The sequence below is a fragment of the Anarhichas minor genome, unplaced genomic scaffold (genome assembly GCF_050575085.1).
Source record: "Anarhichas minor isolate MPS153535 unplaced genomic scaffold, ASM5057508v1 ptg000136l, whole genome shotgun sequence".
Taxonomy (NCBI): Eukaryota; Metazoa; Chordata; class Actinopteri; order Perciformes; family Anarhichadidae; genus Anarhichas; species Anarhichas minor.
In genome coordinates this window covers 11,943,391-12,086,827 of record NW_027466582.1, presented here as the reverse complement: position 1 = coordinate 12,086,827, position 143,437 = coordinate 11,943,391, and the positions used below count along the sequence as shown (strand labels likewise).

Genomic DNA, 143,437 nt, shown 5'->3' with positions numbered 1-143,437 from the left:
TATCTTTTCAGACAGGAAGCTATCATTTATTATTATGATAGTCTGGCGTGATTTAAAAAAAAAAAAGTTCGCAGTGTGTTTAAACTGAAAACAACAGACATCCAGGCCACTGCCAAACAAAGGCTGACTGCTTATTATTATTCACCCGCAGAGAGTCGAGACGACAATAGCGTGTTTGACTTGTTTGAGCACGTCCAAGTCCCGAAGAAGAACCACGGGGTCACCCTGGTGAAAGGAGACGACCCGTACAGCCCCGCCTACAAGATCCTCAACCCGGACCTGATCCCCCCGGTCTCCGAGAGCGCCTTTCGGGACCTGATCGATTCCATCCACGCCGAGAGGGGATTCCTCCTGCTGCTCAACTTCAAGCAGTCCAAACGGACCCGGGGCAGCCTCCTGACCGTGGAGAAGCGGGACGGCTCCGGACCCGTGTTCGAGATCGTCTCCAACGGGAAGGCGAACACCTTGGACATAGTTTTCTCCACCGAGAACAAGCAGCAGGTGGTTTCCATCGAAGATGTGGATCTGGCTACTGGCCACTGGAAGAATATCACGCTGTTCGTGCAGGAGGACCGGGCGCAGCTGTACGCGGGATGCGAGGAGGTGAACACCGCCGAGCTGGATGCGCCCATCCAGAGCATCCTGACGCTGGAGACCCCAGCCAGCGCGCAGCTCAGGATCGGCAAGGGAGCCGTGAGGGACAGGTTCATGGTGAGAGCACGCGCCCGTGTAGACGGGAGATTTAGTTTTAAATTAGGAAAAAAAAAAAATGTTCTCTTTCTTTTTTTTTCACGTCTCTTTTTTAATGTCGTCAGCGGAGAGTTTTTGCTCAAAACGCAATTTGGTAAAGCGTACAAATTATTATATGGCAGGGCTTGATTGTTTGAATTGTTTAAGACAGATGAAAAAGAAAAGCGGTTTTATTTCCTGATGTCCCGGATGATAGCCTAAACTGAACATCAATACTTGCAGGGGGTTCTGCAAAACGTGAGGTTTGTGTTTGGAGCATCACTGGAGGCCGTCCTCCGCAACAAAGGATGCCAAACCTGTAAGTAATCAGACATCCTGTGTTTTTACTCATCGCTCATCTGCTTCATGTACTGCCAAGTCCAAGTCCTTATCAAATAATTGAGTATGTACTTAAGTATGTGCTTGCTGATTTCTACATACAAACCCTAAATGGGAAGCTGTTTACCACTTATCACACAGGAATGCCACTTTACATATATCCTCAGGGTACTGTGGTCTCAAAGTCTGGGCTGTGCAGTATTGACTTTTTTATTGCGGTGTGGGATGTGTAACATTTAATATGCTCCCTCACCAATAAGTCAACCATAACAACGAATGTACAGATGCGGATTGATTTATTTACTTATCTTCTTTCAGCGACGACTGACTCCATGATCCTGGAGAGCCTCAATGGCTCCTCAGCCATCAGAACAGAATACACTGGACACAAGACTAAAGGTACTACTGACATGTGCACTGTTTTACTGGCTCATGTCTGTTGATTAGAGTCCAACCAGAGACTGACTATACTAGACTAGGAATGAGTTTTTTAATTTTTTTTATTTCATTGCCAATTAATGACCTTCCTCCCTGTGCTTTTGCCCTGGTGAAGACCTGCAGATGGTCTGTGGCTTCTCCTGTGAGGACCTGGTCAGCATGTTTAAGGAGCTGAAGGGCCTCGGTGTGGTGGTCAAGGAGCTGTCCAGTGAACTCCGCCAGATGGTAAGGAGGAAACCCACCAGACCGTCTGGGGGCAGAGTGCAAGAGACGGTCTGCCTGTCAGCTGCCTGTCTGCCTTTGATTGTGTTTGTTAGATGTGTCTTGTCTCTGTGTTACATTCACCTGTACAGTTGTCCAGCTAAATCATTTTAGACAAATACTTTATATTCTCCTACGGAGATGTGGTAACTCTATTGGTCAGATATTGCACTGTAAAATCCTATTTATTGTTAATCAAATGGGGTTAAGGATACTTGTAGTGCTTAGAAAACAAAGGAGCCTGTTGAGGCATTATGCATTTTCTGATGAATAGCTCTATACACTCTTCAGCGATGGCCTGCACAAACTTAAAAACGCTAAAACTTTTAATGACATCATTATGCTCCTCGTTTACCTGTTTTTATAAGCACATGAAACAACTCTAAGTTTAAAAATATCTTTATTATACAGACATATTTAAAGGGAAAAGTAGTTTTTAATCAATATACCATATCTGTGTTTTGTCTGTTTCTCCTACACCTCCCTCCCAGACGGATGAGAACAAGCTGATTAAGAACCGCATCGGCGTCTGCCTCCACAACGGCATTGTGCACAAGAACAGAGACGAGTGGACCGTCGATGACTGCACCGAGTGCACTTGTCAGGTGAGATCTCCAGCGTGTATATTGTCTCTTAAGTACTTAAACACGCGTGTGAGGGCGTGCACTCCATGCTCGGACTTGTTGGTACACGCAGGCACACGCACTCATGAAAAGACAACTCACATCGGAGCAGGCGCATATACACACAAACACACACATGGTCAGTAATTAGTAGTGTGAAGGCAGAAGGCCAGCAGCCTTTACTGTTGTAATGAGAGGTCTGTTGACAGAAGTTCAACTTGAGTATGGCCTTCAGGGACTTGACCAGACTTTAAGTGATGCATTGTAATTAGGAACAAGACCTTGGCTCTGATATTTCGAAAGAACCGTTGAGGTGCAAAACACTTGGCAAGGAGTCCTGCATTTCATCAATACGATTTATTTCCTAATTTCCTCTTCTAAACACGAGTTGTCCCGATTTCCCCTTTTCTTCCCAGTCAGTGATCAGATCCAGGAGGCAGCACATTAGCATGCATAGTTAGAGGCCACTGTTATCCCTGAGTAATTCACAGTGCACCCACACAGGTTGTGCTGGCAGGCTGGCTTTACTTGTTTAGGGCTCAGCGCCCAGTCCGGCTCTACAGAGAAACCGACTTCCATTATTAGGACTTTGGCCTCATTCCCACCGTCTCCTGACCCAGTGGGTAGGTGTTGTCTGCTGGGGTCTCCATACAACTAAGACAACCAACTCCTAATAAGTGACACAGTTCTGTAGCGGGGGTTTAACCCAGCACCTGGACAGAATTTGGAAGAAAATTGCAGCAACATTGGAGTGATATCGATTTATATATTTGAGGACGTGTTTAATCATATATTTGATCTCTGTGCTTGTGCAGAACTCTGCTACTGTGTGCCGCAAGATCTCCTGCCCCCTGATCCCCTGTGCTAATGCTACTGTTCCTGATGGGGAATGCTGCCCACGCTGTGGAACACGTAAGCATTTCTGTCCAATTCATTGTTAGAATCTGCATAGCTATAAGTACACTGCAATTCCGCTTATATAAACCTCCACTGTAAGCTCCTGTATAAATGGCACTTTAAAGCCAGAACGTGTATATATATATTTCAGCTAACACGGCCCTATTCACAGAGTGAGACGTTTCTATGTCATTTGCCATAGAAACCAAAAAGCCACAAATATTTCCCTCGATGTAAAGGTTTCTATTCAAGAGAAAACATGTTAACTTTAGTGATGATTTAACTGCAATAACATCCGAGTAAGTGAAAGGGTGCTTATGTGTTTGGAACATTGGCGCTTTGTGCTCCGAAATATCTTTGAAATGGCTGTAATTTGCCAAATTGGTTAAAGCGGGATGGAAAATGGTTGGCTGTTTAGTGAAGCCATCTTCTACATGAGGAGAAGTGACATGTTCTTTATACCTATGCAGGCTTGGCTGCACTGCTTCCCTAAAACCTAAATAAACAGGGGGAGCTGCATTCATCCAGACCTCAGCCACTTGTTGAAGTCATTACACACCCTGGGCCGTGTTTGCGAAATCTGTTTCCTCTTTAGGAAAACATAAGCCAATGGGGCATCCCTATGCTGAGGACAGTGGCCCTTTCTGTTTCTCTAGCTTCTCTCGGTATGTTAGTCTCTACCCTCCTTCTCAACAGACGGCCTTCTATCTGTCCAAGTCCCAGCTAAATCTACACTATTAGCCCTCCGCTTTAAGAGCTTTCCCTCCTCATTTAGGCTTGGGGGTGTTTGTGAGGGGGGGTGCTCTTGTATTGTCTGCCTCTTCCCCTCTCTCTCTCATACTCTCTCCCTCACCCTCCTGCTCAGCGAGCGACTATGCAGAAGACGGCTGGTCGCCGTGGTCTGAATGGACCCATTGTTCCGTGTCGTGTGGGCGGGGCATCCAGCAGCGCGGGCGCTCTTGCGACCGTATCAATAACAACTGCGAGGGCACCTCTGTGCAGACCCGCGACTGCTACCTCCAGGAGTGCGACAAGCGATGTGAGTCAACACAACATACACTCACCCATCAACCAATACGCAAACGAGTACGCAGACCATGTCGAGCACAGCCATTCTAATCTACAGTATATGTAGTTATCTGTGAGATAACCTAGAGTCATCATCTGTGTGTCATAATATATGATAGACTGTCACTGTGGTCCATCGCTTTGCTTCCTGATAACTGACCTCTGACCTTTCACTTGCTGCCTTCAGTCAAGCAGGACGGCAGCTGGAGCTATTGGTCACCCTGGTCATCCTGCTCCGTCACCTGTGGTGCTGGTGTCATAACCCGTATCCGCCTCTGCAACTCCCCCACCCCTCAGCTTGGAGGCAAGGACTGTGAGGGAGAGGGCCGGCAAACCAAGAAGTGTCAGAAATCTCCGTGCCCCAGTGAGTCTCACCATCTGATATTCTTGCTTGCATTTGTGTGTTGTACACCGCAAGTATAGAAGTCAATCCTATTTTCCTCTCGCCTCCCTTAGTCAATGGCAACTGGGGACCCTGGTCACCATGGGATACCTGCACTCTTTCCTGTGGAACTGGTGTCCAAACTCGTAAACGCTTGTGCAACGACCCCGCAGCGAAATACGGTGGCAAAGAGTGTGTCGGTAATGCCAAAGACACCCAGATATGCAACAAGAAAGCCTGTCCAATTGGTGAGGCATTTTAATCAATAACAGAGCTTCTGACATTTTTTTTTACTGTGCTGTAATTGATTATATTACTGTTGTTTTTTGGGGGGGAACTTTTAGTTTTAATTATCTAGTGATGTTTTTTTATATACCGAGATCCTCCTTCACAATGAGATCATTACTGGAAAGGGATTTACGTGATTAAAACAAAAATGTTACATCAGCACGACACCTTTGATGTTGCAGATGATATCTTGATAATGGGCCAACATTGCTGTTTTCAGATGGGTGTCTGTCTAACCCTTGCTTTGCTGGAGCCAAGTGCATCAGTTTCCCTGATGGTTCCTGGAAGTGTGGAAAGTGTCCAGCTGGCTACACTGGCAATGGTATCAAGTGTAAAGATGTAGATGAGGTAAAAAATTCCTTAGACTTTGTACTATGAATTTGTCAGGTACAAACATAGTTTAATGCCTTTTTCAACATCTACCAAGTCTTAATTATTTCAACAGTTGTTCTTTTTATCTTAAAACAGTGCAAGGAGGTCCCAGATGCTTGCTTTGTGTTCAATGGTGTGCACCGCTGTGAGAACACCGATCCTGGCTACAACTGTCTGCCCTGCCCTCCTCGTTACTCTGGACCCCAAGCGTTCGGCAGAGGTGTGGAGCAGGCTGCCGCTAAGAAACAGGCAAGTGGTGTCTTGTCTTTGTGTCAAGCAGCCAATTAGGGAACGGCAAAATGCAAAGGCTCTGGCCAAAAGAAATAGGACGTATAATATTATAATAACATGTTGACAATAGGACTAACTGCTACAACTACACTTGTGTCTCCAGGGAAGTGCCAGTCTAATCACTGATCATTCAAGCTGTGCATCCCTCATTCCCTCTCCAGGTTTGCACGGCTCGTAATCCCTGCCTCGATGGAAGCCATGACTGCAACAAAAACGCCCGCTGTAACTACCTCGGACACTTTGCCGATCCCATGTACCGCTGCGAGTGCAGGCCAGGCTATGCTGGCAACGGCCATATCTGTGGAGAAGACACCGATCTGGATGGATGGCCCAATGCTAACTTGGTTTGTGTGGAGAACGCCACCTACCACTGCAAAAAGGTAATTAGTGGTAAAGCAGCGAGGCAGTATTTTGTTCCGTAAAGCCAAGGCACTTCAGAAATGACTGTCTTAGCAGAGTAAAAGTCATATTACGTGTATGTTTGTTCTCATCTTTGACTGTCTGACTGTGTTGTTTGTTATTCAGGACAACTGTCCCAACCTCCCCAACTCTGGACAGGAAGATCACGATAAGGACGGCATTGGAGATGCTTGTGACAATGATGATGACAATGATAGCATTCCTGATGATAGGGTACGTAAAAGTCTCCACATATGGCCATAGCAGTAGCATGTGTGTGTGTGTCCTGCGATTTTTGCATTCATCATGCTGTCTAATAACAAGGCCGGTGGAGAGGGAGAAGGGGAGGGGAGGCAGGAAAACAAATATTTAGCCAAAACTTAGCCAAAACCTAAAATTCCAACAGAGAGGTAAAGGAGCTGCACTGTGTGTTTGCTAATTCCAACATTAGATTTGGGACAGAGCCTAAAAACATAGAACCTTTTGATTCTGGATCCCTCCCTCCTTGTAAAAATATATCCACTCAGGCTCAGATGGCAAATGACCAGCTTTGCACCTGAAAAGCTATCCTAAACTCTTTGTCTTGCCCTTTGTCTTTGTCTTTGTGAAACAGGACAACTGTCCATTCGTGTACAACCCCAGGCAGTATGACTACGACCGCGATGACGTGGGTGACCGCTGTGATAACTGCCCCTACAATAGTAACCCAGACCAAACAGACACAGACAACAATGGAGAGGGAGACGCCTGCGCTGTGGACATTGATGGAGATGGTGAGGACTGGAAAGTTTAATAGACCTCTGGAAATCCCCATCTTTATATCTGTGCTGAAGTGAGGTCATACTTTTAGTAATATTCTGTACTCATGTAGTGGCTTTGCATATCATCATTTTCCATTAATTCCACAGGCATACTGAATGAAAAGGACAACTGCCCCTATGTGTACAATGTCGACCAAAGAGACACAGATCTGGACGGAGTGGGAGACATGTGCGATAACTGCCCGCTGGAACATAATCCTGATCAGGTGTGTGGACACACACACACACACACACACACACACACACACACACACACCGCCCTTCCCCATTTCCTTCCACCTCACCCACCAACAATAATCCACATTCATCTCCCTGCCTTTCTCTATAGCTCAGCATATATCTGTCTTTCAATTGAGACAGAGCCTCAGTGATTAGCCCTGTGTAGCTGTCTAAGCTTTATCACGCCATGTAAAGGTGGAGTAAATCCTGTATGCAGCTCAAGGGCACATCAGTTCAATAAGGCGTGGTGGGGGTCTAGGGGTCTTTTCAATGGCCCATTGACGTTAGCTGGCTAATGTGAGAGAAGAGGCCCTAGGCTGCATATTACAGAGGAATGGGCTGGCCCTGGGCTGTGTGCATGCTCTGTCTGCGCACCATGGGCATGCTCAGTCCACCTGTGCTATGCTACACTGAGAAATAGGAATGCGTTTAACAACGGGACTCAAGAAATGTAAAAAAGAAAAGGACAGGGGAAGGAGGGGCTAGTCTAAAGCTACACTGATGTGATCTATAAAGATTATATTGAGATTGTCAGTGAATTGCGCAATGCAATTAAAGGCCAAAAAAGACAAGTCCAGGCAGGGACACAGCAATGTAACACGCTGCGCCAAAGATTACAAAAACTGCAACAAAACAAATTCCCTCTTCAAAAGTTGTGGCAGCAGAATTAGGATTCTACACGGTGAGCCAGATCCCACCCTTCATCTCCTTCCTCTTGTACCTATTCTTTCTTAATGCAGCAGGGTGTGTCCAGCACCGCCAAGTAGGGCTAGCATGACTTCTCCCTTCACTACAGAAGCTGGAGGTGCAACAGAGTCTTGAAGAGAGATGTTTGATTTTCAATAGCTAAAACCTGCTGACAGATCTGAGACAAATTGAGCTTGGCAGCTTTCCAAGTTGCAGAGTGATTCCAGCCTCAGGAAAAGTCCTTAATGAAAGCAGGAGAGGAGAGATGACAGAACAAAGGTAGCAGGAAACACTGCAGTGAATGAAAATAAACAAAGTGGAATGTAATCGCCTGTGTTAGCATTGCTAAGACTTCATTGTCCCCTTAATCCATACAAGTCATGAGTCTGACATCAAAGCATTGTACCATTGCAGGTGGATTCAGATGATGACCGCGTGGGAGACAAGTGTGACAGCAACCAGGACATCGATGAAGACGGACACCAGAACAACCTGGACAACTGTCCGTACATCCCTAATGCCAACCAGGCTGACCATGACAAGGATGGCAAGGGAGACGCCTGTGACCACGATGACGACAACGACGGCATCCCCGACGACAAGGACAACTGCAGACTGGTCTTCAACCCTGACCAGCTGGACGCTGATGGTGAGCACAATGGGCCATGTTTCAGCCCTAAAGGACGGTATCGAGAGATATTTGAAAAACCTTAGTTACCAATTAATAATGAAAATGCGATGCATATTTTTCAGGTGATGGCCGTGGAGATGCTTGCAAAGACGACTTTGACCAAGACAACGTTCCTGACATCTACGACGTGTGCCCAGAGAACTTCGACATTAGTGAGACGGACTTCCGCCAGTTCCAGATGGTTCCTCTTGACCCTAAAGGCACCTCGCAGATTGATCCTAACTGGGTCGTCCGCCATCAGGGCAAAGAGCTGGTGCAGACTGTCAACTGCGACCCTGGCATCGCTGTTGGTAAGTAAAAAGAATATGTTGTGATATTTTGTGTGCACAATTTCACCTAAAGAGCATACATTCATTGGGCTCTGAAAATCTGGCCTCTAACATGCATTTTTCATTCAGGTTACCACGAGTTCAATTCAGTGGACTTCAGTGGGACTTTCTTCATCAACACAGAGAGGGATGATGATTACGCCGGCTTTGTGTTCGGCTACCAGTCCAGTTCCCGGTTCTACGTGGTGATGTGGAAGCAGATTACGCAGACATACTGGTCGAACAAACCCACCAAGGCCCAGGGCTACTCAGGCTTGTCTATTAAAATGGTTAACTCCACCACTGGCCCAGGAGAGCACCTCAGGAACGCCCTCTGGCACACAGGAAATACTCCAGGACAGGTAAGACATTTGGTGGACTTTTGGAGGTTATACACCTCAATGAATCATTTTAATATAGGGACATTTGAAAAGATGAACCCATGGCTGTTCATTTCCCCGATGCTTTAGGTCCGCACTCTCTGGCATGACCCTAAGAACGTTGGATGGAAAGACTTCACCGCCTACAGATGGCATCTGATCCACAGACCGAGAACAGGACTCATTAGGTGGGCAGAGGATATTAGTTAGTCCACATATAAGTTTACTCTTCACGTGGGTTTGACATCGTCATCCCAAGCTTTGGACCTCACCAACTTTCATTTTTCCTTCATTCCTGCAGAGTTGTGATGTACGAGGGCAAGAAGATCATGGCAGATTCTGGTAACATCTATGACAAGACATATGCCGGCGGCAGGCTAGGTCTTTTTGTCTTCTCACAAGAGATGGTATACTTCTCAGACCTCAAGTATGAATGCAGAGGTAAGGATTTATGTCGAATTTACTTCCCCGGAAAACATTTGATGATCTTTTCGTAAAATTGAGGCCATGTCCAACATTTTTTATTGTCTCTCCTTCTTTTAACAGATGTTTAAATGCACGGCGCAGGAAGCTCTGAGGAATGCACCTTTTTTGTACAAAGTATGAACTTACGTATTCTGATGCAAAGTCCAGGGACCGATTTATCTCCGCAACTCTTTTTCCTGCGACGCGCACACTCGAACGAGGCGAAGGGCATGTGGTCCGCCTCAGGGTCACTTGAAGCTGGTTTGGGCAGAGCACCAACCGGTTGATTGCCAGTTGAGGATCAGAGAGCCCCTTCTCCTCCACCCTTAGCATCTATGAGAGCAGGGAGAGCTGGGGCAAAATAAAACAAGCCGTCTAGCTTTGCCAGTAGGACACAAACACCTTTTTATTCCAGCTCTACCTGCTTTCTCGCTCTCTGGAAGACCTCATTCATCTCTGTGCGGGAACGGCTCCCCATAGACAACTATGCACTTCCAAGCCTTTACATCTCTCTCTCTCTCTCTCTCGCTTTTTCTGTCTCACCTCTTCAGCCTGTGTGCTTATCTACCTTACCTTCAGGTAAAACTGATGATATATTCCCTTTGCTTTACCAGATCTGCCAGGATGTAGATTCTGAATGACACAACTTTTGAGGACACAGGATGAAGACAGCAATAACATTTTTTTAGGGCTCTTGGTTATTGAGGACTTAAGGAAACTGTTGGGAGTAGAGCTGGTTAGAAATATGGGCAACATTATGTTATGGATGTGTGTGGTCATGCATGTACTGTATGTGGAAGACTGGAACATAAAAAGTGTTTTTACCCATCGACCTAAGAATCTCTGTAGATAAGAGAGACAAAATAAAATTTGGGTCAGCTATCTTTTTAAAGTATCATAGGCTTTGTTGATGCTGATGTCTTGTTAACTAAACAACTCTCAGGGTGAGTGGTAAGTGACGAGCTTCCCATATCAAACCAGTAAGAAAAAGAAATATGATTATGTTTTACAGAAAATTGCTAAAGCCAGTGTTCCCTTCAAAATACTCCCCATCTTACATCAAAACCTTGGTCATCGAAGAGATGTTCCTCCCTCAGTTTCTGAGGATTTCCATTTGAAATTATGTAAATACACGTAATTTATTGACTCTTGCCTACAATGTAGGCAGCAAAAGAAATTTGAATGCTTTAAAAAAGTGAAGAAGAAAAAAATTCATCCAATATCACAGTGAAAACTGATCCAAAATCAGGTACATCCAGGTGGAAGTGTCTATCAAAGTAAATCAGGCATTATTCAGACAGGGCTAATGAGCATGAAGTGTATGTGACTTGTGTGCGTTTTCTTCAGAGAGAGATGAAAAACAAAGGAAATCTTTGATGTACAAATATTACCTCATAGCTGTTGTATAATTTGATTAAAAAAAACACACAACCAAGTACTTTTTTCATATTCCTTTAAAAAGATGGACATCTTAGTGCCACTGTAGCATGAGCTGTAAATACTACGACATTTCATTCCTAAAGACACAACAAGCTTCCAATCCCATGATCTGCCCCAGTAAAAAGAACCGTCAAAATGGGAGATTTCTTTTTTTTATAAATCATTTTGCTCTATCGTGTATGTCCAGTGCTGTTTTTAGCAGATAAATTATTGTCTTCGCTGTTTGTGAGAGGTTGATTTGTGTGTGTGTGTGTGCGTGCGTGTTTGTAGATAAATGCTATTTAAATAATTTATCAGGATCTGTTGCCTTACCAAAGGCCACACGTCCATCTGTATAAACGGTTTGCACACTGACGTGAGGATGTTCTGTTCTTTATTGTTTTTACCTTCTTTGTTACTGTGTATCAATGTTACCATTATTTTTGTACAATTAGTTTTGCTTGTCTGTAAACATTTCCTTAGTTGTACAAAGCAAAAAAAATGCAGTTTTTATTCATAGCGATTATTTTGTTGCATACTTCAAGACAATAAATAGTTGTTAAAATTCTCAAGCATCTCTCACTTTTGTTTGTCTAATTGAAGCTATCTAATTGAGGCCATTGTTGATTGTCAAGAATGTGTGGAGATGATGTGGAGATATAAACATGATTTACATTAAACACTCAGACCAGATTCACCACCAGCCAGAGCTCATCATGACGACAACCGGCTTTGATTAGGTCTACTGTAGCCCCGCTGCTCAACACTTGAACATGTTCAAAGTCAAAATGATCAGCCAGTCCCCCCCCCCCCCCCCCCCCCCCCCAAGGCAACAAACAGTGTTGTACTTTCAGGCCTCTCTCCCTTCAGAGAGGCACACATCGCCTCTCTGTGATGAAGGCCACATAAGGAATGTGACACAGACAGTCTGCTCCTCAGCTTGATCTGCCTGACCTCTCTGTGATCTGCACTGACCTCTGCAGAAGCTTATACAACACAGAGAGCAAATATTAGACCGGCACAAACCTTGACGTTGGCCGACTGGCTTCGGGACACGGAGGCTAAAAAGAAAATCAATTTCCTGTGAATGCCGATCTGTAACATTTTGTGTGTCTTTTCTATTTAGGTGATACCTTATCGTGATCACCTGGTAGAGGTCTTCATATGCCCAAAAGTTAAGAAAACACAATCCAAAATTGATATGTGGAAAACCTACCTAAATTCGACATGCATACATTATAAGCATACTGCAATGCTTAGCACAAGTTATATATCACACGAATCCAGGGCAATACAACCACACTTGCCAACCTTCTCAATTTTCCCGTAAGACTTGCATCGTTTTTTTAACTTTTCGATAACATATTTCTGACACTGCACAGTGTGTTCAAGCCCTATTGTTTCCACCACATCAACAATTCAGCTGCAACACTGGTCAAACAGTGTGTCCTGCACAGCGGTGATTTCTAACATAGACTCTCTGTTGATGTTTGAGTGTCTGTGACTTTTGTTCTCTGTGGTTAGCCAACTCTGCTTGTGCATAAAACACAAACACATTTTTTCTAAAAGAGAAAAGGAAAGTCAAAGTCCATTTTAAACTTGTTCTTGATAAGTTGCAGCCCAGCTTGAGTCATTATGGATTATTACAATGTGGCAAGACTCGACATCTTCATACCAGCTGCAGTTCTCACACGTCTCTGCCAGCTGTCTACAAACACCCACATGTTTACTCTCAGACCCCTTTTAGGCTGCATGTCAGGATGTGTTGACTCATGGAGAATCCCCACTTGGTACACACAGGCAGTTTTATTGCATGAAATGTGTTCTCTGTTAATGTCAGATTTTATATAAATTTTGCTATATCTTGCTTGTATTTTGGGCAATAAAATAGTGACTATGAAATGACAAATCGACTAAAGAGATCTTAGTCGACAAAGACCAAAACTACCAAATAATCAACTTACCGACTAAGAGGGGTCAGCCCTACGTTAATTGATATATTGTAGGGCTGCAAGTAGCGATTGTTATTGTTATTAGCCAATTCATTTCTTTATTGAGCCTTCCGATTGTCAATATTAGTGACATTTCAGAAAGTGGTGTAACACCTATTCAAATTTCCCCATAGCCTTAGGTGAAATACTCAGATAATGGTACAACTCACAATCCAAAAATATTTCGTTTTTCCAACCATAAACCGAAAAAACACACTGCAGTTGTCTTAGAGACAGTGATGGACAATTGTTCTGGTATTACTCATGTAGCTTTATCCTGATTAGATTTAGCCTTGAGGCTTTAAGACATCTTGATGGTGAATATTTGTGGGAATCACAGTGTGTCTTGTTGCCCACTTTTTTCCCAGCAAGACCAGGTCTTCAAACTGGCAGCCTTCAAGTCGCAAGAAGTCGCTACCATGATTACTCGCCACACACACTCCTCGAATAATGACAGGCCAAGGCTGAAAACCACCCACTCAATTACCTCCAGCACCTCTAATGTGTCTGCAAAAAGCACCTTCTGCAGTTAAAGGATATAGACATTAGCCTTGAAGTGTAGTGACTAATGCAAAGTGCTGATGGCGGGAACAAAGGCCATCCACCCCGGAGTTACAACGGCTTTATTTAACTCCTGTAATCCACCCAGGGAAGCGGAGAGACTGTGCTCCATTTGCACAACCCGCTGCCACAATTGGCCTCAAACCTCAAACTTCAAACCTCAAACGCTTGATTTCATCCGGCCGCCCTCCTCCTCTGGTCTGTCTTCAACAGCTTTGTGCTCCATGCTGCTGTGTGCTGAGGTGTTGAGGTGTTATGTTAAGATGGAGGACCCCCCACTGAATAATGCGGCATTTACCCTCCATGCACGTCTGTAAGCACAGCAGCTGTAGGACACCACCTGTACATACAGTATTTGAAACTGAAATAAGAATAGAATAACATTTTCTTGAACAATATAGCCGTAGTGAAAATAAATCTGGAATGTGGTTTAGTCAGGGCATTTTCTTTGTATAATAGTATTAGTTGGGTGTGTAGGGAGGGCTCAAAAATAAAACCTCAATGAGACCTACACTTTCTACAAAAAAAACAGCTGCAGGCTCCGGAATTGTTAAAGTCATCACTGACCCCAGCTGTTATGTAAAATTTTGAATCATCAGTGCTTCCAGGTTGTGAACACACTGAGCTTTGCTTTTACTAGAGATATCTGCATATCGGAGGCTCTAAAGGGCTAAAGCTTCCATATATAGAGTGGTTTCTATGCAGCTGGGAGTTTAGTTCAGTGGTTTCCATCCTACAGTTTGGGACACTCTTACGAGTCACAAGATAAATCTGAGGGGTCATGAGATAATCGATGGGAAAAGACTCAACTTTCTTTGAGAGGCGACAAGGCGAAAAGGTTGGGAAACTCTAGTTTAATCTTAACTCGAGAAGTAAAAAGTACCCAATATACAATAATGGCATTAGTGAAAAAAAGTTATTTTGATTATGTCAGGCTCAGTGACATAACGGTAATAAATCACGTTAACGCTTTCCCTACTGTAAGCCCTCATCATAACAATTCCCCATAGAGAATATCTTTCTTGTGATTGTTGGCAGTCGCGATGGGATTCCTGACTAGGATGTGCTATGACCTCTGACCCCTGCGCTAGCTGCACCTAGCGAAACTCAAAAAGAATGTGACCTTTATCCCCTTTGCATAGCGATATATAGGTAAAAACATAATTTTTGGATGTCATAAATCTTTGCTCTCATGAGTGCAATAAATGGACAGGTTATGAAGAGCAAGTTCACAATTTAAAAACAATCAGGTGAAAGTTTGTTGATAATTTCAATGTGTCTGGTATGAGTACCGTGCATTCAAATCACCAACATTTCTTTGTAGGCTTTGACCGAGACGTGCCATACGTGTCTGCTCGCCTCTTGAACCCTGTCCCATCTGCTCGGCGTGTTGTTTTTCTGCATTGCTACTGTTTGTTTTTCCTCCGTCTTCTTCAGGACACAGAGTGAGGCAGAGCAAGTGTTTGAGTAGTCAAAGATGAATGTTCCAAAACAACCCAAAGACGACCGCGTTTGCAACACCGGGTAAATTCCATTATTGATGAAATACATTCTTGTTCCCCATTTTATTGCTTTGAGCCAAAGTCCAAATGCCTGCTTTTATTCTGCAGTACGGAAATACCAAGCACATGCTCTCCTCGACTTTAATATACAAGTCTCCCACTAACAATGAGATCAAATCTCTTTTTTTCCAATGAAGGTTCAGAATTTAGCCCAGCTTTCATCGTCTCTGTGCTCGATATTTTTCTTTCAGTCAGGATATGTTTTGACCTTATTTGGACACGTTTTGGCAGACGCAGTGAAATAAAAGTATATTTTTAAAGTTTGAATCTTGTGTCCCTCTGTTCAATTTTCAGTTATCTCTTATGTGCAAAAAAATATGTAAATTAATCATTTTTGAGTGTCTTTATATAAAAGTCCCTCTCGTTTTTCTTGAACTTAAATAAAACAGGTTTTGTCTCTTAGCTCTTGGGGGTAGTGGCACTGGCTAGCTAAGCAATAATATAGCAGTGGGTCTCCTGCTGATCTAACAACATGGTTAAGAGAGGTGAGGATAGACGCCACTTCTATCTCACCACATCAACAGCGAATGACAGTCCAATCCAATCAAATCTTAAGGGTTTGCTTTAAAACCCTTCTCGTAACCGTACCGTACTGTGACTTTAAGGTTCATTTGACATTCAGGCATTTAAAATAGTCCTTCTATGGAGAATATGTTGAAGAATAAAGAGTCTCTAAGATAAAACTCGAACGAGTATTTTTGTCTCCAGCCGACTCATCAAAATGGAAATGATATGATAAAAAAAACGCTGTGTTTCTAAATTGTTGCAGTAAGTACCAAGTTTTGCCAATGCACCTTTCCTTACTGAGCTCATGTAATCCTCTAAGTATGAAGGTAATGCCCTATGCAGACAACAGCAGTAAAGTAAGACCCCAGACACTGTTGGTGTTCATTAACCGAACTGGCAGCAGATGAGAGAGGATAAGGAGACTGAAGGAAGAAGCGATGGCTTTTAATTTCCTGAGGGGAGCACGCCCTGCTGCTGCTCTACAGCTTCTGTTTATCCAATGGCCTGTAATTCCTTCTGGCCTCGGCCTTGTGTCAAGTTACAGACCCGGCTTCAAACACACAGCATCAGTGCCACAGCAAAGACCGTGTGTGCCCAACTGCCCATACAGTGTACCTCCACTATCTGCACCAGCGTGACTCAGCTGCACATTAACGTCACTGTACAACCACGGGCTCTAATGACCGTGAAATTCAAAAGGACCAGCTGTGCAGGTTAAACAGCACTCCAAAATTATAAGTCAATACAATAACAGTACATCCGATTCAAATAACTATACAGTACACCTATGGGCATGGCCACCAACAACAAATGTGTGTAAAGATAACATCCAAAAGAATCTGATTGGCCCAACATAATGTTTTTCTTTTTTCAGACACCAATTGTTGCTTTGTTTTCCGCTTCGGTCCAGTCGGAAATATCTCAACAACTATTGGAATTTTGTACAGATATTCATGGTCTTCAGAGGATGACCGTTACTGACTTTGGTGTTCCCCACACTTTCCCTCCAGCGTCGCCAGAAGGTTGACACTTTTGTTTTTTAGTGAAATGTCTCAACAACTACTGGATGGATTGCCATGAAATTTTGCATTGACATCCGCTTATTGAAGATGAATTGCAATAACATTGGTGGTCCCTTCATTTTTCATCTGGCGCCATCATTAGGTCAAATGGCATCTAATGAATAAACATCCCGGGTATTTATCTTAATAAATTCAACATGTTCGCTTAAAGCACTACTGTGCACAAGTCTTTAACTCCAAACCACATTTATGGACATTGCAATGTAAATATTGGCATTGGACACTGAGAACATCCTGTACAAAACCGAAAGTTACCCAAGGTATGTGGCATGAGGTCTAGAGTTGGCTTACGGACACAGAGTGTGCCCTGAAAATGGACATGATGTCTTCTGTTTGGACACTCACGACGATGAACAACGATCCAGAGGAAGTCGAGTATTCTGTGCTGTCGACCGCAAATCCGCCGCCCCCACTCTCCACACAGAGGCGTGACATATTAAAGATAGCTGTGGCAGACAGATTTCAACACAGACACTAAACCTCCCTATATGCCGGCATTGCGTGAGAGACAGAGATGTAAACAGTCGAGATAGAGACACCTGTGTTTCGTTTATGTGTCGCTTGATTCAAGTTGAGACTTATGTAAAGTGACACATGTTATGATGGTCCAATTTGGCTGAAGCTCACTGGCTTACATGAGAGGATAATGAAAGTCAGGAATAACCCAGTAACCCACTTTGGTTGCAGTTATTTACGCCATTTTCATTGCTGGTGCTTGTTTTTTCAGCCTCCAAGGCTATAAAGCAACAAGAAACTCATCTCTTTGTAATTCTTCTCTATTTTACCTTTGACGTTGAACTAATGGAGGTTTAGCCCCGCAAAAATATATGTATTTACCCGATCTCATACAATGACAATCAGCGCTGCTACGTATGCACATCACACAATATGAGGAGGGCACCAAGTGCCTGAGGGGGCACCAAAAGCAGTTTGGCTATAGTAACGCTGGCTGCAGGGACAATTTCGGAAAGAATAGCCCCAGAAAGGCAATCGGAGTCCACGGCAGAGAAGAGCAAAAAGTAGAAACTGTGGGATGACTCTTGCGCATCGCTTGCAGGTGTAGGTTATTGGCCATCGGTCACCTGCTGCGTACGTAGGTTGTCGATTGTACATAGACGCTATAAGTACACTGTATATACACATAGATATTTTATATGGTAGTGTTCTTTTTTTTATAGTTACTGCCTGCCCTTGGGCTTCAGCTCCCTCATGGAGCCCTGCTCCTGGGCGTATTTCTGGAGGTTTTCCGGGCATCTCCAACCGGTAGGGGACCGCAGGGTAGATCCAGAACACACTGGAGAGATCACATATCCAATTTGGCTTGGGAAGGCCAAATCTATGCGTCACAGGGCTGACGCATAGAGACGGACAATCATTTACCCTCACATTCAGTCCTGCAGGCGATTTAAACCAATTAACCTAACCTGCACGTCTGTGAGCTGTGGGAAGAAGCCGGAGAACCCAGAGAAGCCCGCTGACACGGGGAGAACATGCAAATTCCACACAGAAGGATTGAATCCCGGCCCTCTTGCTGTGAGGAGAGATTGCTAACCACTACACCACCGTGCCGCCTTCCAAAGCAACCAAGCCCCAGATAAGTGGCAGAAAATGATTGAATAGGCTCTTAATAAACTCTTAATCACTGCTTCTGACTGCAAATTCAGTACACACATCGTCACCCATGATTGAAATACTGACTTTTCAAAAGAGACAAAGTTCTGGCCTGAGTCGAGCCCATCAGAGCAGGATATCCTCCGGCAAAGCTGGGCCAGAGACAGATCGGCAAACCTCCTGCGACGAAGGTTTGCACAAGTGAGTAATGTGGGCACCGGGGCCAGACCAGACCCCAGGTTTCCACTCAGGTTGCAAATGTGCCTCCCATGGGCTTTGGTCAGGCTGTGTGACAGCTGGAAGTCGGGAAAGTCAATGCGGAAAAAACATCCTCCAAATGAGGCCGACTGACAAGTGGGTGCCAATATGCCAGTGGGCATCACAGGAGGAAAAACACAGACCTGAGACATGCTTTTCTGGAGCCATCGAGTCAAGAGACAATCTCTGCAGCATTCAGAACAGAACCATGATTGAAAGGAAATAATTGTGTCTGTTTATTAGTTTAATTTGTCCAGGCTTACTTGTTGTCCAGGCTTACTTGTAAGCAGAACAGTCTTCTCTTGTTCACTAAACATTTTCCTGACTTGCTCAACAGACATTTATTGGCAGTTGCTAAAGGAGAAGACAGCAGCGGTTGCTTTAACACAGCAGCTTTGTTGTTTCGCAGAAAAAAGGTTGTGGGTTAAAAATGTGAGACTTTCACTCGACGTAATGTCAGGTTGAGTATGTTTGAAGCAACATGGCATGTGATGATTGACTGCATGTTATATAAGGTAGGAAAGTCCTTTGAGGTACTTGTGAAAAATATCTGTGGTAAATACACTTTCTTAGAAATGAAGCTCTGGTGTAAGTTCAGTCAGGAAGACTATACTCTTGCATGCTTAGGCCTGTAGTTTATTTCTCATACATCTGCCACTCACTCCACACGCATGCCCACTCATAATTCCCTTGCTGTCATTGTTCGGGGCTGTCAATCATGATGTCAGCTGTTTAGATCAGCTGGTCTCACTATCCAATAGCACAGCAACGATTACATCATTACCTCATCATTCTATCAGCCTCATCCGCCATCACCACCACCGATGTCTGGACTCCACGGGGGGGGGGGGGGGGGGGATTTATCTTGCTGCTGCTCAGGGCAGACGCCCCTCGATTACAAATCTCCCTGTAGAGTCCAAGCGCCAAAGACCCTGTCAAGACTTTATCATCACATATCACTTGTTAATAATAAACAATTATCTTTTCTTCATTTGACTCGTCTCTCTTGATTGAAACGTATATATGAATCTTTAAGTCGTAAATAAAAATGATACGAGTGCATTTTTAAGTCACATTTTATAACGGAACTACCATCACAACCATGAGCACGTTTACAGATGCACACAAACACTAATCCTTTCAGCGATCAGCATGTGATCTCGCACTGGTTCTGTTCCTTTTGATAGTGAAGGTCAGATTTGGTACCACACATATCTAGTGGCAAATCTGTGTTTACCGGCAACATTCCTTCACCAAAGAGCTCCACTTACGAGCCTTCGCTGCCAGTGGCCTCCGTAACATTCGAGGCCAAAACTTGCACATCGGAGCCACTCAGAGGAAGACGTTCTGCTCACATTACTAGGTCAGAGGCATTGCTTTACTGGGCAGCCCACCTGGGACAGTGTGAGTTGGAAATACCTATTTTAAAGGTTACACGGAGAGGACAGTGCTGCATCTATCAGGTTAAAGGTGATGGATATAAAAGTTGAATATAGGTATGCAAGTGAAGAGATTTGTCATTATGCGTAATGAGTTTATGAAAAACATGCAAATGTTCATGAGAGCAGCATCCCCTTGTCTTCATTCCTGTGTCTTCAGCTTCTACAGAAGCGATGAGAAACGTGAGGGCGCGGTGTTGGGTTCCCTCCAGACCCATTTTGTGTCCTCGATCGGTGGCGCGAGACAAAAGGACCACAGAAACCAGAGCTCGCGGTAGTGCTGCACTTTTACCGTGAGTCAGGAGGGGCAGAAGAATGGAGTTCTTTCTCTGCCCGGCCTGCCTGGCTGTACTGTACACCTTGGAGAAGCACTCAGCACCGGGGGGGAGATGGTCTGCCTTGATAATGGACACACACACACACACACACTCACACACATGCACCCTCTTCAGGATCCCCGAGGCTTGCCAGAACCTGAGAGAGGCAAGGGAGGGTTTTAGGTATTTTGTGGTGTGAATTCACCCGCTCGCTTAGTCACTACAGTCACATTTGTGTGGTGGAAGCACAACCTGTGAGAGTGAGAAAAGCACCGTCCTCGTCTCATCTGACATTGGAGCCTTTTGTTGGAAAAAAAAAACAAACAGACCATTTATCACTGCTTTTTGTGGTTTTAGTGGAAGTGGGAGTCTTGACACAATTACAGCACTCCGAGTCTCCTTTCTGTCCTCTTTTCACACACATGCATACAATGAAAGCGCTGAGATGCTTTGAGGGAGAAACTGGCACATGTATTGTTCTCTAAACCCAACAAGACAGTTCTGCAGAACATCATGATTGTCCCATGAGGACTATAGGCACTCTTAACAATGGCCCTTGCATCAAAGAAGCTTGTACTACAAATCAGTCAAAACAAAAATGATAAACTGCATCAAGAGTCCTCAGCCAGGTGGGCGAAAGCCAAGTGCTCAGTCAAAAAGGAAAAACTCTGAAGGAGCTGCCGTTGAGTATGGACTGTTAAACTATGATTCTGCAGGAGACATCCAAAGGGAGTTGATCGGCATCTCTCTGTGCTCAGTCTGTAAAGGCTGTTGTAAAACACATTCCCATAGACGGACTTTAAAAACAAATGACTCGTTCATTTGAAAATGAAAGTCAATTATGTTCTAAATAAATCCAGTAATGTTCACCATTGATTCATCTTAATGTAAAAGTAATTTATCAAGCAAAGAAGCCTATGTATGATGGTTCTTACTAGTGTGATTTTGTCACTGCTTTTCTCTGCTTATCATTGTAAATTAAATATCTTGGACTTCAAAATGTAACTATTTTCTGACACTGTAAAGACTTAATGGTTAGGGCTGCAACTAACGATTATGTTCTCTAACATTTAATAGTTTTTACTCTAAAATGTCAAATAAAATAGCAAAAAATTATAATCACAATTTTATCACTTATTTGCTAAGCTGACATATTAATATAGTTTGTTTTGCGTGACCATCTACGCAAAACCCAAAGATTTTCAGTTTACTATCAGACTAAGAAAGCTTGCAAATATTCACATTTGCGGAGCTGGAACCATCTGTTTATTTGCTAATCATTTAATCTAGTAACAGATGATTAAACAATTACTCAAAAACATTCATCACATTGATTGATTATGAATCAACAATGAAATAATGATTAGCTGTAGCTCGTCATTTTCCCTTTATGTTAACAGATGTAGAGTTGACATTTATTCTTTGCACTGCCCCTCTATGAGTCGCCTCATAGCCATTACATATTAGTAAACGTTGGTTATGCCATCTTTTTTTTACATTGATGCCAACAAGACCAGTTGCTTTAAAATCATCTGCAACTATTGTGTCAAGTGTGCCTGATTCTATGTCTTTCAATTATGCTAAGCTAAATGCAAGTTGCTGTTGCGCGTAGGAAAAGATGCCTATTGTTCCGCACATCAACACACACTTCAGCGGGTCCTTTGGGGCTTTCAGCATCAACAGCTGGTCACTGAATCCGTTATGGATAAGAGTGTTAGAAGAGTATTGTTCTATTGTGTTTACTGTCTCAGAGTGGACGATGCCCTACCGGCCCTACACACTGTAACCTGTTGATATGTTGCTAGCTGTAACGTCACAATAAAACCAGCCTTTTAGAAAAAGCCATCGCAGTGCAGACAGAAGACTTTCACACAGCGATAAAGTCTGTTTTCCTGCAGATTTCCTAAAGCTTGTGATTACCGAGCTAATTACAAACATTCCTCGGAGAACTTACAGGCTACTGCTCAGAACGTGGCAGCTTACGAGAACAGTGGGCTCCTTATACAGTACTGTGGCCAGACATACGCACACAGACAATATGCTGTTCTGTCTTATAAGACGTCCCTTAACGAACCAGGTATGGTTTTGTAAAAGAAAGAATGTAGCAGACGGAAACTCATTTATGAAGTACAGAAAGCACTATAAAGCTGCATAAAGATCCCATATACTGTAGATGTTGATGTAAAAATACACCTGACTAAATCTCCTTTCCTTAAAGGTCTTTTACCATCTTAATGATATTGGTTAAAGAGGAACCAATAGAAGAGTCCGAGATGTGGCTATAGCAATACATAGACACATACAGCTGTGGTACGCTACCTACTGTATATTCGTTTGTCCCAGTCCCATCTTTCCATACATCATACATGGGATTGATGCACCCAATTTGGTGCAAAGCATCAAAGATATGTTGGGTTACCAAACATGAGCGTGCTGTGTAGAGTTTCCTCACATTAAATTGAATGATTGCTAAATATTTAGTTCAAAATGTTCAGTATTACCTCTTGTTGCAGAGTGGAGACATGTGAAGTTACATACAACTTTGAGTGTCTTAATAGGATCCTGATGCTGTCAGCCTCACTCATCACAGCCATTAGTTTGGGACAATAAAGACCATTTTAAAAGGGGAAAAAAACTACTGTATAATCATTATTTATAGCATTATAAATCATCAAATCAAACACTGATTTGTGTCACCAGTTTGCAATGAGATCGCACTTATTTCAGTAGGCTATATTGCTCTTGACAGTATTTCTTACAAACCATATCCATAACAAATTGCTCCCAAAAATACACAGAAGAATCACTGTGGCAAATAAACTTGCAGGCTTTCTGAGCTGCGGTTTTCTGGATAAAAGGCACAACATTGATGACTACGCAAAATCTAACCATTCAGCTACAATACAGGGATGGGAAATAAAAATGATTATGACAGAAAAATGTAACCGCTGTAAACACATTCCCGTCTCCATCACATTTGACAGCAGGAGGATCAGATTACCCATTGTCCAGACATTAGCAGTTTGTGGTAAAAAACAACAACAACAACCTTAAAATGAAATGCTACACAACCCAAAACAATGGCTGCTTCCCAGTCACAGGCGACAGACATTGTGGACTAATTCACGAGCGACCAGTTGGCAGACTCTGAAAATGACAGGGCAACATCAGTGCAAACCTAAGATGGATGTAAAGGTAGAATCCTGACCAGCGTCTTTCATCTACTGTACACTTTAGTGTTCGTGTCATCAAACAGCTCAGCAGTAGAAAGAAAAATCTGACCTTCGTTTTGAAGCGCCACTAAACTGTTTCAGCTGCCATCTGCTGGAGTGGGACTCCCCTCGTAATTACATGGAGGCCCCGAGAGTTTATTACCACCTGACGGAGGCCAGGTGAGTTAGTAGGGGTATAAAGAGTTAAGGCTGAATGCTAAATAGAGAATGCCTTTAACACAGCCATAATCAAGCATTTTTTGATAATTGCACCTATACGCTAAAATCACATTCATTCACATTGATGACATCAAACATTAAGCTTCAAGCTAAAAGCCTGAGGAGCTATTTTACAAAGTAAGTGTCATATACATTACAAGTGTGGCTATTGTTTAAGGCCTTAATCTTGGAACTAAATTGATCACAAGTTAAGGTTTGTCAGGATTTCGGCGGCATACCACCTCTGCCAAACAAATTCCAAGGGGACTCTCAGGGGCTCTGGGTATTTCACTTGCATTTGCCCCTAAAAGTAAAACTGTTTGTGCAAGTGAAGTGAACTCACTGCTGTTTGTTCAAAAACTACAAGTCCCACAATTTCACAGTAGGGTTTTCTGTGATGATGATGATGATGATGATGATGCAGTGGATGTCAAGTGAGACAAAGGGGAGCAACACTGAACAAAAAGTATTTTGATGATAGGCTTTAAGTTAACGTTATATGTGCAGACGTCTCTACACTGCACTTGAATGTTCTTCTATGTTTGACGTTTGTCCGGTTATGTGGGACTTTTTAACAAGTTCCTAACGTTGTGACGATTTGTACCTTTAATGAATGTGGAGGTAATAGGAGTAACACTGCCAATTTGTATTTTGAATTGTTTGCATAATATTTCTGCCTTCATTCCAACGAACGTAGCTGGTTGTTTTGCTATTTTTATCCCTAAAGCTCCTGTAATTACATCGTTTAACATTTAAAGCGCTCACTTACCAACCATGTATTTATGGTGTTATCTACATTGCAATTTAGGAATTAAAGAGTTTTAGGATGCCATCCACAAAAAAGGCACAGAATAGCTCTCATTTTTCCATCACCTCAAAGCATGCGTGCGTTCTTTACTTTAAGACCGTGACCAAAGAGTACATAGCGGGCTTAACTGTGCGGGCCAGTCAGCATCCCCACTAATGAAACCATTTAAAGCACACTGCCTGATGAGGGTTAAGCCTGGTGTAACCATCGCGTCTGTAAACTTGTCAAAAGATCTTAGACTCAAATGTGTCCCCGGTCTTAACGAGGCCAAGGAATTAGATCTAATCTACCGCAGCGATCTTGGTTTGTGATTATCAATGTGGAAACGATCCATTTAAACGTAGCTGGTCTGTCCGTGTGAGGACGGGATTCATCCACAGCTGAGCCGGGCCCTGTTGAGGGGAGCGGGTGGTTTCAGTGAACCACAAATGAGCTTGATCGGGTTTGTAAGCGCTAAAGACAAAACAGCTGTCTGTCAGAAGTGTGTGGTCCCGGCCGCCCGAGATATGCGAGAGACAGTAGGCAGACTAACTAAACTGCTGACTAAACTATTAGTTAACTAGTGAATGTAAAGTCCGGTTTTACTTTGTGTTTGCACATCTATTGTTGCATGGGAAATGTTGCATTCCAAATTGGGAGAAAATGTGAATAGTGTGTCATTTCATTCTTGACCTTGGAATTTGTAAAGTAGTTTGTAGGATAGTAGTTTGACAAAATAATGTTAACTCAAGGTCCGCTTACTAACTTTTGTTGGAGTTTTCAACCGCAGTCCTTATCCTTGTATGGAGTTTGCTTTTAAAGTCCTTTCGGATTTCCTTGAATCAAAGAGACAAGGTTACAGAAGTTGCTCTTTTGAGTAAAGCTTTTTGAAGTAAGTCTCTTAGTTGTTATTTAATTTGTATACCAAGCCAAACTATCACCTGCAGGTCATCACACAAACACAAATCAACTGTATCTTCAGAAAAATGGGAATTGTCGGTTTGCTTACTAATGATGGCCGACAATAAAAAACCTGCAAGGTGAGAGGTGCACCTTCCTGACTGAGTCGCAGGCCCTTCTTTCACAATCTTCTCTATCCTCTGTGTACTTTATGAAAACAGAAAGTCTCCCTGATAAGTAAAGGTTCTTTGAGTCATGACTCTTTTTATTTGTATTATAAAATGCAATAAAAAAAAACGAAGCATTTATTCTCCTTTTTACACCCCTGGAAAGAGTTAAAGAGATTTGTTTGACAAGTTTCTGTCTGCACACGACACCACTATGCGTCAGTCAACACTGCCCTCTGAGCAGGGTCACCACGCTACATCAGCTTCAACTTATCTCCACTTCCACTGACATGCTCTGTTGTCGTCTTTCTGCAAGCTTCACCGGACAGAGACAATGCCCCTCCAGTGGATGACTTTTTTTTTTTCTTTTTTTTTATCTTAACACAGATTAGGAATTGATCAGATGCCAGTGCTGTCATTAAATGCCATGGGCGTTTTTGTGGAACACAATATGTGAATTAGTGTATTCAAAAAATAAGGTATGAAGGAAAAGAGAAAGAAGGGTTGACAATGGAAATAATTAGTGGAGAAATGAAGGGTGGATGCTATACAGCTGGAAGAAAAATACGAGGAGGGATGGTTGGATGAAGTAGCAATAAGAGACAGGGAGGCAGAAAAGGGAATGAAGAAGGAAACAAAGCAGGGAAATCAAGGAAATAGTGGTTCAGAGAGGAGAAAACAGGGAAGGAATGCAGCAACAGGAAATAACGTCCGTACCAAAATATACATCTTATATAACATGTATATAACTGTCAACATTTGACCCAAAAAGTAAAGTTTAAGTTAAACCATCAACAACACCGAATTCTCCAACATGAACATATGTTTTCCTTATTGTACTACAAGTGGGTCATTGCATGCAATCAGCTCTCACTATTAAGCAACAGTGTGTTTGCACATAAATGTAACGACTGATAAGTTCAGCGGGTTCACCAAACGTTAGTTATGCCACATTTAAAAATTTGTAATAATATCAGAAAAGACAGCTATTAAAGACTACTTCATTTTTTGAGTCATGCGGAGAGCAATATTTATTTTTTACTGTGAGCAATAAAATCTGTGCGAGCGAGTGTGTGCGTGTGTCTGTGCCCCAGGATGCGTGTACATAACAGCATCTGTGTTTTCCTCTCTGCCATTCACATCAGACTGAGTTAAATGGAAGTGCTGGTGCTGCCAGGCCAACTCTCTGGACGAGCCTGAGGAAACCCCTCTCTCAGGCGGCTACTGGACGGCCTGGATGCAATTAAAGTCCAATATATGAGAGAGAGAGAGAGAGAGAGAGAGAGAGAGAGAGAGAGAGAGAGAGAGAGAGAGAGAGAGGCAGGCAGGCAAGTCAGACGTGCCCAGTATAAGCAGGCTGCGGCTGCAGTGGCCAGATGTGATCCTTCTCGGCCTGCTCCGGGGTCTGGCATTAACCACTTGGCTATTAATGGGGGTGAATGCCACAGCTCCAGGGTGTTCCAGGTGGTAAATGGGTGCTAAGAAATCACGTAAACCACATGCTCCCAAAACACAAAGGTTAACACGATTGGTTTTATATATCTAAATACAAAAATACTTACACCGGGGCGAAACTTGGGTCTAAACATATAGCTTGTGAATAAATAGCAGCTAATGTTTAAAACCTGTGCAAATAAGTTGCCAACTAAACTCTTTTGGAATAGACTAAATGTGCCCAAAGCATATAGAGTAACAGATTGGCCAAGTATGTCTGGCCAGGTTTGTAATCTCGTGTATTTATTCTGTGATCAGATATTTATTGATTTAAATCATACATTTGTAGACTGAATTATGTTTTGGTTAAGTTGATGGCTTCTTGTGTCTGGAGCCCAAAACCCTGTCGAATCGCTTATTTTTGGATTTTCTGATTGGAGGTTAATGAAGCATTATTTTTTTAATCGCAATCTAATCTTTTCATAATCTTTTTGACTATTTGATGTCTTCAGTTTAATTTTTGACTTGTGAGATAGCCTTTTACTTATACTTATACCTTTGTTTATATAAGGTATTTGGAGAGTATCATGTTGGTATACTGTTACCAAGACTTTGATATATGATTGATATTGTTAATAGTTTTGACACATTTAAATATTTCAGGATACCAAATATCCTACCAAAAAGTATTTGTCGATAGGTGCTACCTGCCGTGTTAAAGATTTTAAGGTGAAAGCTTTGTGATTATATCAATTCACGTTGAACTCTAGCACAAAGTCATCCGATGTGCTCTCTGAGTTTGAAACCAAAGCCCTGCATCTTTAGTATAGGAAATGAGGTAGTTTCTGTTTGTCTGAAAAATAACACTCCTTGTAGCAAGATGAAGGCCTTTCTTTCAGGCTTACACTCACACAGGGCACTCCTTTTGAAGAAATAAATAAGCAAACACCTAATTGCCACTTGCGCATGTCGTATCAGAGGATCAGATCAAGGCTAAACTTCACTATAAGTGGTTTACACCGCTTCATTGCGCAGACTCAAAGGTCAGTGAGGTGATTACAGTTTGCTTTCCTTGACCAGGAAGTCCGAAAACACCCAGGTTTACCATTAAATTGGAGATTAACTACGAGATCAACGCGATTAGCTACTGTGGTAACAAGTAAATCAGATTTGGTGCCTGGAGCACGCAAAGAGATTCATTATTCTAAACAAAGGATCATTTTAAAACGGCAAATATTCATCCTGTAAACAAGGACCTTATGTCTTATACGGAAGGAACAGGAGTGCCTTCTGGGCAGATTTTCATTCTTCCTTTGTTGGCAGTTCAACCCTGTTATATAAAGCGATCATCTGTTATTTAGAGCTTGACATGCATTTCCTACATATAACTATGCCACTAATTCAAAAGAAGAAAGGTTTAGCAGTACAGCTACATGAAATATTATGTTAAGTTCAGAAGAGCTTTCTTACTAAATTACATTGGTGTCACGTGCATGTTTCATTAACACGGTTGAATTTTAATTAAGGCTTTTTGTTGTTTATTTTAAAAAAATGTGTCACTGCATTTCATCCAGGCAACAAGTTTGGCCTTGAAGTTAGAATGCGTTCAAATTATATTAAAGCTCCTACAAGGAACTTTCATTTTGTGTCATTTTTCCTTCTCCCGGTGGATTTGCTATCAACAGTACGACATACAGTATGTTGGGTGATGCAATACCCATCTTGCAAACAAGTGAGACCTCATGCATTAACTTGTTACTGTTCTTTTGAAGGTGACAGTAGCTAAACACATTCTAAAAAAGTCGCTTAGCTGTAAACACCAGCCTTTAAAGGAAAAAGAGAATTGATGCTGTTATTTAGCCACTTTCTCCAGTTTGTCAGATTGAGACAAAAATTCCACATGTGTTTCAACGACATCCTTTGTGTGTCGTGTCTGAAAGAGGACCTTCGGGACTCTATGTGGTAACAAAACCAACCTCAATGCCAAGAATTCCCATACAACACATGAAAACTCACAAATGTCAGCATACGGACAAATCAGGCCACTAATCGTCCTTTGTCACCCGGCGACATTCCTGATGTTCACCCCTGGCAACCAGGACTTAGGGAAGCGCAGAGATTTTGTTTTTGACAGCCGTGTCACTGAGCTTAGTGCTTCTCAAGGCGGGGTTGACCGCCTCTCAAGGGGGACCCCTATGAATTGAGTTCGGGGGAGAGGGGGAGGCCGGGGTGAGCTAATATCACAATACAATTTAGTCTAGCCAAGGACTCAAAAATGGTCTTTCTGGAAGACATCTAAACAACAAATTTGATAAATGAGCCGGTCTTTTTATCCACTTTGATCCAATGTTGACAGCATTGACACTTAACCCGAGTCCATTCTTCACTTGATCAGTTTACTCACTCGACAAACGTAGGTCAATCAAAGGGGCCATGTTATGATTGATTGAGATTTAGTTTTCCTTATTTAATGCATTTTATGACTTTAATTTAAAGTTATACAGTTATACATTTTTTATTCAAAGTATAAATTTCACATGCAAATCACAGTACGATAACTGTAACTTACTGTTACGTTTTTTGAGGATGCCATTCACAACTGCCAACCAGCATGCGATGTGGTGAATTTGTTTCCAAAATGAATGGTGTACAATTAAAATATTGATATATACAAGAATGTAAACTCCAAGAATAGATCCTATAAAGTTGTTAAAAGGGAAACGTCAACCTTTCCCTCTTGACTAAATATGTAAAACATCGTGTCAGCATGTTCTCCTGAAAACCTAAGCAGCTGTGCTGAAAATGCCTCTGAATCAACAACTCAGCAGAAAACTAAACTGCTGAGATCTTTGATGCCATTTTTATGTAGTTGGTACCGTAATTGCCCATTTTCAGAATAAAGCGATTTTGATCCCTTGATTAGAGACGGGGCCAGTTGGAAAGGCTTTAAAATGAGCACAGAGGTTCCTCACCCAAAATAGCCAAAAGTCTAAGTCGAGCTCCACTCTGGCCAGCAGAGGGCTGTTTCATGTTACACCTCCATTTGCTATTCCTGTCACTTCTCCGCGGGGTTTTGATAAACACTTCCATTCCACAATCCCAAAGACATAGTTAATTAAGAGACCGCGATTATAGCTTTGGGAGTGTCGTGAAAATATCTCCATTTGGGAGGGAGGGGCGTCCTGACAGCCAAGGTTTCTCTCCCCCGTTTCTATTTAGCATGTCTCTAACAACTTTCCTCTCTCGGGCTTGTTGACCTGTTAGGTGAACTGCTTCTGCACGTGCCGAGAGTTTCCCTTCGACTAAAAGTAGGCCCACTCAGACAGCCTGGCTCCCCGTCTACGACTCGGCCTCATCATTTTGAAAGCGAAGCAGCTATATTCATGTTTCTAAATGAATGTGACTCTTATGCACACTCTCTAGCATTCCCTCTGTATGCGTTTGCATGACACTGTATGTCAGATTTATAGTTGTGTGAACAATGCACACAGCAAATAGCAATAAAAAACATTATCGTTACTTTGGCATACATACAATAAAGCATTATACACAATGTGCGACCTACACTGCAATCCTATGTTGATTCTTGACACATTAAAACTCACATTGAGAACACCAAACCAACATTACCAGGGGACAAATTGTGAGAAGAAATATGACCAAAACCCTGGCTGCAGTTCCCAGGTCCAAGTCTGCAGCTGCGGTTGCCAGGTTCTGGAGGACAAACAATGGGAAGCAGCTGAGAAGCGAATGTGGTCGGCGGCAGAGAAGCCGCCCCTGCCCTTTAATGTGGCTTCTAGCTGTCTCATTGGCCGCCAGCCCCTTGCTGATTTACGCCACAGCAGCAATTCACAACCCAAACAAACCCCAGACAACTAATTATGTCAGGTTGACTCTGTCAGCTTATCATGGAAGCAAAACAATAAAGAAAATGTTGACCACAAAGGCCGACATCTCTGGAGTGTAACTCCAGACACTGTGATGATGGAGCCTCAGGGCTGTCTGTTGTGGCCTGGTTGTGGATCCGCTGTACTTCAGTGCCCAGGGAGGTCTGGAGAGAGAAGGAATGCCTGCAGAATAATTCATAGCCCCAACTCTTAGAGGTATGTGGTATTTCAAATCTACAAAGATGCACATTTGCTCACAAATAACCAGGGCTGTGTTTGAAATCGCATACTAATATACTGCATACTACAAACTCAAATCAGTATGCATTGCATAGTCTACTAAATCTAAACGGTTACTTTTTATTTGCATGAAAACATAATACAACTTCAAAATCTCACAAGACTGACGGCTGCTTTCAAGCCACTAAAACGCAATGCATTGTGGACCAATTGAGCATTAATGAGTAATCTACAAACTATGCAGGGTAAACCCACTGCATATTTAATTTTAAGAGTTCGAGAGAAGTTCCCTTGAACCGCCATTCGCTGAACAGGGAGCAGGGAGTAGGGAGTACCCTTTCTGTGGAGTTCAGTGCAGCTAGTCTTCTGTCTTCTACTCTATACTTGCCTGAAAGACACAACAAGTCGGGTTTGCATAACACTATGTTTGATGAAATGTTTAGATTATGTTACCAGGATAATAAATTCAAGAATAAAGGGATTGTATTTCCTTTGTTTTAGGGTTCAAGATGAACGAATATCAGTGTAAATATATATCACCAAAACAAAACTACAGTCTGATTAAAAACACACCACTTACAGAAACCTCATCACCACAGACTGGACACGTTGCAAATACAAGTGGTTTGAAATCTATATTTCATACGTGCAATAATCAAGTCATTTTTCACCAAAATGCTGCACTGACTATAAAGGAATGTAGTCTGTGGATTGGCCAAAGAAATATAAGCCAGTAGTCAAATCAAGCCAAGCATGAACTGTACTTAATGTAGCATAAGTAGTACGTTTGCATTTACATTCAATGTACATCAGAGAAATGCTGCAACTTTTATTGGGCAAGTTATCTAATGGCTTTGCTCTACAAATTAGGATCTCCGTAGTCTCTAAATGGTGTTTTTAGCAGTTATGAATAAGAAAATTATAGATTGTTGGATTTATTGTTCCTGCCTCGCCCCTGGGCGATAAATTAGGCGAAATCTGTTTTGCTAAATAGACTAAACCTCTTTAAAAGAAAATGATATTCTTGTTAAGTTATTGAATCTCAGGTAGCCGCCTGACTGACCCTTCGAGTTCAATATCATACATACTAGCCTATAGCCATTTTATATCCACTTTCGGTATTTAATAGGTTGACCTTTCACGATAAAGAAAACTTATTTCTATCCTTTTTCGAGCCACTAAGTAACTATTGCACCCAAAAACGTGAGGTTCTTTGACTCTGCTTTCTGGGGTTTAGGCTAACTCAACCAGGTTATTTCTCACATTTTTCAGAAAGTGTCCAGTCTGTTAAACCCCCCCCCCCCCCAGCCTGATGTGCAAGAAGCCTGCCGTTTATTCTCGCGTCTGGCTCCGTGTCTTCCCTGCATCAGTTTGGCCCTCGATCAATCCACCTCTCACCTGTTATAAAGGCTCTTTCTGCTGAATACTTTCCTATACACTCCTGGCCCCGAGGTTTACAAGTCTCCCAGTCTTCATGGCACCACTGAGGCATTTTTGGAGCCTCCTAATATTTTCCTCTTAAAATGGTCTAAATGAGAATTTAAAAAAAAGTATCAGGGAAGATTTTGAACACATCTGAAGATAACCGTTCTTGCTTTACTATTTTTTTCTATATATTTTTTTATTTAATTTCATATATATTTTTATGAAAAGCCATGTTTATCATTATAGCTTCAAAATACACAAGTCTATTTCAGATCTTTACTGGATAATGTTCACCTCAACATGTTTTTTTCCCCAAATGAAATGCGGAAACGCGGATCCAGCACTGCAGCTGACTGATACTCAACTACAAAGGGCACACAAGGCATTTAATATGTTGCAGATCTCCATTGCCTGTATCTGAAAAGGATGGGAAGCAGTCAGGCTTGGCTGCTATGGAACTTTGGGTGTTTCCTTTTGTCTTTGCTCCCTTGGAGGCAGAAATAATGATATCTTCTCTCCTCCAGACTGGACTAATGGTCCAAGGTGGTCCTTTATCATAAAAAAAACATACATACTTTTCAAAATTCAAAGAAAGGTTTGCGTCACTGGATTGGTATTAGATGACAAGAAATGCACTGAACTCAAACAGTGGGTTTTGTTTTTGAAAAACAATCTGATCACAAGCATAAACATATGTGCAAGAAACAAACCAGTGTTTCTGTCTGTGTGCTGGTGATGGTTAAAAAGCTTGGCGTATTTAATGATTCATAATGGCCTTGATGTGGCTTCTAGGGGGTGCTACTGAGCATATGTCAGCTTATTCTGACATTGGTTTTGTTTAATCACAAAAATTTGAGGAACCAGCTGAGAAGGAAAACTTTCAAGGAAAATGCTGACACAGTGAACTTTAAAATGCACATGCTTTAATCATGCACGTTGGCCAAAACAGAAGTTTCAACAAGACAGGTTAAGGTAAAGCTGTTTAATTAAACAAATGCAAACTAAGGAGTTGTCTGGCTAAATATATTGAATCTTTGTTAGGACTCAGGCAAACACAGAAGCATAGACCATAAACATTACTTTCAGAAACTTGAGAAGAGGCCATGTTGGTTTCTTCAAGTTCCTAAACAACTGACACAAACACTATCTTTCAAAGTCTTCTGTTTAGGCTAGAAACTTCGACTGTCTTTACAATCTAGCGGGCATTAAAAAGAGATGCTCGCAATGTTTCGCTGCATTTTTGGTTGACGTCCATGTCGTCGCTGAAAATAAACTGGGGTCTTGTGTTTGAGCATTTTACAGTCCTTTTCATAGCAGCCTCACTGTGCTGACGGAGCTGAGACACAAACACGGTGGTTGATGACAATAACAATGACAGTGAAACAGTAAAATAGGTTTCTAAGTCAATAGGACAAAACGAATGCAATAACGCGGGGAGTTTAACCTGATGCCACGTTGCACGTAACCTTTCTTCAGTTATTCCATGAGTCATTCAAAGTGCATTTCTGTGTTTATACATGCAGGGAAATTGACTTGTAAATAGACGCAAAGATCAGCATGGCTGTTTGTGTTTGTGACCTTGCTAAATTTGCAAGACCATTTTGATATATCTCCTCTTGAAATTACAGTCACACACACATAAATTCCTGCAGGGACTAATTCACGGAATAGCCGGCTGCCCATTCAGGTCTGATGTCTCTCTAAAAAGGAGTCCTCGGTTCTAAATCTGCTTTGCGTTGGGTAAGGCCGTAAATCCCCTACATACAGTAAAGCTGCGGACACGGTGTAAATCATTCGCTCCTCTTTGCCCTGTGGCCTCCTCCTCTGAATGGGGCTCAGTGTTCCAGTCACACCTGCTCACCTTTCATGTACCTCTCACCTCTCATGTAGCTTCGCAGAGTGCCTTTCGCAAATGCACTGCCATGTGACTGGGATGTCACTTATTCTGACTTCAGAAGTAGAGGGGAAAAATAGCGCCTTCTGTGCTAAAAACCACTAACAATCTGTCTTACTGTGCAGTTATATGTATACACAACGTACTGTATTAGCCACAAAACGTCTAACATTAGCACGCAGTGATTTTTACGATATCAAGCATAGAATTCTCTTGTAAATTTTGTCCTGCTGTCCCGACATTATAACCACAAAGAGTTTAATCCATAGTTTGTGTGTGCAAAATCATAATGATATATTGTAAATAGATGGAACAAAAAGATTTTCACGTTTCTTGTGGCATGCCCCCACTGGGAGAGTATGGATGTACGTTAGGAAGCACAGATGATTGGCTTATCGTCAACCAGACTAAGCGAGCGGTAGGCAGACTCCTGCTTTTCATTAGTACCAGCTTGCTTAACTGGCAAGTGCAGCCAGTTAGACTTTCCAGATTTGCCTGTCCTTGTATGATCCGATCAGCTTTGCTCTGAGATCTCACCTCAGGGCTGCAAACCGAGACTGGGGAACACACTCGGCAAGGGAGTCCGCTCAGACAGCCTTACAAAGAGCCGCATGTGCGTGGGAAGCTGGACAGACTGAGAGAGGGCTGCTCTGCTGAGGGTATGCCACGTTAACACACATCTCTGCAGTCAATGATGCTGCCTGAAAAGATGCCAGTCTTGTTGTTTTTTTCACTCAGCTAGCATTTCAATGCCCCATGCTGTTACTGTGGGTTGTTGTGCTTTCAAGTGTTGGGGAAAGAATAAGTTCATAATCGAAAGAAGACATAGGGGGACTTTTCTGCTCTTATACCCTGTCACTATGACCTGACACACTTTTCAGTTACAATGCTGACAAAACCCGACAGCTTTATTCCCAACAAAAGAATAAAACGGATTAAATATCTCATCAGCTGAAGTTTGGGTGGCCTGGATGCTAGAAAGGAGCTCATCTCAACTGAACTCTGTTGGAACTAAATGTTCAGCTCTCAGAGCCGAGGTGATTGATTGCAGCTCGAGTCGGATCACCGCCTGTGGTTTCGCAGCTCACCAAATCAAAACACTCAACAACATCGCGAAAGCACAATCGAACGTACATTCAGACCTTTATCCTCCCGACAGCAGTGTTTTGGATTTCAGGCTGACAGCAATCTGAAAAATTTGGGAAAGGAATGCATCACCAACACAAAGACACCAGCTGTTGGCAGAGCTGCTCTGACACTAAAATGTAATTAATGCAGATTGAATTCATTTAAATCACACATTTGTAAAATACATTTTGAAATTGAATTAATTAACTTGAATTAAAAACTAAACATTTGCTCGATAAATTCACGAATGAATGAATAACCTACTAAAGATGACCTTGACTTTAAGATATAACTTGTAAACTAAATGTTAAAAACTACTAAGAAATCCCATATCAGTGTTTAAAAGATAAACACTCAATCAGAACACATTATATGCATAGCAGCAAAGATAATCGACATATGGATAATATCTGTACTTGGTGTGTTCTCTTGAATCTGAATGAACAACAAACGGATCTGCCAGGAAGTGACGAACACTGGCTCAACTATGAAACTCCTCGTTACAGACTTTTCATGTTCGTCCAAAGCATCAAGATCACAATCTGTATATAAATGCCATATGGCCAACTTCTCGAAAGGACATACACGCATTTGATTGTCAAAACTGTCCCATGTTTAAGATCTTGGCCTGAGCTGAATTGTCGTCGTCACAGCTGAAGCAGGCCAGTTCAAAATTATATTTTTAGTGGGCAGAGGAAGAGAACGTTGAGAGATGTTGGTCTTGGGCCAATCAGAGAGCATAAAGTGATTGCATCACTTCCAAAGAAGCTATAAAACTGTGTTTGTGTTTATGGTGAACACATGAAGCCAGGTCTATCAGGACGCTATATATCTAATAGTTCTGAGAAAAAGGATAGCACACAAACAAAAACAAGAGATTTGTTAAATTGCAGTACTTTGCAATACAAAGTTTGGAATGCTCGAGGATGACTGATGAAATGAAAATGAAGTTAACAGATTTTGTGTCACATTTAGGGCTGCCCCCTAACTGGTTAGTTGATAAAAAGTCAGAAGTACAAGCCTGTATACATAACAATGTAAGCTGAGGTACAACTCCCAGACAGGCGTTACGGTAAAAAAACATACAATTACAAAGAATCTTGATATTGGGTTTTCGAAGGCCATTAACAACATGGCGAAAACTAAAGGTTACACTTTTTAGAAAACGTATGATCCAATTTGCAGTTAAAATCTATTTACTTTCGGATTCTGGGTCAATTTGGGATAAATTCAGAAACTACGCAACATGTGTTGAACCAAGACCAAGCGTTTTGAATTTATGACAGCTCTGATTTTATTTGGTCTTGTGACTGGATTCCTCAGCGTAATAACACTGGAAGAGACTCATGGGCATGGTAGAATTTAGAGCCAACTGATGGAAGAAACATAATTTCTCAGAAAGGGAGCTGGGATATTTGAAATTTGTGGCCAAAGGACTCATGTGTGTTTATGTTGAGGAGCATTAAAAGAAAAACTGGACTGAAACAGGAAGTTTGAGTGGGGAATAATAATTTATAAACCGGCCTATTTCACAATTTTATTGCTTGATTATCAGATGCAGATTTAGTTTCTTGTCAGCATGGTATTTTAGATTTGCATAATGGACTAATCCGAGCTTTCTGCTCTAACTGACCCCAGGTGATCACAGTAATACCTTGGCACATACACCGAGCAGATTTCACCTCATGTGACCCCAGGTTTGGCCTCAGTTCATTTTGTTATGCTAAGCTTTCCGAGCATGAGGAACTTCTGGTTATCAGATGTCAACATCTGTTTCTGTAAAACGTTTCAGGTTTTTAGGTTATCGCCTATAGTTGTTTTTTATTAATACATACCTCAAATGACAGCAAAACACTCTTTATGACTGTTTATTTATGTTCTTTGCCTTATTTATGTCCATACCTAATATTTCAGCTCTGTGAGAGTCTCTTGCGTTTAATGGTGCATGGTGTTTCTCTATGGACAGCACAGACAGACAGCAGTGAAAAGCGGACTCACGACAACCATTCTTAAAACGCCACTGAGTGCAACAAAAGCACCGCGAGCAAATAGCCAATAAGAGTAATGTATTAATGGAAAAGATGTAAATATGACGAAAATAAAACACTCAACGGATTGAAATTGAATTAATTATTGACGGATTGAATTGGGACTCGATATCGGCAGATACCCGATTAAGGACACTGATTGGGGACTCAAACATTTGATCGGGACATCCCAGCCCCAAAGCAGCGTTTCCATGATCAGAGCACCAGAGGAACATGATGCTGTTAAAGCTTACCGATCTTAAAGCCATCCACATTGGGGGGAACAGAATGCCAGTCAGGCTGCTAACTTGATCCTCACCAGAGTTGTGAAAAAAATGTAAATCAATTGGAAAAAGTGAGAGCATAAAACAAAAACAGATTAACACATCACACTTGTCACTTGACCTCAGTCCAGCTGTGGCACTTCATAAAGTGGCTGCTTCCTTCCCCACAACGTTTCTGTGCCAGACACGGATGTTGTTGTCATCCAATCCCCACTTCTATTTAGGACTACACAAACCAACCAGCCATTACCACACAATGTCTCCATTAAATGATACGCTGCTCAGATTCCTGATGTGCCTCAGTGGGGTGATCGTGCCATGAACTACGGAGCACACAACCACTCGGGTCATAATTTCAAACACAAATGTTTGAAAAAGGCTCTCAGTGATCCGTGATGGTCCCCGGTGTCATGGCTGCCTGTGACGCAGACCAACTGCGTTCATAAAAGACCACACAAACAGCAAGGGATCCATTTGAATCTGCAGGGAGATGCCAAACTCATAGTGAAAGCAGATGGATCCTGATATCATGTTGAAAACAATCACTGCATCACCTCAAATAGCTACGTCAAAAAACAGTGCATTCACAGAATATACAGTGGGTACGGAAAGTATTCAGACCCCTTTAAATTGTTCACTCTGTTTCATTGCAGCCATTTGCTAAAATCAAAAAAGTTCATTTTATTTCTCATTAATGTACACTCAGCACCCCATCTTGACAGAAAAAAACAAATTTTACAAATTTATTAAAAAAGAACAACTGAAATATCACATGGTCATAAGTATTCAGACCCTTTGCTCAGTATTGAGTAGAAGCACCCTTTTGAGCTAGTACAGCCATGAGTCGTCTTGGGAATGATGCAACAAGTTTTTCACACCTGGATTTGGGGATCCTCTGCCATTCTTCCTTGCAGATCCTCTCCAGTTCCATCAGGTTGGATGGTGAACGTTGGTGGACAGCCATTTTCAGGTCTCTCCAGAGATGCTCAATTGGGTTTAGGTCAGGGCTCTGTCTGGGCCAGTCAAGAATGGTCACAGAGTTGTTCCAAGGCCACTCCTTTGTTATTTTAGCTGTGTGCTTAGGGTCATTGTCTTGTTGGAAGGTGAACCTTCGGCCCAGTCTGAGGTCCAGAGCACTCTGGAAGAGGTTTTCTTCCAGGATATCTCTGTACTTGGCCGCATTCATCCTTCCTTCAATTGCAACCAGTCGTCCTGTCCCTGCAGCTGAAAAACACCCCCATAGCATGATGCTGCCACCACCATGTTTCACTGTTGGGATTGTATTGGGCAGGTGATGAGCAGTGCCTGGTTTTCTCCACACATACCGCTTAGAATTAACGCCAAAAAGTTCAATCTTGGTCTCATCAGACCAGAGAATCTTATTTCTCATAGTCTGGGAGTCCTTCATGTGTTTTTTGGCAAACTCTATGCGGGCTTTCATATGTCTTGCACTGAGGAGAGGCTTCCGTCGGGCCACTCTGCCATAAAGCCCCGACTGGTGGAGGGCTGCAGTGATAGTTGACTTTGTGGAACTTTCTCCCATCTCCCTACTGCATCTCTGGAGCTCAGCCACAGTGATCTTTGGGTTCTTCTTTACGTCTCTCACCAAGGCTCTTCTTCCACGATTGCTCAGGTTGGCTGGACGGCCAGGTCTAGGAAGAGTTCTGGTCGTCCCAAACTTCTTCCATTTAAGGATTATGGAGGCCACTGTGCTCTTAGGAACCTTGAGTGCTGCAGAAATTCTTTTGTAACCTTGGCCAGATCTGTGCCTTGCCACAATTCTGTCTCTGAGCTCCTTGGGCAGTTCCTTCGACCTCATGATTCTCATTTGCTCCGACATGCACTGTGAGCTGTAAGGTCTTATATAGACAGGTGTGTGCCTTTCCTAATCAAGTCCAATCAGTTTAATTAAACACAGCTGGACTCCAATGAAGGAGTAGAACCATCTCAAGGAGGATCAGAAGAAATGGACAGCATGTGAGTTAAATATGAGTGTCACAGCAAAGGGTCTGAATACTTATGACTATGTGATATTTCAGTTTTTCTTTTTTAATAAATTTGCAAATATTTCTACATTTCTGTTTTTTTCTGTCAAGATGGGGTGCTGAGTGTACATTAATGAGAAATAAAATGAACTTTTTTGATTTTAGCAAATGGCTGCAATGAAACAAAGAGTGAAAAATTGAAAGGGGTCTGAATACTTTCCGTACCCACTGTAGATATTCAGGGTTTTGGTAATTTTTGAAATATTTCCCAACCCCAGTCAGACGAACATAATGCCTTTGTTATGTCTTTGTGTGCTACCAGTGACTCAACAATTGCTTCACCATGTACGAGTGGATTATCGATTCTTCATTTGCTTGGTACAAAAAGTACCAAATGTATCAAAACATTCAGGGAAATTCCAATTCTCCTAAAAAGCCTGATTTTCAGGCCCAAAATACGAAGTATGTTCCTGTTGGATCTCTAGTTTACTTTTCTTCGCTGTAAAATCATAAATCATTGAACAATGAATCATTCATATCCAGGTTAACCTCTTTGCAAAAACATACAGAATGTGGGTGTCTCTAAAATATATGTGAGCATATTGTAAATTCTCAGTTGGTTCAAAACCCATCTGAGCCAAACGAGGGCTCTGCTGCCTTTGATTAAACATCATAACCAACACTTTGATGGTGTGCGGAGTTACTGTGAGGAGTGGTGAATAACAGGGCTTGCTGTCTATATGGGTCACCGTGGGGTTTGAATGTGGCTGAGAGAATGTGAGGGAATGAGTAGAAGCAGAGGGTTGCCTGTCGTCCCCTCAGCCAAGCCACAGCTGGCCAGATTACATGAGTCTGGATTAGAGGCCAGGGGTTGGGGTAGGGATGTGGATCCCATTGATGTCGGAACTCAAAAAACACACACACACACACAAGGAGGCCACACATTATTAAAGCATCAATGTCCCCATCAAGACACGCACTAGCAAAACTGCAAAGGCGTTCACATGTTTAGTTACGAACCAAGCTGTTCATTTTAACCAACACTTTTTCATTAAATTGTGTTTTATGTGGCCATTTTGTTGGGATATCATCCTCAAATGTGAATGATGTGACTTTGAGCAGGTGTGTTTCCCCATTTCCTCTAATCACAACAGACCTCTCAAGCCAGAAAATAAGGGTATGTAACCTTAGCCTATCTACATTATTGTGTACAAACCAAAAACAAACAAAAAATGCTAAATTGTATCTTTGCATTGGGCTTATCAATGTTTCCAGACACATGATAGTTAATCATAAAGCACTACCAATATGGGAGAGTGAGAGCAATCTGGAGAGCACACTGAGCCTTTGTCCACTGCTGGCAGGGCATGAAAGCTGCGTTACGCAAAACAATATGAGCTTTACAGTTGTCTTATGCATCTTGAACAAAACTAAATCACTTAATCAAAATAATAACTTGTTTAAGAGCAGCCACATACCAATACAGGATCAAAGGTGTCGCTACTGCATGTGCAACACCACACCAATATGGACATCCTGTCTTAATGTAAGTGATATCAACCTCAAGAAAAACAGACAAATCAATTCCAGGCAAAAATATATTCCATGCAGATTTTATCTGCGGAACAGATGCTGTAAAACAAAATACAAAAGGCAGATTTTGCAGTTCACCAACAATGGGCCTCCAACTAGCGTTCCTGCAAGGAATTCACCATCCAGTAAACTGAGAAGCCCAGCAACAACAACACATGCAGCAAACACTTAGCTCGTTGACGTGAAGGACCGGTCCCTGCTTATCAGCATGGAGAAAGGTAAATCCTTTAAAAAGAGTCCATCAGGTCTCCATGCACTTCTCACTTCACCCAGGCCTAAGCATTTCTTAGGAACTCTCGGGCCCATTCTCTCCATCCATCCACCAGATGCCCTCAGTCTTTCCCACCAGTCCCAGTCACCTGACTCTCATACCCACCTGTTCCACATGTCTCCAATAAATTTCCCTTCATCCTACCAGTTTGAATTATGTCTATTTGTCTGCATTCGAGTCCTCCTCTCTCTGTTGCCTGAATTCACTAATCCCAAACCAAACATGCACATATCATGCCAAGTGACTGGCGCTAAAATGGCAAGCAAAGCAATAGAATCCATCATCCCTGGATGATGACCACAGACAAAGACATATCGAAAAGCCATACAGTTCAATTTACTGTATCTTTTACTGTTTTTGTATTTTTAAACAGTATGTTTCACTTTCAAAAAAGAGAAAAGTCTTTGAGAAAGATGACTTTGTCTGGCAAATGTAGTACTACCTCAGGTGATGAGGGTAACAACGTTTTGCTGGGGTTGCTAGTATGGAGATTACAATTCACAAATCCAATCCAGAGCAGGATTTAGCTGCTAATGTTACCTTCAACTCTAAAATGGTCATATCCGGTGGCTTTATCTAACATAACCTGTAACCCTCCCAAGGGAAAAGAAGGGACAGGAGCACACTGATTCATTTGCAGCCTTTAATTGGGCAAACAGATTAACAGTTTGTCTCTTTCGTCAGAGTCAAGATGGACAAAGGCCCACACATATAGGGTACTTCTCAAGTCTCTTAATTGCATCCCCGTTTCCCTCACTTGCGTCCTTTCCTTGCGTCTTAGTCCCTCCCCACCAGGGATGCATGGAGGAAACCATGCGAGGAGAGAGGAACGAGGAAACATGTTTTAAGATACATGAGACGACCTTTCCTCAGTTGCGTCACGTGAAGCGACGTCTGTTTCTGATGATGGTGGCTGATGATCACAGCTGGATCAACTGTCAGTCGGCTTTAACAGCTGGAGAGACTTTTGATAAGTTTGTGTCTGTTCACATGATCACTGTACTTAATAACAGTAACTAACTAGTAATACTAATAACTAATAAAGACACGGTAGTCTGTTAAACTGTGTTCTGTGTTCTGTTTATAAGCGTAGGATTGATTTCTACCGGCGGAATGCGATCGTCTTATTTATGAATTATTTGCGTCTGTACGTTTTGAAATTGTGACTGTGGCGTCATTATTAAATAACCCAGAATATGATTATTGTTTCTCTTAAATGATAAAACTCATCAAACACTCAGGAATGATGTAAAAAGTGTTTCTTCTCTCCAGCTCTCTCTGACTAATTGTTTTCATAATAAAAGTTATTGAGGGAAATATCAGATCATAAAAACACAAATCTTTCTAATAAATGAAGAAAGTTGTTTGTGGTCGTTTTGTTGTTCAGACTACAATGAACATTTATTTAAACCAGATGTTGAATCAGAAACCGAATCAAATATAAAGCTTGAGTTTATTATGTGATCTGTCTTCACTCTGGTGTTAAACTCCAGTCAGTCAGTCCGATCGGCTGCAGCGTCCAATCACATGACTGATGAACAATGAGGGGGCGTGTCGGCCGTTAAAAGACTTCCTGGAAGTCTGTTCTCGTGGTTCCTCGCTCATGGCTCGTCCGAGGTCCCTCCTCCACCCTCGATCCTCGCTCCTCCGAGCTACATTAGAGCTTTGGGACGGTCGTCAATATGGCGGGGAAGAAACAACTTCCGGTTCAAGCGAGGATCGAGGAGCGAGGAAACGACAATTAAGAGACTTGAGAAGTACCCCAGAGTCAACCAAGAACAGGTGTACAATTCTCATTGGATAATTGGTTGAACAGGATTTCATTCCTATTGGATGGTGGTTCCAAAGGTGGGCGTTGCCATAGTCAATGTCCAAGTGCCACACCCCATGCACCACAATCACACCAGGAACAAAAGACCACAGATATCTCCGTTACACAGATAAAAGCACAATACATACAAACTACTGCATCCCTTGGAACTTTGCTGTCCTTGAGCTGAGAGGCATCACATTCTGCTGGAAGATGTGTGGAGAGCTGTAACTTGCAACTTAAGTCCCCTGTTAAATCCATTTCCACTATGTCATGTGTTGGTGCAGCAGCAAACTGGAGTTGTCCACCTGAAGTAGCTCGCCAGCCTGCTCCATAAATGTCCTATAAAGAATGAAAACTGAAATATCATAAAGTCTGGTAGATTTTTGTAGTCCAAGAAATCCCAATATGGGTGTCAGATTTTTCAGATCTCCTGCATGTGACACAAACACACATACACACTTTATGGTGATCGACATTGAAGCGACCTGAACTCCACCTTGGATTGAATATAATTGATATAGCACATCAGCGATCGGAGTCCATACAGCACTTTTAGTCGGTGGTTTCGGTGACACAGGGGTGATTCTGAGCAGATGCTGTCTTTACTTAGCTCCTCCAAGAATCTGACGTCGAAAATTAATTCATTTTCGCCGGCTGGCTGAAGTCTAACTGACCTTTCAACAGCAAATCAATTTGCACTTGACCAGGAATGCAATCTTAGTTACATCAGGGCTGAGATATTGCATTTTTTACCGTGACTGACACAGCTCTGATGAAGAAAATGATGCAATACAATATAATAAAAAATTTCAGGGCACATGTGGGCCCCACACTTTAACTCTCTTCTAGAAAGGAACAGCGGCGCAAGACCATCCAGAGCGAGGGCCCTCTGATTTACTTCCACAGAAAAAAGTCACATTGTAAAGGGATGCGTGAGATGTTTTATTTGAAAACTGCAGAAGCACTTCTTTGTGTCACCAGACTGTAAATGTCACAATACCTTAACTGCACTAATGGCCTCTAAAAAGCTATTTGATTTGAGTCATGCACGAGGAAATGTCAAAGTAATTCCATTTTGATCGTGTCGTCCTTAAATTTCTTGTTTGTTGTGTTTCCATGAACATTTCAATTCCGGACCCATCATTATGGTCAGCTGGAGTCTGAACCCTTAATGGGATGCTGCCACGCCGGGGCCTCGCCACACAACCCGTACACTCGGCGGGTAACTGTGACTTCATAACCACATGTATGAACGCAGTCGGCAAAAAAGAAAACATCAACAAGGTTTCCACATAAACGCCTAGTTGTTTGTAGGGAATTCCTAAAAGCTAGCGCGTGGTCATGATGCAGTTTATAAAGTACAACGTGAACACGGGGATGTGACTCCACCACTGGTGTGTCTATCACACGTGACATTTCCTCTCTCTCTTAATATGCTGCCTGAGGTTACAAACAACTTTTAAGCTTTGCTAGTCACAGGTTTGTATGAAAGTACACCCGTTATATCAGCTGAATTCATAAAGTTTAATTGCAGAATAGAAGATCATCCTACCCCTGAAGAGTTCAGAGAAAAACTTTAGATTTTTAAATTTGTGCAGACTGTCTTTGTTGACCTTTACATTTCTCTACCAGTAACTTTTTCCTTGTCGGAGAAGTTCCCATCTGGGCACAGCCAAGCTTTCTAAAATAGAAGCGTAGATGTAGCAGCGCACCACCCAAAACCAGCCGCCGTCTCAGTGTCTTTCCCCATCATTTCCAGATTTGCCCCCTGGCTTGATGTGGCCCCTAACAAGAGGGTGGTGGTGGCACAGCACACCGAGACTTTTCCTGACACTGTGCATGTGTTTAACCAACAGACGACAGGGATTATTATTTGTTGATGCATGAGAGGAGAGCAGAGTGTTTATGGGAAATGTGGTCTTCAACTGGAGAGCCGTGAGCATTAACAATACCTCTGGAGCTGCGATAGACGCCTACCAATCATGTCAACTATGGTCTTACAGTATTTGAAGCAGGAATAAATCGGAGTTTTAATTTTTAAAACAGTAAAAATGCCTTCCAAAGGGAGCAGGAGCCAACGTCGGTGTCCCAGGAGAAGCGCAAGACCTTGACTCAAGCGAGATGATTTGATTACACGTGAATGGTGGCTCTGCAGGAACAGATGTGGTTTCACTGGTGTGCAACATCGTAACTTACATGCCCCCTCTGCCTCAGATACCTCTCTCTCTCTCTGGCTGCGTATGACCGTGAATCCCCTGAATAAACCTCTGTTCCAACTCCCTCAAAGTAAGGAGCTTATTGACTAAGACATCTGAAATATTGATAATGGCATAAGGCTGCTCCTCTGGACGGCTTCAAGACATCCTGGTATTATACTGTGTGGCATAGCTCTTGTGCTGGAACGCAAAGTTATGTACACATGTACATAATACAATTTTAAAAAATAAGAAATATTTTCATCAATACCGTTTTCATCATTGCAAACTCCCGCTCCCCACATACAACATCCCATTGAGTGTCTACATCAGGTGTGATAAAAGGCTCGGAAAAAAACTCCCTCCTTCTGATGTCAAAGGTCACTGATTAAGTCTCCCGGGAGACGAGTGCTCATCACCACATGCACCCTGTGGACAGTCCACAGGGTGCATGTCGCTAATCAACAGCTGATGAATGCTAGCCTGGGGTCAGTCTTCAAGCAGCCTAATAACGCCTGTCTGCCGCATAGTAACCCTCAGAGATGAAAGGGCCGCGTTGGATGATGCTCCCAGACTGACTGCTGAGGTCAAACCTCTCCCAAAGACGTTCCCTGGTCACCTGTGTGGGTCTCAAAGGGAGACTGTCTCAGTCAGCTGGTGATGTTCTGGAAATTAAATCCGTTTTGGATTAAAAGCTGCAGATTTTACTCGTTGATAGCACCAAGATAGAGCCATATTGTGGTCTGAATGAACACCGTTTTTTGTCATTTTTATCCATTCTTATATTTCGCTTCTGTTGGTGATTTTCTTGCACCCAAACTTCCTTATTACATTTTTTGTATTTGTGCTCTATAGATGGCAATCAGACAGTATTATAAGCTAATAATTCATTGTTCTCACTGCATATGACAAGACTTTGATCTCAAATCTAGAAAAGTAGAACTCACCAAAGATGGTTGAACCTTTTTTCCCAGCGCTAGCAGCCAATCAGAACACTGGCTAGTAATGCTTCAGGAGTGCTTTGTCTTTTCTTTTTTCTTTTGAATTACACAAGTTCTGGATACTTTTGTCCGGTTAATGCCATTCAATTTTTCAGTCAGACTTTAATCAATTGCTCACACTGTGTTGAATATTAGTGTGATAAAAGTTGTCAGAGACTAAACCGAGTTTGAAGCTGAATCCATGCGCATTTGCACCGCAGAAGGCCACATTCAGACACAATGTCTAAAGACAGCTCCAGCACCATAGATGTGTTTTTGCAACCGGAGCAGAAGGGACAGACAGTCACATTAAACATCACAGCACATACCTGTGTCGAAGGTCTCGGCCGGTTTGAAAACAGTCGTGGCCCTGCACGGGCTCCTGCAGAGCGGAGAGACCACAAGCCGCTGCGTGTTGTTGCTGTAGCTGCAGCCAGACATTTCCTGGACGTCCTGCACGTGTTGTGGAAAAAGGCATCACTGTCCTCTTTCAACTTGAAATCCATTGCCCTTTACCAATCCACAAAAGAATGTGAATGACGCATTAAAATCACAAAATTAACAGACAGACATACCTGAAAATGAATGGAAAAGCAATAAAATACGGACAATCTGTGAGATGTTTTCAATTTTGAAGGTTGGTCACATGATGACCAGTATGGAAAAATAGGACTTAGTGCTTTTATTATTTTATTACAGTTCATTTCTTTTCAAATGGGTCACCTGGGCAAAAGAGTGGCATCGTGGTGACAATAAATCACACAGTGTATCACACTGAACATGCTGCACAATGAGTTTTTTAGTCTTCATCCATCTACACCAACACTTTGATGACCTCATTTGTTGCGTAAACACCCCTAATTATCTCAACCAGATCAAGATTTGAGCCATAGTTGGAGCCTAACATGGTCGACAAAGCTTTTTCTTCATTCTTTAACCTCATTACGATTATTTGGGTTTGTCTAAACACCAGACACAGAAACCCAAACAACAACTAACTGTAGCGACAAGCAGTAGACAAAATATTATAATGAATACAAATGAATCCATGTGAAACAAGTAATGAGAGAGGTCTTGTCTGTATACAATCAGGCTGTGACACCGCAAACTGCAGTAAAGAGCTAAGTTAACCTGCAATATCTGATTTTTGGGTTACTTAGGGGCAGTGGAAATGCCTGTGAACACAACAGTGACACGTTCTCACCTTTTTAAGTTGATATTTGTTAGCAAACAGTTGTTTCATTACATATCCAGCAGTTACGGAGCATCATTGTCATTCATTTGGGGACGTGTCACCGGCAACCTTGTTCTTATTCTTGTTCTTTTTCTTCTTCAGTGTCTCTACTTCAAGAAGAAGATGACTCAGCTGGCCATCAACGCACACTGATCAGGTAACCTGAGAGGTGAGTTATTCATTAAGGGTCAGTATACCTGTTAACCTCCTCTGAAGATGACGGGCTGGGTTTTACTGGCTTATTGGTTCATTTAATAACACCAGGTGTGGCTCAGGTCCATCACATCTGGTCACTAAAGTAATTATGCTCCGGCGACAGGTGGAGTTACTGCATATCATTTCGGACGACATCATCATATCATGTATATTTGGCCACCAAACAAGTGCACGTAAGTCCAGGTTTCAGTGTAGAGCTGCCATAACATGATATATACGTGGTGTTAGCCCAGCGTTGGCTCAAGCAGCTGTCCCTGCACAGACACACCAGGTAGACAGGGTCCCAACACTACGTCCCTGACCGCTGTTGGTTGCAACCTAACGTACCCCCATCCTCCTGATCTGAATTTGAAGGCGGGCCAAAAAAAACTCTCTGACCTTGAGGATGCATATTGAAATGGTTTCTGCACTGCAAAGGTGTTTTTTCCTGAAACATAATCTCGCAGAGAGCCTAGTGCATACGGAGGGCACTGTGAGGTCCTGTGTGGCACAGTGGCACAAATGAGTCTTTGTGTTGCCTCGTAGGTCTTACATCATCTCCAGACTCCAGGACTGACTGCTGGAGGGTCTGCCGAGAGATCCCTGCGGTATTATGCTTGACACTACACTGAACCCATCTGATTTCTTACCTTTCTCTGCTGTATCACAACCTCATATTGTTCCCACACGAGGTTTTCCACGTTGTGTCAGGCCTTTTGGCTGTAGTCTCACCTCCCTGTCCTGTGTCGACCTCTGAGCCATGCTGCTTTGGATCAGGGGCTGCAGGGAGAGCTAGCTGGCAGGTCAATGGACTCAGTGTTGCTGCACGGCATGTATGGCTGCCTCTGCTGCTGCTCCATCTCACCCTGCATGCCTGAGCTCAGCTTTTCCAGCCGGTATTCCGTCCCGCTAATTAGGACGAGCGTTCTTGCCGGTCCGCTATGGGAACCACTTTCACATGGGAAGCCCTTCGTTTTGTTTCCACCTCACTTCCCTGAGGTCACCTTTGCTTGGCAAAACTAAAAGACAAATTTCCCTCACGGGAACTCTGCTCAGCCAAATTCATGAACATAAACAATAAATGGAAACACTTCATCCAAAAGACATCTTTACATGATCTCAGTTGACGCAAAAAAAACGACGATGTGTATTATTTTCCAAAGCCACACAAGCTCTTCAAAACAAGGTTCTATTGATCTAAACCAAACGTGTTACAACTCGCTGACATGCTGGCTGTGACACTAATGACTCATCAATTCCAAATCTACACTTAGTTTGTCCTTACTGAATGGTAAAATGGATGGGACAAGTTCTCGTTTGTGTTTGATTTTTATTTTGGTATAATTGAATTGAGTTCTTCGGACACTTGTTGGCAGTGCCAGCTGAAAACCCAACATCTTCATATAAAGTTTATATATATATTTACACATCAAAGAAACACAGAGCAACATAGCATCCATTTGGAGTCATGTTCCTGGCCTTCTGGGGAATGTATTCAATATTCACTCAGCTTTAGCTCTTTTTTTGGTCTCCATCAACTCTTTTTGAACTGCTAATTGCTCCTGGTCAACTTAATCTGTTAGCTCTTTGGTGCTGGATAGACAGCGTATAGTGGATTTACCCAAAACAATATTTTGTTAAAAACAGCTGTCTGATGCGGCTAGAAGCAACGCTGATGATGAGAGTGGTGAGAGTGAACCAAAACAGTAAAGTACCCGCCAGTAAAACCCAAACAATGAGCTAAAGGCAACAAAAAAAACACTCTGCAGATCTGAGGAACTACAGATAATTCTCTGTGGGTTCATCACTCTCACTCGCTTCTTTTTTTAACATGCCACAAAGTGTGTGAATTTTCCAGCTGGTAAAACTGTACCTTGGTAGCAGCAACACTCGGCCCCGAGAATGAGACTCTGAGAGCCATTGTGCATGTTTTTATATGAGACTCAGTTAAATTGGTATATGTGGCACAGAGTGAGGCGACTGGATTGGAAATAACAGGAGGAACACACAGCTTGTAAATGCTTGTAAAACCAGAAAATCTCCCTTAAAGTTACAAAGGAACAAGAGACGAAGATTGGGATCCAGGAAGGGAGAAACAGAAAAAGAACAAGAAAATACAAGAAGGAAGCAGCGGTAGTACAAAAGGGTCATGAAAACTTGAGCACACCCTCCAAACATCTCTACAAAAGGCTGCTCGCTGTAGAAATGAAAAGGTGCATCAGTAAATGTATTTAATTGGGACACCCTTCTGAGCTGTGGGAAATGTATATTGCTCTGCAGTCTACGGTTTAAATAAAGCTTGCAGCAATACATCATAGTAGAGGCTTCCTCGGTCAGAAACATTTAGCTTTAATGGCCGGTATTTTAATTGTTATGATGATTTTAGTACATAATAATGAAAAACACATGCTCACAAATACAAGTAATAAGAAAGGAATTTCATATTAAATGGTTGATCAGAGGTCTCGCTTGTTTTGTTGGACTCCCTTTCTAAAAACAAGTCCATTTGGCACCCGGGAGTTGTTTCTGGCACCGGGGTGAGACCCTGTTCCCCCGCTAGTTGCAAGTGTCCGCTCTGCTCCGTAACTCGGCACCATGCAGCTTCTGAGCCAGGACATGGACCACAACAGCATCAAATTATTATATTTTCATTCTCCGCATTCATGTTTGTCCTTTTCTCAACCCATATTCAATGACATAGAGGTTTCTCCTTCTAACGTTTGGCCTCCAGACTGTGTCATATCTGGCCTGTCTGTCAGATAACATAAAGTTGGCTGCACAGTTTACAAGCTAAAATGCATTTGTCTTGTGTTAAAACTCTCACTGCATGAAGTAAATTAATGTGTTTTAACCTGCTTTATCCAGCAGATGGGGTTAGAACTCCAACTTAGGTGAAGTCCTTGATTAGGGATAATTACGGCTTTATTCTGACTGGGTTGTGTATAAGATTACAATCCATTCAGAGCACGGTTATTTCGGGGATTCTTATCTCGTGCAGTTATATAAATATATAACTTTGACTCTGAAAAGGCCTGAAACATTGACTGGAATGTCATGCCAAACCCAACAAAAGCCCACACATCCTAATTACAATCTGATGATGAATTCCTTTCAGCGGCACTATTTCCAACAACATTTTTGAACCAGCGCCCATCCACAAACCTGACAAATGTACCACGGCCTGTTAGACCTCGTCCGGTCTCACTGGGTCTCTGGAGGGGAGGAGAATCAGCATGTCGGTGTGCTACTGCAGGAGAGCAGCTGATGGAAGACAAATTAAAGCTGCACATATACATCTGGGCCTTGACTGCATGTACACATTTCTGCTTTGAATGTATTTGACAACATGGCTTGGCTGTGTATGGGCGTTTTTTACTAGCATTTCATTATGATGTGGTATTAGTGAATACACAGTTGAGGCTCACAACTCTGTTTATCGCGTGAAACTATCAATAACTAACCAACTAACTGAATAAATAACCATATCTATTGCCAATTTATTAAATAATACATAGTATGCTTGGTAGCTAACGTGTGAAAAATGTGACTATTAACTGTATTTATCTTTTGTGTTTTTTCTTTTGCAAAGTGCTGATTTTGTTGTCTGCGCTTCGGTATCTTACTGTCCTATGTTTGTATTTCTAAAACAAAAGAAGAATATTCTTCAGGAAGGCATTTAATCTACAGTACATGTAGCATTTGGTTTATCTGAAGGATCCATCCATAGATGGTTGGTCTAAGCAGTACTTAAGCAAGTACTTTTCTCTCGACATGTAACACCCGTCTCAAAGATTGATGTCATCACAAAATGTCTTACATCTTCCACTGGCCCTGAAGTTACACATGCACTATCTTTAATTGTGTTTAAATTCAGCCTGAAGATCACACCCTGACATATTTCTACATGAACTGATCCGTCAACATCTTCAACATTTAGCTTCAATCAGCTGATGTGAGATTGTGAGAATGTTATGCATGAAGTTGAACCTAGATGTCATGTTCAAGAGACAGAAAAGGGTTTTCGTCTTAACCACAGACATCCATCAAACGCCTGCTAGGCTGTGTTTCTCTGTGATCATTGCTGGTATAAAGAGATTGATGGGCGTCTGTCAGCACGTCAGCCTGCCTCTCCGTCATGCTGCTGCTGCTGCTGCTGCTGCTCACATTCCACATGTGAATCTGCTCTAAATCCCCCAGAACACTGAAGCTGTGATGGCCGCTGTCATGAGAAACATGATAAGCATGAAAATGTGCCAGTCTTGTGTGTGAAAGCTGTTCAGTAGCGTGTGTTTAATTGTCAGGAATGGAGATAGTGCCTGAAGGATGGGACGGCCTGTTATCGTGACGAGTCATCACCGCCAGACGTCCGTCTCTCACTCCAGCAGCATGACCTGGGAATATCACTGGTTTCCTCTAACCCAGTTTACATTCCTCAACACTTAACGGTTTTGCTACCTACTTATCTACTTTATCTTCAGTAAATCAGATGTCTGTCTGTTGTTTCCTAGTGTTGATGATGGCATATTTGAGTGTGGGGCATGGTTTCTTCTGTCTGCAGAGAATATGTAAGACATGTCTCCTGGTGCTGCCGAGATTAAATGGAAAGAAACAAAATGGTCAAAAAGTGTTTCCTATGGGGCACTACTGCCCCCTATTGGCAGAACCAATGTTGTTGTTTTGTCTACAACTAGTTGTTGTGCAGTTGCTTTTCTAGAAAGTTTTTATTCCATTAGAAGTATTTTTTTATCAGTTAAAGTTGTAGGTATGCCTCATTAACTGCAATATGAATGACACGCTAGAGCACAGTGTGTATTATTGGACTATATAATGCAGTACTATATACTTTTATGTCATCTGTATGTCCTGTTTTTACTGTTTTGCTGAATTTCCCTGCAGGGATAATAAAGTCTACTCCTTACCTTGTAACAAGGTAGGCTATTTAAATAAAGGTCAGGTAAATTACTATTTTTTTTAACAAATACAACACCCAATCATGTCACCTAATGTTTCTGCTCAAGTAGACCAATTTAGAAAATGAAATGTCACACTGCATTAGTGCCATGAGTGCTGAATGTCTGGGGAAGGAACTCACAGCAGAATTAAGAATTACAGTCATGTTCGGGACAAAAGGTCAGCCGTGTGCTTCGGCATGTAATGAGAAAGTAAAAATGTTAAGCCTTTAAAATCACATTCAAATAAAGCTATATGGAACATGAGAACTGTTAAACGCGGTGATGTAACTGAAATGCAGTTTACAAGCTTGTTTTGAACGTCTTAATGCTGGTGTGATTTTTTTTGTGAGTGTTTCATTCCAATCGAAGGGGTTTTGTGTCTTCATGTCCAACCTGTGCTTAATTTGATATTAATACTATAATCGACAATAACCAGGCAAATTTTGAAAACAATGTTTATGTTTGAAGGCAACATGCATCCACATTAGTGTATTCAGGACCTTTTCATAAAGATAAATGTTCACACTATCTGTTTGGGCCGTCTGTCCCGCACTAAGGCAATGACACTTAAACATGAGGTTTTCCAGAATGGATAAATCTGGAAACACCAGCTCTATGTTTTAGAGTGGACAGGCAGAAGAGAAATCTTGAAAATGGGGACGATAATGTAAACTTGGCTTCAGGCTGTGTGACAGTAAAGTTAAACCTACAAGATCCAACATTTGGAACTGCAAAGTCCGATGATAATTTTTTTTTTTACGCTCCTTTCACATTACTCATTGTCATTTGTTTTTGTTGTATATGCGTTGTTATCGTAAAAATGACTAAGTAACCTCTAACATTCCCTGTTATCCCTGTGAACAAACACAGGACTTTCACAGCGGAGACCACTGTACCTGTCCCACGTGGAACCAAAATGAATAGCAGACTTTACGCCTGTTGCGTAATGTTGTTACACTTGTTACGTACCGTGGTTTGCAGAAACAAACAATGCCACCATTTTTACCAACGACTACGTTGCTCAAGGAACTGCAGTGCATATAAAATTCAGACCAAAGGTCAGCATCACCTGATATTGATCTGCTGACACTTTTGATAATTGATTCTGTTCACCCTCTTATTTATTAATTTACACATTCATCACCTGCAGCAAGTTGGTTGTCGGGCAGTGAGACCTCCAGACCTCCCATAGACTTCTGGACGCGTTTCGCTCTCGTCGTTCCTGGAATTACCGGTCTGACACAAACCCTGCAAGAGTGCCAGAGAGCAGGAGACGCCTCGGGCGAACGCCGGACTCCCAGAGGGATGATGATCTGTCTCCTAAACGCCTCTGACAGGCCAGGAAAAGCTCAGGTTAGGTCCTGCCCCGCGCTCTCTGTCTGTCTGTCTCTAACAGTTAAATAATGGTGACATTTTGTACACGTTTTAGCTGCGATCACCTGATCAACAGGATACTTGAAATCAGTATTCCACACACAAATCCAAATCAGATTTCCTGAGACATGAAGTGCAAACTGTGAGGGACCATGAAAGAGGCATGTATTTCCCCTGAACGATCTTACAGTAGAGATTATACAGATTACATAACAGGTCGGTCTATTCCTGCTTTCATCACCATTATTCTGAGAATTAGGGTAGAGGTTGCCATGGGGATATTTGTCCATCGCCATTCACCAGCTCCTCCTCGCTGTCTGTCTCTCTCTCTCTCTCTCATGGCCTACTCTCATTCACCACTCGACAGACAATGGAGGGAGTTCTGACAAAACAGACAACAAAAGGTACAATTTGTTTAGTTTGAACAGTATTAACTAATCAAGTAAAATATGTTTGTACAAACTTTTGCTGCATTATTTGTGATATTTAGAGGTTTTTTTTTTCTTAATCAAGATCGAGTGAATGTATTTGTTTCCTGTATTAGGACATCAGATGTCAGAAGTTTTTTTTCGTCACCTTGGCAAAGCATGACAACTGCAGATTTTCACTGCTATGTAAATCTGTAAATATGTAAATGGATGTAAATATGTAAATGGATGACATTATATAGTACCTTTATACTGAGCTCAAAGGTTTTTACAATAACTCACATTTACCCACCCACACACACAAACACACCCACCCACACACACACACACACACACACACACACTCACATGCTTACTGTTGGTGGCGTTGACCTGCTTCACTGAAGTAGGTCGAGGTTCAGTGTCTTGCTCAAGTAACCTTCACAACGCTGTTAGGAAGCTCTGGGAATCAAACTACCAACTGTGTGATTAATGTATGACACTCCTTCAGCAGAATGGGAAGTTCAAGGAAGTTATTGTGATTAGGGTTTGTGAACGTATTTTTCCAAGATGTTATCAGGAATCGTGTAGTGCCTTTTAAATTAGCTGAATTGGTTGCATTAGTGTTAATAATTGATTTTATTTTGATGGTGGCTTTGTTTACATCTCTGCATTTATTTCTGTGTGGGAGATATTGTAGTCATCAGAAATATGATGTTTGGCTTCGTTGCATGTCATATCTCTCTCCACAGTACTTCCGTATCCTCTCTCTGTTTGTCAAAGAAAGAAAGAATGCAAAAAGAAAATCTTTAAAAAAAGAACGGGGCCTCTAAAAATAGAAACCACAACCATAAGATATTAAATTTAGTGAGCAGATATGCTTAAGAGACTATTTCATTTCAGTTGGACTTCAGCACCAGATACATTGCAGGTCTTCTCATCTCATCTTTGGAAAGAAAGTGATTGGCTTTCCTATAGTTGGACAAAACATTTAAAAAATGTTAAAAGCAGATCACTCAAAAATACACTTAAAACTAATATTTGCAATGTTTTTCATATAATATAAATATTCATATGCCCTGCTTGTAGATACTGTACTACAGTAAAAATGTTGGTCAAGCTCAAGCTCCATTATCTTTGCTGTCGTCTAATTGCACAGTTAAACACATGCACTGTATATTTCCTCCCAGCATCAGCTCTGCAAGAGCCTCGAGAGAATCATCATGACAGCCATTTGTCTCCAAGAAATACCTGATGAAAAAGGAGAGGCAAGTGGGGGCTCCAAGCAAAGGTGCCGGCTGAGCTCTGAGGTCATGTACACACTATCAATCTGAATATATAACATGTATATCTTTTTATTTGGGGGATTTCATCCACATCCTGAAGCGTTTGGAACACACTGCTGTACGAATGTCAAGCTTTCACAGATGTGGTCGAGTGCCAGTGTCGAGGCGACCTGACACTAACAGTGATCACACCTTACACACACGTTATTCACACCTACAGGTTTGCCCTCACACACACACACACACACACACACTCGAAGTGATGTGCTGCTAGTGGGTTTCAGGCAGAGGGAATTGTTTGACTCACTCAAACACATGCGAAATACAAAAAGTCTGCAGAAGCACACGACTGTGACTCGCTACATTTTCTTCTCCGGGCTGTCAAGACAATGTGAGCGGAGGCTGAGAAGAAAACTTGGGTCTCTCTGCCCTCAGGCACTCAAACAGCTTCCTTCGACCTGTCGGATGGGGCTGCATTCATTCATCAAGGCCCTCAACAACAACAAGTGTGAAATCACACGGATGCCTGACACCTGAGAGAGTGAGAGAGAGAGAGAGCTAAAGGTGTGTTTTTATCTGCCTGCTTTGGAGCATCTAAACAACTATTTGCAATTTTGTACAGACATTCATGTTCCCCAGAGGATGAATCCTAATATATTTGATGATACTCTGAGTCGTCTCCTGACACCGCAATGAAGTTGACTTGTGGTTTTGTTGGTCTCAATAACTATTTGAGATGACACACGGTGTGCACACTACTGTTCCCTTCAGGATGGATTTGAATCATTTTGCCGATCCCCCTGAGTTTTCATCTAGCGCCATCGTTGGGTGAAACATTTTGTGTGTATAAAATACTTTTTAGTTTATAACCAAATACCTGCAAAATGAATGACATTCCCATCAGCCTCAGCTGGGCTTTGTGTGTTGGTGCTAATTCACAGATATTAGCATGCTAACACACACTAAAGTAAGATGGGGAACATGGACAACATCATACCTGCTAAACATCAGCATGTTAGCTCCGTCATTGTCAGCATGAGATGTGTTTCTCAGAACTGAATTGAATTGAATCACCAGAAAACAGACAAAATGTCACGCTGATTTTAAAAAGAGCTCAGTTATATGGCGGAGAAACTGATTTGAATAAAATGCCGTGGAGCTCTTACAATGAACAGAAAGGGTTTTGCTCGCACTGAGTCACCCGACATCACTCCATCATTATACATCCTTCGCCATCACACTTGAACTGTCCTCCGCTCTGTGTTTGAAGCCAGCTGAGAGGAAGAAACACGAGCTGCCACAGAACCTGCGCTAACGCATCTGGGTTACCTGTTGCCTAGCAACCATGCTGATTAAATCAGACTTCCAGTTATTACGACTAATGATGACCAAAAAAAAAAATCAAGTTGTTAAAAACTCTTTCATGCTGCATCTACTTGTAAGTGGAATGAGTGACCTTGTTGTTCGTGAATGTATCCACGGCACCGATAACGAATCTGTCAACTGTTTGGTGATTGATTTTCTCTGATGAAAATAATCTTTGACTAGAGGCAGCATGTTTAATTATCATTATTGTTATTGCATTTGAATGAACCAATCTCATGTTCTTCTGCACGGTTGTTTTCTATGATTCCCTGTTAGCGCTCAGCATCTGGGAGCAACGTTTCAATGTGTGTTAATGAATGTGAACAAGATTGCAGGATACATTGATTCATGGAGAAAATAATCAGCAGATTAATCCATAATTCAAGTAATAATTGGCTGTGGTCCTATAGTTAAAAATGAGCTCCACCTCAACTACATCAGTGAAATCCTGCTTTTACATTAGTGCATGAGTAATAATAATAATGTGATATAACAAATCGGCTATAAGTCACAGGGGCCGTTTTGCTTTGAGTATTTTATACTTTTATATTAAAACACACTATAACTTGTAATTAAGTATTTTTACCTTGTGGTATTAGTACTTGTATTTAAGTAAAGGACCTGAATACTTCTTCCACCACTGCAGGATTTGGTCACAGTCTTGCTGTGAACATTTTGAAGTCCCAGATGAATATCGAACACAGACAGATTTACAAGGACATAGATCTTGAAGAGTCGAGACTGTTCTCACCAGAACAACGACAGCCTCGGTTGTTTACGTTACATTTTCTGTAGCAAGCGACCTCCCGGTGGCTTTGACAGTGTTGTCGAAGGCTGAAGTAGTGTGACGTTGTAACGCATTCAACTTTGATACAAGAGACCTGTAGTTGTTTGTGTCCCTCAATGTTGAACTTAACCAAGTAGTTGTTTCTTAACTGGTACATACATGAAATTTGACCTTTGCATTTAACACATCCTAAGCAGATTGTGGGCTGCTGTGAATCCCCAGGGAGCAGATTGTGGTTCAGTGTGTTTTTACAGGACAACCCGCTCTACACCGAGTCACATCCGCCACAGTTTAGTTGCTAAAATTGAACCAAAGCTTAACCACAGAGTTGACAGATCAGAAAATGCTCATAAGAATATTTTATTTTGAATTAAATATTCTTAAAAAGGCACAGACAGATGCTATAATCATGAGGAGTAAATGTGTATATGGATAAATAAAAAAATATTTCATTGCTATGCTGTTAGAGGAAAGTTCTTTGCTATGGTAAATTGTGTAAACTGCCCTTTAAACCAGCTTACCTGTTATGTCTCTTTGCTGTCATTACCATGTGTGCCCCTTCACCTCTTCACCAGCACACTGCCATCTGTGTCAAGAGTGATTGTCAATGGGCTATTTTAATTTTACACACTTTAACTTCATGAGAAAAAAAAAAATTTTATGCTCATTCTGCTCTTGTTTGGCATCTTTACTGATTAATTGCTGGGTCGTGGTAAGAATAATGGAAAAAAAGATAATAAAATCTAGTTTTAAATTGAATTGGTTACTGTAAACAGACTGAACTGAACATGAGGAGAAAACCCATCACAAAACTGGAGCCAAAATGGCAGACAGCCTAAATAGAATATGCTCTAATTCAAATGAGAAACATCCCAAGTGGAGTCTTTCCAGTTCAAATGCACACTGGATGGATTTGCATAAGCTTTAGCATAAATAGAATGAGGAACAAATCCACTGGGATGCATTCCCACAAGTTAGTCTGAAAAAGGAATATTTATGCAATTTCTTTTTTTTTTTAAATCCTGTAGCTCAGTTTTCATAAAAATGCATTGTCAAAAATAAAATATAAATCCTATTATAAAGGCCCTTTAAAGCCTTTTTGTGGATTAAAGAGTATTGTTATTTCTAATAGCTGGACAACTTGTTAATTTCCCTTGAAATATCTGTCTCTTACCTGTTGTGTTTGTCTTCTATTCCTTGATAACATCAGTGAATTGATTGTGCGCACTGGCTTAAGACTGCACCAGTAATACAATACCATTTTGTGGACTTTCCATGGACATGAGGACTGGGAGGAGGAGGGGGGGGGGGGGGGGGGGGGGGACATGGATGACCATACCAGTGACGATATGAAAAAAAACTACTGACGACAATTCCTGCTTGGATTAAAATAAACCAAAGCTGACAACAAACAGAGACTTTGTTCTCCTGCTTCTGCTGCTCGAAAATCCCCCATGTGCTCCTTCTTACACAGACTGCAAAGAAGATTAAACTATACTTTTACAGTCTTGCAGCTGCTAGAATTTGCTATATTGTAAAATGTTGCGACCCTGATTTCCTCTGCCATTTCTGCTAACGAGGGATCTGTTCAAGCTCATAAAAGCTGGTTTGAGAGAAACTCTGATGAACCGAATTGAACCTGAGAGTTAACATGCTTCTTGATGTCCAAACCCAGTGGTTGTTGCTGCTGACAGAATACATTAGGGCTTTCGCGTAGGCACTAAGCCTCTGATCTCTTATTAATACATCTAGACGTTCACTACCCCATTCGTCAAAAAATCTGTGAAAACACAACGAAAACCATTTCTTTCTCTGAAAAGTCACAGGAGAAAAAAACTAAGTACTGGAGTTTTACCTTTGTGCAGTGGTTGTGTAAGGATGCTGTACTTGTGGTGCATTATACTGCATGTTATCACTGTAAATGTGGCAAATATGTGGAGCATACAAATGGAGCACATACTATAAATGATCACCAATTTCTCAACAGTAAAAAAATATATATATCATGACTATGTCAGTTTAGTAGCCGTTCTGGAGCTTTCAATCATATCACATGATCTTCCTCAGCTCAGATGGAGCTCCAGTTGTCATGGAAATGTAGATCATCGTTGATTATTGGACGAGATGCTGATGAAGATCATATGATTTTACCGACAGCTCCAGCACAGCTGCTGAATGGAGCTTGTTTTTCCATCAAAGACCAAAAGTCATCAGCAAAAAATGAAAACATGCAAAGACATACAATGAAAAGTACGCTTAAAATCGAAATCATTTTTCTATAATTATTAATATTCCTGACTGAATAAGAGGTGATAGCAAAAGAAAGAGGTCGTGAAATTACCAAAACCGTTCTAACTTTTCACACGTTTTGTTTCCAAGTAGGAACCCATCGTTCAGAGTAAGAAGCTGATTGAGAAAATACGTTTAAAGGCCCTTAACGGCAGCAGCGGGAGTGGATCTGAATATAGGAAATGGGGAAACCTTGCTGACAATGAGCCAGACTTTGCCGCTTATAATCAGTTCTGTGTGAAGATTGGAGACACCGGAAGGTGGTAGGATGATAATTGTAAACTGCACTACCCATTTATCTGCTCCAAAGGTATAAGGACGTAGCAAGGCACATTTTAATCTCGTAAAAGATTCCGCAAGTCACCGATATGTTGGCTACAGAAGCTGACCATAAAGTAGCACTTTGTTGTGCAATAACGTCACACTCGGTTGCTAACTTGTTAGCGACACCAAGCTAATGCAGTCTAATATAACACAGCCTGGATACATCAACACACCTATTTAACAGTTTAAAGATGAACTGAGCATTATAAAGTACACAAAGGGAGGATTCAATGCAGGACTGTTGAGTGTATGTTGCTTTTTTATTTTAATGAGCAATGTGAGTCATTTGAGTTTGTCAGCTTGGTAGATTGTCTTCATGCCGAGCTTAGTGGCTTCCAAGGACCCAAGAAAAGGTCTTAAATCATATATTAAAAGAAAAGATATTTGACACATTAAATTGATAGATTTTACATTTATTTTAGCATAAAGTCCCTCCAAATATGACAGAAGGATGGAGGCACTGAGGCAAGTTGTATCTGTGTTTCACTGCTAATGTTCACTCACTAACTCATGTGACATAATCCCATCTGTGTTTCTGCGTAGCTGAACTGATTGAAAACATGGATAAGAAAGCAACCTGGGACCGCTTCTACACTGAGAGCAGCAGCAGCACAAACACCTTCAAACACTTTGAGTGGTTCTTTGGCTCCGATGCTGTCCGGGACTTCATTATGCCCCTATTGCAGACCAAGCCCCACCCAGACGGTTTGCTCCAAGTCCTGGATATGGGCTGTGGCACTTCTGCTTTAGGGCCCTTTATTTACAGACACTCTCCTCTCCCGGTCCGGGTCACTTGTGCAGACATTTCCCCCATAGCTGTGCGACTAATGCAGGAACACGTCCAAACCAAAGCCATTCAACCTCACAATCTTTCCTCTCGGCTTGAGTTGGTAGAGCTGGACTGCACACAGCTCCACAAGCACTACGGTTGTAGCAGTGTGGACCTTATAGTTGATAAGGGCACCACAGACGCCTTGTTGAGGTCTAAGGAAGGGAAATGGAAGGCCAATCAGGTGCTGAAGCAGTGTTTGAAGGTGTTGCGGAGCTCAGGGTCTCTGCTCCAGTTCTCTGATGAAGACCCTCATGCCAGGCTGCTGTAGCTGGAGACCGAGGCACAGGAGCCGGGGGTGATGGCAGCAGATGTTGGGGTGCAGGAGGTTGGGGAGCTAAGGGGAATGACTTACTACTGCTACCAAGTGACTCCTCGCTCTATTGTATAGCAACTTTCTTCATCTGGATGGTGATAATATTAAATGAGTAAACTACTGAACTGATTGTAAAAAGTAATTGATAAGGTACACAGACAGAGTGTGACTTATCCACCAAACTGGACCTCCACAGTCCGACAGCAGAGACAACAAGAGATTTACTACTTGTAAAATAACCTGAAGGTAAAGAATGACCTCTTTATGAAATGATAAAAGTTGACAAATCACTTAAACTGTCTGAGAAGTTTGAGGGAGGTCAGAGACTTTCTAGTGGGTTGGTGGTTTCTCTCCAGCCCCTGCTCACTCCCCAGACCTGCCAGTCCTGGTCACATGACATCCCCTCCCACCTACAAACCTGTTCCCACTTTCCTCATCAGACCTGTAGTTTCTAGAAAACACACCTAAAAGATTTTACTCTACTATATTTTTGGAGTTTTACGATAAGTAATTGTTCTTTGTATATAAGAAACATTTCACCAACAAAGACCACGCTTCTTATGATTGCAAATTAGTTTGAAATAACATGACATACATCACAAAAAACATAATAAATAGGAGAACTGAAGCCACCGGGAGATAATTGACACACTTATACAGTGAGACACAGGTTGTTAAATCAGGAGAAACTTAATTTACAGTGAACAAATACATTTATTAAATTGTGCAAAGTAAAGTTAAAATTTTGGAGAGTCGACACTGGTGGAGTTGTTGAAGGCAGTAGGGGCAGGCTGAAGATCCAGATGACGGCATGTTTGAGTGGGACTGCCCTCAGTGGAAGAAACCTTGAGCACCGGATGCGATGATGAATGGGGAGGAGGGTCACATCGGTTTGTACTGGAATGACAGCTGACTGCACAGAAGAGAACAGGTCTTTAAAGTTTGATGGGAAATATATGATTGGCTGAGGGAGGCCGTGGCGAAATCGCCCACTGTCAGCTGATAGAGTAGGAGCCAGAGAGCGAGAGTCAGAGAGATGAGTGAGTGAATGAGAGCATAACAAGACTGTCCTAATGTAGGAAGTTAAAGTAAATCCCCAAACTTTACATAGTTAATTAATTTACAACTGTATGATTATAAATACTATATTTCAAAATATCCCTCATAAGCAAAGCTCTCTACGTTTTACTGTACTTTACTCTCAGTAAATAATCAATGCTAACAATTTGATATTCAAGGAGGGATTTGGTAATCCTTAAATTATTATGTTGGCACCAAACATACTAAGCTAAATTACGAAAAGTGCTAATGGACAAAATCTATTCTGAATCCAATGTTACAGGTCAGATATGCTACTGGTTTACACGACAGGAGTTTGGTGAGAGCATATTACCCCATCATCCTACATCGGACACCGGAAGTACCCTAACGCATGTTGGCACATGATTTGAAGACTGGGCATCCCCTTTTGATACTACTGAAACAGCAGCCCAACACAGCGACATGTCACCGTGCAGGACTCTCCCCGCTTGTCTCTCTAGGAGAGAGCGTGTCGGCGAGATACGTGACTGCCTCTCCCCGACAGTTCATGCTCACTGTCACGATCAGGACAACCAGGGAAATTACTCTTGCATATGTCACAACTACGTTAGAGGCACGACCAGTGTCCAGATATAACGATGATCCATAGAAACCTGTGAGGAGAGAAAGCACAGAGAGTGAGTGAATGAGAGCATGAAAACACTGTCCTAATGTAGGAGGTTAGAGTAAATCCCAACATTTTACACAGTTAGTTAATTATTTTACAACTGCATGATTATAAATACTATATTTCAAAATATCACTCCTCTACGCAAAGCTCTAAGTTTTACTGTACTTAACTCTCAGTAAATGATCAATGCTAACAATTTGATATTCAAGGAGGGATTTGGTAATCCTAAAATCATCATGGTGGCACCAAACATCCTGAGCCAAATTATGAAAAGTGGTAGCAGTCTATTCTGAATCCAAAGTTACAGGTCAGATATGCTACTGGTTTACACGACAGGAGTTTGGTGCCAGTATCTTACCACAGCAGCCTACATCGGACACACCAGAAGCCTGAAGTGAGGTTGAAAAGCTTGCAAGTTCATCTGCCAATTTGCCAGATGATAGACCTTCACGTCAACAGGGAGCCCTCCAGGAAGCCTGACCAGTCATATAAAATAAAATAAAATACTTTACTAGAAATTTTGAGGAGTGGTTTTGCATGTGGCTTACCTCAGAGCTGTCCAGCTGTCCTCTGTGGAGCACCTGGCTTCATCCACAAGATGATACCTCAACATTCTAATTTATTCCAGAACTCTGCTGTGTTCCAGTTCCATCCAGCATTCTATTCTATTCTGTTCTATTCTCAAAGGCAGATAATGTCTCCTTTTATGAATTCACTATTTGCTAGTCCAGCGTTCATCATGTTTTCCATGGCACAGTTTTCACAAAACTCCACACATTATGACCCATTAGCAGTAATGATACAACACTGTATATTAAAAAAAATAATTTTGTCTATTGCTTTGCAGATATTTTAAATCATACATGCAACAAGTCACAACAAAAGTGTAAGCTGTGGCAAGTAACTCCACAAATGATCCTTTTAACATTGTTAAGCTGTCTATGTTTGCAAATTCATATTCAAATGCTAATATGTTGCATCCCATGTACTGTATTGTAATTGTAGCCACACCCAAATCTCACCTGCACCTGAGTTTGGGAATTAGGCAATTGATGGATTTAAGACCTTAAAACTGTCATCGAACTGAATAATTTGGTGGATAATAGTTAAGACAAATAATAATAAGTCTTTCTATAAATTATTTTTTGTTTGGGTGGCACATTTCACTGCTCTGATTGGAAGAAATTACACAATTTACATTTTACTGCTATGACTTTTTTCGACATGTCGGCTGTATATTTTGGCTGTGCTGTTGTCCCTCCCCAGACAATCTGCACTGCCAATCGAGGTGCACCTGATACTCTACACCAGTGGTCCCCAACCTTTTTTTGCACCACGGACCGGTTTCATGTAAGACAATATTTTCACGGACCGGCCTGCAAGGTGTGGCGGAAAAACACGACGAAATAAAATGATACGACCAGCATGAAAACAAATATAAAATGCATAAATAAATACAACTTACAATAACGCTGAATCAGTGGCAGCCCTGAGCTTGTTTCTCTGCAACGACACAGTCCCATCTGGGGGTAATGGGAGACAATGAATCTCCCATTCAACATAGACCATTTTGTTACAATTTTGTTGGGGCGGTGGGGCATGAACATTTTTCTTCCTCCAAAGTGGGGCGCGACAGAAAAAGTCTGAGAACCACTGATATACAGTATATATATATACACACACATTACTGCACTGTATCTATGTTGTCAAGGTCTTAATGGTTCTAGGAGTTAAAGATTGTTTTAATAAGCCTTGAATCAAATCAATAATATAATAAATATGAGCCAAGGCCAGAGTATTCTTAAACACACCAGATACAAATCAATGATCTTCCTGCTTTTCGTGTCACCCTTTGAACCAGCAGCATTCTGGGCTCAGTGCTGTATATCTACCGCAGCAGCTACTGTAGTCTTCAATAGCATCCTAACACAGTCATCACCGAAGCAGACGTATAACAATAAACATGTTACTCATCTCTTTCCTGTGGCAGCAATGGATACTCTTTCCAGTCAGGCATGACTGCACAATTGTGCCTGATAACAGCATGGGTAGGATGCAGTATAGATTCAGGTCCTTTGTGGACATAGCAGGGGATTGTGGGTAGCCCCGAAGGGAGTTACGCCTTGACAAATATTTGAAGTGTCGCCCAGCTCTGTTTACCTCATCCAAAGCTTCAGGTTGAGGCTGCCGCTGTTGAATTATGGATCACAAAGGAGGCAGAGCAGACAGTACCATGTGTCAGAGAAATTGAAAATTGAAAACCATTTCACAGACTATTTGGTGATATAAAAATGTGCGCTTGTAGATCTTATTTGCTTTATTTTACAGTCATTTGATTGAGCAATTGATTTTCAGGAAACCTGGGAGGAATCAATAATATTGATTGAAGGGGACTAAAAGATGCCCGACCTGGATTTTCTTTTCTTATCAAAGCACATTTGTAATATTCTTCCATTTTTCTGTATATTTGATGCACTTTGTGTTCCAGAAAACATGTCTGAACACCAATTAAACTCTGAAAGTAACACATTCTTTTCACATGTATTTGCACACATCTGCATTTTTCGTCTTTATCAAATCCACATACATTTAAAGTACAAATGACAACAACATCTACCACATTAGAAGAAATCTGAATATTATCCAAAAGTGAGACAAAGGGTTAAGTGAAAGGACTGACACTTAGACGTGTTCATTTACCGAGTGCAACAGAGTACAAAATGTTTTGTTTTGGAGATTCAATATCCTCGCTTGATTTTTTTTTACTATATGGAAATAGATTATTTTGTATCAGTGCATCTCTCAGGATAATTGGATTTGTACAGTGTTCATTAAACTACTGATGCCAGCTCTCATCAAAACAAGAAGATTCAAAAAAGGTATCTGCCTTCTCAATAACAATAATCATGCGGCCGTTGTAGGAGTCCTTAATCATGAGCAGACACATTTCTCACAGCATTGTAAATATTTTCAATATGAAATTGATTCTTGCCAATAAGAAAACTGCAGTGCTTCAGGCGTCTCGCTTTTGTGCAGTTAAGTGAAAAAACCTGGACCTCTAAAGGGGGTCAAATTAACCGAGCAACTTGACACATCAATATCCTGTAAAGGCCTGGCCAACCCAAGAGGCCTTCCCTGTAATGAGCTGTGTACAGTGTTGCAGGTCAGAGGCCAGAATAGTTCACGGGTCGACAGTGGAGATGGTGCTGACCTTGTTGTTCCTGCTGATTCTCCGTTCAGGCCGCGGCCTGGGCAGTTTGGTCTGGATCAGCTCCTCGGGTGTGTTACCCAGCGGAGGCAGCAGCCTCTTCTTGCTGTTCCTGGTCTCTGGTAACCACTGAGGTGGCAGCTCGAAGGGTCCAAAACCAAACTGTGTGGAGTCCTCAGCTTCTGTGGGTGTAGCTGGTGCCACCTGAGATGAAGAGGCGTAAGCGCACGTGTGGACCGGAGAGGCCCGGGGTGCTATGATTGCAGGAGGGCCGTCCTTGGTGATGACCAGCCCTCCCCCTGTCCCCTGCAGAGGATCCTTTTTGGTGATCACCTCCCCTCTGAAGCTTCCTAGTCTCGACCCACCCTTGAGGTCCTCTTTAGGCCCCGAGCAGCCTTCTGATCCTTGACAAGGGATCTCTTTCTCCGCGTCATCTTCTTCCCCTTCTTCCTCAGAGGGCCTGAAGATCTGCTGCTGGCCAATGTTAAACATCTCCAGTAGCTGGCTCCCAGAGCGGCCGGCTGTCTCCAGTCCCACCGGCTCCCCGATCACACCCTCTGCTCCTAAAGAGGCCAGGCCCCCGGTGCTGACCACGTTTCGGCGGCTGTAACGTCTGTGAATCCTGGCCAGCAGGTCCAGCCAGCTATGACGCGCTGAGCGGTTGACAGTCAGAAACAAAAGTGGGTTGGTGAGCAGGGACACCTTGGGTAGCCAGAGGGCCGTCAGGTACAGCGAAATGGGTAGCTCTGTAGTGTCTGCCAAAATGGTGCGATAAACCACCAATGCCCCATAGGGGGCGCTGCAGGCTGAGAAGGCCAGCACCACAGCCAGCAGAGTGGCGTGTAGCTCAGCTTCTCTCTGGGACACATATGGGATGGAGATGCTGGTCTGGGGAGTCCGCAGCGCGGCAATTATCACCTTCTTCTTCTGGCTCGAACTGAGCGCTCTGCGGATCAGCAGCATGAAGAGGAAGACCAGAGCGAGGGGGAGGATCACCGTGGTGACACTGTAGATCAACACGTACACCTTGTGGCCCAGGGAGCGGGCGTGGTCGTCGGAGCAGGACGAGGTGACGTACACATCTGTTACATTGGTCACGGCGAACACGGGAAGGCTCGCCACCGTCGCGTGGATCCAAATATAGATGACCAGATCTCGGGATCTTGCATCTGAGATCTTCCTCTCCAACGGGTACAGCACAGAGTAGTACCTGGAGACACAAAGACAAAAAGAGACTTGTGGGTCTTTTTCACAGAGGAAATTTTGACAGGTCACAGCTGGAAAATCCCAGGTGTTAACTTAAATAATGAGGGCTGAATTCTAATTAGCTGCCACCGTCATGGCTTATTGAGACACTTTACAACTCAGCCATCAATTATTATTGTTAGTAACACCTGTGCTTTTCTCTGGATGACAAGTCAAAACGTCTGATGTGAAAAGCGTTTATTGTTTGACTGTAGTGTCGCCTGCACGCAGTGGTGCTGATTCAGCTTATGAAGATCTCTCATTAGATGATTTACGCGGAAATACAAATGGAAATGCAGAATCTGTATCCTGCTCTGAAAATGCATTTCCACTATTTTTAAACTGAAAAACTGAACCTCTCACCACAGTAGAGCTTCAAGTGGTTTTGCTGGAAAGAGAGTACAATATAAAATGCATGCACCTGTTATATAAGCTGAGATACTGGTAAAAAAAAAAAAGGAAAGAGGCCCAGTTGTTTTTGTCAAATCTGTAGACACCAAATGTATCCTTGTGCCTCTTAACATATGTATGGTGGTGTTTTTTTACTGTATATTATAAATATTTATTATAGATTTACTGTATTACAGAGGCGTATTAATATGATTTGCCCCTGTATATTTCGATAAAGAATGAAAATATTAAATGAAAGACAAATCTGCCATTTTTCAAGCTATCAAATGCTGGCGAACAATCCCCCCAACAAATGTAATCAATAAAAAAATATCTTTGAATGGAAACATAAAAATCTGTAAGCTGGTCATCAAATGGGGAGATATATTAACTATGTTTTATGTGTGGTATATTAACTAGTGTAGAGGTTGAAATCATGTGTTGTTGTTTTTCATAGCACACCTACAAACTAGATCTTTTGTCCGTCTTATACATAATAGTATATGCAGATTGTCTATCATCCTGTTGTTGTTCCGTAGTAATAAATTAAACAAATCACGGGAAGGACTTGCTTATTTGTCTAGAGTGTCTCTTCATCATTACACGCTAGTGTATGTGTGTGTGTGTGTTAACCAGCCGATAACTGCTGCAGTCTCAGCCCGTCTGTACATACACAGCCTCGAATGCCCTCCTTGAAAATTAATAATTCATCGGTTTGACTGCATTAGTTGCTATGGAGGCAAAATCATCTTTGTAGCAGTGAAACTAAGGCTGAGGCGAAGCTGCAACAATACACAATCTGACTACACTCACCATAAAAAATAAATGATACTCAAACTTACATGTGTTATACTGTAGTCGGTGGTGTGATGAAGTTTTTCATTGATTTTAAATTATGGAGAATGAGGCTGATCAGTGCAGTAGCCGTTATATACTGAAGTCGTCCAATAGTTTGAGGAAACTGCAGTATTTGAATACACGCTGGTGTTATGTTATCTGTTAGTATACATATCTGTTTGTGAGTACTAACAGTTATAAGACAGTCGATGGTACAAACACATTTTTTAAAATGTCTAAACTGTCTGAACTTATCGTCCCATTAGTGACCGAGCTAGCTTGTTCAGTGACCGCTACAGAGGAGAGCATGCTGCTTTCTGTGGTGCTAGAGTTTTCCCAGCTGACTAGCGTGTTAGCATATAGCTACAGTAGTTAGCCAGCAAGGTAATATCTCTGTGAATTTGGTGTTTGGTGGTTTGAATTGTGTTTTTGAGACAGATTCTTTATTTTTCTGTAACCTAATATTCAAAAGTTTTAGACAATAAACAGATACATTTAATGAGATTAGGGTTTAGTATTGTCAATTTAATTAGCTTTCCTGATCAGTAAAGGCATGATCAGCATTGGCATCAGCATGTGTGTGTGTGTGTGTGTGTGTGTGTGTGTATGTGTGTGTAGCAGTCATCTCAGGCTGCTTTTGGCTGCAGCTTTTCGCGCTGCAGGGATGCCTGGGACACGGCCGCTCAGCGTGGCGTTCACATGCTCCATCGACCCCACGCCTCTCGTCAACACAACAGGGTGTAGATGGAAATTGAAAAGGCTTTCTCCCCTACAACAAAAACAATCTTCCAGAGTTTAGCCCCAGTTTGATGTTGCTCCATTTGTGCAGCGTGGATGTCTGTACTTCCAAGTTAGGAAGAGAATGTCTCGGCCAAGCAATGCATTGATAAACTGATCGGAGAATCGATTTCTTCTTTAAAAAAAACAACACAATAATCTACGACTGTATCATCTCCGTCTACTTTAACTATGTGTATGATTCACTGACCTGTCGAGTGCGATGGCACTGAAGCTGAGCACAGTGACCGAGCAGAAGAGCTTATGGAGGAACTTGATGGCCTTGCAGAGCAGCAGAGTGTGAAGCCACCAGCAGCAGCGAGGGCTGGCTCCGAGCGCCACGTCGAAGGGAACGCACGCCAGGCCGGCGCAGATACCCGAGTACGCCAGGTTCTTGATGAATCGGTTGGTCACGGATTTAAAGACGTTTGTGCAGCAGGTGCACCACAACACCGAGGCATTTCCTGGAGGGGAGGAGGGAACAATTATTTGGAATAATCAGTTTGTCTTCTGATTTCAAAACCTTTGTGTTGTCATTTGTTGTTGTTGTTTGTCTAGTTTTAGGTTTCCTTTTTACTACTAAAAGGTTTACAAAAAAACAACTAAAGATCTTATATTTATTGGGCAGAGTAATCTGGTATGACGGCATGCAACCAATGAGATTATCAGTTCAGACAGGCTTATTTTGAGGCTTTTTAATGATAAAGGAATGCTGACTTAGTTGTTCATTTATATCATTTATTGGTATTATTTAAACATTTCTTTAGCTTTTCACTGTGTAAAAGTACCAAAATCTATATTGGTGCTATTATTGGCACCTTAATTATATTGTCATCACCTGTCCAACTGAATGTAAGTAAAGAAAGGAAACCCTTCCAAATTGGAGGAAATCGCTCCGGACTGTGGTGTGAATGCATCTTTTAACAACTAAAACAGTTATAAAGGTTTGAGGTTGCTGTATCCTCTTGTCATGCTTGTTAAGGTTTAGGTTTCTCTGAGCGCTCATTTTCCTCCCACAGTTCAGAGAGGAAGTAGTTGGGTCGCCTGGAGACTCTAAATTGCCCATTGGTATGAAAGACGGGTGTGTGTCCGTCTAATCTATGTGAGTTAGTATAGATGGATTGATGATTTATCTACCAAGTCTTCCTCACATCCATCCAGCACAGAGACTGTGATAGAATAAATTAAGGAGTGAAAGGATTGGATAAAGGAGGAGTGAGACGTAAAGCTTTAACAATATAATATATTATACGCATTGATTCAAAGCTCCTCATCTTACACTATGCAACATCATTTAATTTACCTATGAACTGGTGCATCTTTAAAGGCCTAAACAATAAAAAACGTTGCGCCATACAGCAAAGCAAGGCAACGACAATACATGTTCAGGGTGGTTTAACAATTACCAATACAAAAAAATGTAAAAGTATTAATTGCAAGTAAGAACAAAAATGTTTCTCTGCTCATTGCAAGAGGACCTTGTTTATATTGAACTGTGCTGACCCGCATCTTATTGCAGAAGGAAACACAACACGTTTTGGACCTGCGGACATATAAATGTCCAGATCACAGTCAGTTTGAACAGATGTGGTCTTTTAAAATAGTGTTTTTTGGTAAAAAAAAAAAAGAAGTAAAACATAAGGTGCAGCGTGTACTCCTGCAACTTGATTAAAATCGAATTCTGGAACTAATAATTCATATTACTGATTCAGGGTGGTCTTTCAGGTATCTGTTTAGAAGACAAATCAAGACTATTTTGTCTTAAATTGTGGTTTTGCGTAGACTGATTCGTAACAATTTCAAGAACAACTGTGAGAAATGTTTGATTATCTGCTGTATTTGTGCACACAAGCACTCAACACTATGAACTACTGCAGATAAAATACAATGTTGCAGCTCTTTGCAGGGTGAAGAAATGAATTAGACTGAGTGAGACAGCACACGATCAGGTGCAAGCGGGGAAACGGTGGCTTTTCCATGTTCAGGACCCTCCATAATTTGGAGCAATGAGACCGTAATGATTTGTTAATAAGGTTTTAAAAAGGTGAACTTTATACTCCCTGCGGCACACTGACTGATGTCAGGTCACACAGGGATACGTGTGATACCAGCCTCCTCCAAATTTAATTACCCACAGAGTGTTAGCTGTGCACTCATTGTGGGAGACGGAGCAAGATGTTCTCTGGTGAGGCAAACTATACGTTATTACTTCAAAGGTTAATTGTTTCTGATGTCTGTAAATGTTCAGGACACAGGTGGAAATACAAGCACTCACCATCAATTGCAAGAAAAAAAATGGTGGTCGCTACAGCTTACTGGGATATAAAAGCTATAAGAGCGAGGTTAGATGTAAAAAGCCATTATGGTGGGTGAGATTGTTGAATTTGGCCTGAGAGGTTTTAGATGGAGCTGGAAGAAGCTGTTTTTGAGGGAACACAGTGTGCTTGACTGCTTGTGTCCAACTGCGTGTGATTTCACAGCAGCACACAGGAGTAGTATTTCGGGGAATCCCTAATGTAGTGGTAATTAATGCTCAGCCTTCGCTCAGCTTCTGCATTCTGTGAGGCCCACTCAAATGGGATCATGAAATTAACACAAATACACGTCTTTTCAGGAGAGAAATATGGACAACGCAACACACCTCCAAAGTAAATGACAAAACAACCCATTTGTCTGTTTCCTGATGTGCACCCCCATTGTCAACAGTGTTTGCCGGTGCTGTTTTTAAAAACCAGTACAAATGACTGTTTTATAAGAACTTGGGTAGGGAAGGACCATGGTAATGGTTAAAGGAAGCCAATGTTGACAGCAGTCTTCTGTGTCAAACATGTTTTGCATCCATCAGACCTCCGTTTTGTGGCGTCACGCCCCGTCTGTCTCTGCTTCTCAGCGCCAAAAGTCATAATGTGCATCGTCAGAAGAGGAAAATGTGGTCCCAATGACAATGCTAGCATGCCGATGCTAGGCAAGCACAGAGTTCACCATCTTAGTTTAGTATGCCCATTTTTGCTACTTGGCACGAAACACAAAGTACAGCTCTGGTTGATGGGAATGTCATTCATTTTGCAGGTCATAAACCAAAGTATTGGACAAAATGAAACTTTTACCTGAAGATGGCGCTGGATTTAATGTCAAGGGATCCCCAAAGTTATTACAATTCATCCTGTGAGGGACATGAATGTGTGTACTGAATTCCATGTCGATCCATCAAACGGTTGTTGAGATATTTCATTGGATAAGTGAAGAGAAGTGATACCTTTCAGTATTAATATTAGTGCAAAGAGAGAGGCTCTTGACAGTTGCTGAGTCTAAGTGAGAGTCTTACTTTGGTACAGGTGCAATAGTGTGATGTCACACCCTCCCAGTGGTTGCAATGCAAGTGGGCATACTGTAGGTGGGATTACAGTTCCAACACAGTGTTTCATTTTACACACACATGCTCTGTTACGCACATTTTAAATCATTTACCACCGAAACAAACAAACAGCACTAAAGAGTGCTTTTTTTAAATTGGTGTCGTGGTTTTTAAGTCCTGGGTTGCAAAGTGCTTCACATAACTGTAACTAACTAATAACATGTGTCTTTGTAAGTGCCTTCATGCACAACATTGGGACATTTACTCTTGTATAATCAGACCTTGCGCCGTCTGTAACATCACTTTGTCCCTTTGTGCCTGAAATACTCACTTGGCACTTGAGAAACACCTTGGCAACCATATTCAATGCAGCCATTGGGGAGAAAGAGCAAGCACTAAACATGATTGCTTTTTTTCCACTTAACAAATGGCAGTCCAATAGGCAGCGACGTGAAACACTCAAAATACTTAAAACTCGTTTTGTTTGTCTGCTTCAAACACATGAGAGCAAGTTGTGTCATCTCTGCTTTGGTGGGAACAAGCTGCTGTTATCGACTCATCCAGGTATCAAACATAGTAGCAGTAGCCATTAAAATTCAAAGTGTGAAACATCATTAACACCATTAACACCTTATTCTATCCCTGTGGTGTTATAGTTACTTTAGTTTTAATGAGAGACTTATTTATGAATGGTATTCCAACAGAAGAAATAGAGAGCCAGATATCCACGTACTGTCATTCCTCACAGACGTGATTATATTCGGTTAAATTAGATGGTGTGTTCGCACACCGTGGCACATTATTCAGATTTACAGTCAAACTCTGATCTATGCTTTGTTGGGAAAAATCACAATTGCCTGATAGTTTACAGACTACTTCAATATTTTGGGAAATAGTCTGTGCGTTAAATAAAGTGGACGCTGTTAGCCTAGCTTAGCATAAAGACTGGAGGAAGGTGGAAACAGCTAGCCTCGCTCTAGTAAATTAGTCCAAAGTTAATCAGTGCGTTTTAGGGGAATGATAATGATGTTATACTAATAATAACATGAGATTAACACCAACACAAAGTGCAATTCTCCCCATTAGGAAAACAAAATTGCCTACATGATGACACCAACATATCTTGCGCACCTCTGATAGTAAGTGCTGTCTGATGATGTATCCTGGCTTTTAAAATACAACAGAAACCCTTTTTGACGTCTTGAAAAGTGGCATGAAAACCAAAAACTCAAAGACAGCCCTCTGGACCACCATCAGTTGTATTATTCATTGCTGCTCATGAAATTGCTTTGATTTCTTTTTACTTGGAATGAAATGACTCTCCAAACAGTGGCAGTTTGAATGGTGACTGTTCCTAAAATTGATTCAGGTATTTGATGCATTTCATCTTTCATGTTAGTTTGGGTTCTACACGTAATGGTCATACACTCTGTGTCACGGAAAAGGTAACGCTCACCTTTTTCAGTTCACTCGCCTGAGATTATTATGTCATTAGCAAAAGCCAACACGTATTTATATCATCTGCATTATTTCTGTTTATATATTTAAAAATATTTGCAGAACTTATCAGTCTGTAATTGCTGTGAGCTACAGTTTTCTTTTCTTGGGGCGCCAAAGTCAAACATTATTTAATTCTTCAAACAGTGGCTTTGACAATCTGCTAGAAAACACTGACTTCACTGCGTCACTCTTGAATCCTTTGCTAAAATGTTCAAGGGTCATGCCCGTGTTTATTACATGCTTTATTTACATCCTGCAGCGGTGCGTTCAAGTACTGTGGGAACCTCTGCCTTTAAGACAGCAGCCTCTTTAAAGAGTATACTGGATTTCCTTCTTATTTTACATTTTGCACATCTGAATGATGTTGTTTGAAAAGGAAAATACATATATATCCTTTGTTTTTCAAGCCATATACACAACATACGGAGGAAAAAGTAGACATTTTGAGCAATGCTGCCAAAAGGCCTTTCCTGACCCTGCCACATTGCACTGCACAGCAGGAGGTGGTACTGAGTCAGTCTTTTTTTCTTTTTTTTGTGCCTTTTTTGGAGTCCACTTCATCCCTTTCATCGCAGTGAGCTATTTGTGCAACCTGTGATTGAGTCCATACTTTTCCAAACAGCACTAGCAATCATGGCTGAGTGTGTTTTCAGCAGCGAGACGACAGGATGTTATAGCCACATTTGTGACAAATAACACATTCATGTGCGGCGCTCATTTTAAGCAGGAGGATTATGTTTTCTGGCTGCCGATGAGATGGAGGGGATGTCAAACTGTGAGACTGATGTCTTGGTGCGGCTCATCAATTCACACGGTTCCTTCCTCTCTTCCATCATCAGCAGCCGGTGCTTCTACTGGCAGAAGCAGGAATATTTGTAACGGAGCCAGTACAGATTTGGCTTGAAAGAGGCTCAAAATACGGTAAGTTTCGCCAATTTCATGGTGAACTAGGTAGCTAACACCTGTCAAGTTTACCACCGCAGCTTGTGCCAACGTGCACCGAATACGCTTTTGTTTAAGTCCATGTTTGATTCTTGAATCTGTTAATTAACATATTTATGTAACACTTCTGCTCAATATCCAATATTCAAGTTAGCAGCAAACTAATACATGCATGAAAAAACAGACACATAGTCAGACAACTCAAGATGAGGAGTCCTGGGACGTCATACGCTATTTTACTTTTGAGTGCATACAACAATGCTATAGGAACAAGGCTGCTGACACAAATGTTCTAAAATGACCAAAGGCCTGTTGTGTGTCTTGACTTCCCTTTAATTTCAAAACAACAACACACATTCTAATGAAAATGTGGAGGACGCGCACAACGAGTCTGACCTGGTATATAGCTTGAACATGTAACTATTATCATGTTCCCACCTATCGAGTAAAAATGAGCTCACCATGCCAGGAAAATGAATTGCATCCCACACTGATGTGCAGTAAAGTCTCAATAATTTAGGGATGACTGACAATGACATGAGTTTTGAGAGAGGGCATCCCGGCTTTTTCCGGGTTTAATTGAGAAATGCCAACAAATTTGATGGGTAAGTACTTTTTTTTATTTTATCACTGGCAACATCTTCTTTAGAACTGACAGTTTTTTTTCTCGTGTTGTTTGTCGTGGTTTTCAGTCGTTTAAGCCACAGTATGTGTTTTAGGTTCAAGACCTAAATGCATTGCGCTAAGAAGAAGCTGACTAAAATGTACAATCCAATTCAGCTTTTATGACATTGACCATATTTTCACATGCTGGTACAGAAGACACCATACCATTGCTTCATATTAAAGTCTTTCAGGTAGTGATTGGGCAACTTTTTTTCTGGTGTTGCAAATTTCCTGAGATATTTAAATTAGTAGAAAGGGTGTCCCCACGAGGATCGCTTGACTCATACATAGTGGATGCTTTAATAAAACGAGAGTAAGGTTTTCCCTGTCTGCAGGATTCTAGGTGGGTTTTAGGGCCTTTCTGTCGAGCGTGCACAATACGCGTATTTGTTCGACGCGACTTACCGAGCAGCGAACCTATGAGGATGAAAACCTGGATGGTGGTGGTGAAGTCCCGGTAGGCTTGCTCTCGGACGAGGCGCTGCTGCTCGCCCAGCCCGGTCCCCTCGCGTGGCGGGCTGCTGTCCCACCACGTCGGCGGGCTCGAAGCGTTCAGGAGATCCAGCCAGAGGCGGGCTGCTGTGAAATTGGCTGCACCATCTCCGACCGTCGCAGCCCGGCTCCCGCTATCCATGTCGGTTCACCCCGCGATCCGGACGTTTTATTTGTGTTGTTTTTAAGAAGGCTGGCGGGATGTCAGCGGCCAGCATTGGTGTGGCATTTCTGTGAGGGTGATGGAGATGCCTTGCCCCCCCAAAAAAATATTAGGGGAGAGAGGGGGGGGGGGGGGGGGTCTACAAAACACAGCGTGCAAGCAGAGATGTCAGTGAAGATGTGAGACAGACACAGGCAGGCAATGCGTGCAGCTGCCAACAATGAAATGATCTTCTGTCACTACATATGTCTGACAAATCAGGAAAAAACATGGTGTAATGATCATGGATCAAAGCGCAGGGACATAATAAAGCCTATGCTGCATGACCCGTAATCCCCCAATGCGGATGCATGGCAGAAATCAGTCACTGAGATCCGTGCGCAGTGAGGTTAGCAGGATGCTGCTCTGTGACACCCGGTGCACTGAAAACCACGCCGGGTTGCGAAGTGTCCGTTCCGGGAAACGAGCTCGCGGCGCCGAGAAAACACTAGCCGTCCAGAAAAAGAAGAAGAAAAAAAGATTGTGGCTGTCTGTACTCGGGCTGGGAACTGGTAGACTGACTGGTGTGCAGAGACCTTGCTACTGAATATCTCGCAGCGTGAGGTGCAAGACCGGAGAGGAGGAGCCCCTCCTCTTCTTCTTCATAGAGCACCGAGGAACTCCACTGAGTCTGACAAGCACGGGGAGGAAGGGGAGCACCTACACACTGATCAGTAATGCTGTTGGGATGTAAAGATGGTTCAGCTTTTTTTTAATTTTCCAAACTTGCATGGGTCTCTGGGTATACACTTTCTAATGATGAGGCTACACTATCAATCTGTGTTCAAACCTAGAAGCTTGTTTTCAGACATACAGAGGTAACCAGACATAACATGGGCTTTAATCTCAACCACAACCGCGATGTTGTCTTTCTCAGACTGTCCACTCGCAGGAACTCGTGACATTCCTCTTTGGTTTGCTGAAAATACCAAAATAGGAGAGGACATACCTCAGGAAAGCAAAACAGTGTTTCATAATTTACTTTAGGTTTTAATTAATAACAGTGAGTTTGTCTACTTTGTGCAAGCCGACAAGGGCCCCATTGTAGAGAAACAGATCAAGAAACACTCAAAAATAAACCTCTCTAGAGCAGGACTAGAATTAGAAAAACTCTTCTGAAAATGAAGCAAGAATCATAACTCATTTTCTTTTGCTAATAATGCTGCTTATACTGAAAAAACCCCATTCCCTGTATTCCAATTTTCAAGCATTCATCAGTCGAGATGTCTGTCTGGCATTGGCTCAACAAATGAAGTATTTTCCTCCATGGTGTGATTTAGACAGACGTCAAACATGTCCGCACCAGATTCTGTAAAGACTCGATTCATTCAGGTGGATGTAACCGAGAGAGACGTCTTTGTCTCCAACTTCAGAGTCACGCTCCCTTCTTTGATGCCGGCTGCATTGTTCATAAAATCCCTAAGAGAAAAGCTTACACCATCAAAGTACATTCACTTCCCTTTGAAACAGACAAAAGCCCTTCATGTAAAATTCCAAGGTTTCCAACTTTCACAGGGGAATAAAACCAGAACAATGGGATTCATGTTAATTCAAAAATATGTGTTTTTTGTTTCACAATCTTTCATAAAGATCCGTTACACATTATATTGTATGTGACAAAACACACATCCCATTAATAGACAATAAAGATAAATATAGGAAGGCTTGCCTGCCACTAGATACCAACATTTACACAAGTGACTAATTCTGGGAGACTAATGAATGTCACAGTTTGGTGTAAGAGGAAGCATCACGAATACAGGGCGAAACAATGAGAGGATACTAATTGGCTTAGTGTAAGACTGTAATTCATAGATCAACACGTTATAACTTCATCATCTAAATTGTTTATTGTGCATTTAGTTTACTAAACCTCCAACAACGGTGACATCAGAGTATTAATAAAATAACAAGAGAACAGTAAGTGTACCAATACTCACACCAATAGCGTGGCAATATGTGACATCAATCTACTTATATTATTAGCAATTTTTTTTCTGATATCAATATACAGTATATATTTATCATGTTGTGGCAAATGTGCACAGAATTACAGTAAAACAATCATTTTTGTTCAATGCAAAGCGGTGATAACATTGTCACAATATGATCCCTATCAAAGTGAGTTGAAGCTTATTGGGGGAAAAAAATCCAGTTGGAATCAAAGTATGCTGAGTTTGTTTCAACTCGAGAAGAGTCCAAAGCTTCACCATAAGAATACTCACACAGTATCATTTAATACCCCTTTGAAAGCCTCCTCCATGAGGATCTACAGGCAAGGTTAAGCATCGCTAATGACGGCCAATTTTGGATGCTTGATACACTTGAAGCATGCATTGCTTGCTAACAAGTGCCCTTGTTGTCCAAGTGGCTCTTGAAGAACTCCTGGACTCTTTCCCACAGGTCCAGCTGAGCCTCAGAGTGAGCCTTTGGCTCCCCACCAAACACCACCTCGGTCCCAACCGCTGCATGAAACCCAGACGGACAATGAGGCATGTGAGGGACTTCCAAAAAGTGTCCGGCTTTAGGGTACGTTACCACCTGAAAATGCTCTTTGCCGTGATTTCTCAGCGTTGCGGCGGCCTGCTTGGCAAAAAACCCACTGTTCCAGTTGTGGTCGTCTTCAGAAACAGCAAACAGGAAGTGGCAGCTGGCACGTTCAATTGGAATCAATGAGGCCCTGTTCTTTTCCAAGGACGGGTCAGGTAAGGCGTCGCGTATATCCACAAGACCAGAGTCTGTGATTCTGACATTCTTCATGACAGGGGGAAGCGCAGAGATAACGGTGTCTTTGTAGTGTAAAGGAATCACTGTATTTGCACTGCAGCTATTAATGCAGACGGTCGCTGAGATCCCAGAGAGGAATGAAGACATGGACAACGCCAAACCGCCGCTGTGGGAAATTGATATGACGCCAATCCCAGGACCGTTGACCTGCACAGAAAGGTATTGGGTTGATAATTGTGTTGATAATCGTGTATCCAGAAACCAGAGCACAAACAAACTTGGGTTGGAACTAACGATCATTTTCATTACTTATTAATCTGTGGATTATTTTACCAATTAATCAATTAGTTGTTTCATCTAAAAAAGGGTTAGGGTTAGAAAGTAGCCAGTAGATGGCAACATTGAGACAGTTAAGTCAAATATGGGCCTATGTATCTAATACATTCTCACCATATATGTTATTAATTAATTGGACACATTTTTCTCAATAAATACAAAACAATATTTGCGCCACAAAGCAAAGATAAACTGGACATTCAAATATATTATAAAACGTGATTATCTTTAATGTTTCAATCTTCAACACTAACCTCTGGTTGTTTCCTCAGATATGTTACAGCCTCTTCAAAGTACTCCAGATCCAACTTTTTAGGGCTTTTTGGTAAATCCTCGTAGCCCATATAGGCCAGTGCCAGGACAACAAAACCTTTATTTGCCAGGAGGCTGGCTCTGGGCTCGGTAAGACGCCCACCAAATGTGTACAAATCCACTATTCCTGGGAACGGACCCTTTCCTGGAGAAAACAAAAAAGAAATAAAAAGGGAGAGGTAGAGTTAAGAAGAACACTGACACGTCTCCTACCTCTCAGCTATCATCTTCAGAACACAACTAACCCGGTGGTACGAAGAGGACTCCCCGTATTCTTCCCTCTTGCACAGGTACTCTCCTCATCCCCTCTGTCATGTATCCTCTCTCGTTGGTTTCAGAGGCTAAGACCTCACCCGTCTCTGCACTCAGTGCTTCTATCTCCACCACTGTGGGGCTTAGCACATTCTTCTTCAGGAGTTTACTGTGTGGTGTTTCCGGCGCCATGGCCCAAAACAAACCCATGGGCTCCACTCCGGTGTAACTTCCTCCCAGCGAGGGCGCGCGGCAGACATCCACCAGGCCGGCTTCATTTGCTTTGTACAGGGCAGAAGCCTTGAAAATCACCCCTCTGTCGTCAACGAGCTTGGATCTCAATTTAACATGTTTGTGAGGAGCGAGTCCCTCCACTTTTACCTGCACCAGTTTATCGAAGAGACAGCGAGCGCTGGGGAGAATTTTCAAGCGGATCTGTGAGTAAGCCATTTGAGCTCTTCGAAATGGGAACAGTGACTCACTGTAATGGCCTGAGTAGCCCTGAAGCCTTTGTTCTAGTCTTGTTGGTACATCTATGTTGTCACTGCATCTGTCAAGGCAGTAAAGAATGAAATTAATGTCATAGTTTTCACATAAAATACACCTCTGTGTGCCTCAGTTCTGTCAAATATCATCTCATTAATTAAACATATTCATAACAAACATAGTATCAAAATAGTGTAACTAAGAAACGTTGCTGTCTGGATTTTCACAAATCTTTAAATTGTCTTCAAATTGAAATATTTGAACATTTATTTGAGGTTGCACAGCAATATTCTGTGTAAGCAAATTAATTGATTCTTTTGTACAAAGGTTTTGTTTCTATTACTTAATTAGTGGGACCCAAAATGTATATTTATATTTATCTTAGGCACCTATACCTAGGAATTGAAAGTCATAGAACTTCAGCATTTTTGAGTCACTCAGGAAGAAATTAGGGTGTAAAATCAGTACAATCACGGAAACACGACAGACCAATGACGTTATATATAAACAACACGCTATGGCCTGTAATTGACCACGTGATGGAGTTGTCTCTGTAAATTAGCTCACTGAGAAATGCTGTGAGGGTCTTCAGTTGGTGAAGATTCCATTCAGGGTCCAACTGGGTAAAAGGTCAAAATAACACAACTCACTAGCCTCCAAATGTAAAAAGAAACTGCGACGAGTAGCAACCAAAACATGAAAGCTAACTTTAACGTTACATGATGGATAGTAAATACCAGTAAATACCTATCGATATATATATATGTATATAAATGACTGAAGAGCATGATGTTACCTGTACAACTACGAAGCAGTTTGTATACAGAAGAAATTGAAACGACTATGAAAAGGAAGGCAACTGGGCGCAACCACTTTGCCAAATAAGGGGTAAACCGTTTTTTCTGGATCAGCTGCCTGTGGTGTCAGTTCGTTTGTTTAGTAAGTGCACTTTGTGTGTTCATTATTTCTTATAGTAGTATTTTAAAATAGTATAAAAATAAAATCTAGAGAGAAATGTGTGGCAGTACGACAAGGAAAGCAGGGGTTTACCCCCCTGTGGAATGTAACCGTCCATTTTTTTGGTCAGCTGACACTTGCTAATAGGCCGCTAGCGAGAGATTTTTAAGTTCTAGTGTTGTTATCAAAGACAACATCAAATAGGCTCACGATTTCATATTTAAAAAGTAATAATTATTTGCCAAATAATATAACTGACTCATGAAACTATACGTGTGTGTAGGGAGATGAAGCAGCCACTAGATGTCAGCATTGGCTCAGAGTGAACAGCCTTAAAGGTTAAGACGTCCTTCCTGTACAAGACTATCATTTAATTCCGCTCTGCTGTCACAGTACAGGGTATTTGGAGCATGCCCTTATGTTATCGGCATGTAAACAGTAAGACAACAGAAGCCTACGAGATAGGAAACTATTTACAACACATGCTCCCCCTACGGAATAGATTATCTGATTAGTTGAACCAGCTTGCTGCATATATTTTCATATTAATGAGCAAAATGGAAGGACACTGGGTTCAGGAGAATCTTGTTTATCTCCAGGGTTAGACCTGTGGGTGTCTTGTCAGAGGTTCTTTGCAGGACTCAGTGACATGTCAAGGTGTTTAGCAGGAGTGTATCTAGTTAATCATTGGTTGGCCAGTGCCAGGGATTCAAACCCTCTGGGATCACGAAGAGAGAGGAATCCTTTATAGACAAGGAGAGGAAAATAAGACAGGAGGGAATGTATAGAAACCAAGGAGGGAGACAATATTAAAATAAGAGTGGATTAAATAACAGCTGTATAGGATCAGCAGAGTTGTAAACATCTGACAGTCATGTTTGTGCCAATTAAATGAAATGTTGTGTTATGGTTTTAACTAATAGTGATCTGTTTTTAGACATTGAGACATTGTAGCACCTTTCAACCCTAGAATGCATCTTTTCATTTGGAGTAGCACCTCTGTGGTCATTGCATACGAATTTCCTTCCCGGCAACCGTTGCATGATGTGATTCACATGACTGGAGTGGACCTTTGCACCATTCGCTTAGTGCAATAACATCATAACAACTACAGAGACATATTATTTAGATCAATGACAGAGATGTTTTCAAATACTTTACGAACTCTCTTTGGGTATAGGACTAAATAACTATTTTTTCTTTTGATGTTTCTTTGCAGTGACGCAATGTTTTGCAAGGTTACAGTGCAGGGTGAACTGCGGTTAGGAGGGATGAGAGATCTCACTTTCTTTCCCCTCTGAGTAAATGAAAGTGAGATTTCCACCCACTCATTCAAGCACATTGTGTAAATACATTGCAGTAATGTATTTCATATGATGGAATATACACATACTATATAAGAACATTTAGATCACCCGTCTATTTATTCATCACCTTTTGAATCGAGAAGCTAGTCATCTAAATGTGTATTTAGTGCGTATGCACACTGTGATGATGCATTTTCTCCAGCAGCCACAGCTATAACGAAAAAACACTTGAGATGATCTAATGAAATAGCAAAAAGACATCCAACTGAAAAGATATCAGATATGAAGGAGGTATTGCAATAACAGTAAGAACCTTTCAGGTGGTATAGCTAGCTATAGGTGCTTGCAGATAAGTATTTCAGACAAAGCAGTGGCAGACAAAACACATCACAGTTGTAGGATGTAGCTCAGGATGAAAGTAGAAAAAAGTAAACTATTAATATATCCAAAGTCTATGGAATATTATTTCGTATTTTATTCATTTAATTTGTATGTCAACAGGTAAATAGGCCTACATCACACAATGAGATTATTATTTCTACAGGAAAATTATCTACATGCACCATAATGCACAATATATTTGCAGTTTTTATTGTTCTAAGTGTTGGTGTATTTTTCTTTGTCGTGTATCTCTTGATTTCTTTTGTCTCTCCCCCCATCTCCCCACCAAAATGACGTGCTTTTATTTTGAAGTCGATCTCCTTGTGGTTGGCTTGACAGATTAGGATCCGCCCTTTTTAACGAGGTAGCCATGGAGACCGCGCGAGAGCGAGGCAGCTGGTAAGAGTTCTCACAGCGAGTGTTTCCGCTCACCTAAAACAAGGAGGACAAGGAACAACGGGACAGTACTCACGGAACTAGACGACGAAAACATCATATTTCTTAATATTATTCAGCCACATTCTGGTTTTTGGGTGTGTCTATGTTTACAACCGTCAATGCATCGAGTGTGAAGCCGTGAGAGGAGGTTAACCTTTACGTTGGTGAGTCTTTGCCTGTTTTTCACAAGCTAAGCACACATAATAGGCCATTACGAGATCTCTCTTTCTCTTTCCTCCCCGTTTGTATTTCTTTGTTGTACTATTAGAAACAGGGGGAATGTTTCCCACGCTATAGCAACATTTAATTATTTGTCAAGGAGAAAAACGAGTTGTCAATTGTGTGTTTATAAACTAGCTTAACTAGCTTAAGTGTGTTGTTAATTAAGCTAGCCGTGGTCAGTGACACACGTTAATACGCTGTGTATAAACGCTATGATACGTGTATTATCGTATTCTGTTGGCTTTAATTGTTTATCAGATAACACACCCTTGCATGACAAAGTGCTTAGAGATACAATACACTCGATTAACCGGCTCTAGGTAGTTCGTCCAGTCTCAGTTAACAGCTGTAGCGTTACTGTATTGTTGTTATTTATTTTACATAATGTGGACAATAATACAAAGTACAGATACAAAACGTTGTCGAACACAATAGGCTTTCTGAATTATGTATGGTGTGAGGCTAGCTGAGACAAAGACCAAACAATCGTATGTGTAGTCACTTTGTTAGAATGAGTTTGCCTTGGTTTTGTCATTGTTTTTGTCCTCGATGTGTGTGTGTGTAGTTCTGGCAGCCCAACACACTCTTTGTTTAAATAGCTCGCTGTACAGTTGCACGTGTCGAAGCGTGTGACTCTGCTTTAGAGCTGACATGAACGCAGTTGACCATGTTCCATACAGTTGCAGAGAAGTATTATTGACTTTTAAGGGCCCGCCTTGCTCAGATATAACTTTGTAATCTCCCACTCCCTCGCTTTGTGTCCCAACACGAGTTTGAGTCGTCGTTCTTGTTAGAAATGACACGCTGCAGCAAAGGGCAGGGAAGTCCAAAGGTGAGCTGTTTTTCATCATCATAATGGAGAACAAAGATGACATGTACATTTCATAAGAGAGGAAGATAGGACTACACTTCCCTCTAAGCAAATAGTTTGGTTTCCTGGGTCTAACATGGGTCCAAACCAATGTTTTGATCATGTTGTGAGAGCTGGGTTGGACGATATGATAATGTATTTGCCACACTCTTTATATTGCGGCAGCTATCCCTACTTTATGGTAAGATTGGACTTCAGTCTGTTGTTTTTTTATGTGGTGAACTGCCTTGATATGACCGGGTTATAGCCAAAACCAGACAATCCTGCCTAAATACTTGATCCATTACAGCGTACAAAGAAACTATTTCTCATTAGATTTTCTGCATTACCTGTATTATATGATGCTCTATATCGTCTAAAGCTATTTTTACCATATTTCCCATCCCCAAAAGTGTTTCTTCTTTTCAACAAAATGAATCACCATCGCTGGAAAATAATTCCCCACTATTATAAAACCCACTGTCGGTGAACATTTTCCAGACAGTGGGCTACTTTGTCGCGTTCACCGACCAAATCTAAACACTTCCCAAACAGTATGTTGTTTGCACTTAGTCAGTGATCCACTTTGTGCCTTATGCCAACACGGTTTTTGATGGCAGCTTTTAGTTTACGTGGCAATTGTAATAATTTAAGTGTGTTGATGTTTTGCTTTCTTTATTTCTTGACACTTCATAATGTTTTAAACCCTATGATATATTTAAAGGCAGCTTATTCTGCGAGGCAGTGTGTGTTCACTTGTCCCACAGCCTTATTCAAACCTAAAGATGTCTCTCACTGCAGAACTCATCAGAGCTGATTCTTTTTTAAAGTGTCAGAAGAATCGCTCATTTGACTCGCATTGTTCCGATTGACTTGTTTTGTTCTTACACATTGTACACACTCTGGCTTTCACTGATATACAGCAGATATACAATGGGCAGCTTTAATGGCTCTCATTTTAAAACTCATTGTGTGACTGCAGTGAGTCCCAGTCCAGCATTCAGAGGCCTTTTTCTGTTTGACAACATAGCTTAGAGAAAACATCTTGTGAGTACAGATAAGAACACTGCGTTTGGCTTCAGTCCCATTCTCGGCTTTCCCCCACCCTTTCACCACTGTCAACATAACATGACAGTGTCTCTCTTGTTTCATCTTACTTCTCTCCTTTTTGCTTTTCTCCGTCTTTCACTCTGTTTCTGTCCCCTTTCCTTGCGGCGGTACAGAGGGATGCTTGGTCGCTGAGGGGCTTAGCACTACATGCATTTTTTTTTTTTTTTTTTTAAACAAAGGGTCCTTTCTGTGCTGCCATGCAGAGCTCCATCTCTGGGCTCCCTGCACAGGCCCAGGCGGGCTCTAGCAGCAGCAGTAGCATTCGGGTCTATCGGGTGGAAATCTCCTCCCGGCTGTTTCTTTGGCACACTGAGTGCTCTCTGTTCCCGGACACATGCCTGTGCTGCTGCTCTCCTTGGCTCCCTTTGCATTCCAGGAGCCTCGGGCAGCTGAAAAACTGCAGTAGCAGCATGCTGGCTGGCTGCTTGTCTCACTGGTGTCTGAAGTGGAAAGTTGCATAGTTTTCCCCCAAGTGGAGGCCTAAACAGACAAAGTATTTATGCTATAAAAACCTCCAATTTCTTAATGAAATGGGCCCAAACATGGCCTACACAACAGACAAATAGCATTGCTATTTTTAGCAATGTCATTGAGGCCCGCAACTAACGATTATTTACATTATTGATTATCATTTTGAGTATGGTAACTCCTTCAATTTACTTGTTTATTTGACCAACAGTTAAAAACCTTAGATATTCAGTTAACAGATATAGAACCGAGAAAAGGGCGAATCCAGCAAACAAGGAAGTTGTCTTGTTCTTTTGTATGAGTACGTGTTTGACTTTCTTGCAACATCTGTGTGTATGGGCTGACAACATGTACGTGTCATTACACGGTCTAAAAAAATGTTTAATCAATTCTGTCGAGTCAGTTTAGATGATTTTGCTTTCTGCTAGCAGTTGTTGAACTAATTTCAGTAGCTGCTTGAAGTTTGATGAGATGTGTATCATATTCTGTCCACTATCATGTTCCAGTAACACTAATATAACTGTGAGCAGTCATACTGCAATGATGGCTTGGATGTCAGCCATTTAGAATGGCTTTGCAATGATACTGATGGCTATTTAAACACGCACCGTTTGACTGTACATACAGCAATGGCACCACAGGCTGTACATTGTGATCAGGTAAACTGATGTTACATGTCCAGATGCAGCTACTAACAGGAAGTGTTTGTTCACATGGTTAGACTCAAGTCTTTTTTCCAGGAAACACAAACTAAAAGTAAAAAATAGCAACACCGTCTGTAATGCGATCCGTCGAGCTCAACATCTTTGGCGGTGTGTGACAGGAAACCCACACAGTTGAAAGTTACAAAGTTGACATCCATACTTGAAGTATGTTTGTGCTTTCGCTGTCAAACTGGCTGCTGTGTTATTAATCAATTAAATGCGTGAGCATACAGCCAGTAAGCTATCTTGTTCCAGCTAATTGGAAAGCTGTATTTTGTGGGCTACCTTAGCACAGAGTTAATGACTTTGTCCTTTCTCAGTCGCTCTTGTGTGCATGCATGCAATTGGGCTAATTCTGCTTAAGTTTTCACTTTACAAGCATACCGGCCGGTCAATACTCCGCCCTCGGCTCTCCCAGGAGGTCAGTCCCGCATTATAAATGCCATCCCAAGTGGTTATTTATATCCCAACAAGTACCTCTAAACAAAACACGTGCCGTCTTTTCTCCAGGCTGTGACTTTTGTTTGTCCTCGATATTTATAAGACGTTCATCTGGCACATCGTCATCTGAGTTACCGCAGGGCCTCAGCAGCAGTGCTCTGATCCCAACATGGCCGCATGAGAAAAGTGTCTATGAATCAAATGGCTGGCGCAGGTCCCATGCATGTGTTTTTGACTGCCTGCCCTTTGGCTCAATGCAGAGCCCAAACTGTCCTGCCAAGTGTGGCTTGCGTCACTCTCGCCCAATGGCGTGGGCCACATGCAGGTATGCCTCTCCACCGCACATCAGAGAGATGGCAGGCAGAAGGAGGCCCTGCTGTTTGTGTTCATTTCTGCCAATTTCAAGTATCTTGATCATTCAAACCCCGTGCGGGACACGCAAACGTGAAAGCACAGGTAGATACGAAAAACAAACCACGAATGTGCACATGTGTGTTGACACTTACTTCCCTCATCGCTGTAGTTCCGGGTCATCGGTGGCAGCGGCCACGCAGCAGATCTGCAATCAAATTCACAGCTCTCTCTGAGTGCAGCCGCGCCATTACTGTAGCCATTAGCTCAGCAGCCTTGAGTAACTGTAATGGGCCCTCTGCCCTCTCTTGAGGATATGCTGCCTGCCAGCAAGCTAGTTCCACCGCTAACGCAACTACTGCTACTTCATCCCGATCTCTCTGTAGCAACGTAATCAAGACTGTGCACCTGCAGCTCGTTTATGTAATGATGGTGTAAGTCTCATTGTGTCCCCCCTCAATCAATCAACCAACAAACGCTTTCAGGAATTGTTTCTTTAAGTGGTATCACACAGAGAGGTTTGATTTAACATTTACAACAGATACCACCACCTGCCAGATAAGAACTTCGACAAATGGAACAATAACATTTTGCTAGTAGGTAACGAGTGGGGCAAGGACCAAAGTAGCGTCTGATGAAGTTATCTTCAAATATATTATCCATCACACTCAATTGCTTATGACAGCGTGCAGCATATGGCGGCGTTGCATCACAGCCGAGCAGACGGCGGCATGGCATCTGTTTGTCATTCAACTGTAAAGTGCTGGTCCCTCTTTATTGAAACGCTTTAATAACTACATTTGAGGAATTCCTTGGTTATGTACATTTATAAATGCATTAACAAACTAATAATGACCAATAAATACACTAACACGTGTCTTTTAAAGATCTGCTGATAGGCAATGCCGCCCAAACACCAGGGAGTCCTAAAGTTTGACTTATTCAACGATGAAGCTTCGGTAACCACTGTTTTATTTTACTACTACTACCTCAGCAGCAGCGGGGATCTGTTTCCCCGTTACATCATCTACAGCAGAGCGTAATGGCTGCTTTATTTAGTTAGATCTTGTGTCGGATCCAAGGCGCTGGGATCGAGGGGAGATCAGAGGAAACTCTCCCGCTGTTGCTTTCAAAAAAAGAACGCTGGAAAACTGCCGTTTGTCTGCCTGTCGGTGGTTTAACTATTAGGATGCTGCAGAAGTATGAGAATAGGAAATACACATTATCAGGAACCCAAACGCTACCTGATGACATGCCGAGATGGCCTTTTCTCTGTCTGTCACTCTCTCTCCCTTTAGTCTATAAATCTCTCGCTCTATTCCCTCCCGTCTCTCTGTGTTGCGTTTGGTTACATAATCCTCGCTGAATGTTGATAGTAATCCCCCTCCCTCCCCCCCCTCCATCCCTCCCTCTCTATGTGGCCTGGACAGGTTAAGCCGGAGAGGAGTCTCGCTGGTCGCCAGAGGAAAAGATGTGCGATGGGATGGTAGCGTTTCAGACGAGAGCCCTGTCCTCCTCTTCTTCCTCAGCCTCCTCCTCTCTAGCCCACAGGCTGGCTGCCTTCGTGCTCCTCCTCCTCTTCACCCTGCTCCCCAATGGTCACGCATCAGGTAAGATTCACACAGACACACGCACATCTTTCTCTCTCTCTCCGTCTCCGCTCCCATATGATACATGTTGGCTAAACCGCCATCTTCGCCCGTCTCTTGGGAATTGATTGAGGTTATTTCCCCCCCCCCCCCCCCCCCCCCCCCCGTCTTGCAGGTCAGTTAGATTAAATTGGCTTCCTTTACCCTTGGGTCTGTGACGTTACTCTGCCTCTCCGAGGTGGCAGCAGCTGAGAGCCTGCTTCCCCCCCCCCCACACACACACCCTGTGAATCCATTCACTGCCCTAATGAGTCACAACCGCTCCTTCCACTATTGAGTGAAACAGTGAGATGATGTTGTCTGCGATCGCGTTACTGTCATAAGGTTTATTCAGTGATGACATTTAGCAATGACATTTTTTAAATTTGGTTGACACTTGGGAATTAAAGTAAACATAGGTAACACAGCCTCCACAGGACCGATAGAGCTTGTGCACTTTTTTTTGTTTCTTTCTTAAGGAATACAATGTTAATGTCATGTACTCGTTGAACCCTTCACTTGTGCCAGCTTTCCTTTCACTTCAGCTATCCAATGTTCCAGTCCCCCTCCCCCCACACAAACACACACATGGCTACCCACACACACACACACACACACACACACACACACACACACACACACACACACTCCTCTCACATAGCCAGCTTGTGAAATGTGCCAGATGTCCTTGCCACAGAGTGGAGGCAGACTGTGTATGTGTGAATAAGTAAATGTGCGAGGGGTGGTTTAAGGCTTTGGGATGTTTTTAAAGCTTTAATTGATCAACTTTCTCTTAAAGGAATGTGTGTGAGAATGTGTGTGAGGAAACGGCAAAGGAAGGATTAGAGGTCTGTGAGAGACGGACAGGGGGGAGGGCACTGCTGATCCCGAGTGTATCATCTCTCTCTCTCTCTAACTCTTATGTAATACACATGATTCATTTGGAGCCCAGAGGGGCTGGTATCGCCCTCACGTTCTGCATCCAACACGCTCACACACATACAGCCCACGTGCTCTGTGTACTGTATATGTGTGTATATGTGTGTGTATCTTTCTGTGTGTGCTCCACATACTCTGGTTACTTGTGGATGTTATACATATCACATATAGTAATAGGTAGTACCCCAAAATCATGTGATTCAGTGTCAAAAGAGAGACCCTGTATCCACCATGTTCATGACAGTTGGTGCATTATATAGGGTCATGTTTTGTCTTTTCCAGTACCCATGATGCACCTGTGCCTTTAAGACTGCCAGTCAGCTGATGTAAAATGACAGGAGGGCCTCTAGACTGTTTCCACTGGCATGTTTAAATGCCTATAGACCTGCTATCTCATTGAATGCTTGAAGACATCTGCCTGGACATTTGTTACATATTTATTTAGTTTTTCTTATTGATACCTGTACTATTTCACGTTGTCATGAGCCTAGATTTCAAGCACGTAATGGAAAATTCCAGACGGTGCTTTGAGTGAGCGTTCGACAATACAAAGGTTAGCTTTGGGTGTTGTCAAAGTGTCATGTGTATTTGTGACATAATCACTTCCTTATAGCGCAGCATTCAGGCTGACTCACAGTTCTGGGTCTTAAAACGCTCTTGATATTTGCTCTCCTGTATTAAACAAATGTGTTTTTATATATTAAAAAAAAGCACGTAATTATTTACAACCTCTTCCATAACCAGTTAATTATGATTGAGTACATAACCTCAGATATCTGATGAGGGAATTTAGAATTCAGTCAGAGTAGTGTGAACCTAAATATTTAATCACACATCACAAGCTGCTTGTGTTGAGGAATGGAAGATTTAGAAAAGGATCGCACAAGAATGCTTATTGATAAGAATATATGAATACAAACAGCATGAATGGGATGTATGAAAACACAAAATTTCAGCCATTTCAATACTAAAAGAACAAATAAGGGTATTTCAGCATTTACAACATGGAAGTATGAAATCAAATCTATAATTAGAACTATTACCACAAAGGTAAGGTGCTCATCATGGTATCAGTTCTGTTCACTGGCCTCCCTCCCTCCCTGCTCGGCATACATAATTCACAGAGGTGATCCCTTGGCGTGTTCCAGGGATGGCGATTGCTCTGGAAATTTTCATGAATATGAAATGTTATCACTGCTGACAGGCTTATTCCAGACTCATACAAAGAGCAGCGTGCTGTATGAATAGAAATGGAGACTTAGAATACATACTCTGCTGCATTTGCATACTAGAGTAAAAGCTCTAAACACCAGAAACGACACCGAGCGGCATCAAACTCCTATTTTCGACACTTTTATTTAGGTATTTGACCTTTAAGTGATGGGAAATAAGATGGAGAGACAGGATGATACACGGCAACGGTTGAGCGACTCTTCGCTCCCGATTTTTTGGTTTCTTTAACAAAGAAAGGAACAGCTTTGAGCTTCCGCATTGATGGCTTCACTTTCGTATACCTGTTAAGATGCTCAGTTAGGGAGAAGTCACAAAGCCTTTTGGAGCAGAGGTATTTATAGAACCAATCGCGGTCGAGCCGTGTCTTTTTTTATCTGTTGTTCAGCTGTTCATTGTAAACAAGATTACCAGCGGAGTAGCTGCTTAGCTCATGTAAATGGCTTAAATTTGTGCTTGTGATTACTATGCATGATTTGTGTTAATGATCGCGTACATTTTTCCAGAAGTAGCAGCATGCTGAGCAAAACATCCTCTGCTTTCAAGCAGGGTGCCAGTAAACAAACACAGCAACAAAGCAGCACTCTGGGTTTTTAGATAAATGGCATCAGTCTGGAGGATTTTTCAGGGCACAGTGCAAACATTACTTGTCTTTTCTGAGTGTATCTGACATCCCCACTAATGTTGGCCGCATGGAGCTCAGTTCCTAATATGGTGTCAGTTCCTCACAGTGAGCCTTTTGTGGTTTGTTTCAGGGGAAGCGGACCTAGACAGTGAGTCAGAACTGACGTAGTAATAAAGATGGGAACTCTGAGCACCGCAGGGTCTATGCACATGGATCACACGCCGTGTTTTTCTGCTCTAACAGCGTTATGTCAGGAGGCAAAAAAAGGACTCGGACCGTCCTTGTGGGTCCACTTAAACGGATAAACGATGCCGTCTAAAAAAACTTCTGAAGTGGAGTTAAAGCTATTACAGGAAAGTGCCAGCGAGGACCAGAAGACTCCCACAAACAGGCCTGCTGTGTGCTCTGTGTGGTGCCGACGTCTTATGTATGTACATGTGTGAGAACGGGAAATGGCTTTTCCCCCGGCCTGGAAGAAAAAGTGGAGTCATAGGGTAAAGTCAAGAGCAGGGGGAGGACGGCCAGAGACGGAGCAGAGAGCTGCCCATCTTATTTCCTCTGGGATTTGTGTTTGTTTTTGACAATCGATTGTTGTCCGTTCTTGGCTCGAGTTGAATACACTTTTTCTCCACCTGGTGAAGGCCCAGTGTACATACTGATCCCTTTGTTTTGGCAGGTCTTGCATCACGGGTGTCGGACCAACCCAAGGACACGAGGGTGTGTTCTTGAAAGTCAAGCTCAAGGAAAAAGACCCCCCCCCCCCCCCCTTTTCTTTTTCTTTTTCTTTTTAATAACAGAGTAGACTCCAGTGGCTAGCATAGCGTCATTGCTCTGACCACAGAGGAAAATGTCTTTGAAACGTGTTGCTTTCTGTAGCCAAACAAAATGGTGTGTGTGTGTGTGTGTGTGTGTGTGTGTGTGTGTGTGTGTGTGTGTGTGTGTGTGTGTGTGTGTGTGTGTGTGTGTGTGTGTGTGTGTGTGTGTGTGTGTGTGTGTGTGTGTGTGTGTGTGTGTGTGTGTGTGTGTGTGTGTGTGTGTGTGTGTGTCTGCCGCCACACTGTTGATGTCCAGCCCTCGCACAGAGTTCACTAGATCGGCTGTGTGTACAAACAGTGCCGCCCGAGGGAGGGAAACGATGGGTCCTGTGCAATTAACTGTTCAGAATAGTCCCCTGAAGTCCTGTTAGCGAGGCAGTTTGAAGGCAGGCAGGAGTAAAGCAATCCGTCGCTGGCTACCGACTCCTTTTCTGAAATGTGAGAACAAAGAGGGCTTTTAGGGGGGGGGTGTTGGAAACCACAGGCCAAACCACAGCAAGCTGCCGCTCCAATAGATCACCAGTCTACAATTAGGACTGCTAACTCTCTGAGAGAGAGAGTATATTGAGCACTGCACAGCCACTTTCAGACGGTGTTTCTGTTCTTCTCTCTCTCTCTCTCTCTCTTTCTCTCTCTCTCTCTCTCTCTTTCTTAAAGGCTCCGGCCATTAGCCAGGTGACACCAGAGCCCATTAGCGGCAGTCTGGTCGAAATCCCTCAGCCTTTCTCTTTCATTATCTGTGTGTTTATCACTTGAGCCATCACTCTCTGCTATCACCCAGCGTCATTTAACGGCTCACCCACCCAACCGGGCCCGCAAGAGAAACTTTTAAACACCTCACCAGACAAAGAAATACTCCTTCTAATACTAGTTGTGCGTGCAGTGCGCTGACCACCATCTTGTTACTTCTCCTCTGGTGAAAGGTGAAGCATCGTAAAGGTTAATGAATGTCGAAGTAGGAAGCGGCAGCACTGGCAGCACCAGGCACACAAACGGGTCGAATATGATAACGTAGGAGTTGAGCTATACGGAGCATTCAAAAGCCACACTCTCACTGGTTATTTGTCATGCTAATGCAGTGACTGTAATGATAAAACCCATGCAGCTATTATTAAAAAGACACCATGCTACTTTGCATTGTTTAAAGCTTTGTTTCTGGGGCCTCTCTGCAGAACTCGAGGATTATTTTGAAGCTTCATTAAGGCTGGGGGGGGAGGCAGTTTGTAAATAGTTTTTCTGTGAAATGTGTGTGGTTGTCTGAAGCAGCAGGCAGTCATAATGATTTCCAAAGGGCCTCATCTGAGGGACCAGCCTGCTGAGTAGAGGACATCTCTGACTAATGAGCTGCTAAATATATCCCCCAGCCTCTCCTGTCTTCTGTTGCGTTTCTTCAGTTCTTTCAGTCTTTTATTCATTCTTTTTTGTTTAGTTTTTGTCTTCACGCTTTCATTCTGTTTTAGACCATCTTTGTACTTTCTTTTTTCTTGAGTTTCGTATTCCCATTGACAAGCCGTCTTCTTAAAATCGTGCCAAAGACATATTCATGTTAATCTCTTTTTTCATTTTCACTCTGTTCTGTCTCCCATTTTCTTTGTTTTTTCTTGTTTTCTTTCATGTGTGTTTTTCAGGCCCACTGAAACAGTGTGGGCTGATTTTTCTTCGTTATTCAACAGCAGCATCCTGTTCAAACAAGTTCACCAGCTTACACATAAGGCACCGAGCTTCCTACACACATGCCGCACAACGTGTGAGGCATCCGCGCTGTGTCAGACTGTGAGCAACCAGGTCGTGACGCGGGTCCGCCATGAATGCTTTTCTAACCAATTGGGGATATCTTGATGACAATTTGAAGGCTTGAGGTTCATTCATTGAACCAGTTTTCTGTGGCTTTTGTCATTTTCCTTTTAATATCACTGGGAAAATGTAACGCCCTAAGCTGACAAAAGGCGCAGAAAGACAGCCTTATAGATCAAGGAGATGGCATTTCTTCGCTAACCTTGGTGACGAATAAAGCTGCTCTTTCTGTGGCCTGCTTCACAATAAAAGCTTTCATGCCGCTTCTATGCTTTTAATGTGAAGCAGCAGTACATTTTGGGCTTGCAGTAGCACTGTCTTAACACAGAAATTACAACTCCAACCCAGCAGAAATCCTCGGGTTAGACAGCGACTACTAAAGTAAAGCTCCTTACTGTGCTTTCCTTTTTATCTGCCTGCAAGGCCGTCGTGGTTTAGCACAACAATCAGTCGAGGGCAGCAACTGTCACATCTGGACCGACATGTCCCCGGTTAGCGTGCTTCTCTCCTGCTAGGAATGCACGTGGACGTACAGAGTGGACACGCATACGAACAGGCCTCAACGTGCCACAGCTGTAACGAGACGTTGGGAAATGTGGCAACACTGTACGGCATCACACGCACAAGCCCTTAATCTGGTGACTCGGCTTTTAGCTTCTAACTTTAGCTTTGTCAGAAGCTCTCGTCAAAACGTCCTCTAGTTTGCTTGCTAAATAGCGTCGGTCTCGCGCTGCAAAATAAAGTAAACCACTTGATCTGATTTTGATCTGAGGTCGAGGGGCCGGGCTGTACTTGTGCTATCCTGCCGCATCCGTGTTTCATGTTGTTATGGGTGGATGTGCCGTACAGCTGTTTCTCTTTAACTGAGTGCGTTTCAGCAGAAACGGCTTCATCGTCGCTGTCTGATTCGGAAGTTTAGCGTCGCACGGGTTCCCTCGACAAACACCCGATGAGTTCTTTTCCCTTTTGGATTTTGGATTGTTGCAGAAAATGTGCTCTGTGGCAATCACAAGTTTTTGATACTTTACACGTTTTGTTCAAGATGATCGTCACAGATGAACATCGCTTTGTGATTTCTGAAGCGGGAATGCAATCGGCAGAATTAGAAAGCCAACGAAACTGTGAGGGATAGTAGTTACTGAATCGTAGGCCGGAGTCTGGCTCCTGACTTAAAGCGTGGCATCTCTACTTTCTGCACCACCCTTTTGACACCGTCAGAATCTGTCAGACTACAGGTTACACACATTATACGTCCTAGGACGTCCAAATGGACATTCAGTACTTCCTGTCTACCTCTCATTAGTTTCTGTTTTGTTCTGTCTAGTCCCAACTCAACGTGAAACCAGTCCATTAGATGGAGTGTTGGGATGTTTAGTGGCCAGTTGGCTTAGCTCCACTCTAATGCCCTCTGTCCTTATTACATCATCTGTAAACGGCTCTCTGTAGCAAGCAGCAGCCAAATGGCGACGGTCTTTGTAGAGGCTACACTGGAGTCCATTTGGATAATTGTTTCAGGGTTTATGAGAAGCGTGCATGCATGTCTCACCTATATGTATTTGTACAGATCTGTAGATTTAAGAAGATAAGCTTTGAATGTATATTCAATTCAAAAAAATAATAACAAATGGACGTCAAAGACATCTTAGTCTGACCAACAGCCAAAATAAATGGGGAAAGCTTTATCATTTGCAAAGCTGCAATCTGCAAATATTTTGTGTTTTGAATTGATAATTAACTGAAACAATTATCAAAGCTGTATTTCATAAATGGTCTGTTGAAATGCTAATCCTTTCAGCTTTTTTAAACATGTTCTCTCTAACAGCTTGTGTGTATGTGTGTCAGATGAAGCCATTGTTTTGAACCGTAGATGGGCTTGAGTCACCGATTTTAGATTATTTGTAATTACATCGCACAGTTGAAAATAGCTTGTGCGGTATTTGTTGACTCGATGCTTGACGACTTCTAAGTTGCCATGTTTATTTCAGTGTTCAGTGTCTGTTTATCGTGCTGTGCTTCCTGTCACACTCGCACAGTTCCAAGTTACTGAGGAGTGTTGATGTATCTCACTTTGTTTATACTTCAGGCTAATATAGTTTCCCAGGAACTTGATATTTTTGGGGTAAAGTTTAGTCTCTGCCGCATGCAGGTCGAGGCTGTTGCTAATCCCAGCGTAGTGATACCAGTAAGTGGGTACGTCCACATCCAACTTAATATTCATCATCTTGCTAATTAACGCTGATGTGTGAATTTAAATCGCTGACTGCTATTTTGTGCTGTTCACATGCTCAAATTGGTGTTCATTGGGAGCAGCAGTTGCTATAACCAGAGCACACAACGGTTCAGGATCAGGCTTTAAAGTATAGAGCTAATACAATCTATCGGAAAAAAAAAGGCCCGGGTTGTCCCCAGGGCAACCTGAGCAACAATATAAACACACTTGGCTGTATCTGCACTTAACTTTTGGAAAGTACGTCCTTTGATCAGCTTCCCTTTAAGGAGATCGGTAGCTGTCTTCAGTACCCTGAAGTGTATATTGAGGTGACTTTACTTTCTACTAAACACACAGCCTGTTGGCGTGTAAGAACCCACTGTTGACGACAAACAGCGTTCCACTTCTCCCAGCGGAGCAGTCGGCATACGTTAAAGAGGTTATTCACTTGCTTGCCATTTGTTCGCCCTCTTGGTGACTTGCTGGAGCAGTTGCTCTATTGAAGTTCACTTGGACTGTATTAGGGTGACGATAACAGTCGCTGCATTGTTAAATCATGGGAGATGTAATGCAAAGCATGGGACAACGTCTCAGTTTTCATTTTTTTCCCCCCGCTGCCTCTTTGTCTCTTTCGGGGATAAATCACCACAATCAAGTTTCCTTAATCCCGTTATAAATCTTCCTGCTCGCTGCAGTATGACTGCTCCATTTAAAGTTTCCTCCCTGTTGTTGTGTTGCCTGTAGGACAGTATGTGCTGTGCTTTCGCAGCGAACCTGTACACAGTACAAACGCAAGCGTGCAGGTACAGATGCGATTTGCCAGAAAAGAAACCCCAGCTGCAGACTAAGCCTAGTCTGACTGTGTTTAAAAAAAAAATACCCACACTATTACAACACTCGACAGACTTAAAACTGCCCTCCCTTCCCTGGTTCTACCACTATATCAGCGTGCCAGCCCTGGTAAGCAGGTCTGGGATTATCTCCCCCGACTTTCACTTTCAACCAATGTCCCAGGCTCAGCTCTTATATACATCTGCTGGCTCGTCCAAGCTGCCGAAATATGATCAGCCCACAGTTGCATTGACAGTTTTTTAGGGTGTGCGTGTGTGTCTGAACACATGCACGTGCTTGTAGGAGGGGTCCCACACACTCTTTTGTTTTCCTCTGAAAGCTGAGAAGAAGGAATGTCTGCCTCCCAGCTGTCCTCAACAGTGAGGGTGATAGAAGAGAGAAGGGGGAGCTCACTGTTCACCTTCGCTAACATCCACCCATCTGTTACTGGAGGGCAAAGTGTGTGTGTGTGTGTGTGTGTGTGCTTGGATGTTAGGGGTTGGAAAGAGGGTCACACAATGGTGATAACCCCCCCACCACCACCCCCGGTCCACTTTGGCCTCTCATGCATATTTAACCCTTCAAATGCAAAGTTTTCTGTTGTCCCATTCGGAGGCACGCTGCTTAAATCTGTCACTGTGCCCCGTCCCTCAGTGAGCGGGGACAATGGGGTGTAAACGCAGCACACGTGGCTTCTCTGAATGCATTACAGCAGCACGGGAGGAATGGGTGGGCAGCGTGAGGATGTTTCTGTCTGTTTAGAGACTTCCTTCACCCTGGGTGTATGCAGTGTGTGTGTGTGTGTGTGTGTGTGTGTGTGTGTGTGTGTGTGTGTGTGTGTGTGTGTGTGTGTGTGTGTGTGTGTGTGTGTGTGTGTGTGTGTGTGTGTGTGTGTGTGTGTGTGTGTGTGTGTGTGTGTGTGTGTGTGTGTGTGTGTGTGTGTGTGTTAGTTGCGGTGTGTTGCAGCTGCAGGAAGAGGCGAGCGGACGGCTAAGTTCTTTGGAAATTCTCTTTTGGAAGCCTGCAGATGTTTGACTCATGTTTTCTGGCAAACCTCCGGTTTACTGTGGAAATCACATTGTTGGTCACTGCTCTGTCTAACTCCCACACACACACTGTTTTAAAAAGGCTGCTTGGGACACTTGCAACCTACACTAAGCATAGTTGGTAAAGTGTCCGCCTGTATCTGTGTGTACTCGGGCTATTGTATAAATATGCCGGCACCTCCCTCGCACTGCCTCCCTGTTCCCCTGTTCTTCATCCTCCTCCACCTCCTCCCCCCATCCTCCTCAGTTAGGTCCCTCCACCTGCCCCCAGAGGCCCTGGAGATGGAACAACGGCACTTTTTGGGAGAAAAAAAAAGGGGGTTTCATGCTTTTGTGGTTTCAGCTTTGTTCTGCATTATTTCTGCCGTACAGTATCACAAGTCCACATTTTAGAAGCTGTTTTTTTTTTCACATTTTCTTTCCCATAACCTTTCCCCTTGCTATACAAAATCTGCTTCAGTTTTCTACTTGAGTCAGTTACCAGCTGTTGTGTAAGAGGACAAAATATATGAAAGCAGAAATGAGTTGGACCGCTTGTGTGTGTGTGTGTGTGTGTGTGTGTGTGTGTGTGTGTGTGTGTGTGTTACAGCATGACGACTTCTCGCTCGCCCACTGTAGAATATGACACTGATAGTATCGCTCACCCAGACATTAAGCGTCCCGTGTCACCCACCCAGGTCAGCCTGCAGCGAGTTGCGTCACCTCATCCTCTGTGAAGACTCTCGCTGAAAGCTCATCTGTGATGTTTGTATGAATGTGTGAAAGAACGAAAGTGAATGCAGGAAGCTTGCTCTTCTACGTACCACACGGTGTCAAATGTCGAAGTTTGTAATAATTTATAGTTTCACTGTCACTGGAATAGTTGAGGTGAGACTTAAACTGTCAAATGTTGGATCTTCTTTCAGACTACACACCAATCTAGTCACTTTATATTTTAGGACTCGGGAGACCACGTTAACCCAGATGTGTCATTTGCACCACATTCTGCTTTCCTCTTTGTGTCATTTTACTGTAAATTGGATATCTTTGGGTTTTTGGGCTGTTGTCGTCACCTTTGGGTTTTGGAAAGTGCACTCGGAATGATTTAAAACATGTTTTCGATAGCTGTGTTCCTCATGCACTCAGTTGCCTGTTTATTCGGTGCACCTATCTAAAACTACTGCAGTCTAATGCGACATTTCTGAAGTAAATCCTGCCTCCATGAAGGTTTAGTGTTTGTAGTGTTGATTCACCTGAATGATAATGTTGAAGGCTGTAGTTTGTGGTGCTATTGAACTGTATTGCGCTACACCGACAGTTGTTTCTATTATTTAATTGTTTATTGATGATGAAATGTCGGCAAATTGTTAAATACAATGTCCGATACAAGTTCCAGAGCCCATGGTGATGTCTTCAAATGTCCAAACCCCAAATATATTCAGTTTAATACCATAAATCTGAAACTATTCTACTAAACCAGTCTTTTACCAGTGAATCATTTCTGTTTTTGTTTTTAATTTCCTACTGTACTTCCTTTGTGCATGCCATTCCCCTCTCTCCTCTCCCCATTTCCTGTCCTCAACTACCCCGTCAGCTGTCCAATAAAGGCAAAACATAATCGCTTTTCAGCAACTACTGTCCACTGATGGCAGCAACGAGTCGTGACCCCTCCTCCTATTCTTTCCAACACCTCCCCTCTGTGGGGTCTGCTGCAAATGTACTGCACTCTAATAACAACAGCTTGGCTAAAAATCCCACGGATTAGCGGGAGAGACGGGAACGTGGCAAAAAAACAAAAACACCCTCGGCCCAAAAACGACAGCGGCATCATCAAAAGCAACAGAGGACTCTGCGAGAGGCTTACAAAGGAACAAAACATATTTACCAGGCCAAAGAGAGCATCATCATCCTCTTGGTGTCTAGCTTTAATCCAACACACAACTCCCCCTTTAGCATACATTCACACACACACACATGTACACACACATTCCCCTGCTTCTTGACACACACACACACACACTGGAAAAGACACCCTCTTTTATGGCCTATTGTTCTATAGAGCAGCCAAACAGCTGGCTGCACAAGTCATCAGTATCTGATCTGCGTAAGAGTGCTCCCAGCTTGTAATAGAGGATAATTACAATTTTAATTTGCCTGAGCAAAGAGGGCTAAAAGCCTCGTCTCCCCCCACCTCACCCGTGTTTTCCTCAATCCACCCCCCTTGCAGCGCTTAGCGGGCGATTGCCATCCGTAACAGATGGGGAAAGGCAGATATTCACAGCCAGGCAGGCACATCGGAGCAAGGCATGGGATTTTAACCCCCCCCCCCCCCCCCCCCCGATAGCCTGAGTCTCCTCCGGCACCACCTCAAGGCGCTGGATGTTGGGATTAGCGACCCGCCTCACAGCCGCTCTGTCCGGGCCTTGTCCTCCCACACTACATGGAGGTTCTCTCCAACCTTTTAGCAATTAAGCTCTTTGATCAGCTTACAGTCGTGTGGCCAGAAGATTTCTAAATAGTTTGACCTTTTTTATACGTCCACTTTATTTAACTCTATATGACGAATCTTAAGCACGGGTCGAGTCTTCAGTGGATATTGAAAGCAAACATGGGATGATCTCTTGACGCGTCCTGAAAACGCCATTTTTTTTGAATTCATGCATGTTTCTCCTCTCTCGCCTTCTCCCTCTAGCTTTCATGAGGCACTTGTGACTTCGTGTTTTAGTCATTATTGTTTTCTACGTTTCTCAAAAACCTGCTCTTAACATCAGAGCAGTGGGAGAACAGCTTGTGTTTAACCGTGACTCATTCCCTTCCTCATAAGCACAAAACATGGCGTGCTGAAATCCACTCTGGCATTGCTTAGTGCTTTAATCAGTTTTTTTTCTCTTTTTCTTCCTCTTGTGTGTTTTTCCAAAGCCAATATTCAATCTGTGCTGAGAGGGGCGATGGAAAAGGGAGTGACAAGCGAGGTTATTAATCTCACCCACTCTTCCCATCTCTGGATACTGACCCAGCATTCCTTCTTTCCTGTAACAGAGCCCAGCCCACAGTGCGGTATGTTCTGTGTGTGACGGCGGCCATTGTTGTTCGTACGGAGCCTCTCCCTCACTCGCACAAGTATTGGTCGACCTGCCACGACACGTCTCTTTTCACCGTGTAATTGCTCAGGGCCACAGCGCTCCTCGATGCTGACGGTCCCCCCCCCCCCCTCCCCTCCCCCTCTGTAACCTCACCTTTTCTCTTTCCTGCTAATTTGCAAAAGTAGTGTCATTTTTTTAATGTTTAATATATTTATATATCTGTCTCGTATTCCTGCTCTAAGTGAGACAGCTCTGACTACTTTTGACAAGTATGATCCCACAGGAGAGTGATTTTAAGTTTAAGAACCACTTTTTTTTTTTAACATGTCTTTATCTTTTCATATTATGTCTCCGTTTCCTTTTGTTCAGCTGAATTAGGCATGAGTTGTTCTATTCTCAGGGGATGTAGTGTGCAAAGGAAGTCTCGAGTGCTCCTTTCTGCTTATCTAGTCTATATTTGGGCTGTGTGTTGTATTATGTTTTGTCCAACCGACAGTCCAAAACCCAGAGATGTTCAGTTTACGAACACGTGTGACAGAGAAAAGCAGAATATGTTCGGCCTCTTTTGCTTGGAAAATAACTGAAACAAAGAATTGATTTGAAAAATAGTTGTTGATTGCTTTTCTGTCGATCGAAGCGTCGAGTAATTAACTAATGAAACACGACATTAGGACCAGCATAGTAACATAACCTAGAGGCGCACTGACATATTAGTGTTTTATCTATCGGGTAATGTCAGCTAGTGTATTATTACTGCTGCCAACATTGAGCTGAATGTGACGAGGATGTTGTATTTATTTAAAATCATACGAGTCCACTGTGCTCTTCCACATACTGTAATTAAGTACCTGGCTGCATGTGTTTCCCGGCAGGTAAAGGCTTGTAGTGGAATTTCTTAACGCCACGCTAACCACTTGGTACTTGTGTAAGTTCAGTAGATCCGAATGGCATTTGAAGAGCTACGACGGTGGAACTGGCTGGTTGGTACAGGCAGCACAAGGCTGTCCTAACATGAGAAAGGAGAAATCTGGTTTGTTTCGCGAAAAGGACCAAGGGATTCAAAATTGACATTTTACTGGCTCTGTGGTTCAGTTCAGTGACTTCTGCGACCCGATCTCTCTATAAGAAATAACCCTAGAGCGAGGTTAAGCTTAACTGTCACTATTTCTTAGCGCAAGGCCGTTCCTTATTGATTTAACAACAATACAAACAGTGGATTTGCATGACGCTACAAGAGAAACTGGCCTGTCCAATTTTGTATTTGTGCAACTGATGCACATCTTGTCTCTCTTTGAGTTAAAGCCAGATTACGTTGCATGTTCTTCCACCTGGAGTCTCTTTAATCCCTCATTATGATCTCCTATCACACAGTGTTTACTCCGCTCTGACAGAAGCCTTTGTTTTGTATGCCCAATGTCGTAAATACATGCATCGCGTTTGGTATTTAAAAACACTGCTGTATAGCTTGTTTGTATGAAAATGAATATAAGTACTTTGCATGCACATGCCTTTTATTTCGGACACAATCCTGCAGAGAGGAAAGCCATTCAAAGTCAGTTAATGAATGCCGTTACCACTCATCTGTCTTCTGCAGCTGTATTGACGGCCTCCTGCGCACCACAATAGATCATAATGGTGGCTGGTTGGCCAGCAGCTATTGTCCTAAACTCCCCCCCCCCCCCCCCCCCTAAGGCCCTTTTTTGTCCCCTGCTGCTTCCCAGCCGTGGGTCATCAATGTATCACCTTTACCACCTCTATTAACATCGTCTCCTCCTCGGAGAGCCTTCAGTCGCCCTCGAGCAGCTCCGCCAACAACTGCTCAGCTCACGGTGTCCAATGGCGTCCCGACATGTGGGTGAGCAGATAGTGTTTCTGCATGCGAGGGAACGAGCGGGGATGTGTTTTGAGTGAGAACGATTAATACCGCTTTAATGCACAAACCATGCTTGTGTTGTATCTTATTAAACCAGATGGTTTGATGTGGCTGTAATCAATATCAATACAGTTGATCTGCCAATGGGGCTCTCTACATCTCACAGCTGAATCCCTGCACTCCAAAATATCATTCTTTGCTTTACAGCGCTTATGATTTCATCAAAATAGTTGTACTTCTGTTTTTCAATGGGTGATTTGACATGCCGACAAAGGCTATACGTTCTTTATTCAATCATGTAACATCTAGCTCGAGTTTATAATAAGTTGATTAATTAACTTAAAAACATTAATCTGGCAGCATTTTTAATAATGGTTTATATGTTTAAGTAATTTAAATGACTCTCTGGTCCCAGCTTCTCAAATGTGACTATTCTCAGCTTGTCTTTCATAGTTAATTAAAGTAATTTGACGTCTGGGTAATGACCATTTTTCACTACTTTCTGACATTTTATCGACCAAACAATGACTCGATTAATCCAGAAGATATAATGAGAAATAATAATTAGTTGTAGCCCTATAACAAAGTATCTTGTGATGGAGAAAGTAGAACCGACCAAATATCTTCACTAGTAGTAACTATTAGTTTCATAGTGTACCTGTAGTAAGCAGTGTTGACACATCTCGAGCACACACCAGCTCCGTCCCCAGCTGAATTCAGTACGACACCCTTTGGTGTCGTCCTAGGAGCGTCTTTGTGGGTGTTGAATGTGTCTGTGTTTGGATGAGTAGGCGCTCGCACATTCGAGTGTTTGCTTTTAATCTTGTGCTGCCAGCTTAGAGCGACATTTCTTCCCGGAGATTAGAGGATGTTGGAGGCACTGCTGTGGAAATAGTCTCTCCCTCTCTCGATCTCTAAACACACACACGAGGCAACACAAAGTGGCTGTTTGCAGTGTCTCCACGTGTTTGTTTATGTCAAGCCAGCGATAAGGCCCTGCAGCAGACCGCGGCTAATATGATTTTATGAATACTCCAACAAAGGATTAAATAACGAGCCGTGTGGTCATTAGTGCTCTTTATTGTGGGGATGTTTTAAATGTACTGATGTCTTGGCCTTGTTACCGGGAGGAGTCACTGAGCGCTGATTGTATAATTCAATTTGATGAATCAGATAAGATGTACCGATACATCTTATCATGACAGACTTAATATATTATTTCATATATAATGGCTCATGTGGTTTTTAAGCGTTGAAACTGAACCCTCGGTTACACTTGTCCTTTTCAATGCAGATTTTTGTCATCCGATCATGCCAGGACGCATTAACGGTCAAGATCTCTAAGATCGGTTCCTTCTCGCATTGAGATCCGATTAGCCGGACCACATGCTGAGGTGGCTCGGATCTCAGTGAGGTATGGACAGCATGTGGGCACAATCCGGACAATTTATCAAACTTAAGTCTCCTTCCCTGCACGGGAGTTCCTCTTCCTAGCGAGAGCAGAGCGAAGATGGGAGGAAACCGGGGGCTGGAGCACAGCTGAGTCCTGTTAAGTTACTGCTTATCAAATCCCACCAGTTCCTGATTTTGCTGCTTCAAAATAAAAGCTTTTAAATGACAAAATAGCGGAAGACTTTAATTTATAGGAAAATGTGTTTATCACCGAATCAGCAAAGCATCCTGATTACTAATACTGCAGGGAGGAAGAGAAAGAAGCAAAAAACACGAATCATTTATAGGAATTGAATTGTGTTTATGCACTTATGTTATTTACAGCCGCTCCTTTCACCACAAAATATATCCGATCACTATCTGATGTGCTGGTTGTGGGGACACATGGCGACACAGCTGAGTCTCGATCTTGCGCATCCGATCACAAAAGTCACATTGAAAAGGCAAGTGTAACCGTGGCCTCCTAATTGGAAACATTCCCAACGAAGCCAAGCCCAACGTCTTGCATAACCAATTCACATATGATCCAGACCAGTAGTAATATAACCTCAAGTCTGTTGACCATTCTCTAAGATCAGCATTACTGAAAGTAAAGCAAAGCTGTCATATCTCATGTTTACACAGGTGTTACAATGTTATGTCAGTCCTGCTAGATTTAGATGCTCTGCTCTCTCCAGATTGCAACGTGTGTGTGTGTGTGTGTGTGTGTGTGTGTGTGTGTGTGTGTGTGTGTGTGTGTGTGTGTGTGTGTGTGTGTGTGTGTGTGTGTGTGTGTGTGTGTGTGTGTGTGTGTGTGTGTGTGTGTGTGTGTGTGTGTGTGTGTGTGTGTGTGTGTGTGTGTGTGTGTGTGTGTGTGTGTGTGTGGAGACAGTGTTTTTTGGAGCTGTGGGAGTGCAGCACACATTCTGATACTCTCGTACTGAGAAGAAACACTCACTCAGACACAAGAAGCTGGCGTGACGCTGCAACATCCTAGATGGAGCGTGGGAAGGTGGATCAAAGCCCAATTGTCTTTGAGGTCTTCTGCCTCGTACTGTCTTCATTGGCTGGCTTAGAGCCTCGGGTCTGTCATTAGAGCAAAGTGAATTAAGATGCTGTCCCACCGCCGGACAAATAGACTCAGTGCTGGCCTGGGATGAAGACACTTTAATGAGCAGGAGAAATTGAGATCTATATGTGATGGCTCCACCTAACTCGTCATGTTGATACAGGGCTTCTGTGTAAAATGCAGCCTGTAGTTTCACGTATAACAATACTTCTGAGCTTTAATTATCAGCTCAACCTGTCAACTTTGAAACTCAAAAGCGGTTTGACCCGGCGAACAGCTGCCTGCAGAGGAGCCCAGCAGACAGTTTGTGTCGGCGTAATGATAGAACAGCACAATATTCCAGCAGCACCACATTACTGTAATACTGAAATCATCAAGGTTCTCTATCAGACTGTGATGGAGCCGTAACGAGCCCCATTAGTGGTCGTAAATACTCCGTCTATTTGACATAATATTGGTACATTATGCGTCAAAGAACGAGGCCACATGTGAGACAAATTGTCCTTGTAGCCCCAGCAGGCCTGTAATACATTTCAATCCCTGCATAAATTGTTTCATATCCTGTCTACAGGCAGTTTCGTAACGCTGCTTAGTTTACTTACATGCTTTTATAATTACCTTGTTACCTCACATAATTAAAATATGGTTCAGGATCCCAATTTTGCTGCCGGTAGACGATCATAAGTCCAACCTAAAGGTCTTCTATCAGCCGGCTAATTCTTATTCTTGTCACTTGTTCCTGTGTCCCCTTTTTTTTTAGGTTGTGCGCGGCCCCCCGGCGTGCAGCACGGAGACTTGCTGAACCAGACCGAAGCGAACCGTGGCTCCTTTCCCCCGGGCACCCTGCTGACTTATGGCTGCGAGCCCGGCTACACTGCAGATGGAACCACCACCATCATTTGCACCAGCTCTGGAGCCTGGTCCCATCAGCCTCCGCGCTGTATCAGAAGCAGCGGTGAGCGAGTCTCAAACAAATGCACACACGAAACAAAGCTCACAAGAACATCATTTTGTTTACTTTTTGTTTTCAATCCAATATAAAGCAGTGAATGGTCTGTTTTGCAGCTTTTTAAAAGGTTCTTTGCTCAGTATGCTCACATGCAGGCCTAATGTGTCTGTCTATAGAACACATTTATTATAACCGGAATAATTCATTTGCATTGCATGTTCTCACTTCCTCAAAAGACAGCTTTATTGATGTCTGAGGTTGTGCAGGTGTGTGCTTAACACACATGACTGCATGAAAAGTGCAACATCGCATCAGTTCAGTGTCCCACAGTATCATTACGCCAATAGTGAGGAATGTCCTTGAGATCCAGAAGGGAACACTGGGACGTTTCCCTCAATATGAGCATTTAAACCACGGGAATCAAGCCTGACCACAGGTAGAAATAACAGCAAGCACATGTTGGGGTACACAACAACAGCGACGCTTATTAAAACCTCTACCGCCTCTGCCTCTTCCCAGTGTGTTCCCCCCCCACTGAGCCAGAGAACGGGGGCTACCGCTGTCACCCGTCTCCCTGCCACAGCCTCACCCAGAAGACCGTCATCGAGTACTTCTGTGACGAGGGGTACGCTCTGAAGGGAGACTACAAGTTCCTCACCTGCCAGAACGGCGAGTGGGACGGCCCCATGCAGATCAGCTGCCGACTCACGCAAGGTCCGGCCGCCTCGGATAACTTTCACCTTTTTTTTAATCGCGTTATATCTTCGCATGATGTAAGTGGAAATATGTGAGCCACAGTTTCACTTCCTCTCCGTCTCTTCTTGTGCCCGTCAGACAAGGAGCCGAGCTCTCCGCTGGGTATACCCACTCTGTCCATCGTGGCGTCCACAGCTAGCTCTGTGGCCCTCATCCTGCTGTTAGTGGTGCTGTTTGTTCTTGTACAACCAAAGCTCAAGTCCTTCCATCACAACAGGTAAGATACACACACACACACACATTACTGTGTTCTCACCCCAAATACATACCAAAACGTCACCATATTAGAATTCTAAAATGAATTGATCACTTGGTATAATAACTAGCCAGCAGTTGTTGGTGCTGCTGTTTACAAATAGAGACTCTAGTTTCTTACGTTACATTATTTTGGGTGCCATGCAAATCATAGTTATAGTCACACAGTAACTCAACAGTATCTAACAATTTATTTCAAGTGAATAAAGCTTTTCCTTGCATGAAATTCAAGCTGTTAAAAGGCTAATGTAGACCCTATCTTTGTTTAATATAGAAGAGAGTCTTAAGAGAGTGAGATGGACGACAAAAATGGTGCAATGGTGACAAAGTGACGCAGCAGATTTGGACTTTCATACCTTCTGTGGACACACCTATTGTTCAGTTTTGGTTGAAACTAGTTGCCCACATAAGATACACAAGACCTGACAACTAGTTCTACAAGTTGGCACTTCTTAAATACTTGAGAAATGAAAGTAGGAGTTGATCCCGTCAGCGTCAGTAACCGCCTCTGTGATAAAAACGGCCTCGATGATTTGATCTAATGCTCATTGGCACTCTTGTTGATTGTGTTGTCGGCCCGAGAGCTTAGTGCAGCCCGCTATAAAGGGATCGTACAGTCGACGCTAATCACCTCTTATCGGTTCTGCTGCGACACACATGGCCTGCATCCTGCCTGTCGTGATCCAGCTTGTTCCAACATGTCTGTCTCACTCTTTCTCCGTCTCTCTCTCTCTCTGACCGTCAGGAGGGAGCAGGGAGTCTCGCGCCAGTCCAGCTCCATCATGGTCGAGGGCGTCCAGGTGGCTCTGCCCTCCTACGAAGAGGCCGTGTACGGAAGCGGTGGACCCGGCGGTGCTTCCGGTCCTCCTCCCTCTCCTTCTCCTTCTCCTCCTCCGGCTCCCCCAGAGTCTCGGGTCCCGATCGTGCTCTCCGAGGGTCTTCCTCAGGGAGCCGCGGGAGGCCAAGGCGCCAGCAGAACACGCCACAACAGAGACTTAGACTTCTGTCTCCCCTCCACGTCCTCCTCGTCGTCCTTCTCCTCCTCCCGCCGTCATGCAGAGACGGTGCTGGTTCATCAGGCGCCCTCTTCCTCTTCATCGTCATGGGCTCGAGAGCACCCTGGGGGTGCGTGCGCGGGCCCCCTACCTCTCCGTAGAGACTCTGAGAGTAGCGACCAGCACAGTCTGCTTTCTGTCACCTCTGCAGACGACTTTTCTGACGGTAAGAGAAAGCGCTTATTCCACACATTTCCTTTGTAACAAAGAGACGACCGGTGCCAATTTGAGATAATGACATCAGCATTATTTATTTAAACATAAACACAGAACGTATACCTATTTGGTAAGGATCCGTAACATGATATTATTTTAAACTCATTTGCAAAAGGGCTTGTAAACAAACCTGTCAAGAGTAATTACATTGGTTGACATAATCAATACTTTTTAATTGAAATGGCCTATGGTCTATTTTCAATTTTCAATTGCTCGAGAGACATTCAGTAAAAACCCCAAAGTAGGTTTATTTAAAAGCTTACACTCTCTCTCTATTAGATTAAATTCATAGTTCATAATAAAATAACACATTTTAATGATTTCACCAAAACAGTGTACAAATAGCCAATTAGGAACCTGTTTAATACAACCTGTTTATTTATTGGTTAAGATCTCAATCGGAGAATGTGTATGGCAGCCAGTGACAAGGCAATGCCATAGAGGACCTAAACATGAGGGTCCAGTTACACGGGAATGTTTTATGTGATGTAATGGATTACATGACCGTGTGTTGGGTAAACAGCTGACTCCAGAGCCACTTCTCTACTCTGACGTGTATGTTCGGTTCTCCTGCAGATATCCCCCTGCTGAAGGAAGCATGAAGCCTCCCAGCCTGCTATCAGCATCAGCAGCCGGACTTCTCTCTCTATCACTGCTGACCAGGACATGACTGTTGCTGTCAACCCACTCCCCCCCCCCCCCCCCCCCCAGCAGGCAGCAGAGAAAAGACTAGAACTATTCCCCGTTCCCCACGCAACCTCTTCTGCCATTACTACCCATGCAGCGCAAAGCCAACAAACCAATACTCGCAGTGATGGAGCACCACTGGACCCAGCTACCGGATCAAAAGACAATCCGGACAAAATAAAGTGATGCCAGCTCAGCATAAATCCTGTAGAACCTATGTCAATGTAAAACATGCATACTGACTCAAGGTTGTGTACTTTAGGCTATGTTTGCACCATACACTTGCCTCCTCCCAGGGTGTAGTTCTCTATAAACAGCAATGGCCACAGAGGCTTCATCGGCGAAGGCTCTAGCAATGGAGACACGTCGACTCTTGTCTGGGATTACTGCAGATACAAAAAAAAGAACTTGTGATGTTCGCTCCTGACGCTGTGGCGCTCACAATCGTCTTCCCGCTGTACTTGAAAAGTTGTGAGTGACGGCTGGGTTTTTGTGGCCCGCTTTGCGAATGCTGCATGTTGTTTTTTAGTTATTGCTGTCACAGCACGGTGGCACTCTGAATGAAGCATGAAGCCCCCTCTGTCTCTCCCTGTCTCTCTCTCTCTGTCTCTCTCTGTCTCCCTGTCTCTCTCTCTGTCTCTCTCTCTGTCTCTCTCTCTGTCTCTCTCTGTCTCCCTGTCTCTGTCTCTCTCTCTCTCTCTCTCTCTCTCTTTCTGAGTATCAGGGCGGCGTCTAGCGTGTGGATTAGTGGGATTGAGAACCACTTCACGAGAGCTAAAAGCAGGGTGCAGCGTTTTTACAAAGTACCATATCACAATTATAAAAAAAAAAGACCCTCTCCTTTTTCTTTTCTGTTTGCCAGCTGCACCCACTATCGGGAAGGTGCTCCTTCTGTCGCATGAGTGGGAATGATTGGTGTTTTGGTTCCAGGACCGTGCTGCACATCTTACTTGGAGGAGGAGACGACATCATTTCACTTTTTAGTCTGAAAGCTGAGGAGACGGTTGTCGTTCAATGTGGTGATCACACGACTAAACTTTAGGGTTGTGCGTGTCTAGTTTTCTTCCCTGTATTTATTGGTGTGTTGCTCAGTTTGCTTTGAGTTGCTGATTGCGTGTGTGTGTGTGCGCGTGTGTGTGTGTGTGTGTGTGTGTGTGTGTGTGTGCGTCAGCCAGACAGGAGAGCACATGTCCTCATATGGTCGGCCTCGATGGAGCCATTTCCTGACTTGCCGCTCTTCAGATCAGAGACTGGCTTCACAATGTCCCCCGTCTTTCACCAAAGGAAAACGTCCCTCCCAGCATTGAATAAGTCACATGAACAAACCAGCGTCACTTCAGGCAACGAGTCCACGACACAATGTGTGTATTATTCATCTACTCTCCAGCTACAATATTTATCATTTTCTGCTGAATGGCTGGAAAACACAAATCCCCTCCAGAGGAACTGGCTCTCGTCTGAACCTGAAGACTCTCCACTTTAGTGCGTCACGGACACAACTGCAACTGGTTGCAGTGTAATGCTAAAGTTTGCTTATATAGCAGCACCCCCCCCCCCCTACACTCACTCACCCTCCTCATGCCAAGTGCAAAAATTTCAGGAGAGAATCACGGTGTGTTGTCTGAAATCATCCTCTGTTTTCATCTCCAGTTGAAACAATTCGGCGGTTGAGCTGGTAACCCTGGAAACAGCATGGCTCCGGAGGATCCTGAGAATTGCTTTTCAAGCTTCCGAGAAAAAAAACAGAATCGGCTCTTCTGATTTTAGTTTGGCGTTTGCGGCTGTCTGTCACTGTCAACGGCTACATTATTAATGCAAACAGAATGTTGCCTTAGACTTGTACATTTTTTTTTTTTTTTTTGTATAATCTTAAGCCTCCTCGTTGGTTGCTTTACAATATTGCAACGGTTTCTGTTTTCCCAAATGGCCTTACTCTGTTCTTTTCTATTCTATGCATAAAACTGTCTTTGTGTATTTATCAGTTTACTTTTGTTGTGGACACGACTGAGAGAATGTCCATTCTTCTTCTGTCCTCCCCGAGCTTTTACAGCGACTGTGATGATGATGACGATGAACCTATAAGCACCTATATTTCACTATTCTTTTGCTTCTACTTTGCTACAAGGCATTACAATATTATGGGATCGAAAAAGAAGAAAAAAAACAGAAATTACCTTTGCATTCAGAAGCACTGTTGTACGGTGTTGCGTCCCTGAAAAATGACAGGTTATAAAAGTACACATCTTGATTCTTAGTTTCAAATGCTTTCAGCTTTGATTTTTTTTCCTCTGTACATGGCAGTGGGTGTGAAGATAGTAATTTAATATTTGTATAAAGTTTAATTTAATTTTACAGTGTGTGTATATAACTTTCTAATTAAAGCTTTCTTTTGAATGTGGAAGACGAGGTGTCATTATTTAAGCCAATGTCAGGCTTCATTCTAGGAAAATGTGTCTTTAACTGACGTAAAGTTCACATTTTCAGACTGAAATGAGGTCAGGTGGTAACACATCTCCAGTAACTATCATCCACGGTTTCCTTTGGATTAGATCCCGGAAGATTTGAACCCTCTGCACATGAAAACCCTGCTTCTGTTCAGTATCAGCTTGAATGAATACACTAGCTTACTTCAATGTAATATCTCTAAAGGTATTCCTAGTGTGCCTTCAGGTATATAGTCACATTATAGTACCTCATTAAACATTTACCAAATATATATCCTGAGTAGGGTGGTACTCCATCTGCGCCATCAATTCAAAATCAATCTGTTACTACTCGAAAGAGAAGCTTTCTTGGTCTACTGTGGTCGTAGTTTAATTTTGTTTTCATAACTGCTTCCTGGATTATGCTGCTGCGTTTGATTTGTCTGCATAATGTCTGTGGAGCTTTAAAGCCATAGCACATTTTAAATGACTTCTTATAACCAATTCTGTATGCTTTAAACTATGAAGAAGAAGAAGAAGAAGAAGAAGGTTATTACTGGCTGAACTTGTGGTTGTTTCTTATGTGTCCTGCTGTTAGTGCATGTTAGTGTTTGTGACTCCGGGTCCTTTTCATCTATAGCTGCTGTACATGATGTGATCCCTTCCTCCTCTCTGTACAATAACATTGGGTCTGAGTGACACCTAGTGGTCACAATTAGAAACGGCACTAATGGAAACTAGTATGGGAGATGAGTGACTCTCTCCATACTTCGGCATTTTTCGTGTTCGGGAATATATTGAGCATAGGCTGCATTTAACATTTAACCCAAAGTCTGATGGACCATCTTTGTTTACTGTTTTCAGAAAGAGTTATGTCACTCACTTGGAAGAAGAAACACATTCAATAATTGTCCAAAGCTCTCTGTTCAAAGATGACTTACTCTATTATAAAGGTAAATATATGGAGTCCTTGTATGTTATGGAGAATGTGAGCGAGGTGTAAGGGGTCCTTTGCAGTTGACTTAACTACCTTTATTGTTCTTTTCTATGTGAACTATGTCTTTGAGTTTGACACAAGGTAAAAACATTGACAGAGTTACATGATTATTACAATAACTGTTTGTTATTGTATTACTTTATGATCATTGTTGTTTACATTTAGTTACTACATTTCAAATGTATGACATAAAAAGGAACGCTTCATTTTAATGTTGGAAAATAATGTCCCTTTGATATTTCTCTGGATGAGAAAACATTAGCTTCTTTGTTATTTGAAGCTATTTGAAAAATAATGTTGAAGATATGCTGCGGGAAAAAAAAAAAAAAGGTTAATTGATTTTAATTGATTTTTCAGAATTCACCATTTCACCTGATCATATTGGGGGGGGGATCACAATTGTAACACCCTGTTTCACGAAACAGCAATAACAAACAAAAGGGTACCCTGCACTGTAGGAGTTAACGTTAACTAACTCCAGAAGGTGGCGGTAATCTTTCAGAGAAGAAGCAGAAAAAAAGAAGACGAAGAAGAAGAAGGAGCAGAAGAAGAAGGAGGAGGACCTGCGTTTACGTGCCCCCTCCCTGAACAGCAGAGGCTCCATTTTGTTTGATTTCTGCGGTCACTGTCGACAGCCTGCGAGGAAAACACCACCAGGACCACTTCAATCGTATGTGTACACATTTTAAAATGCAGCGTAACATCGCCATGCAGTTATCGTTTTGTTAAAACTAACGTGATCTGTCGTGTGTGTGCGTGCCGTTAGCTAAAAGCAGCCGCGTCACTTGGGTGCGTTACCGTCTGGTCGCGAGGCCCCACAGTTAGCTTGCTAACAGAGACGACACAGGTCAAGTAACGTAGCCGTTAAACGGCTGCATGTTTAACTACGTCATTTATCCTGCTCCGTGTTAGCTAACGTTACACCCGTTGAGAACAATGCATTTACGGTAACTTGTCTGTCTGCAGATTGCGTCACCAACGACATCAACAATGAGCGGATGTCGCATTTTCATCGGCCGATTGAGTCCTTCGGCCAGAGAGAAGGATGTGGAGAGATTCTTCAAAGGATATGGCCGCATCCGAGACATCGATCTCAAGAGAGGCTTCGGGTTCGTGGTGAGTCACCGAAACTTAATGGAAATGAGTCAGGACCACTTCAATGTCCGCCAGCTATACATTCAAAAAACGTAAATTATATTTATTTATTTTATCCCAGTCCAGCTCCAATTATTTGTGCGTTTAGCCGCATTGGGTAATTTACCGCCTTCATTTTTCTCCACATTCAGCCGGATGACGCACCCACACATTACATTAGCTAGAGACTAAATCTGTGTCTCAGTCACGTGATATTATAAAGTATTCACGTGTCCTTTTGTACTCTTATTTGTGGACTAGGTCAAATTTACTCTTCACCCTCAATCTACATTTAATAAACTGTAATGACGAAATGAAAACAGGATTTTAGACAGCAAATTTTACCCTACTTGCATTTATATATTGCTTTGGTAGCCACTTGCAAATGGAGCCCAAATGCGCCCTGTTGGTGTCAATTTTCTTACAATATTTCCATAACCCTTGATATGGGTGCTATTGTGCCACAAGATGATGCACACAGGAACGACCCACAGCTGTAAGGAATTAAGTGAGAAAGGCTGTACGGCCATGTTTAAAATAGTTTGGCAGTGTTCTCCTCACACATTGAAAAAGCACAACTTGTTGTAAATGGTGTATTCTGTTTGTTGTAGGAGTTTGACGACCCCAGAGATGCTGAAGACGCTGTTTATGAGCTTGATGGCAAAGAGCTGTGCAATGAAAGGTAGGAATTTGTGATAAATGACAATAGAAATGTGAAAACTGAATTTGTATGAATTTTCTTTCTCCTCTCGTTGTTGCCTGTTTTCCACGGTATTTTATATATATTTTTTAACCCTTTCCTGTTATTTCAGGGTGACCATTGAGCACGCCCGCGTACGTCTGCGTGGCGGCCGTGGTAGAGGAGGTGGTGGAGGTGGTGGTGGTGGCGGCGGCGGCGGTGGCGGCGGCGGCAGTGCAGGAGGCCGCTTCTCTGATCGCTATGGCCGCGGCTCCCAGAACAGTCGGAGGTAAAGTAGTCGCACCACCCATAGTTATGGTAACAACAGGTCACCTGCGTTATGATGGCAGGCAGATACGTTTCACTGGATGTCATTCAAATGAGGAAGGAACATGTGTGCAAGTACAGCTAACTAAACAAAGTTTTTTTTTTTTTTTTTTAACAATTGTCAAGTAGCTAATGGAAGCCGCTACGCTCTGTTCCTCTATCTGTATCTCAGCCCCACAATGTCGTCGATCAACTGATTTGAGTCTTTTTCACATTTTCAGCCGAAACCCTCCGCCGATGCGCACTGAGAACCGCCTGATCGTAGAGAACTTGTCCTCTCGAGTCAGCTGGCAGGTTAGTAATGCAACATTATCATACACAAGTCTCTACAAGCTGCAGCACCACACATGTTATTACCTCCAGCAGTCTGCCTCCAACAATACACACATGCAATTGTAGATTCCAATGCTGCTAAAAACCATAGAATCTCTGGAATCCAATTGATAATTTGCTTAACTTGCTAATATGTTTAATCAAACTATTATATTGTGATGAGGCCTAAATTGTTTAGAAATGTCCTCTCTATTAAATCTGCATCTCATGCAGCTATGTAATGTTTCAAATAGCAGTAACAACAAGAACACACTTAATTTGTTCCTTTTTTTTTTCAAAATTTTAACCAATTCTTCACCCCTTTATTTGCCAGCCTGACTGTTGTGTCATATGGAAGAGGTCGCTTATGGTGGCGTTAACCCCTTCTGGGTCCTTCTGTCTGGGTTGAGCCTCTGGCGTCAGCCAGTCTGTCCTACTCCTAGTTGACGCCTGCTGGTCATGTGAGCGATCGCTCCACACTAGAGGTGCTGGTCGGCCCCTTCGCTCGCTCGCAACGCCCCCTGTTGAAGGCAGGGGGATGACTGGTGTGTGGCTGAGAGCGAGAGAGAGGAAACTGAGAGTTGGCAGAGAGAAAGGAGAGGAAAGAGCGAGAGTCGATGGTGGTGCCGTATTGACCGATGGTTCGTTAATTTGAGGGGCTTCGGTCGATCGATATCCCCCCCTCCCTTCCCCCGCACATCGCGAGAGAGAGAGAGTGTGAATTCCTCCCAGGTGCCCATGGATATAATCTGGTTATGGTGGGCTCGGAGAGCCGTGCGGCCCACCCCAAGGGGTTTCGCTCTCAGGTAGTAGTTTCCTCTCTTCCACCCTGTTCACTCTCTTTACCGAGGCAGGGTGCCCGAGACGGGGCGGTCCCGGCATGGAGCCCTGTGCCCTCCTTGCCAGGGAAAATGGGGCTCTTGGTGCCAAAGGCTGCCCAAGTGGCGCCACTGCAGTTCAGTTCATGCAGATGGTGTTCATGTCTCTGTAGTTGTGGTGAGTCCAAGAATCTCAAAGCATTTGCAAATACTTTAACCTGTACACTGATAATAGCGCTTGTGAAAATTGATTGATATCTAAATTGGCAAACATTACACCTTTACTAATCTGTTGTATTTTATTTTATAAAACACACATTATTGAATGATTAATCGGCCACCGAGGTTCTTGGACTCATCCTCCTTATCTGCAGTAGCCTGTGTAGTCCTCTCAGAAAATCTAACCATCTCTTTTTTTGGGTAAATCAGTCCTGTTATGTGTCTCTGACTGTGCTTGTGTCCCGAGCCTCTCCGTGAGTTGACTGATGTTTACATGTGTAGGATCTGAAAGATTTCATGAGACAAGCTGGAGAGGTGACATTTGCAGACGCACACCGGCCCAAGCTCAACGAAGGGTAAGACCGTCTCTGTTGGCGTCGAGCCCCTCGTGAACATCACAGCATGAGTCTCGTGCACCATATCAAGCTTATGTACGATTGTACTTAATACGGTCTCATGTTGTTTCTACAGAGTCGTTGAGTTTGCTTCTGGCAGCGATCTGAAAAACGCCATGGACAAACTGTCTGGAAAGGAAATCAATGGCAGGAAAATCAAGCTCATTGAGGCAGCCAGGAAGAGGTGAGCTGCTTTCTCTTTCCACCGTGACACACACAGACGATGGCCTCCACTCATTTGTCCTTTTGACTCACAATGAGAACCCGCTAATGTGTGAAGAACATGGCTCAAACATGGTTTATTACAATAAATAGATTTTATACATCACTACACATTGATGCTGTATCAATTAATTGTACAAACACCGTGGCGAAAGAGATCCAGTAGTGCTGTGTGTTATGTAAATATATAATTATCTTAATGTTGTTCTTTTCTCTCGTTATTTCCCAGGTCGAGAAGTCGTTCCCGGTCTGAGAGTTCCTCTCGCTCGCGGTCCCGCTCTCGCGGTCGCTCTCCATCTCGCTCCCCCAGGCGTTCCCGCAGCCCCGCCCACAAGGCCCACAACCGCTCCCGCTCCCGCTCCCGCTCCCCCAGCGGGTCCCCCGTCGGCGCCGCCTCCTCCCCGTCCTCCAAATCGAAGGAGGCCGCCAAACGGTCGTCCAAGACGAGCAAGTCCGCCACCCCGCCCTCCTCTCCGCCCGCCCAGAGAGCCCCCGTGTCCCGCTCTCGTTCCCGCTCTCGTTCCCGCTCCCGCTCTCGCTCCCCTTCTACCGACAGCCAGCGCTAAACACTGCGTTTTAAGTTTAATGGAAATCAGCAGTAGAAACGACTTGATTCAGCAGGATCTGGAGCTCCCATGACCTCTCCTGAACAGAGACAAGAGCTTTTCTCACGTTTTTTTTTTTTTTTTTTTTCTCCTGTCTGGATCATCATAATTATCCATGAAGCTTTTCACATTTAAAACACCGACGCATTGTCAGACAGGAACAATTATATTCATTCATATATTTAATTGCAATTATAGGGCGTTAAAAATTAAATACCATAAACGGAAGACATTTGTTTCACAGTGATGCTGTTTGTGTCCCCCGTCGTCCTCATATATATGTTTACGCCCAGTTCATCCATCGAGGCTGCAGGTCCTCTTCTGCTGCACCGTCGTTTCTCCTCACACGTCCCGAGTGAACCAGCGTCAAGTGTCACTGTTATTGGGTCTGTAAATTTAGCAATCCACACACACTCTACACACTCAAAACTTTGAAGAGGGAATCTGTATTTTCTTGGCAGTACTGCGACGCTTTTGATAAGTCGTGTGACCACTTTCTTTACTTTTTTTTTTTTTTTTTTTCCCCCGCGATTCATTTGCTTGTTTTTGCTCGTCGGTTGGAGAACTTTTAATCAATTTCCACATATTTTGTTTTTTCGCCTCATTTTTTCTGTATTCTGACCTACTGTAGCTTGGACAGCTGGTGTGTCTGTGTGTGTGTGTGTGTGTGTGTGTGTGATATCTATACCTGAGGATGCCTGCATGCGATTTTTGTTTGATCAAAATTTAGAGTTGTATTATTGGCAGTATCAAGAAACACTGTGCAGATGTGCACAGAGTTCAACAGTTAAACAGCTGTACAGTAAATGAACTGTTAATGTGATGGATCTTACATCTTCTTGCCGTTGACTGTCCACTTTTATTTTGATGGCAGATGTAAAACTACTTTGAGGATAAGGTCAACACTTTGATTTCAACACTCAAAAATGTTGTTTAAAGAATGCAGTTTATTCTAGCATTGCAATTACATTTTTATTTTTTGGATTAGGGTTTTGTGTACAGCATTGCTGACTTTTGTTTTACATACAGTATGTGTATAATGTAATTCCAAGATTGCGTGTAGGTACTGTGTCTGATGTTACTGTGGTTTAAATGAACTTGTAGACAAGAGTTTGAAAAAAAAAAGCAACATTTTTGTACGTACGGATTTTATTTTCAGTGAAAAATATGATGGATGTTTCTATGGTGGACTGAAACAATAAAACAATTTTAACTAAAATCAGTACTTTTGTTCATCTGTGATTTTTATTGAAAAATATACAAAGAAACTCAGGTTATACGTATAAAACTCACAATCAAAAAGGACTTGGCACAACAAAATGGCTGTCCTGCAGTTATACACTGCGTGCACAATTAGTATGCAACTAAATGAAAAACGAAAATGTTCCCATCTCGTTTATATTCATCTGTTAAAGTGAGCATTATAAACAAACGACTCAAAATGTACAAATAAACATTTCTAATATTTCAAAAAAAGATCAGTGACCAGTATAGCCCCCCTTTTCAATAACCATAATAAGCCTTCCATTCATGGGTTCTGTCAGTGGAAAGGTCCCACCAGCTCATCTTTAATAATACCAGCTAGTTGGACCTTTTCGGGTTGAAGATGGACTCAAAATCAACTCCCAAACCTACCGCCAGACACTTTCTTCAAGCAGTGGTACAGGAAAAAGTGCATCTCTCAAAAAGACTGATTTCAGAATCCATGAATGGAAGGCTCATTGTTATTGAAAAGAAGGGGGGGCTATAGTGGTCACTGATTTTAATTTTTTTTAAATGTCAGAAATGTTTATTTGTACATTTTGAGTTGTTTGTTTATTATTCTCACTTTAACAGATGAAAATAAACAAGTGAGATGTGAAAATTTTCGTTTTTCATTTAGTTGATCAGAAAGTGTTCACATTAGTAAAACTTATATTAAGATGCATCCGTCATACGGTCTCCTCAGAGGCCTCTTTGTTATGGTCCTCAGTGATGGCTGGCTGGTATTTCACCGCTCCACAGACATCCACAGCTTTTGGAAACACTGTGTGACATGTTCCTTTAGTACCATGGACTTGAGCACTGTGGCTTATTTAACAAAATGTGTAAAATATGACAATGAAATGATACATTTACGATGTTTTTGAGATATATGTCTTTAGTGCTCGCCAATGGGCTTGTGACTGAGTGCCACACACAGGGTGCAGAAGTTGTATGTGTATGCACTAACCCTTGAGATGGTCTTGGTGTACTGCGGCCTGTAGTGGTTGATGAGGATGCCGATGCCGCAGGGTATGAGGATCATGACCAGCGATATGGTGATTTCGACGTAGGGTACGGCGTTCTGCAGGTTGAAGCCCCGACAGTAGAGGGAGAGCAGCAGAGGCATCATGCCAAAAGCCAGCAACGTGGAGCAGGACGTCATCAAAATGCTGAGGGAAAACACACGGGGGGGGGGGGGGGGGGGGGGGGGGGGGGGGATAACTTTCTTTGTCCCAACCTCGTGCAAACAGCAAGACTGCCAGGAAATGTGGTATAAATCTTTGACTCCTTATTAGTTTGCTGACCCATGACCTTTTTGTTCAAATGCTCCCTTGACCAACTCTTGAGAAAACAATGTCACCAACACGCTGATCTGGAGCTTTTGATAAGAACAGCTACTCCAGGGTCAAGAATAAACGTTGGACCTCAGATTTGAAGCTAACATGGAAAAAAAAAGTCCCTAAAAAAAACCACATCTGTAATTCTATTTAACAGTGAGTACAGGAGAGTTCAATAAAGTGCTGCAGGAATGAGTCCGACAACCTGGAGATGAAGCAAACTTGACAGTGTGTTGCCAAATATGTGAGGTGTTGTGCACATTGAAGCCTCCAGGGTGTGCATGTGAGGCTTTTGCAAGGTTTACAAAGTGTATTGTCCTGTAGCTGCTTAACAACATGCAGCAGTCCCCTTTACACTCTATGAACACTGTAAAAGGTTGAGAATTACCCTGTAACAATATGTTGATTCTGATTTGTCTGATGGTTAGTTGAAACAAAAAAAAGGCTGATTCACCGTCAGCAGACATTTATCACTGTCTGCAGGAATCTGTTTGATCATTGGTGCCTTCATTAATGCCTCAAGCCGTCCTTTCAGAACAGCTGTAGAACAGGTAAGATCCTCACACATCAGATATCAGAGCACGAATTTCCTGAACACGCGTTGTCCTCAATGAGTAAGGTGTCTGATGGGGTGAGTGGCCCAGCGGTTGACAGTGAAGGGGTTTGGCATCAACTTATTGTGATAATATCACAGTTTTAGGATCAGACTGGTGATGTCTTGCAGGTCATTCAACTCATTCAACTCATTCAACGTACTACTCGTTATTAAATCACAGGATTTGCTCTGATTGACCCAGCATGAACTGCTGCAGCTACATGAAACCAGGCACTAGCACATGGACACAGGTTGTTGTTGGTGTTTGTGTTTAACCCCACCTCGACCAGCTGCCACATGCTTACACATCAATGCATCAATACTTAAAATTCAGTGATGTGATATCATTGGATTGAGTATTTTTACACTGCGGTATTGCTATACTTTTACTTAATCTACTTGATGTACTGAGCCCACAAAAGGTTCAGGAGCCACTGACGTCACCTCAGTTTATATTGTTTTGGAGCATATTTGTCGGTCAGAACAATTATGCTACACCAAACAGGTTGTTGCACCTGAGGTTCATGTCTCCCTGCAGAGCCAGGGCCATGATGTTGGAGAGGACTCCTCCAGGACAGCAGCCGCAGATCATAACCACCACAGCCGTGATTCCAGTCTGCTGGAACGCCTACGGAGTGAAACGATATCATGAATTCATACAGTGATTGGATGCCTGACTGTGTTGCCCGTGTCCGTTACTGATAACAATGTGTAGTAGTAATGCCTGGGCTGAAAATATGTGGAAGTAAAGAAAACAGCAATGAAAGGAGGAGGCCTCACACATTTCCTGTATTGTAAAATACAAATAAAAGTAAATAAATGTTGAAACATTTTTTTTATTAAAAAGGAACACCAACCTTAACCAGGCAAAATGCTATTAGAGGCATGACACCATACTGTGCCAGCACTGCTATCGCCACCCCTTTAGGTTTCACTATGTGACGCTGGAAAGAAGGAAAAGATGCTTTAGCACAGACATCTCCACATGACGGTAAAGCCTGTCTATAAACACAGATGGACATCGATGGAGTCACCTTCATCTTGGACAACTCCATGGTGCATCCCAGCGAAACCATCGTGATGAAAACGATGATTAGCATGAGTATGTTGATGGTTGTATTCATCACCGGCGACATGGTGGCCTCGAAAACAGAGCTTTTGTTGGCAGCCGTCATGTTGAACAAGAAGCTTTGATTTTCCCACAAATCTGGATGAGAGAAGAGATCCGACGTGTCGTCCAGGGAGTCTTCCATGTCGGAGCAGCTTGTGAGAAGTAATCTTAAAGCACAATGTGTTGGACACAAAGTTACACAGAGACGTAATAGATCCAGTGGACACAACGACTTCTACTTTTCTTTATAGTTTTCACTTTCACCATTAAATTCATGCTTTTAAACACATTTATAAAAAGAGTCTGCCTAATCAGTCACCAAAGTTCATTTTCAGTCACACTTTTTTTTCCACATCTATAATGCATTACAAACATAACTACAACGTGAGTGAGTGCTTACAACTATTATACTGTGCTATAAGCAGATTATAACACGTGATATTACAATGCATTATAGATATAGACGTCATAGAAAGTGCTGCACAATCTCTTAAACTATTCTTTTTAATCTTACAACCATTGTGGTCATTTAGATAAGAAGAAAACTGCAACATGCACTCTGTCCTCTCCAGAAATATTGAGATCCTGAAGTCAGATACTTTTATTGATTTAATAAATAACTCTGCATACTTCTCTGTGTGCTCTGCGTTGTTTTATGTGAAGCGTTCATTGTGTTTGAACAGGCAGACGGGTCGCTGTTGTGTTAGAAAGCGGTGCTTTTCTGCAGTGCGAGCATTATCATTCAGTTCAAAGTACACATTTAATGATCTTGAGAATCTTTCACCAGACAGTACATGTAGTTTAGCCGTACAGTCTGAAACATAAGCTCCAACTATGAAGGAAGTCAAGTTTTTTCACTGATGGCTAAGACCCTGTATTTCCAAATGTGTTCATATTTTGGTTCAATATCAAGAAGCTTACAAATCCAATACCCTATAAAGAGACATAACTTGATAGATATGTGTGATCTTCACATTATTAGAAATATATTTAATTCTCTTATCATTAATAAATGCTTACAACTACATTTTAGTGCGTTATAAACCATTTATTCAAAGTTTATATACAGATGTGTTGCTTGAAGCAATCTGGAAAGAACTCCTGAAGCATGTGTCAATAAAAGGTTTCATCAGTAACCTTAATTCATTTCAAATATCAACAACGTGCGTTCTGCTGTAGATATCCAATTAAAGTGATCACGATAAGCCATTTCCAGATATGTCATTTCAAACAGAATAAGAGATGCAAACACTTCTCAATTTACTTTTACAACATGCTTGTTTTATATTTTTACTTTCCAACCAAAAAACACATATTTCTGCAACAAGTCACTTAAATCTGGCGTTTGCGTTCTTCCTCCCCGTCGTTTGTGCTTCGATGCCGAGAGAACCAACCACATCCTCCCGACTGGCATGCTCTCATGCTGTGTGCAGGTAAATTACCTTCACAGTATTTTTAAACCACACACACACACACACGCATGAAAAGATAAGACCCCACAGCTTCATAAATGTGTCACTCAACTGCAAACTGACTTCTCGACTGTTCCGAAGGTGAGAATTGCACACCTATTCCTGGAGATCAGCTGAACCAAAATACAAGAAAACGCCTCCTGAGGATTCACCAGACAAACAAACACTTATCCCTGCTAGAAGTGTAAAACTGACAGATTTGTTCAGAGCTATATTTCATATATTGTGTTACCTGTTGGGCCAGATGTTCCTCTTCTCTACTGCTCTCTCTCTCTCTGGAACAGAATCCACTCAGCCTGTGTTTGTGCTCTTTTCTGTTGGTCACAAATGACACATGGAGGCTACTGGTTGTACAGAGGTGCCATCTAGTGCAACTGTTGATTTCTGCAGCTTGAGCGTTACATGAGAGAGGTTTACAGCAATCGCTCCTCACATCTGATACAACTGAATTGGGGATAAAAGCACATAAAACTTGACAAATATATCTGCTTTTATCAGATTAAAATGTGTATTGTGTTGTGGGACACAATGTGACTGAATAGCCAAGGCCAAAGAAACGTATTGTTTTAAAATAAATTCAATATATTGTTTAGCTTGTCACAAAATGTATTTGTTTGTTTCAGAGAATTAAGAGAATTAATGCAATGAGATTGCCAGGATGTAGGAGGGGGTGTTGTGAGGGATTAAAGGAGGTGGAGCAGGGATTGACGTCTACTAAAATACTTTCGTGTGTGTGTGTGTGTGTGTGTGTGATATCTATACCCGAGGATGCCTGCATGTGATTTCCGTTTGATCAAAATTTAGAGTTGTATTATTGGCAGTATCAAGAAACACTGTGCAGATGTGCACAGAGTTCAACAGTTAAACAGCTGTACAGTAAATGAACTGTTAATGTGATGGATCTTACATCTTCTTGCCGTTGACTGTCCACTTTTATTTTGATGGCAGATGTAAAACTACGTTTGAGGATAAGGTCAACACTTTGATTTCAACACTCAAAAATGTTTAAAGAATGCAGTTTATTCTAGCATTGTAATTACATTTTTATTTTTTGGATTAGGGTTTTGTGTACAGCATTGCTGACTTTTGTTTTACATACAGTATGTGTATAATGTAATTCCAAGATTGCGTGTAGGTACTGTGTCTGATGTTACTGTGGTTTAAATGAACTTGTAGACAAGAGTTTGAAAAAAAAAAAAGCAACATTTTTGTACGCAAGGATTTTATTTTCAGTGAAAAATATGATGGATGTTTCTATGGTGGACTGAAACAATAAAACAATTTTAACTAAAATCAGTACTTTTGTTCATCTGTGATTTTTATTGAAAAATATACAAAGAAACTCAGGTTATACGTATAAAACTCACAATCAAAAAGGACTTGGCACAACAAAATGGCTGTCCTGCAGTTATACACTGCGTGCACAATTAGTATGCAACTAAATGAAAAACGAAAATGTTCCCATCTCGTTTATATTCATCTGTTAAAGTGAGCATTATAAACAAACGACTCAAAATGTACAAATAAACATTTCTAATATTTCAAAAAAAGATCAGTGACCAGTATAGCCCCCCTTTTCAATAACCATAATAAGCCTTCCATTCATGGGTTCTGTCAGTGGAAAGGTCCCACCAGCTCATCTTTAATAATACCAGCTAGTTGGACCTTGTCGGGTTGAAGATGGACTCAAAATCAACTCCCAAACCTACCGCCAGACACTTTCTTCAAGCAGTGGTACAGGAAAAAGTGCATCTCTCAAAAAGACTGATTTTTATGCAGGACAATGCTCCATGGCATGCATCAAAGTGCTCCACTGCGTGGCGAGCCAGTAAAGGCCTTAAAGATGAAAGCATGACCGAAACCCTATTGAGAACTCATGGGCCCTTCTTAAACGAGAGATTTACGGTGAAGGAAAACAGTCCACCTCTCTGAACAGTGCCTGGGAGGCTGTGGTTGATCGTCAACAGATCAAGAAAGTGACAGAATCCATGAATGGAAGGCTGTTTACTGTTATTGAAAAGAAGGGGGGGCTATAGTGGTCACTGATTTTTTTTTTTCTTTTAAATGTCAGAAATGTTTATTTGTACATTTTTAGTTATTTGTTTATTATTCTCACTTTAACAGATAAAAATAAACAAGTGAGATGTGAAAATTTTCGTTTTTCATTTAGTTGATCAGAAAGTGTTCACATTAGTAAAACTTATATTAAGATGCATCCGTCATACGGTCTCCTCTGAGGCCTCTTTGTCATGGTCCTCAGTGATGGCTGGCTGGTATTTCTCTGTAGGTCAGGCAGACAAGCAGATTATTAATGCAAACTATTTTTATTAGCTTTACGCTATAACTTGATTCCACATTTTAAATATATAAAGATTATAATTGTATCAAACATGTCAATAACTGGTAAAATACTAGACTCTGAACTAAATTGTGTTAGACGCTTCTGAGATGATTCCTCTGACTGCACTACATAAACGTGAGAGTTCTTCCTGAAGGTAATATTTTGGATGACTTTTGCCCACCTCCATGAATACAGTGGTATGACTTCATCCTGCATCAGTCTGTGTTACTCACTCAGGTAAAATATATTCATAGGGTTGTGTTTTTAATCAACCAATTAATCCTTTAGTCTATAAAATCAGTGGTGCCAAGGTGTCTGAAAAGAAAGTTTCTCAGAACTCAAGGTGACAATTGCTCGATTCATCAGACCAACTGTTCAAAACCCAAATATATTCTAATTACATTGTTTAAAAACAGAGGAATTCAGCAAATCCTCACATTGGGGATGCTGCAACCAGAATATAGAAATAACTTGGAATGAACCGAAACCACTTTGTGTGGTGCTCACATTATCCCTTTAAATGAACCCGTTAAAAGCCTGTGGTCAGTCTCACCTTTCTCTTTGAGTGTGAATCTTTGGTGACACCTGAACAGCAGGATGAGTAGCCCCGCCTCCACCAACTGGAAGATCCCGTAGAGCATGGGGAACAGGAACAAAGGGCCGACCACCTCCGCGGGAAAGGCCAGTTTCAGAATGGTGGCGCACACCTGGATGTTCTGACAGCCTGTTTCCATCGAAACGGTCCTCCTCTCCCTGATTCGTAAGTCACGGATACATAACGGAAGGTTCTTTATTCTCTGACATGGTTAACACCACCCGTCACAATATATTTCAACCAAATGACTCACGCTTGGTTGAGTCTGAAGATCCAGGAGATGATGTATCCGAAGGAGTAGCCTATGAAGGGCATGAGAGCGCTGGTGGCCACGAGGGGAGGAGACAGCACCATCAGGATTACGCCTCCGACTGCAAAGTTGGAAAGGATGATGACCCCCAACACACCAATTACCATGAAAGTGAGGCCCACCTGAGAACAGCAGAACAGGAGACACATTGGATTTATTTGCCTTTAATTTGGTTTCTACTAAAATCCCGTGTGACACACCGCTCCACAGACATCCACAGCTTTTGGAAACACTGTGTGACATGTTCCTTTAGTACCATGGACTTGAGCACTGTGGCTTATTTAACAAAATGTGTAAAATATGACAATGAAATGATACATTTACGATGTTTTTGAGATATATGTCTTTAGTGCTCGCCAATGGGCTTGTGACTGAGCGCCACACACAGGGTGCAGAAGTTGTATGTGTATGCACTAACCCTTGAGATGGTCTTGGTGTACTGCGGCCTGTAGTGGTTGATGAGGATGCCGATGCCGCAGGGTATGAGGATCATGACCAGTGATATGGTGATTTCGACGTAGGGTACGGCGTTCTGCAGGTTGAAGCCCCGACAGTAGAGGGAGAGCAGCAGAGGCATCATGCCAAAAGCCAGCAACGTGGAGCAGGACGTCATCAAAATGCTGAGGGAAAACACACGGGGGGGGGATAACTTTCTTTGTCCCAACCTCGTGCAAACAGCAAGACTGCCAGGAAATGTGGTATAAATCTTTGACTCCTTATTAGTTTGGTGACCCATGACCTTTTTGTTCAAATGCTCCCTTGACAAACTCTTGAGAAAACAATGTCACCAACACGCTGATCTGGAGCTTTTGATAAGAACAGCTACTCCAGGGTCAAGAATAAACGTTGGACCTCAGATTTGAAGCTAACATGGAAAAAAAAAGTCCCTAAAAAAAACCACATCTGTAATTCTATTTAACAGTGAGTACAGGAGAGTTCAATAAAGTGCTGCAGGAATGAGTCCGACAACCTGGAGATGAAGCAAACTTGACAGTGTGTTGCCAAATATGTGAGGTGTTGTACACATTGAAGCCTCCAGGGTGTGCATGTGAGGCTTTTGCAAGGTTTACAAAGTGTATTGTCCTGTAGCTGCTTAACAACATGCAGCAGTCCCCTTTACACTCTATGAACACTGTAAAAGGTTGAGAATTACCCTGTAACAATATGTTGATTCTGATTTGTCTGATGGTTAGTTGAAACAAAAAAAAGGCTGATTCACCGTCAGCAGACATTTATCACTGTCTGCAGGAATCTGTTTGATCATTGGTGCCTTCATTAATGCCTCAAGCCGTCCTTTCAGAACAGCTGTAGAACAGGTAAGATCCTCACACATCAGATATCAGAGCACGAATTTCCTGAACACGCGTTGTCCTCAATGAGTAAGGTGTCTGATGGGGTGAATGGCCCAGCGGTTGACAGGAAAGGGGTTTGGCATCAACTTATTGTGATAACATCACAGTTTTAGGATCAGACTGGTGATGTCTTGCAGGTCATTCAACTCATTCAACTCATTCAACGTACTATTCGTTTACTCGTACTACTCTGATTGACCCAGCATGAACTGCTGCAGCTACATGAAACCTGGCACTAGCACATGGACACAGGTTGTTGGCGTGCACCTGAGGTTCATGTCTCCCTGCAGAGCCAGGGCCATGATGTTGGAGAGGACTCCTCCAGGACAGCAGCCGCAGATCATAACCACCACAGCCGTGATTCCAGTCTGCTGGAACGCCTACGGAGTGAAACGATATCATGAATTCATACAGTGATTGGATGCCTGACTGTGTTGCCCGTGTCCGTTACTGATAACAATGTGTAATAGTAATGCCTGGGCTGAAAATATGTGGAAGTAAAGAAAACAGCAATGAAAGGAGGAGGCCTCACACATTTCCTGTATTGTAAAATACAAATAAAAGTAAATAAATGTTTAAACATTTTGTTTATTATAAAGGAACACCAACCTTAACCAGGCAAAATGCTATTAGAGGCATAACACCATACTGTGCCAGCACTGCTATCACCACCCCTTTAGGTTTCACTATGTGATGCTGGAAAGAAGGAAAAGATGCTTTAGTACAGACATCTCCACATGATGGTAAAGCCTGTCTATAAACACAGATGGACATCGATGAAGTCACCTTCATCTTGGACAACTCCATGGTGCATCCCAGCGAAACCATCGTGATGAAAACGATGATTAGCATGAGTATGTTGATGGTTGTATTCATCACCGGCGACGTGGTGGCCTCGAAAACAGAGCTTTTGTTGGCAGCCGTCATGTTGAACAAGAAGCTTTGATTTTCCCACAAATCTGGATGAGAGAAGAGATCCGACTTGTCGTCCAGGGAGTCTTCCATGTCGGAGCAGCTTGTGAGAAGTAATCTTAAAGCACAATGTGTTGGACACAAAGTTACACAGAGACGTAATAGATCCAGTGGCCACGACGACTTTTACTTTTCTTTATAGTTTTCACTTTCACCATTAAATTCATGCTTTTAAACACATTTATAAAAAGAGTCTGCCTAATCAGTCACCAAAGTTCATTTTCAGTCACACTTTTTTTTCCACATCTATAATGCATTACAAACATAACTACAACGTGAGTGAGTGCTTACAACTATTATACTGTGCTATAAGCAGATTATAACACGTGATATTACAATGCATTATAGATATAGACGTCATAGAAAGTGCTGCACAATCTCTTAAACTATTCTTTTTAATCTTACAACCATTGTGGTCATTTAGATAAGAAGAAAACTGCAACATGCACTCTGTCCTCTCCAGAAATATTGAGATCCTGAAGTCAGATACTTTTATTGATTTAATAAATAACTCTGCATACTTCTCTGTGTGCTCTGCGTTGTTTTATGTGAAGCGTTCATTGTGTTTGAACAGGCAGACGGGTCGCTGTTGTGTTAGAAAGCGGTGCTTTTCTGCAGTGCGAGCATTATCATTCAGTTCAAAGTACACATTTAATGATCTTGAGAATCTTTCACCAGACAGTACATGTAGTTTAGCCGTACAGTCTGAAACATATAAGCTCCAACTATGAAGGAAGTCAAGTTTTTTCACTGATGGCTAAGACCCTGTATTTCCAAATGTGTTCATATTTTGGTTCAATATCAAGAAGCTTACAAATCCAATATCCTATAAAGAGACATAACTTGATAGATATGTGTGATCTTCACATTATTAGAAATATATTTAATTCTCTTATCATTAATAAATGCTTACAACTACATTTTAGTGCGTTATAAACCATTTATTCAAAGTTTATATACAGATGTGTTGGTTGAAGAAATCTGGAAAGAACTCCTGAAGCATGTTTCAATAAAAGGTTTCACGATTTCATCAGTCACCTTAATTCATTTCAAAATATCAACAACGTGCGTTCTGCTGTAGATATCCAATTAAAGTGATCACGATAAGCCATTTCCAGATATGTCATTTCAAACAGAATAAGAGATGCAAACACTTCTCAATTTACTTTTACAACATGCTTGTTTTATATTTTTACTTTCCAACCAAAAAACACATATTTCTGCAACAAGTCACTTAAATCTGGCGTTTGCGTTCTTCCTCCCCGTCGTTTGTGCTTCGATGCCGAGAGAACCAACCACATCCTCCCGACTGGCATGCTCTCATGCTGTGTGCAGGTAAATTGCCTTCACAGTATTTTTCTCATCTATTTTGCACCCATAAAAAAAAACACACACGCATGAAAAGATAAGACACCACAGCTTCATAAATGTGTCACTCAACTGCAAACTGACTTCTCGACTGTTCCGAAGGTGAGAATTGCACACCTATTCCTGGAGATCAGCTGAACCAAAATACAAGAAAACGCCTCCTGAGGATTCACCAGACAAACAAACACTTATCCCTGCTAGAAGTGTAAAACTGACAGATTTGTTCAGAGCTATATTTCATATATTGTGTTACCTGTTGGGCCAGATGTTTCTCTTCTCTACTGCTCTCTCTCTCTGGAACAGAATCCACTCAGCCTGTGTTTGTGCTCTTTTCTGTTGGTCACAAATGACACATGGAGGCTACTGGTTGTACAGAGGTGCCATCTAGTGCAACTGTTGATTTCTGCAGCTTGAGCGTTACATGAGAGAGGTTTACAGCAATCGCTCCTCACATCTGATACAACTGAATTGGGGATAAAAGCACATAAAACTTGACAAATAAATCTGCTTTTAGCAGATCAAAGGGTGTATTGTGTTGTGGGACACAATGTGACTGAAAAGCCAAGGCCAAAGAAACGTATTATTTTAAAATAAATATATAAATTCAATATATTGTTTAGCTTGTCACAAAATGTATTTGTTTGTTTCAGAGAATTAAGCTCCATGCAATGAGATTGCCAGGATGTAGGAGGGGGTGTTGTGAGGGATTAAAGGAGGTGGAGCAGGGATTGACATCTACTAAAATTTCACATCCACATGTAATGAATCTCTCGAAGGGATCTACGGCGTAGTGGAAATACTGCACGGCCCGCAAGGTCGGTTTGACCTGTTGGTGAATAATCGTGACGAGTCATAAAGAGTTGAACGTGTAAATAAGTCTCTACCCCAGTGACAAATTAATCCAGCGCCTGTCATCCTCCGATGCAACAATGGGATAAAGCATAGTTTGAGTAAACTGGTAAAACTGGTTCTAACACATGAACAGTAGCGTTCTTGAAGGCAGGAAAACTTCTTTCGAATCTAAAAACACCAAACCCCAAGAGATCCAATTCAATGAATTAAGATCTCCCAGACATACAAAATGACATCTATGTCAAGTTCATCACCACATCCCAACAGCCATTAGATTACACAAAAATCAAAATGAAAAGAGGTTTAATTTACACACAAGTATTTAAAATAATGTAGCAGAAGTCCTTTTCACAACTCACTTTATTTCCTGAGAATTTACTGTTTTACTGTAAATATATAGATGAAGTATTGTAGTTTACACCTCATCAAAGCCTTTAGTCATACAATTACAAAACAGTGATGGTGACGGCACTTAAACTCATCGGTTTCTATTTCTATGAAAGCGAAACGGATACTTTTATTAAACACTTGGAAGTTAAATTCTTGTGAATTCGTTTGCCTGGACTGCATGTGTTGTAATTGACAGAACTGTATTTTAAACTAGATTATATGCTCACCCAAGGTACTTTATGTGCAGAGAGAAAGTATTCTATACCCTTAATCTGATGGTGTATCTGCCAGTGCACCCCCTCGCCTCCCCTTCCCTCCCTTTCATAAGTCATGCCCTGACAACAATGGCAAGAACAAAAACAAATCTATAATGGTGACTGCATGGGGCCCTTCCAGTGTAGTCTGAAATGGAGGCTACTGGTTGTACAGAGGTGCCATCTAGTGCAACTGTTGATTTCTGCAGCTTGAGTGTTACATGAGGTTTACAGCAATCACTCCTCACATCTGATACAACTGAATTGGGGATAAAAGCACATAAAACTTGACAAATAAATCTGCTTTTAGCAGATCAAAAGGTGTCTTGTGTTGTGGGACAGGAACAATTATATTCATTCATATATTTAATTGCAATTATAGGGCGTTAAAAATTAAATACCGTAAACGGAAAACATTTGTTTCACAGTGATGCTGTTTGTGTCCCCCGTCGTCCTCATATATATGTTTACGCCCAGTTCATCCATCGAGGCTGCAGGTCGTTTCTCCTCACATGTCCCGAGTGAACCAGCGTCAAGTGTCACTGTTATTGGGTCTGTAAATTTAGCAATCCACACACACTCTACACACTCAAAACTTTGAAGAGGGAATCTGTATTTTTAATCAATTTCCACATATTTAGTTTTCGCCTCATTTCTTCTGTATTCTGACCTACTGTAGCTTGGACAGGTGGTGTGTGTCTGTGTGTGTGTGATATCTCTACCTGAGGATGCCTGCATGTGATTTTTGTTTGATCAAAATTTAGAGTTGTATTATTGGCAGTATCAAGAAACACTGTGCAGATGTGCACAGAGTTCAACAGTTAAACAGCTGTACAGTAAATTAACTGTTAATGTGATGGATCTTACATCTTCTTGCCGTTGACTGTCCACTTTTATTTTGATGGCAGATGTAAAACTACTTTGAGGATAAGGTCAACACTTTGATTTCAACACTCAAAAATGTTGTTTAAAGAATGCAGTTTATTCTAGCATTGCAATTACATTTTTATTTTTTGGATTAGGTTTTTGTGTACAGCATTGCTGACTTTTGTTTTACATACAGTATGTGTATAATGTAATTCCAAGATTGCGTGTAGGTACTGTGTCTGATGTTACTGTGGTTTAAATGAACTTGTAGACAAGAGTTTGAAAAAAAAAAGCAACATTTTTGTACGTACGGATTTTATTTTCAGTGAAAAATATGATGGATGTTTCTATGGTGGACTGAAACAATAAAACAATTTTAACTAAAATCAGTACTTTTGTTCATCTGTGATTTTTATTGAAAAATATACAAAGAAACTCAGGTTATACGTATAAAACTCACAATCAAAAAGGACTTGGCACAAAATGGCTGTCCTGCAGTTATACATCATTTGTTGCTAGAGTTGCAGCAGACACTTTGGTCAGAAAGTGTTCACATTAGTAAAAATTATAATTACATGCATCCGTCATACGGTCTCCTCAGAGGCCTCTTTGTTATGGTCCTCAGTGATGGCTGGCTGGTATTTCTCTGTAGGTCAGGCAGACAAGCAGATTATTAATGCAAACTATTTTTATTAGCTTTACGCTACAACAACAGACTCAGGAGCATTAAGTCCGCATTCTAAATATATAAAAATTATAATTGTATCAAATATCAATAACTGGCAAGATACTAGACTCTGAACTAAATTGTGTTAGACGTTGCTGACATAATTCCTCTTACTGCACTACATAAACGTGGGAGTATTTCTTGAAGGTAATATTTTGGATAGTTGAGGGTGAATGTTTTAATTAATGGATTGGCACCAAATGTACAGACAATGGTGTCCAGACAATGTTAGCACTGTCACAGTAATTACTGTGACGACCCTCCTCCTCCCATATACCAGGTGTCCCTGTGTGGTTGCTGATGTGTTGCAGGTGCTGGTTGGAGGGTCGTCAGCTGAATGAGCCACACCTGAGCCGGTGTGGCTCTGCCTTAAAGATCCTCCTCAGTTGGCAGCCTGGGGCTCTGGGAGAGGAGATCCTGTCGCCCACCAGCATTAACAGCATTCTTTTGGTTGATCTGTCTGTTATTGTTATTTACTGCTACACACACACACACACACACACACACACACACACACACATACATACATGCACCGCAGGACTGATAACTGACACCAACTTTTATATTGTTAAATTATGTTTATTAAGACAATAAACCTGCTTTTCTCAGCAGCCAGCTTGTTGGGCTTTCTGGTTTGTCTCAGTAGTGTCACTGAGCCGGGCTGTGACACTACTAATGTTGGACGATATATTATTCCAGAAGTAATTGCAATAAACAATATTATTGTCATTTTAAGACCATTTCATGCCACTGATATAATGACAATATAATAGCATAATCATTTAAAAAGCAATGGACTTTTAAAAAGTACGAACATTCAGACATTGGAATTGGAATGTGAAAAACAAAATTGAAATATCTTAAATATATAACATAAATAAAAGAAAAGGACCCGACCAAAACAATGAATACAGTGAACTCTCGGGTTCCTGCAACAGAAATGTGGGATGTCTGCACAATGCCCAAATCCTACAGTGGTAGAGAAAGCCCTGCTGTTTGTTGGCTACATGTTGCAAGCTGAAATGATCAAGGTCACTGATAGCCTGACTGTCATCTTGCACCTTGAATAAGTCAACATGTCTGTTTGTATAACAGTTTGGATTTAGACCAAATACCTGCAAAACTAATGACATACCCGTCTGCCTGAACTGCACTCTGTGGTTTGTGCTACTTAAACATGACTGCACCGTAGACTCTTCTTCTTCTTAGATAAGAATTGTTTCCCCTGTTTCTTGTTTCTTGTATATATTCCTTGCCTCTTAATACAGTGGTTTAAGGACAGTACATCTCTTATAACCTCTTATTAGTAATAATAATACATTTTATTTGTGTATTAATTAGCTTTAATTCACTGGTTTGAGGATTGACAGTTCTATTCCTAACCTCATTTGTTATTCTATATAACTATATTCCTCTTTTCCCAATGTTTTCGACATCTAGTGATGTGACTATCTTGCCCACCTCCATGAATACAGTGGTATGACTTCATCCTGCATCAGTCTGTGTTACTCACTCAGGTAAAATATATTCATAGGGTTGTGTTTTTAATCAACCAATTAACCTTTAGTCTATAAAATCAGTGGTGCCAAGGTGTCTGAAAAGAAAGTTTCTCAGAACTCAAGGCGACAATTGCTCGATTTATCAGACCAACTGTTCAAAACCCAAATATATTCTAATTACATTGTTTAAAAACAGAGGAATTCAGCAAATCCTCACATTGGGGATGCTGCAACCAGAATATAGAAATAACTTGGAATGAACCGAAACCACTTTGTGTGGTGCTCACATTATCCCTTTAAATGAACCCTATGTTTATAGGTTTATGTTCACATGTGTGTATTTATATTATATATACACACTTTTTTTTGGATATATATTTATACTTCTATTGTATATAGCTGTTAAATGTTTATACCTACATCTGTTCTACTTTTTTGCTGCCCCTTTTTTATTCTTTATATATTTTTTCTTGTTTATTGTGAAATAGTGTTTGTACATTGAGAGCGTACGCATACATGGCCAATAAAGCTGATTCTGATTCTGATTCTGATTAAAAGCCTGTGATCAGTCTCACCTTTCTTGTTGAGTGTGAATCTTTGGTGACACCTGAACAGCAGGATGAGTAGCCCCGCCTCCACCACCTGGAAGACCCCGTAGAGCATGGGGAACAGGAACAAAGGGCCGATCACCTCCACGGGAAAGGCCAGTTTCAGAATGGTGGAGCACACCTGGACGTTCTGACAGCCTGTTTCCATTGAAACGGTCCTCCTCTCCCTGATTCATAAGTCATGGATACATAAAGGAAGGCTATTTATTCTCTGACATGGTTAACACCACCCGTCACAATATATTTCAACCAAATGACTCACGATTGGTTGAGTCTGAAGATCCAGGAGATGATGTATCCGAAGGAGTAGCCTATGAAGGGCATGAGAGCGCTGGTGGCTATGAGGGGAGGAGACAGCACCGTCAGGACTGAGCTTCCGATGGTAAAAGTGCAAACGATGACGACCCCCAACACAGCAATTACCATGAAAGTGAGGCCCACCTGAGAACAGCATGGACAGGAGACACATTGGATTTATTTGCCTTTAATTTGGTTTCTACTAAAATCCCGTGTGACACACCGCTCCACAGACATCCACAGCTTTTGGAAACACTGTGTGACATGTTCCTTTAGTACCATGGACTTGAGCACTGTGGCTTGTTTAACAAAAGCTCCAAATGTGTATTTATTTGCCGCTGAAAATAATCCCGAAAAATACACTGTTTACGTCTGAGTAAAATTTGCTAAATACTATACAACTGTTTAAGGAAATGACTGAGCCTTTATTGAAAATGAAATGGTACATTTACGATCTGTTTTTGAGATACATGTCTTTACTGCTCGCCAATGGCCTTGGGTGCAGACGTTTCCTCTGACCAACACTCCAAAAACCCAAAGATATTCAAATTACAGTGATATAAGTGAGAACGTCAGCAAATCCACAATATTTTTGATCAATAAATGACTGAAACAATAAATGAATCGTGGAAAATCTAGCCTATCATTATTATTACCCTCCATGCACTAACCCTTGAGATGGTCTTGGTGTACTGCGGCCTGTAGTGGTTGATGAGGATGCCGATGCCGCAGGGTATGAGGATCATGACCAGCGATATGGTGATTTCGACGTAGGGTACGGCGTTCTGCAGGTTGAAGCCCCGACAGTAGAGGGAGAGCAGCAGAGGCATCATGCCAAAAGCCAGCAACGTGGAGCAGGACGTCATCAAAATGCTGAGGGGAAAGACACGGGGGGGGGGGGGGGATAACTTTCTTTGTCCCAACCTCGTGCAAACAGCAAGACTGCCAGGAAATGTGGTATAAATCTTTGACTCCTTATTAGTTTGCTGACCCATGACCTTTTTGTTCAAATGCTCCCTTGACCAACTCTTGAGAAAACAATGTCACCAACACGCTGATCTGGAGCTTTTGATAAGAACAGCTACTCCAGGGTCAAGAATAAACGTTGGACCTCAGATTTGAAGCTAACATGGAAAAAAAAAGTCCCTAAAAAAAACCACATCTGTAATTCTATTTAACAGTGAGTACAGGAGAGTTCAATAAAGTGCTGCAGGAATGAGTCCGACAACCTGGAGATGAAGCAAACTTGACAGTGTGTTGCCAAATATGTGAGGTGTTGTGCACATTGAAGCCTCCAGGGTGTGCATGTGAGGCTTTTGCAAGGTTTACAAAGTGTATTGTCCTGTAGCTGCTTAACAACATGCAGCAGTCCCCTTTACACTCTATGAACACTGTAAAAGGTTGAGAATTACCCTGTAACAATATGTTGATTCTGATTTGTCTGATGGTTAGTTGAAACAAAAAAAAGGCTGATTCACCGTCAGCAGACATTTATCACTGTCTGCAGGAATCTGTTTGATCATTGGTGCCTTCATTAATGCCTCAAGCCGTCCTTTCAGAACAGCTGTAGAACAGGTAAGATCCTCACACATCAGATATCAGAGCACGAATTTCCTGAACACGCGTTGTCCTCAATGAGTAAGGTGTCTGATGGGGTGAGTGGCCCAGCGGTTGACAGTGAAGGGGTTTGGCATCAACTTATTGTGATAATATCACAGTTTTAGGATCAGACTGGTGATGTCTTGCAGGTCATTCAACTCATTCAACTCATTCAACGTACTACTCGTTATTAAATCACAGGATTTGCTCTGATTGACCCAGCATGAACTGCTGCAGCTACATGAAACCAGGCACTAGCACATGGACACAGGTTGTTGTTGGTGTTTGTGTTTAACCCCACCTCGACCAGCTGCCACATGCTTACACATCAATGCATCAATACTTAAAATTCAGTGATGTGATATCATTGGATTGAGTATTTTTACACTGCGGTATTGCTATACTTTTACTTAATCTACTTGATGTACTGAGCCCACAAAAGGTTCAGGAGCCACTGACGTCACCTCAGTTTATATTGTTTTGGAGCATATTTGTCGGTCAGAACAATTATGCTACACCAAACAGGTTGTTGCACCTGAGGTTCATGTCTCCCTGCAGAGCCAGGGCCATGATGTTGGAGAGGACTCCTCCAGGACAGCAGCCGCAGATCATAACCACCACAGCCGTGATTCCAGTCTGCTGGAACGCCTACGGAGTGAAACGATATCATGAATTCATACAGTGATTGGATGCCTGACTGTGTTGCCCGTGTCCGTTACTGATAACAATGTGTAATAGTAATGCCTGGGCTGAAAATACGTGGAAGTAAAGAAAACAGCAATGAAAGGAGGAGGCCTCACACATTTCCTGTATTGTAAAATACAAATAAAAGTAAATAAATGTTGAAACATTTTTTTTATTAAAAAGGAACACCAACCTTAACCAGGCAAAATGCTATTAGAGGCATGACACCATACTGTGCCAGCATTGCTATCGCCACCCCTTTAGGTTTCACTATGTGACGCTGGAAAGAAGGAAAAGATGCTTTAGCACAGACATCTCCACATGACGGTAAAGCCTGTCTATAAACACAGATGGACATCGATGGAGTCACCTTCATCTTGGACAACTCCATGGTGCATCCCAGCGAAACCATCGTGATGAAAACGATGATTAGCATGAGTATGTTGATGGTTGTATTCATCACCGGCGACATGGTGGCCTCGAAAACAGAGCTTTTGTTGGCAGCCGTCATGTTGAACAAGAAGCTTTGATTTTCCCACAAATCTGGATGAGAGAAGAGATCCGACGTGTCGTCCAGGGAGTCTTCCATGTCGGAGCAGCTTGTGAGAAGTAATCTTAAAGCACAATGTGTTGGACACAAAGTTACACAGAGACGTAATAGATCCAGTGGCCACGACGACTTTTACTTTTCTTTATAGTTTTCACTTTCACCATTAAATTCATGCTTTTAAACACATTTATAAAAAGAGTCTGCCTAATCAGTCACCAAAGTTCATTTTCAGTCACACTTTTTTTTCCACATCTATAATGCATTACAAACATAACTACAACGTGAGTGAGTGCTTACAACTATTATACTGTGCTATAAGCAGATTATAACACGTGATATTACAATGCATTATAGATATAGACGTCATAGAAAGTGCTGCACAATCTCTTAAACTATTCTTTTTAATCTTACAACCATTGTGGTCATTTAGATAAGAAGAAAACTGCAACATGCACTCTGTCCTCTCCAGAAATATTGAGATCCTGAAGTCAGATACTTTTATTGATTTAATAAATAACTCTGCATACTTCTCTGTGTGCTCTGCGTTGTTTTATGTGAAGCGTTCATTGTGTTTGAACAGGCAGACGGGTCGCTGTTGTGTTAGAAAGCGGTGCTTTTCTGCAGTGCGAGCATTATCATTCAGTTCAAAGTACACATTTAATGATCTTGAGAATCTTTCACCAGACAGTACATGTAGTTTAGCCGTACAGTCTGAAACATAAGCTCCAACTATGAAGGAAGTCAAGTTTTTTCACTGATGGCTAAGACCCTGTATTTCCAAATGTGTTCATATTTTGGTTCAATATCAAGAAGCTTACAAATCCAATACCCTATAAAGAGACATAACTTGATAGATATGTGTGATCTTCACATTATTAGAAATATATTTAATTCTCTTATCATTAATAAATGCTTACAACTACATTTTAGTGCGTTATAAACCATTTATTCAAAGTTTATATACAGATGTGTTGGTTGAAGAAATCTGGAAAGAACTCCTGAAGCATGTTTCAATAAAAGGTTTCACGATTTCATCAGTCACCTTAATTCATTTCAAATATCAACAACGTGCGTTCTGCTGTAGATATCCAATTAAAGTGATCACGATAAGCCATTTCCAGATATGTCATTTCAAACAGAATAAGAGATGCAAACACTTCTCAATTTACTTTTACAACATGCTTGTTTTATATTTTTTACTTTCCAACCAAAAAACACATATTTCTGCAACAAGTCACTTAAATCTGGCGTTTCCGTTCTTCCTCCCCGTCGTTTGTGCTTCGATGCCGAGAGAACCAACCACATCCTCCCGACTGGCATGCTCTCATGCTGTGTGCAGGTAAATTACCTTCACAGTATTTTTAAACCACACACACACACACACGCATGAAAAGATAAGACCCCACAGCTTCATAAATGTGTCACTCAACTGCAAACTGACTTCTCGACTGTTCCGAAGGTGAGAATTGCACACCTATTCCTGGAGATCAGCTGAACCAAAATACAAGAAAACGCCTCCTGAGGATTCACCAGACAAACAAACACTTATCCCTGCTAGAAGTGTAAAACTGACAGATTTGTTCAGAGCTATATTTCATATATTGTGTTACCTGTTGGGCCAGATGTTCCTCTTCTCTACTGCTCTCTCTCTCTCTGGAACAGAATCCACTCAGCCTGTGTTTGTGCTCTTTTCTGTTGGTCACAAATGACACATGGAGGCTACTGGTTGTACAGAGGTGCCATCTAGTGCAACTGTTGATTTCTGCAGCTTGAGCGTTACATGAGAGAGGTTTACAGCAATCACTCCTCACATCTGATACAACTGAATTGGGGATAAAAGCACATAAAACTTGACAAATATATCTGCTTTTATCAGATTAAAATGTGTATTGTGTTGTGGGACACAATGTGACTGAATAGCCAAGGCCAAAGAAACGTATTGTTTTAAAATAAATTCAATATATTGTTTAGCTTGTCACAAAATGTATTTGTTTGTTTCAGAGAATTAAGAGAATTAATGCAATGAGATTGCCAGGATGTAGGAGGGGGTGTTGTGAGGGATTAAAGGAGGTGGAGCAGGGATTGACGTCTACTAAAATACTTTCGTGTGTGTGTGTGTGTGTGTGTGTGATATCTATACCCGAGGATGCCTGCATGTGATTTCCGTTTGATCAAAATTTAGAGTTGTATTATTGGCAGTATCAAGAAACACTGTGCAGATGTGCACAGAGTTCAACAGTTAAACAGCTGTACAGTAAATTAACTGTTAATGTGATGGATCTTACATCTTCTTGCCGTTGACTGTCCACTTTTATTTTGATGGCAGATGTAAAACTACGTTTGAGGATAAGGTCAACACTTTGATTTCAACACTCAAAAATGTTTAAAGAATGCAGTTTATTCTAGCATTGTAATTACATTTTTATTTTTTGGATTAGGGTTTTGTGTACAGCATTGCTGACTTTTGTTTTACATACAGTATGTGTATAATGTAATTCCAAGATTGCGTGTAGGTACTGTGTCTGATGTTACTGTGGTTTAAATGAACTTGTAGACAAGAGTTTGAAAAAAAAAAAAGCAACATTTTTGTACGCAAGGATTTTATTTTCAGTGAAAAATATGATGGATGTTTCTATGGTGGACTGAAACAATAAAACAATTTTAACTAAAATCAGTACTTTTGTTCATCTGTGATTTTTATTGAAAAATATACAAAGAAACTCAGGTTATACGTATAAAACTCACAATCAAAAAGGACTTGGCACAACAAAATGGCTGTCCTGCAGTTATACACTGCGTGCACAATTAGTATGCAACTAAATGAAAAACGAAAATGTTCCCATCTCGTTTATATTCATCTGTTAAAGTGAGCATTATAAACAAACGACTCAAAATGTACAAATAAACATTTCTAATATTTCAAAAAAAGATCAGTGACCA

At 42.2% G+C, this 143,437-nt stretch overlaps 8 protein-coding genes and 1 pseudogene across 9 annotated transcripts in view; 4 read left to right on the top strand and 5 right to left on the bottom strand.

The window, feature by feature from the left end:
• thbs1b (thrombospondin 1b) overlaps positions 1-11,649 on the top strand; it is a 12,189-nt gene extending 540 nt beyond the window's left edge. The window contains exons 3-23 of the mRNA XM_076083579.1: positions 152-711; positions 973-1,048; positions 1,387-1,467; positions 1,622-1,731; positions 2,259-2,372; positions 3,206-3,302; positions 4,153-4,326; positions 4,543-4,719; positions 4,812-4,985; positions 5,246-5,373; positions 5,494-5,646; positions 5,850-6,068; positions 6,214-6,321; positions 6,701-6,860; positions 6,996-7,114; positions 8,229-8,463; positions 8,568-8,795; positions 8,904-9,175; positions 9,284-9,381; positions 9,495-9,634; positions 9,740-11,649. Coding sequence (XP_075939694.1) covers positions 152-711; positions 973-1,048; positions 1,387-1,467; positions 1,622-1,731; positions 2,259-2,372; positions 3,206-3,302; positions 4,153-4,326; positions 4,543-4,719; positions 4,812-4,985; positions 5,246-5,373; positions 5,494-5,646; positions 5,850-6,068; positions 6,214-6,321; positions 6,701-6,860; positions 6,996-7,114; positions 8,229-8,463; positions 8,568-8,795; positions 8,904-9,175; positions 9,284-9,381; positions 9,495-9,634; positions 9,740-9,747 — 3,431 coding nt within the window. The 3' untranslated portion in view covers positions 9,748-11,649. The remainder of the gene's footprint in view (positions 1-151; positions 712-972; positions 1,049-1,386; positions 1,468-1,621; positions 1,732-2,258; positions 2,373-3,205; positions 3,303-4,152; positions 4,327-4,542; positions 4,720-4,811; positions 4,986-5,245; positions 5,374-5,493; positions 5,647-5,849; positions 6,069-6,213; positions 6,322-6,700; positions 6,861-6,995; positions 7,115-8,228; positions 8,464-8,567; positions 8,796-8,903; positions 9,176-9,283; positions 9,382-9,494; positions 9,635-9,739) is intronic.
• A 49,958-nt stretch (positions 11,650-61,607) lies between these two features.
• Positions 61,608-62,325, top strand: LOC142942036 (citrate synthase-lysine N-methyltransferase CSKMT, mitochondrial-like; annotated as a pseudogene).
• A 4,771-nt stretch (positions 62,326-67,096) lies between these two features.
• On the bottom strand, positions 67,097-77,494 carry gpr176 (G protein-coupled receptor 176). The gene is made up of 3 exons (XM_076083521.1): positions 77,241-77,494; positions 70,584-70,836; positions 67,097-68,333 (listed from the first exon to the last, which is right to left on the bottom strand). Exons 1-3 carry the CDS (start codon positions 77,467-77,469, stop codon positions 67,097-67,099), a joined length of 1,719 nt encoding a protein of 572 aa, XP_075939636.1. The 5' UTR covers positions 77,470-77,494.
• Positions 77,495-79,353: 1,859 nt separating this feature from the next.
• LOC142942229 (acyl-coenzyme A thioesterase 1-like) lies at positions 79,354-82,437 on the bottom strand. The gene is made up of 4 exons (XM_076084482.1): positions 82,210-82,437; positions 81,150-81,706; positions 80,847-81,049; positions 79,354-80,463 (listed from the first exon to the last, which is right to left on the bottom strand). The coding sequence occupies exons 1-4, from the start codon at positions 82,248-82,250 to the stop codon at positions 79,873-79,875; spliced, it is 1,392 nt and encodes a 463-aa protein (XP_075940597.1). The 5' UTR covers positions 82,251-82,437; the 3' UTR covers positions 79,354-79,872.
• A 2,228-nt stretch (positions 82,438-84,665) lies between these two features.
• Positions 84,666-113,742, top strand: susd6 (sushi domain containing 6). 2 transcript variants are annotated; one of them, XM_076083710.1, is made up of 7 exons: positions 84,666-84,889; positions 90,302-90,481; positions 108,184-108,378; positions 108,892-109,086; positions 109,207-109,345; positions 110,129-110,604; positions 111,231-113,742. In XM_076083710.1, exons 2-7 carry the CDS (start codon positions 90,343-90,345, stop codon positions 111,254-111,256), a joined length of 1,170 nt encoding a protein of 389 aa, XP_075939825.1. In that variant the 5' UTR covers positions 84,666-84,889; positions 90,302-90,342; the 3' UTR covers positions 111,257-113,742. The 2 variants fall into 2 exon arrangements, with proteins under 2 accessions (XP_075939825.1, XP_075939826.1); XM_076083711.1 differs by lacking the exon at positions 84,666-84,889 and adding an exon at positions 85,693-85,779.
• A 1,528-nt stretch (positions 113,743-115,270) lies between these two features.
• On the top strand, positions 115,271-120,694 carry srsf5b (serine and arginine rich splicing factor 5b). Its single transcript, XM_076083712.1, has 8 exons — positions 115,271-115,431; positions 115,728-115,877; positions 116,507-116,577; positions 116,708-116,863; positions 117,123-117,195; positions 118,533-118,606; positions 118,722-118,829; positions 119,097-120,694. The coding sequence occupies exons 2-8, from the start codon at positions 115,752-115,754 to the stop codon at positions 119,431-119,433; spliced, it is 945 nt and encodes a 314-aa protein (XP_075939827.1). The 5' UTR covers positions 115,271-115,431; positions 115,728-115,751; the 3' UTR covers positions 119,434-120,694.
• An 815-nt stretch (positions 120,695-121,509) lies between these two features.
• Positions 121,510-123,905, bottom strand: LOC142941621 (hepatic sodium/bile acid cotransporter-like). Its single transcript, XM_076083612.1, has 4 exons — positions 123,684-123,905; positions 123,507-123,593; positions 123,165-123,277; positions 121,510-121,886 (listed from the first exon to the last, which is right to left on the bottom strand). The coding sequence occupies exons 1-4, from the start codon at positions 123,900-123,902 to the stop codon at positions 121,613-121,615; spliced, it is 693 nt and encodes a 230-aa protein (XP_075939727.1). The 5' UTR covers positions 123,903-123,905; the 3' UTR covers positions 121,510-121,612.
• Positions 123,906-127,347: 3,442 nt separating this feature from the next.
• Positions 127,348-130,910, bottom strand: LOC142941818 (hepatic sodium/bile acid cotransporter-like). Its single transcript, XM_076083919.1, has 7 exons — positions 130,617-130,910; positions 130,440-130,526; positions 130,098-130,210; positions 128,897-129,098; positions 128,422-128,600; positions 128,127-128,326; positions 127,348-127,513 (listed from the first exon to the last, which is right to left on the bottom strand). The coding sequence occupies exons 1-7, from the start codon at positions 130,833-130,835 to the stop codon at positions 127,452-127,454; spliced, it is 1,062 nt and encodes a 353-aa protein (XP_075940034.1). The 5' UTR covers positions 130,836-130,910; the 3' UTR covers positions 127,348-127,451.
• A 4,015-nt stretch (positions 130,911-134,925) lies between these two features.
• LOC142941743 (hepatic sodium/bile acid cotransporter-like) lies at positions 134,926-140,539 on the bottom strand. The gene is made up of 7 exons (XM_076083785.1): positions 140,318-140,539; positions 140,141-140,227; positions 139,799-139,911; positions 138,336-138,537; positions 137,630-137,808; positions 137,335-137,534; positions 134,926-135,179 (listed from the first exon to the last, which is right to left on the bottom strand). Exons 1-7 carry the CDS (start codon positions 140,534-140,536, stop codon positions 135,118-135,120), a joined length of 1,062 nt encoding a protein of 353 aa, XP_075939900.1. The 5' UTR covers positions 140,537-140,539; the 3' UTR covers positions 134,926-135,117.
• Between the last annotated feature and the right edge of the window lie 2,898 nt (positions 140,540-143,437).

Excerpts from the sequence above, each read along its gene's own strand:
- LOC142942229 (XM_076084482.1), bottom strand. The coding sequence starts at position 82,250 with ATGGAATCTTCACCAACTGAAGACCCTCACAGCATTTCTCA. Across the intron at positions 81,707-82,209 it reads GACCCTCACAGCATTTCTCA|ATGCAGTGACAACATAGATG; the intron begins GTGAGCTAATTT and ends CTGCCTTGACAG. Across the intron at positions 81,050-81,149 it reads AGTCCTCTTCGTACCACCGG|GAAAGGGTCCGTTCCCAGGA; the intron begins GTTAGTTGTGTT and ends TGTTTTCTCCAG.
- LOC142941621 (XM_076083612.1), bottom strand. The coding sequence starts at position 123,902 with ATGGAAGACTCCCTGGACGACACGTCGGATCTCTTCTCTCATCCAGAT. Across the intron at positions 123,594-123,683 it reads TGGAGTTGTCCAAGATGAAG|CGTCACATAGTGAAACCTAA; the intron begins GTGACTCCATCG and ends CCTTCTTTCCAG. Across the intron at positions 121,887-123,164 it reads CAGGGAGACATGAACCTCAG|CATTTTGATGACGTCCTGCT; the intron begins GTGCAACAACCT and ends GTTTTCCCTCAG.
- LOC142941818 (XM_076083919.1), bottom strand. The coding sequence starts at position 130,835 with ATGGAAGACTCCCTGGACGACAAGTCGGATCTCTTCTCTCATCCAGAT. Across the intron at positions 130,527-130,616 it reads TGGAGTTGTCCAAGATGAAG|CATCACATAGTGAAACCTAA; the intron begins GTGACTTCATCG and ends CCTTCTTTCCAG. Across the intron at positions 130,211-130,439 it reads TAGCATTTTGCCTGGTTAAG|GCGTTCCAGCAGACTGGAAT; the intron begins GTTGGTGTTCCT and ends TTCACTCCGTAG.
- LOC142941743 (XM_076083785.1), bottom strand. The coding sequence starts at position 140,536 with ATGGAAGACTCCCTGGACGACACGTCGGATCTCTTCTCTCATCCAGAT. Across the intron at positions 139,912-140,140 it reads TAGCATTTTGCCTGGTTAAG|GCGTTCCAGCAGACTGGAAT; the intron begins GTTGGTGTTCCT and ends TTCACTCCGTAG. Across the intron at positions 135,180-137,334 it reads ATTCACACTCAACAAGAAAG|AGAAATACCAGCCAGCCATC; the intron begins GTGAGACTGATC and ends CCTGACCTACAG.
- srsf5b (XM_076083712.1), top strand. The coding sequence starts at position 115,752 with ATGAGCGGATGTCGCATTTTCATCGGCCGATTGAGTCCTTCGGCCAGA. Across the intron at positions 116,578-116,707 it reads AAAGAGCTGTGCAATGAAAG|GGTGACCATTGAGCACGCCC; the intron begins GTAGGAATTTGT and ends CTGTTATTTCAG. Across the intron at positions 118,607-118,721 it reads CGGCCCAAGCTCAACGAAGG|AGTCGTTGAGTTTGCTTCTG; the intron begins GTAAGACCGTCT and ends TTGTTTCTACAG.
- susd6 (XM_076083710.1), top strand. The coding sequence starts at position 90,343 with ATGTGCGATGGGATGGTAGCGTTTCAGACGAGAGCCCTGTCCTCCTCT. Across the intron at positions 90,482-108,183 it reads CCCCAATGGTCACGCATCAG|GTTGTGCGCGGCCCCCCGGC; the intron begins GTAAGATTCACA and ends CTTTTTTTTTAG. Across the intron at positions 109,346-110,128 it reads AAGTCCTTCCATCACAACAG|GAGGGAGCAGGGAGTCTCGC; the intron begins GTAAGATACACA and ends TCTGACCGTCAG.
- gpr176 (XM_076083521.1), bottom strand. The coding sequence starts at position 77,469 with ATGGATAGCGGGAGCCGGGCTGCGACGGTCGGAGATGGTGCAGCCAAT. Across the intron at positions 70,837-77,240 it reads CCTCATAGGTTCGCTGCTCG|GAAATGCCTCGGTGTTGTGG; the intron begins GTAAGTCGCGTC and ends CCTCCCCTCCAG. Across the intron at positions 68,334-70,583 it reads AGTGCCATCGCACTCGACAG|GTACTACTCTGTGCTGTACC; the intron begins GTCAGTGAATCA and ends TTGTGTCTCCAG.